General features: G+C 32.9%; 18 protein-coding genes, 1 long non-coding RNA gene and 4 pseudogenes across 24 annotated transcripts; 15 read left to right on the top strand and 8 right to left on the bottom strand.

Moving 5' to 3' along the window:
• The first annotated feature begins 8,516 nt into the window (after positions 1–8,516).
• LOC9324593 (probable S-adenosylmethionine-dependent methyltransferase At5g38100) lies at positions 8,517–9,999 on the top strand. The gene is made up of 3 exons (XM_021010303.1): positions 8,517–8,671; positions 8,761–9,414; positions 9,501–9,999. Exons 1-3 carry the CDS (start codon positions 8,597–8,599, stop codon positions 9,831–9,833), a joined length of 1,062 nt encoding a protein of 353 aa, XP_020865962.1. The 5' UTR covers positions 8,517–8,596; the 3' UTR covers positions 9,834–9,999.
• Positions 10,000–17,842: 7,843 nt separating this feature from the next.
• LOC9324592 (protein-lysine N-methyltransferase mettl10) lies at positions 17,843–20,739 on the top strand. Its single transcript, XM_021035832.1, has 7 exons — positions 17,843–18,194; positions 18,350–18,478; positions 18,565–18,765; positions 19,465–19,561; positions 19,832–19,935; positions 20,044–20,095; positions 20,316–20,739. The coding sequence occupies exons 1-7, from the start codon at positions 17,953–17,955 to the stop codon at positions 20,565–20,567; spliced, it is 1,077 nt and encodes a 358-aa protein (XP_020891491.1). The 5' UTR covers positions 17,843–17,952; the 3' UTR covers positions 20,568–20,739.
• A 2,659-nt stretch (positions 20,740–23,398) lies between these two features.
• On the top strand, positions 23,399–25,327 carry LOC9324591 (ATP-dependent Clp protease proteolytic subunit 3, chloroplastic). 2 transcript variants are annotated; one of them, XM_021034234.1, is made up of 6 exons: positions 23,399–23,762; positions 24,249–24,363; positions 24,449–24,624; positions 24,726–24,821; positions 24,894–25,139; positions 25,176–25,327. In XM_021034234.1, exons 1-5 carry the CDS (start codon positions 23,463–23,465, stop codon positions 25,131–25,133), a joined length of 927 nt encoding a protein of 308 aa, XP_020889893.1. In that variant the 5' UTR covers positions 23,399–23,462; the 3' UTR covers positions 25,134–25,139; positions 25,176–25,327. The 2 variants fall into 2 exon arrangements, with proteins under 2 accessions (XP_020889893.1, XP_002888528.1); XM_002888482.2 differs by having other exon boundaries at positions 24,894–25,327.
• A 3,366-nt stretch (positions 25,328–28,693) lies between these two features.
• On the top strand, positions 28,694–30,033 carry LOC9324590 (E3 ubiquitin-protein ligase SINA-like 5). Of its 2 annotated transcripts, none has more exons than XM_002888481.2 (2): positions 28,694–28,971; positions 29,239–30,033. In XM_002888481.2, the coding sequence occupies exons 1-2, from the start codon at positions 28,711–28,713 to the stop codon at positions 29,920–29,922; spliced, it is 945 nt and encodes a 314-aa protein (XP_002888527.1). In that variant the 5' UTR covers positions 28,694–28,710; the 3' UTR covers positions 29,923–30,033. The 2 variants fall into 2 exon arrangements, with proteins under 2 accessions (XP_002888527.1, XP_020889888.1); XM_021034229.1 differs by having other exon boundaries at positions 28,919–28,971; positions 29,292–30,033.
• Positions 30,034–30,733: 700 nt separating this feature from the next.
• Positions 30,734–32,265, top strand: LOC9323125 (E3 ubiquitin-protein ligase SINA-like 5). Of its 2 annotated transcripts, none has more exons than XM_002888480.2 (2): positions 30,734–31,151; positions 31,335–32,265. In XM_002888480.2, the coding sequence occupies exons 1-2, from the start codon at positions 30,813–30,815 to the stop codon at positions 32,022–32,024; spliced, it is 1,029 nt and encodes a 342-aa protein (XP_002888526.1). In that variant the 5' UTR covers positions 30,734–30,812; the 3' UTR covers positions 32,025–32,265. The 2 variants fall into 2 exon arrangements, with proteins under 2 accessions (XP_002888526.1, XP_020889887.1); XM_021034228.1 differs by having other exon boundaries at positions 31,099–31,151; positions 31,403–32,265.
• Positions 32,266–36,483: 4,218 nt separating this feature from the next.
• On the bottom strand, positions 36,484–37,764 carry LOC9323123 (annotated as a pseudogene).
• A 1,205-nt stretch (positions 37,765–38,969) lies between these two features.
• On the bottom strand, positions 38,970–39,870 carry LOC9324589. Its single transcript, XM_021034233.1, has one exon. The coding sequence runs from the start codon at positions 39,722–39,724 to the stop codon at positions 39,122–39,124; it is 603 nt and encodes a 200-aa protein (XP_020889892.1). The 5' UTR covers positions 39,725–39,870; the 3' UTR covers positions 38,970–39,121.
• A 3,277-nt stretch (positions 39,871–43,147) lies between these two features.
• LOC9323122 lies at positions 43,148–44,571 on the top strand (annotated as a pseudogene).
• A 2,937-nt stretch (positions 44,572–47,508) lies between these two features.
• LOC110230692 (E3 ubiquitin-protein ligase SINA-like 3) lies at positions 47,509–49,387 on the top strand. The gene is made up of 2 exons (XM_021034232.1): positions 47,509–47,877; positions 48,492–49,387. The coding sequence occupies exons 1-2, from the start codon at positions 47,677–47,679 to the stop codon at positions 49,158–49,160; spliced, it is 870 nt and encodes a 289-aa protein (XP_020889891.1). The 5' UTR covers positions 47,509–47,676; the 3' UTR covers positions 49,161–49,387.
• Positions 49,388–50,334: 947 nt separating this feature from the next.
• Positions 50,335–51,992, top strand: LOC110230691 (E3 ubiquitin-protein ligase SINA-like 2). Its single transcript, XM_021034231.1, has 2 exons — positions 50,335–50,652; positions 51,044–51,992. The coding sequence occupies exons 1-2, from the start codon at positions 50,491–50,493 to the stop codon at positions 51,806–51,808; spliced, it is 927 nt and encodes a 308-aa protein (XP_020889890.1). The 5' UTR covers positions 50,335–50,490; the 3' UTR covers positions 51,809–51,992.
• A 4,053-nt stretch (positions 51,993–56,045) lies between these two features.
• LOC110224185 (E3 ubiquitin-protein ligase SINA-like 1) lies at positions 56,046–58,492 on the top strand. Its single transcript, XM_021009994.1, is given in 4 exon segments — positions 56,046–56,267; positions 56,357–56,668; positions 57,280–57,309; positions 57,312–58,492. Coding segments are annotated over 4 exon segments (1,143 nt in total). The 5' UTR covers positions 56,046–56,063; the 3' UTR covers positions 57,909–58,492.
• A 1,205-nt stretch (positions 58,493–59,697) lies between these two features.
• LOC110224180 (probable WRKY transcription factor 63) lies at positions 59,698–60,979 on the bottom strand. Its single transcript, XM_021009975.1, has 3 exons — positions 60,716–60,979; positions 60,507–60,629; positions 59,698–60,353 (listed from the first exon to the last, which is right to left on the bottom strand). The coding sequence occupies exons 1-3, from the start codon at positions 60,958–60,960 to the stop codon at positions 59,972–59,974; spliced, it is 750 nt and encodes a 249-aa protein (XP_020865634.1). The 5' UTR covers positions 60,961–60,979; the 3' UTR covers positions 59,698–59,971.
• An 8,623-nt stretch (positions 60,980–69,602) lies between these two features.
• Positions 69,603–71,025, bottom strand: LOC110224281 (probable WRKY transcription factor 67). Its single transcript, XM_021010264.1, has 3 exons — positions 70,654–71,025; positions 70,338–70,475; positions 69,603–70,181 (listed from the first exon to the last, which is right to left on the bottom strand). The coding sequence occupies exons 1-3, from the start codon at positions 70,896–70,898 to the stop codon at positions 69,794–69,796; spliced, it is 771 nt and encodes a 256-aa protein (XP_020865923.1). The 5' UTR covers positions 70,899–71,025; the 3' UTR covers positions 69,603–69,793.
• An 8,335-nt stretch (positions 71,026–79,360) lies between these two features.
• On the bottom strand, positions 79,361–81,209 carry LOC9323121 (cytochrome P450 81D11). The gene is made up of 3 exons (XM_021010263.1): positions 80,631–81,209; positions 80,111–80,494; positions 79,361–80,017 (listed from the first exon to the last, which is right to left on the bottom strand). Exons 1-3 carry the CDS (start codon positions 81,135–81,137, stop codon positions 79,403–79,405), a joined length of 1,506 nt encoding a protein of 501 aa, XP_020865922.1. The 5' UTR covers positions 81,138–81,209; the 3' UTR covers positions 79,361–79,402.
• A 2,946-nt stretch (positions 81,210–84,155) lies between these two features.
• On the top strand, positions 84,156–85,506 carry LOC110230717. Its single transcript, XR_002333895.1, has 2 exons — positions 84,156–85,002; positions 85,101–85,506. It is a non-coding gene; the product is annotated as an uncharacterized LOC110230717 (long non-coding RNA).
• Positions 85,507–90,349: 4,843 nt separating this feature from the next.
• On the bottom strand, positions 90,350–90,771 carry LOC9324586 (S-protein homolog 14). Its single transcript, XM_021010057.1, is given in 2 exon segments — positions 90,350–90,598; positions 90,601–90,771. Coding segments are annotated over 2 exon segments (420 nt in total).
• A 4,047-nt stretch (positions 90,772–94,818) lies between these two features.
• Positions 94,819–98,293, top strand: LOC9324585 (annotated as a pseudogene).
• LOC110224204 lies at positions 97,901–99,711 on the top strand (annotated as a pseudogene).
• Positions 99,712–107,465: 7,754 nt separating this feature from the next.
• LOC9324583 lies at positions 107,466–109,222 on the bottom strand. The gene is made up of 3 exons (XM_002887007.2): positions 108,560–109,222; positions 107,841–108,485; positions 107,466–107,728 (listed from the first exon to the last, which is right to left on the bottom strand). Exons 1-3 carry the CDS (start codon positions 109,184–109,186, stop codon positions 107,633–107,635), a joined length of 1,368 nt encoding a protein of 455 aa, XP_002887053.1. The 5' UTR covers positions 109,187–109,222; the 3' UTR covers positions 107,466–107,632.
• Positions 109,223–112,099: 2,877 nt separating this feature from the next.
• LOC9324582 (arginine--tRNA ligase, cytoplasmic) lies at positions 112,100–115,697 on the top strand. The gene is made up of 18 exons (XM_002888473.2): positions 112,100–112,209; positions 112,266–112,298; positions 112,374–112,504; positions 112,584–112,659; positions 112,730–112,831; positions 112,916–113,131; positions 113,246–113,326; positions 113,438–113,521; positions 113,646–113,750; positions 113,847–114,025; positions 114,135–114,219; positions 114,314–114,500; positions 114,601–114,670; positions 114,811–114,880; positions 114,962–115,051; positions 115,121–115,189; positions 115,284–115,382; positions 115,471–115,697. The coding sequence occupies exons 2-18, from the start codon at positions 112,281–112,283 to the stop codon at positions 115,579–115,581; spliced, it is 1,773 nt and encodes a 590-aa protein (XP_002888519.1). The 5' UTR covers positions 112,100–112,209; positions 112,266–112,280; the 3' UTR covers positions 115,582–115,697.
• Positions 115,698–115,904: 207 nt separating this feature from the next.
• Positions 115,905–118,289, top strand: LOC9324581 (methionyl-tRNA formyltransferase). The gene is made up of 11 exons (XM_002888472.2): positions 115,905–116,040; positions 116,124–116,186; positions 116,455–116,589; positions 116,690–116,792; positions 116,905–116,975; positions 117,091–117,195; positions 117,280–117,313; positions 117,400–117,500; positions 117,644–117,703; positions 117,774–117,977; positions 118,127–118,289. The coding sequence occupies exons 1-11, from the start codon at positions 115,939–115,941 to the stop codon at positions 118,214–118,216; spliced, it is 1,068 nt and encodes a 355-aa protein (XP_002888518.1). The 5' UTR covers positions 115,905–115,938; the 3' UTR covers positions 118,217–118,289.
• An 18-nt stretch (positions 118,290–118,307) lies between these two features.
• LOC9324580 (cytochrome c oxidase assembly protein COX15) lies at positions 118,308–120,889 on the top strand. Of its 3 annotated transcripts, XM_021034544.1 has the most exons (9): positions 118,308–118,413; positions 118,590–118,637; positions 118,723–118,935; positions 119,063–119,361; positions 119,474–119,699; positions 119,781–120,026; positions 120,120–120,230; positions 120,306–120,437; positions 120,513–120,889. In XM_021034544.1, exons 3-9 carry the CDS (start codon positions 118,753–118,755, stop codon positions 120,687–120,689), a joined length of 1,374 nt encoding a protein of 457 aa, XP_020890203.1. In that variant the 5' UTR covers positions 118,308–118,413; positions 118,590–118,637; positions 118,723–118,752; the 3' UTR covers positions 120,690–120,889. The 3 variants fall into 3 exon arrangements, with proteins under 3 accessions (XP_020890203.1, XP_002888517.1, XP_020890204.1); XM_002888471.2 differs by lacking the exon at positions 118,590–118,637; XM_021034545.1 differs by lacking the exons at positions 118,308–118,413; positions 118,590–118,637 and adding an exon at positions 118,429–118,503.
• Positions 120,890–138,098: 17,209 nt separating this feature from the next.
• Positions 138,099–138,655, bottom strand: LOC9324579 (SKP1-like protein 4). The gene is made up of 2 exons (XM_002887006.2): positions 138,189–138,655; positions 138,099–138,111 (listed from the first exon to the last, which is right to left on the bottom strand). The coding sequence occupies exons 1-2, from the start codon at positions 138,653–138,655 to the stop codon at positions 138,099–138,101; spliced, it is 480 nt and encodes a 159-aa protein (XP_002887052.2).
• Positions 138,656–141,824: the final 3,169 nt, after the last annotated feature.

Raw genomic sequence — 141,824 nt, 5'->3', positions numbered from 1 at the left:
ATATCAAGAAATGTCATTTTCTATGAAAATATTTTTCCATTCAAGAAAATTCAATCTTCTTCATCTGTTGACGATTTGTTTTGCAAAACAATTTTACCACTTTCAATTCTTGTAGCCATTGATATCATAGAACCTTACTTGACAATGATGCACCTGTTCATGATCATGCATCACCTTCATCTGCATCACGCTCTAGTGTCTTACTATTATCACTAGAGACTGTTTCAGCTGACACATGATAGGTGGATCTACCCATTGTCAGGCCAAAACGTCAAGCAAAGGGTCCAGGTTACTTATCTTATTATCATTGCAATCTTTTACAAATTTCTCAAACACAAATTTCGGACACAAAAATTTCTGATATACCTTCTTCTTCTTCTTCTTCTTCTTCTTCTCTTCATGTTTCCTATCCTCTTTCTTCTGTTCTTACTTACTCAAAACTTAATCCTTCTTATCAGTCCTTTGTTCTTTCTTGCTCTCTTGAAACTGAACCACAAAATTTTCAGCAAGTTATGGCACATCCACATTTTCCAAAAGCAATGGATGTGGAAATTTCTGCTCTTGAACAAAAGGGTACTTGGAGTATTGAGTCCTTGCCACTTGGTAAGCATGTCATAGGTTGTAGATGGGTTTATACCATCAAATAAAATCCTGATGGATCAATTGAAAGATACAAGGCTCGTTTAATAGCCAAAAGATATACTCAGCAAGAGGGTGTGGATTATATAGACATTTTTTCATCTGTTGCTAAACTTGCTAGTGTTAAGCTTGTCTTAGGATTGGCTGCAGTTCATGGATGGTATCTGACACAAATGGATGTCACCAATGTTTTCTGCATGGTGACTTAGATGAAGAGATCTTCATGAGTCTACCACTTGGTTATACACCTGCGGATGGAGTCTTGCCACCTAATCCGGTTTGTCGATTGCATAAATCCTTATATGGATTGAAGCAAGCTTCTCGTCAGTGGTATCACTATTTCTCCTCAGTTATTCTCAAAGCTGGGTTCACTCAATCTCTAGGCGACAATACATTGTTTGTTAAACAATCAGGTTCTTCATTTACTGCCCTATTAGTATATGTTGATGATATCTTGATTGCTTCAAACAGTGATGATGATTTACAGCTTCTCAAGTCAGCTCTTCATAGTGCTTTCAAAATCAAAGACATGGGAGTTCCAAAGTATTTCTTAGGACTTGAAATTGCAAGAAACTCTACTGGTATTTCTGTTTGCCAGAGAAAGTATGCATTGGATATACTTGCAGCTGTGGGAATGCTAGCTTGTAAACCATGCTCTGTCCCTATGGATCCAACTATGCATTTGAGCAAAGATTCAGGGACTTTATTGGATAATGCAAGTCCGTACAGAGAGCTTATTGGTCGTCTGTTGTATCTCACTATTACTAGGCCTGATATCACGTTTGCAGTGAACAAGCTGAGCCAGTTTCTCTCATGTCCTACTGACATTCATCTTGCAGCTGCTCATCATGTTCTGCGTTATATCTAGGCAAATCCAGGTCAAGGTTTATTTTTTGCAGCAGATTCAGAGTTGTGTCTCAATGCATTTGCAGATGCAGATTGAGGAACTTGTCCAGATTTACGGCGTTCAATCACTGGTTTTTGTGTTTATCTGGGCAAATCTCTGATCATCTGGAAGTCCAAGAAACAAAAAACTGTCAGTCGCAGCAATATTGAATCTGAATATCGGAGTATCGCACTTGCTACTCGTGAACTTCCTTGGTTAAGTCAGCTTCTCAAAGATTTGAAAGTCACTGTTACTACTTCTGCTAAATTGGTGACAACAAATCAGCCATCCATATAGCTACTAACCCGGTGTTTCACAAGAGGACTAAACATATAAAGATCGATTGCCATACAGTCTGAGATCAGGTCAAGAATGGTTTCATGAAGCTCTTTCATGTCTCAAGTCAGAATCAACATGCTGATATCTTGACGAAAGCGCTTCATCCAGGACCTTTTCACTACATTCTTGATCGCATGTCAACTTCAAGCCTCTTTCATCCAACTCCTGGTTAACTTTCAGAGGCTTGAGGGGGGTGTATTAGATATATACACTTTATACACCTATACTTGTATAGTTAGTTAGAGATTATACTTGTATAAATACTCACATGTACATTCATTCTAAGTTTAATGAGAAAATACACTTCATTTCGTCTCTCTCTTAATAAATATCAAAAGAATAGTTAGATTTACTTAATTATAATTGACCAAAAAGAAAAAAAGATTGACTTTTCTTTAATTGGTTTGGAATCACTAAAAACTTAAGTATAGAAGCATGGCCAGAGCCGGCCATGAGTACAAGCGGGCCAAGCCCATGCTTGCGGCTTCATTTACTATAAATAAAATTTCTACCGTTGGTTATGTGCTTCCTTTTTTTTTTGGTAAAAGGTTATGTGTTTCCTTGATGTGTCAATGGTTCGAATCCATCTCCTTTCATTTTTCTTATTTATTATTATTTTTTTTTTATTCACTAAAATAGGCCCAAATTTTTTTCCGTGCTTGCAGCCTATTAAATAAATACTAGGGACGGCTCTGAGCATGGCTAACCCGAAATCCTCATCAACTGTCTCAAAGTCCTCATCCAATAGAATCCCCAACACTTATAGATCTTTAGATCACCTTGCTCAGGGTCATGAAGGTACACTGGTCCTCTATCAGTCCCAACTACTATCTTCTTCCTTCTCAACGAGTCGAATGCTGGTTCTTGTCGGATATTATCTTTGAAAAAATTATGCGAAAAATGCAAGGTTACGTGATGGTCATTTCGTATGAATGAGTCCTATTAAAAAAAAAAACAAAGAAGCTAAGTAAGCGATCAGCTACATAACCATTGATGCATACAAATAATTCTATTGCAATCATAAAGCGTCATGTAAACGTAAAAATGGGGTTAATAAAGTAGAGTCACATATTTTTATTTTAAGTCACTTAAAGGGACAAATATCTTAATTATAGTTGTATATATGCAATAGCCTACCTTAGAAAGAATTAGTTATTTATAAGCGCTATTTGAGACCAGAGACTTTGAAATCAGAAATATTAAACTTTTTATGTGATAGAGTCAGACTTTCAAAATGAGAAACTTTCAAACTTCCAATCTTTTCAATTTTTAAATATTTCAAAACTATTAAAATAATTACATTTTTATTATAAAGATTTTTTAGAAACAGATATCTGTTTTTAATATAAAACATTTAAATAATTTAATTAAAACAAATTTAGGAAAAATATACTACAATATACAAATTTTTTATTAACAGGATAAAAATATACACTTCAAATGATAATATGGAGACTATTTTAGTAATTTTATATATTAAAAATTAACTTAATATATATTCTGTTTTAAGTATAAATTCTTTATAATTATTACTAAATTAGTGAGACTATTTTAGTAATTTTATATATTAAAATAGTTTTTAAAAGAGAAAAAGGATAGGGTATTTTTCAAACAAGAACTCATAAAGAAGGTATTTTTCCAAATTTACACATAATAATATATCCGGTGATAATAAAAAAGATATACAATTTAACTTAAATATTAGCTATGTATAAATCTTGGATAGAAACTTTAAAACGATGAAATAAAAGTAGAACCAAAAATTTTTTTAAAACATTTTATAAAAGAGAACAGAGGGAGTAAACCTAAACTAAACTTTAAAATTCATTATAGATAAATGATTATTAAATATCAAAATATAATGATTAATATAATGAATTGAAAATATTAAAAACAAGATCATGAAATATTTTACTACAAATACATATATCATTAGACTTTTAATCAAAGGATATGACCAATAGATGTGTGGTTTTATATATGATTTGCTCCTTGACAATAAAGCTTTAAAAAACAAAAAAACCAATACCTCCCAAAACATTTGTGTTTTTTTGGAAGCTTGTGAGAAAAGTTTGATACATCTATACTAATATTTTTGCAGTCACTTTGGTGACGGATGGGTAAAATGCTTCCGGGTTATTTGGATATTTGACCCGTTTCAAAAATCCTTCACAAAAAGTTTTGTTGGATCGGGTTATATCTAACCCAACTCATACACTGGATATTCTATATATAATAATTTAGATATTTAGAAGATTTGATTAAGATTTATAATTACGATTCTCATATCATCTTTGTTTGATTTGTTTTTAATTGTTTTGAATCATCATATAATACATAAAGTTAAAAAAAATCAATTTTTTTCTGCATATACTGTGATTCGAAATTTTTAAAACGGACATATATTATCCAATTGACGAAAATGTGTGTTCAACGTTCTACATAGATTAAAATATTTAGACAATGATTCAGAATCATATCATAAATAAGAACATTAATAAATTAAATGAGCTTTTTTGGCCGGACGGGTTTGGCAGGACGGGTTTTTGAATCAACAATAATAAAAAGATTAAAACATCATTAATCTGCCGCTTCAATACGGATTAAATTCTTATTTTTTAAATACTACAAATATTAGACATATTAAATCAGTCTCATTTAGAAAAGATTGTATAAAACCAAGATGATATGATTTGTAAACTTTTATATATAATAAATAATCATTAAATTTTAAAATTAAAAAAATCACGGGACGGGTTAAAAAATTACGGAACCTCGGTTATATTTCGGAAAAGATTTATATGGCGGACGAATTTGAATCAATATTTATATACCGCTTTAATACGGGTTAAATCCTCAGTTTATTAATAATTGTCTCGTGGACTCGTGGTATACCGTTACTTAATAACAATTGTAAACTATAATAGAAATAAATATGTTATAAGGAGATACAATTTCTAAAATATTTTTATACTAATTTTAAAATTAAATCATCCAGCGGTGTACCGCGGGTTAAAATCTAGTAAAACATATATAATCTGAATGGTTAGAAATAAGAAGTTCTAAAGTATAAACTAAAAGAGATAGTAAAGAATCATTGGTCATATGATTTAGGGATTACCCAATAAATCACATAACAAGTAAGAATTCTCTCTTGGGGTAAAATGTTTTTAACCTTGAAAATCTTGTGAAATGACGATTCATGACATACTATGGGGGAATTGAGTATGGGTCTGCAATTTAAATTTAATTTTAAAAAGAATCTAATTAACTTTGGGCGTCGAGAAGATGATTGGAATGACGGCGTTATCAAAATTGAAGGGAAAAAATTGCATTTTTTGGTGTTGGATGTGCTACATGTTGTGACGAATGATAACTCTTATTATTAGAGAATTCAATGTTGAAAGAAATTTTTTTATATCTAAAAATCATGTAGAGATAGTAAACTAATGGTAAACAAGTTGTAGTGGATTAGTGGCTCCCGTTTGAGGTGTGTAGTCTCCTTTTTACTCTAGGTTAGAACGATTCCCTTCAATTTTAAAGTGTCTCAAGAAAACTCTTGCACCTCGCAGTTTAGTCACATTTAAACGCTTTCAATACAAACAAAAAACACCTAAATTGTTTTGGGTTTTACAATAATAAAATAGAGTTTCGATTGAACTTATTTTAAAACCATTAATTACCGTACTCTCCATTTTGTATTGTTATGAATCGTACCGTTATAATAGTTGTGTGCGTAAAACCCGCACTGGTAAACCGGAGAATTAAGGATGACAAGAAAGCATATTTCTTTTATTGGTGTAAAGAACAAACTCGATGATATTACAAGAGCTTTCTAACAAGCTTAAAGAACAAGTTAGACTTTTTCAGCAAGTAAAGTGTCTCGGGTTCTTGAGGTATGTCTTTTCGATCCTTTGCTCAATCTCCAATATATCTTGCTATTTATATCGAGGGTACCTGGGTTTTCGGATATTTTATTTTTTGTTATTCTTCGGAAGAGAATCTTTCTTTTTCCTGACTGCATGAATATTCAGATAGATTCGGGTTAATCTTTCTATATTCTTGTGCAAGTCGGTTTTGGAATTAATTCCGTTGAGCTAATCGGGCTTTGTGCCATAAAATCGGTCTCACGATTGGACCGAGTTCGTGAGCTATTTGGTTTATTCTTGATTTAAATCGAGATAGTCGGATGCTAAACCACTTCCAACAATAGTCTTGATGTCATCTATCCACCAACAAGATCTGGACATATATAAACAAATCTATATATACATTTTCGAAGTACAAATATGAAATAAATCCTGAATTGACACTTATTTACAAGAGAATGTCATTGTCATAAATGTTTATATATTAATTAATATTACAAATTATTCTTCGAAAAAATCTTTTAAAAACCGTGGCTTCCAAATATGATAACAAACTGGTTTTGTTTCTACATACGATTAATTGTTAATTCTCTAAAACATCTCTACCTAATTTAAATATTAATATATGATTCTTCTTTCACTTTTATATGAACTTATATTTAATTTATTTTAGATTTATATCAAATACATATAATTAATAAAATAATAGATTTTTTCTGCATAAAATATGATTTAAAATTTTAAAAACGGACATATATTACTCAATCAATAAAGAAAACAAATATGTCTACAATGTTCCACATTGCTTAAAAAATTGACCAATGGTTCAGAATTATACTATAAAAAGGACCAAAATTGTTCTGAAAACAAATGAGCAGGAAGCTTGATTTATCAAACGTCCAAAATTGAAATTTTTATCCGGTTTACTCTAGTTTTTTATTTTAAGGAATTAAAACTCTTAAAAAATTTCAAAATATTATAAATATTTAAACTTTATAAAACGTTTAGAGTATTTATAATATTTAAATTCTATAAAAAGTTTATAATATTTGTATATATATATTATGATAATCATCTAAAGCAAACTTTTAAATTGACTCGAATCATATGTCTTTTAAATAAAAATATTATTAAAAAGAAAAATAACTAAATGATGTTTAATTTCACGGGACGGGTTATATGGTGTGACGGGTTTGGATCGATATTAATACGAGATGGTATACCACGAGTGAATCCTAAAATTAAAAATAAAAATATAATTATATAATCTTATTAAACAAACCAAACAATATTAACAAAAGAAATATAACTTAAAATTTAAAAAATTTAGTTTAAAAAAATCGACCTGCAATGTACCGCGAGGTGAAATTTTTTAATACAAAATAATATCAAACCATTATAATAGTCGATGATTATAAATGCTTGCCAATAACACTATATCATTTTTACACCTACAAATCTTCTAAGTACATCAATACAAATTTACACAATTAAGTAACAAATACAACAACTGAAAAAAATATTTCTATATTTCAACTATATTAACTATAATATAAAATAATTAAATGAGAAATATTTTTTTATAGTATGAATTTAAAACTCCAATAAATTATGAATTATTATAGAAAATACAATTTTGCTTCGCAGTATACCGCGGGTTAAATCCTAATCATATATAAATCAACAACTCAAATTTTATTTACTTCAAATTTTAATTAAGAGAAATTTTAACTGAAAAGTTGACACAAAAATGATTAACACCTAAAAATAGTGCTTGTTGCAAATAGCTCGGTGGTAGCACTGACTGAAGCTGAACAAACTCGATTGATCAAACACACTTTAAAAACTGAACAAAAGATGTAAGCAAAAATAGATTTGTTCTCCACAATATAAAACACAACATCAACTTCCCTCCAAACTCTATTTCTGAATTGTCAAACATAAGACCAACTATATAATATTTAATTTAAAGTTGAATAACTATATAGTTAAAAAATACCTGTTACTGTTTATAGTCCAACTTTGAAATAAGAACCAAGAGTATGTAATAATAATATTTCTTCTGCATTTACATTATTAACTCACAAAAGTAGTTTTTAGACATGGAATAATAAACTTAAGTTTATAAAATCTTTTAAAAATACTAGAAAAATATTATTCACCTAACATATAAACCAAAATTAATAAATAATATTTTTATTAAACTATTTTCAAAATCGGCCATCTCATATTCTTGGGCCGTCACCGAATCTCTCACCATCACAAACACATCGACCCTTCTTAATGTGAATTATTTCGTGTTGGTCTAGATAAAGAAATCTTCTTTGACGGCTATGATCTCGCCTGTTACATTGAAAAATCTCCTAGAGTGTAAATATTCTACAAGTTAATTTTGATAAATCAAAACCTTTATCCGGTTCTAAATTAAATTTTGAGTCAATTTATATATCACTAAATTAATAATTTTAAAACTACATAAAATATTATAGCTAGTCTCTAGTTTATTAATGGGCTTAAAATAAGATTTTACTGAAACATTTTATATTTAATCTTATACTTCAATTTTCTAAACTTTATTTATGTTTTAAAATCATAGTGGTCATAGAATTATTTTAACATTTTACATCTGCCACAATGCCGTAAGTTATACGTTGTCGTACATGAAGCGTTATGTTGAACGCATTCAACCTTTATATAATAAAATAAGCTGCTTTTTTGGACGAATTTCCACATGTCTTTTTAAGGACAATGAATATTACTATATAAATAAGCATAGAGAGGTCCATGGATTATCACTACTCTCATCATAAACCAAAGTATTAAACAAGAAAAGAAGTTTGAGAAAAAGAGAGAGAGAGATATCATGACTACTACTCCAGATTGGATCATGATTGGAGGAGATGGTCCTGAGAGTTACAACCAACAGTCCTCGTATCAGGTTCATATCTAAATGATTTGCATTAGTACTTAGCTAGGTTTTGAATTCCTATGATGTTTGTATTTAACAGTCTCCTTTTCTATATACAGAGAGCGTTGTTGGAAGCTACAAAAGACAAGATGACCGAGGCTATCTCAGCCAATCTCGACCTAGACTTGATTTCGAATCGCTTCATTGTAGCGGATTTCGGTTGTGCGAGTGGACCTAACACTTTTGTGGCAGTTCAAAACATAATAGATGCGGTAGAAGAAAAGTACCGTAGAGAAACCGGACAAAACCCCGATGATAACATCGAGTTCCAAGTCCTATTCAACGACTTCAGCCTGAACGATTTCAACACTCTCTTCCAGACACTTCCTCCAGGGAGAAAATACTTTAGCGCTGGGGTTCCTGGTTCCTTCTTTGAACGTGTTCTTCCGAAGGAGAGTTTCCACATCGGAGTCATGAGTTATGCATTCCATTTCACTTCCAAAATCCCCAAAGGAATCATGGATCGCGACTCTCCCTTGTGGAACAAAGACATGCAATGCACCGGGTTCAACCCAGCTGTCAAGAAAGCGTACCTTGATCAGTACTCTATTGACACCAAAATTCTTTTGGATGCTAGAGCTGAAGAGCTCGTACCCGGGGGATTGATGTTGCTTTTAGGATCTTGTCTAAGAGACGGAGTTAAGATGTCCGAGACCCCTAAAGGAACTGTCATGGATTTTATTGGAGAATCACTTATTGATCTTGCTCAACAGGTACATAATTTGATCTTTATAGTATTACCTACAATTTGCATAAGTATTAAGTACTAACTAGCATTATCTCTTTTTGATTTATAAAGGGTGTCACCGAGCAAGAAAAGGTGGACACATTCAAAACCTCAATTTACTTTGCAGAGCAAGGCGAGATAAGGCAAATCATTGAAGAGAATGGGAAGTTCACAATCGAGCTTTTCGAGGATATCATTCACTCTAAGAATGAGTTTCCGCTAGACCCCAAGACATTGGCCATCTCTTTCAAGGCCTTCTATGGTGCTTTCATTTCCGCACATTTTGGAGTCGAAGTCATGAGGAAAGCCTTTGAGCTTGTGGAGGTCAAGGCACGCGAACAGATTTCTCGCCTACATAATGCCAAAGACGGAATGCAGTACCTCATCGTGCTTCGCAAGAACTAATCCGTGATCGAAATATATTGATAATGTGATTTCCTCCATTGTTGCTTCTCTTCTTTCGTCGATCTCATGGTGCATTGTCGTCTTTTTCTTCTTGCTGTTTTGTCTTAGTGTCTTTGTATGATCTCCCCTATTATACAAGTGAATAAAACTTCAATTTACGCATATACTAATAATAACGAGTGCTATTGCTGAATGATATATATGGATCGTATAACGTTATCCCATATGTTCATTTTTTAGATTGGCCAATAATAGGCTCTAAATAAATAAAACATCCAACTTCGACAGTTTAACACACTTTTGTTTTCTTGGGAAACGTATTTTCTTTGACCGACATTGTTTTTCTTTGAGCCTATCAGATAAGAGTCCACAGTCAACACTAAAAGTCTAAAGGCATAAGACTTAGTATACAATTGGTATACTTCATTTTTGTTGGGTAATTGGCAAGAATAATAACTTTGACCAAAATAGTTGAATGATTTTCTAGCACAATTAATGATTTTTTTAGTATAATTTAAATTATATTGTTATCTATATTTCAATATATTTATCTTGATTATAAAAAGAAATTTGATCAACTCTATCACTTTCCACCAAATTCTTTCCAATTCTACCACTTTTGCTTATTTAATTTCAAATCTACTACATTTGTGTGATAGTGTGGTAGGAAAAAGACGATTTGCCCCTAAAAATATTTAGTTTTGTGTCAGAAAAGAAGGACAATTTTGTTTGAGAGAGGATGACAACTTTGTGTCCGAAAAAAAAAAGACAACTTTGTGTCAGAAGGATAAAATCGATGCATTAAATGCAGTTCATATTTACCAATGGAAAATAATTACGAAATAGAGTGAATGAAGTCCTACAAGAGTAAGTCCAGATCTCTAGTGGGTAAAACCACATCATATAGCGATGGACAACTATCAGATCCAGTTGTCTCCGAATTTGCAGAATGTTGATTATTTCATTAGTATCATTCTCGTAATACAAGATTACATATTGAATGTAAAATCGGGGACAAAATATGATTATATAGAGTAACAGAGTGAATAAAGTCTCCCAAGAGTAAATCAAAATCACTTGCGGGTAAAACCACACTATCTGACGATGGACAACCATCAGATCCTGTTGTCCCCAAATTTTAGATCCAATTGTCTCCGAAATAGATTGAGTTAAATGTGCACAGTTAATGATGAGGAGAGAGAATTACATGAAGAGTAAAAGGAATAACAGTTTCGTCTTTTTACATAACGAATGTGGTACATTTGAAAAAGTAGAAGGATAGCTGGTAGAAATGAAAAGTTTTTTAGAAATTGTGGTAGCAGTGTTAATTTGACAACTAATATTTTCATTTTTTTTTTGGTGAAACATAAACATCTATATTTTCACAAGATAGATGTCAATTTTAATGATTTTTCTAGTACAACTTTTATTTTTTTGCAGAACAAGGCAAGATAAGGCAAATCATTGAGGAGAATGTGAAGTTCACAATTGAGGCTTTCGAATATATCATTCACTCTAAGAATGAGTTTCCGCTAGACCCCAAGACATTGGTTATTTCTTTCAGGCCTTCTATGGTGCTTTCGTTTCCGCATATTTTGGAATCGAAGTCATGAGGAAAGCATTTGAGCTTGTCAAGGTCAAGGCATGCGAACAGATTTCTCGCCTCCATAATGCCAAACGCGGAATGCAATATCTCACTGTGCTTCGCAAGAACTGATCCAACTATGTTGCTTCTCTTCTTTCGTCAATCTCATGGTACTTTGTCGTTTTTCATTTTTCTTCTTGCTGCATGTTATGTCTTAGCGTCTTTGTACTCTCCCCTATCCTTCAAATTAATAAAAACTTCACTTTTACACTTACACCTTTACGATGATTAAAGATCCCATGGATTGTGGATTGTGATTACGATAATATCATCCTCTCTCCCTAAAGATATTGCACAAAAATGGTATCGAAAAAGGAAACTATTAGTGAACAAAGAAAACTATTAAATAAGGATTATGGTTGTTGACTGAAAAATAAATCAACAAATCCATCAAGAATGAACAATTTTAGGCTTATTAAAAACCACAACTTCTGTATAAGATGTATAAGAAGCTTACCATTATAAGGTGGGGCATATTCAACTTCTACATCAGAGCCGGATATAGCAATGGGGCCTAAGGCAAAATGGAAAATAAATACTAATTAAATAGCTAATTTATGTAATTTGATATCATTATATTATTTAAAACAAGAACACATAATATTTGACACAAAACTAATAATTGGGGTTTGAAGCAATGTGTTACTTTTTTTTACTCGTCTAGTATGCCTGTGTTGGTCTAGCGGACTCATGAATTTTTTTTCCTGGATGCAAGAACAATATATATATATATATATTTATATATACTAGATCATCACCTGTACTACAGTACGAGTTGAATTTCATTTATTACAAAATTTATAATTTTTTATGTTTTAAAATAAAGTTGTGATATATTATAATAGTATGTGAGTCTCTATATATAATATTAGAATGAATATATTTTCTTTTTTCTATATTATTCAATTATTGATTTTTTTTTAAGATATGAAAACGGAAAATAAGATTATTTTTAAAAAAAATTAATATTGTTTGGACAATGAATTAATTTATGTTAACAACCACAAAATGAGAGTGCATATAGATAAAAAATCAAAATATAATAAATGAATCGCATCTAAAACGTAGATTATTTTGAATTACTTAAGAAAATTAGCTATTATTTGAATTAATTTAGGAAATTAATTTTTCAAATTCTGATTCATTGGTTGTTGAAATAGAGATTTGTTTGAGCTAATTACGGAATTTACCAATTATTTACATAATCAAATATGTTATGAACATATATTAGGTATATAAAAATACCAAATTCAATCCGTGTGTGGATTCTATATTTTCATTTTACATTCCCTGTAAAAATATTGAGGTACAATCTATTATTTATTATTTTCAAAAATTGCTTGCAGAATCAAATTTTCAAATATTTAGAAGTGTCAAACCTTATTTAACTCATCTCATCATAAAATCTTGAAATGCCGTCTGTTAGAAGGATCATAACTTTCTACCATATAATACATTACATTTAACTCGCCGCCTACTATAAATATTTTAAACATATCTTTTTAGAAATCAAATTAATGTATTTATAATTTTTTTATCTATTAAATATTTATGATATTCTTTAATATATTAAATTAAACTTTTCAAAATGTTCCAAATTAAAATTTTTAAATTTTTTATTGTAGTATGTAAAATTATGAATTTAAAAAATAATGATATGAAATTAAATATAAATATTCAAATAGTTATAAGGATCATAACTCATTTTATCATATAATATATTATATTCAACCCTCCGCCTATTATAAATATTTGTTTCAAAATATCAAATTAGAGTATTTATACTTCATAAATTTTTGATCTATTAAGTATTGATGATATTAAAAAAAGAGGAATATATTACTCAAATATGAATTTTTGACCAGTTAAATTTGTTCTTTCATACATTGAATAATTTATATTCATTTTTAAAAATTCAAATCTTGGTATATGCGGAAATTTTTTTACTTTTTTTATATACATGATATAATGATTTATTTATTCATAGAAATAGAATCATATAAAGATGAGAGGTGAAGTATAATGATTAATAACAAATTAATATGGTAAGTTAGATATCAAATCTTATATGTTCATTTTGATTGGTCATTCTTTTTAAAGAAATTAATAATAGATTTTCGTTTTTATAATTAAATTGCATAAAATAGTATTTGACTTGTTTATTCTTAATGAGTTGAATTAATTACTCTATAAAATTTTATTTCTAATGGCATTCTTAAGTAAATTCTTACAAATGAAAAGGTTAATTAAGGGTAATTGTAAATTGTACTCCCCAAATAATAGTATGGGATATAAACAAAAAGACCTTCAAAAATGAATGCAATACAATATATAAATTTTGAGAAAACAAATGAATCTTCCAATACTATTCAAATTTAAACAAATATTAGGAAAAAATAATGAAACAGATGTTATAAAATGATAAAAGTATTAAAAAGATTTTTTTTGTAATAAGTTTGGGGACTTTATCCGATGGTTTGGGGACTCGACCCTAGAAAAAAGGACTCAACCTCTCTCCCAAGGAAATCTTTGAAACCAAGTTAGATATGATCACCATTTGGTAAAAAAAAATTAACAGCGGTTATTTTATAAATTTTGCTCATAATTACCAAAGGATTGGTAAAGTTTACCGGGTGAAGGTTCTCCTACTTCGTATGCCAGGCTCAATAAATTTGAGATCCCTAAACTGGGAAAAAGGGCATTGTTTAGAAAAAAATATTAGACCCGAATTTTAATGGATTCATCCAAAAAAAAGGCAATAAATAAATGGACCTCCAGCAGATGTCTAGAGCCGGGGCTGGGTGGATGGAGTGTGTTGCATGCTGATGATAAGGGTTCTTTGCAGCAAACCTGTGTGGTATTGTTGAAGCCGCAGATTTCATGAGATGAACAGTCTTGACACGCTTTCTCGTCAATCTTCGGCTTTACCTCAAACCTGTCTCTTAAAGCACTTTCTATATTTGTCAAATTTAACTCTTGCCGATAATATACCATTTCTATCTCCTATTACCTATCTCCTATCTCTTATCTCCTAACTCTTATGTGCTTCATTTCTCTAAAGATGACAAAATAGGATATAAGAGATTGGAAAAGTCAATAACCCTTATTGGAAAGAACAAAAAAAAAAAGAGATTGGAAAAGTCAATAATTTGATCCTGACGTATACCCTTTGAGTTTATTATACTCATACTAGTTTAATAACCCACCCGCCCTTTGCGCCGTCAAATCAGTGTAGCAATTTATTTTTTACTCAAATGATTAGTAAATTGTATTTTTTTCTTTAGCAATTAGTTACAAATTTGTGTAACAGTATTTTGTATATACATTGAGTTAAAAAGATTTTTTCAAAAGATATTGTAGAGATTATGGAGATATGGGGATGAAGAACAGTTTTTTAATTTATTTTTTTTTGTTGTAAATTGGTTTTAAAAAGAAAAAAAATAAAAGAGTAGAATTTGAAACTTAAGACAGGTGTCAAATGGGGAGAGCTGCAGTTATTTGGAAAGTGACTTGTGATTTATTATAATAGGATTAGGAGTTCCTTATTTAATACTTCAAAAATAAAATTTAACTAATATGACTAATTTTAAAAGAGATTTTAATAATCGCGGAGGAAAAGATTTCAAAAATCTTTAAAGAGAGAAAAATTAAACGAAAAGTCGTAATGAATTGAGATAGTTTTCCAACAAAATTTTTTACAATAAATCAAGACATATGTTCTAAAAAATAATTATAAAGAAATGTAACCCTCTAAATCATTTATTGAGATTTATATTATTATTATAAAATATTATGGAGAAAAGAGACGATCATAAATATAAAAAATATTAAACAAAAAATTATAATGAGTAGACGCAAAATCACTTGATCTTCTAGAAAACATACATTCTCGCTAATGTATACGAGCACCATGTAACTCTTCTCTGAAACTCCATCACATTTTCCCTCTCCTATACTTTTCAAGAGCATTTGTCCGAGACAAAGTTTGTTTTGTCACCATAGCAGCGTCGTTGAGGGTATTCATGTTTTTGAACCGATTGATGATAATCCCGATATTCTGTATCACACTATGCTTATATGGGTATGCTAAAGCCAACAACAACAACATATCACAGTATCATTTTTGGTTTTATAGAGCTCTACCAAAGAAGAGTTGAGAAATTTCTTTCAAAACAAAAAGTTTTTCTTTTAACATTTTTAAGGCGACACGAGTTTGAATGTTCTCTCTTTTAACTGTTTGGAGTGACCAAATTTATTTTTCATTCATTCTATCCATTGATAACATAGGGTATGGTATGTCTTCGGCATCCATGAATCTAGAATCAAACCTAATCTAGGCGGTAAATCCTCAAAAAAAATCGCTATGTTGTCTCCTCTCGGTCCAACTTCAACATATATAGAGATTGTCCTTTTCTCCATTGACTCTAATTAACTCTATTGGAAGGAAGTAGGAATTCAAATTTTGGTGAAAGGGACGTACAACCAATTTCTTTTGTCGATCGTTGATGTCTTGATGATTTACCATTTAGTTTTGTGGGTATGCTCTTTTTCTATAAACAATATTTTCTTTTTACGTATCAACAACAAAAAAAAAATGTTAAAAGGTCAAATTTCAATATTCTTAAGTAGATGTTAAATGCATCCTTGCGTTTTAAGAAAATATCGCGTTAAAGTCTCATTAAACAGAAAATTAAAACAATCGATGAAAGTATTTCTAAAAACAAATGAATTTAGTATAGTTTAGGTTAGTGGGTTTTTAATGATTTATATGTTATTGGGTCATTAATTTTGAAACTCTTGTCAAAATCACCTATTATTCATCCAATGATTTCTAAATAGCAGTTGAAATATGATGTTATTCGTTTCATGATTTATTAAATTTTTTTTAAAAGTTGATATTTTAAAGAATTTAGAAGTGCAAAATACAGAGACTTAGGAGGGGTTATTGGTTCATGGATTTATATGGAATTAGAAATCCAAACAAAAATCATTTGTTATTCAATCATTGATTTTAAAATCCTAATTAAATTCATGTGTTATTGGTTCTATGATTTATAAATACTAGTTAAAATCATATGTTATTCGTTTAGTCATTTGTTTTTGGATTTGAGAATCCAAATTATGTTTTAAATGGAATTGAATGGAATTGAAAGAGAAAAATAGAAGGATTCAAATCCATGGGTAAACACATGTTATTTCAAAATCCATATATCTTGATTTCATAATTAATAGAAATTTTCAAATTCTATATGGATTTACAAATTAATAAACCAATAACACCCCCTTAATTTGAGGGTAAATTTCGTTATTTCAAAATGGAGATGTCTAATTTAAAATTTCTGAAAATTACCAATCTTATATAAATTTATAAATCAATTAATTACTTAAAATTCTAAATCAATTAAAATACATGAATCAACCATAAACTCGCTTCAAAATTCATAACATAACAATTAACGAACAAACAAGAAAATAACGGTTTTAATAATACGTTACCCAATGAAACATACCAAAAACTAACGGATTTAATAAACCGTTAGCCAATAAAACTTACGAAAATTATTTTTGTGTTAAATACTTTTCCTAAAAACATTATTATATCAAATATGTATCTAATATTTATGTGTCAAAGTAATAAATAAAGAGAAAATTTGTTATATATACACAACAAGTGAAGGATTGTCACAACGACGATGCTATGATCTCCATCACATTCTCCCTCTCGTCTTTAAGAATGATATTTTTCAAGAGCATTTATTCCAGACGAAGTTTGTATTGTCATCATAGCATCGTCGTTGAGGCCATTCATGTTTTTGAACCGATTGATGATTATCTCGATATTCTATATCACACTATACGTAAAGGGTATGCTAAATCTAATCTATCGAAAAATCTCTATGTCTCCCCTCATTCCAATGTCAACATATAAACTCTATTGGAATGAAGTAAGAATGCAAGTTTAGGTGAAAGGTGTGTATAACCAATTTCTTTGTCTATCGTCAGTGATTTTGTTATTTCAAAATGGAATTATCTGATTTAAAAATTACTTAAAATTTTCAATCTTATATAAATTTATAAATCAACTAATTACATAAAATTTTAAATCAATAAAAATACATGAATCCACCATAAACCCGCTTTAAAATTCATAACATAATTAACGAACAACGAGAAAAATAACGGTTTTAATAATCCGTTAGCTAATAAAACATGCAAAAAATAACGGATTTAATAAACCGTTAGCCAATAAAACTTACCAAAATTATTTTTGTGTTAAATATTTCCTAAAAACATTATTATATGTATCTAATATCTGGTAATATTTATGTCTAAAAGTAATAAATAAAGAGGAGATATATATAGAACAAGTGAAGGATTGTCATAAGTAGGGGTAGGGGTTTCATTTCATCTTCGACTGCGTCAAAAAACGAACCGTACATTTTTTTTTTCTCTGTGGCGTTGAAGGAATCTGCGATGGCGGGAATCAGATTGCTACCGGAAGAACCTGAGACGACTCCTCAACAACAAGCCAGAGCCTCCGCCGCGGCGGTGACAACGACGACGGATAGTTTGGCTTCCGATGACGATCGATCTATCGCGGCGGATTCTTGGTCGATCAAAAGCGAGTATGGAAGCACTCTCGATGACGATCAACGTCACGCCGATGCCGCTGAGGCTCTCTCCTCCGCTAACTTCCGCGTCTCTTCCGATTACAGGTTTCGTCTCTCTCTATTGTTGTACCTGTTTCTGCTAAAATGGGGAAAATTGTATAGAGTTATGGATTAGATTGAGAAATTAGGGTTTTTTGTCGATGTTCTAAAATACGTAGGCGCTTTATTGAGTAATTGAGGAATTGGATTGGTGTGTATAGTTCTGATAAGGAAGAGCCAGATGCTGATGGAGGAGGTCAATCAATGCTTGGTCTTCTAAGCTATTGGGATGCTGCGTATTCCGATGAGCTTACTAATTTCAGGGAGCATGGTCATGCTGGCGAAGTTTGGTAACTTTCAGATCTCACTATAGATCTTTGATCATGCTAGTGGAAGTGAATTAACTTCTTTGATTTATTTTTGTTGGTAATTTTAGGTTTGGAGATGATGTTATGGAGATTGTTACTTCTTGGACTAAAGACTTATGTGTTGAGATTTCTCAGAAAAACATGTCTGTTTCTGACAACGATGTTACGACGGAGGTGAATGATCAGGCTGAGAAGTATTTGTCTAGTTGGAATGTGCTTGATCTTGGTACTGGAAATGGCTTACTCCTTCATCAACTTGCTAAGGAAGGGTGAGTTTTCTAAACATTTCTTAAAGCTTTGGCCTAAAATGCTTAAGTATATGTCGTTACTGTATATAATAGTGTCTTTGTACCCTTTTTCCATGGGTACTATGTCATTCGTCATTTTACATTAGCCGATTGCCATTAGGTGAGTCTGAGAAGTTTAGAATCATGTAGCATTTATGATAAAAATAGCTGTCATAATGTCTCATGTACTGGTTTTCTCTTCTTCCGAGATCTTCTATTGACTTTCTTCTTTATAGAGGATCCCTAGATGGTGCCCGTATATCACTAGTCTTTTGGGAATATGAGTCTTGACAGACACAGTAAGCTTTGACGATTTTCAGTTCTGAAGCTGTTTCACATGGAAAGCAACCATTGTTTGTCATGATAAAAGAAAAAATTCTATAGAAGATAGTATAGAAAGTCAGAAGTCAGCCTCTCTCAGAGAGGCTTAAGTCCCCCTATGCAGTGAAACAGAAATGTTACTATATCTGTATAGTGTATACCTAAGGCATTTAACCCTCGAGCTTGTTTCATTAATGTATGGAACCCCAAACTATCATGAATGTGCTATCACATTTAAGCTTTATCATTGATAATTTAAGTTAAACAGAACATTACACACTGGCCATTAGAATCTTATATTTAGAATCTACTCTTGTTTGACATTATTAATCTCATCATCCTTGCACTTTTCTGACCCAGGTTCTCTGATTTAACCGGGACTGATTATAGTGAAGGTGCGGTAGAACTCGCTCAACATCTTTCCCAACGTGATGGCTATCCTAATATCCGTTTCATGGTATGACTTTGTTTAGCTTTAATATAGAAAAGAGTTACAGAACCACGACAAGGAGTCTTCCTCCATAAAAGTATAAATGCTATTAGCACAATAATGCAGTATTTTTTGTGTATATCTCTTCTTTCTTGAAAATGGTAACTGACCTTGATCAAGCAATGGGATATGTATCTTACATGCAATTAGCATCTAGTAGTACATCACATAAAAAAGATTTGGGAAAAATAGATCTAAGGGGCTCTACATTGTGGAACTAACGCTTCGCTCTCTTAGGTTGATGATATCCTTGACACAAAATTGGAACAGCAGTTCAAGCTGGTAATGGACAAAGGAACTTTAGATGCTATTGGTTTGCATCCTGATGGCCCTGTCAAAAGGTACCTCCTTAGATTGCTATCCTCTATAGAAAACTACCGTACTTGCTTTCTGTTATTCAGCACACAGTTAGATTTGGTTACCAATGACGCTTCCAATTTCTGTTTCAGAGTCATGTACTGGGATTCAGTGTCCAAGTTGGTTGCTCCTGGTGGAATATTGGTAAGAGCATCTCAACTCCTGAATAAGATTTAGTTAAAAGCGGCTAAAGCACATAAGTTTATGCTGTTAGAAAGAATCTAAAGGGTATTTAACGCATAGGATACGTAATGCAAATTCATCCTAATATTATTTGATATGGGCTTGTTTTGCTATCCGCTGGGCGTAGAACACTTTTAAGAACTGCCTGTATGTTATCTGAATTCTTTCTGCTTCTATAAAGGTCATCACATCGTGTAACCACACAAAGGACGAACTGGTGGAAGAAGTAGAGAATTTCAACATCAGAAAATCCAACTTATGTAGAGGAGATGGAAATGACGCTACCAATTCGCTTTCCTCTGGCTCTGAAGCTGCAAGCAGAATTGATCAACCTCCGTTTGAGTATCTCAGCCACGTTAGGACATACCCGACGTTCATGTTTGGTGGGTCTGTAGGATCGCGTGTAGCAACGGTTGCTTTTCTGCGGAAGTGATTACAAACCTGTTGGTGGATTTTTTTTTTTGTTTAACATAATGCTCAGACCTTTTCTCATCTTTTTTATGTTGGTGTCAAGCAAGACTGTTGATGGTGCTTTTGGGAGCTCTTAATAACCTTTAAATTTCTTTTCAAAGAAAACTGATTTGGTCATATATCAGTGTTTTTTTTCTTTTTTTTGGTGTTCAAGTATGTGACGTAGATTAATCAAAATCAGGAATCCAAATTCACAGAAATTAATTCGAAACTAAAATCAGTGGATTCATATGTTCCATATCCTTAAAAATTGAATCAAACCGAAAAATAAAACAACGTGTTCAATCATTTTTAAAGGATGTTCAATATAGATATTGGTATCGAATTTTAATTTTGAAAATAATAAAAATTCAGCTAAATACATTGATATCAAATCGAGATTACAAAATCAATGATATTTTAGCCAAATATATTTTTAACTAGATCATAACCCGTGCTGAGCACAAATGAAATTTTAATTTTTAAATATTTATATAAAGTTGGATTATTGTTTGTTTTGTAGTACAATTTTAATAATTCTTTACATAATACAATGACATATAAGGATTTTTTTATTTTATTTTGTTTGATGAGAAAATATTGGGGTGGGGTACTGTTTTTCGGTTTAGTATCGTTTTTTCGTTTTGTTGAAAGTGAAACCATATAGAAACCGTATGTAATTCGGTTTAGTTACAGTTTGATTTTTACGGTTTTTTACATTTTTTGGTTAAAAATAAAACGTATGTATTTGATATAAGGTAGTAGTAAGTGAAAAAAAATTGCGTATATAATAAACATATTTTGGTATATAATAAGATTAAATTCAACCCGTACATACCTATATTTTTATTTTAGAATTCCAATAAAAACAATTGTGTGCACAATCCACCATTCATTATTTTCATATATACTTATAGAATCAAAATTTTAAATATTTAGAGGTGTCAAACCTTATTTAACTCATCTCATCATATAATCTTAACATGGTTTCGGTTATAAAGAGCATAACTCTTTTTATCATATAATACATTACATTTAACCTTGTAAAATGTTCCCGCCAAAAATTATTGCGGAATCACTTTTCCTGCAAAAAAAATTTTTGGCGGGAAAATTTTTTGGCGGAAAACTTTTTTGCGGGAACATTTTACAAGGTATTTTAAAGGTTTTACAAGTTTTTACAAAATCAAATTTTTAATTTTGATGTGTGCACATTCTCGTGTTTTTCTTATATATTTGTGATGTCTTTTACTAAAAGAAGGGTAATTTAGTCATTTTTTACATAAAAAATGGTATTTTTAAAAATGAACACCTAAAGGGGGCATTTTTGAAAAAGGGTATTGAAAAAGGAGTATTTTTGTGAGTCTCCGTTTAAGAAAACCAAATTAGTGTATATATAATTTTTAATTTTTTTATTTATTAAGTATTGATGATATTTGTTTTTAAATATCAAGTAAAACTATTTTTAAATATTCAAAATTAAAATATTTAAAATTTTATCGTAGTATATAAAATTATATATTTTTAAAAAATATATGAAACTGAATATAATTACTCAAATTCTGACCCGTTATTCAGGCAGAATTTTTGTTGAATTTATTTTTGTTTAAAAGAAATATATTATCCAAGTCTAAATTTTTGACTCGTTAAATTTTTTTTTTCATAAATTGAATAATTTATTCGTTTTTAAAAATTCAAATTATGGCATATGCGGAAAAAAATCTATTTTTTATTATTATATGGATGATATGATGATTTATTTGTTTCACTATAATAGAATTATATAAAGATGAGAGGTGAAATATAATGGTTAATAACAAATTAATAAGATAAGTTAGATATCAAATCTTATATATTCATTTTGATTGGTCATTTAAAATAATAATAATAATAATGTATTTTTTGTTTTTATAATTAAATTGTATAAATTGACTTGTTTATCTTTAATAATATGAATTAATTTACTCTTTGAAATTTTATCTCTAATAGCATTCTTAAATAAATTTTTACAAAAGAGAAGGTTAGTTAAGGGTATCTTATAAAGTGTACTCCCCAAATAATAGTATAGAATTGTTTTGAGCTTTTCAAAAGTTTTGTATTAGTTTTTTTTTTTCCAGTTAGGTTTGAATTAAAATCGTTTTCCCAATATAATATATTCTGAAATAGGTTATTTCGATTTAATTCGGATAAACTTTTTTTTTTATTATTATTTGGATTGAACACTCTTACATATTCTTAATTATTAGACAACGAATTAAACAAGTTGAAGAATAAAATCCAAAATTGTTCGAATTGGAACTTAGTACTTGAGTTCGATGTCTAAGATTGAAACTTGTAAATCAATAAGAGAGTAGAAGAATCATACACGTAACATAAAAAAAATTGTACACTTTCATGGTCGTAAAACGACAGCGTTTTACATCAGTTGCTTCATCTTTTTTTTTTTACGTCTGGATATATTATTTATTGCAAATTATGAGAATTGTTACATAGATGATTCTACAACGGACAATTCCTTCCGACCCTTATTAGACCCATGATAGACGACACCTTCTTCACCTTTTTCTTCATACTCACCTCCTTTACCTCCTTCTTTATGCTCTTGATGGACACTTCCCTCTCTGCGTAGAATCCTGGCGAACGGCTATAATTGTACATCGCTGGAGATCTCCTACACACTTGCCTCCAATAATCTGGAAATTTATTAATAAATCGCAGTATCTAGGATTCGAACCCCAAACCTCTGGGTGTAGAAGCATTAATTAACCCTTGTTTAACCAATTGGCCAAATGGCTCTTCCACAGTTGCTTCATCCTCTTTAACAAAAAATCTCAGAACTCAAAAAAAAAAAAAAAACTTCCAAAACCAAAAAAAAAAAAAAATGGAGATGAGTTTGCGTCTCGCTTCATCTTCAACCTCAAACCCAATTTGTCTAATAAATCCAGGAAAAAAGCTTAATTTCCCAATCCGAAACCAGAGAATCCCTAAAACAACGAAACCCTTTTGCGTTAGGTCTTCAATGAGCTCATCTAAACCCAGACAAACCTTATCTAGTAACTGGGATGTCTCTAGCTTCTCCGTTGATTCCGTTGCTCAATCACCTTCACGGCTTCCAAGTTTCGAAGAACTCGACACCACAAACATGTTGCTTCGTCAAAGAATCGTCTTTTTGGGTTCTCAGGTATCAAATTTCTCACCTTTTTTGTAATCCTTGTTATAGTGGAATTGGTTCTGTGTAGATAATCAATTTGGTGATATCACTATAAAATTGAATTTGTTGAGAGATTGATTTTATAAAAACATGAGCTTTTTCTTTCAAGTTGTGCTTTGTATCAGAGTTCTTGATTCTTAAAGCAAAATAGATTGTTTTGTGTTGATTAGAATGGTTGGTTAATGGAGCATTTGATGTAGATTAAGCTGTTTCTATTGTTTGATGAGAGTTAGAGAGAGTAGAGTTTCGGAGATTTTGTGTTACTTCGACTCAGCTTTCTTGAAGTTGATGTTTTGTGCTTATTGGAATGATTAATGGAGCATTTGATGTAGTTTAAGCTTGTTTCTAGTATTTTCCTTAACATGGAGATTTGATCAACTCGATAGATCAATTCGATATATTCTTGTTCTACCGTGAGTCCGTGACACAGCTTTTCTTGAATTTGATATTCTCCAGGTGGATGATATGACTGCGGATTTGGTTATAAGTCAGCTTTTGTTGCTAGATGCTGAGGACTCAGAGAGAGACATTACGCTGTTTATCAATTCGCCCGGTGGATCTATTACTGCTGGTATGTTCGTTGCCATCTCGACATGTTTAGTGTGGATATCGAGTTTTCAGTTTTTGTAATGGTTTGGCTTTTGTTTTTTTTGTAGGGATGGGAATATATGATGCAATGAAACAATGTAAGGCGGATGTATCGACTGTTTGCTTAGGACTAGCTGCATCTATGGGTGCGTTTCTCCTTGCTTCTGGTTCAAAAGGGAAACGGTATTGCATGCCTAACTCTAAAGTTATGATCCATCAGCCACTTGGTACCGCTGGAGGCAAAGTACGATACTTTGATTCTGTTTTATATGTCTTCTCTAATGGTTTTTACTCTTCTACTGAAAATGTGTTGGATAACACAATCCTTTGAATGTGTACTTTCAGGCAACGGAAATGAGCATACGCATAAGAGAAATGATGTACCACAAGATTAAACTAAACAAGATCTTCTCTAGAATCACCGGAAAGCCCGAATCAGAGGTATTTGCGTATCTTTTGGTAGTTTTCTTCGACTTGAGTCTTTTCCTTACACGTTTATGTTATCCTTCACAGATCGAAGGTGACACAGACCGTGATAATTTCTTGAATCCATGGGAAGCGAAAGAATATGGTTTGATCGATGCTGTAATCGATGATGGGAAACCAGGACTAATCGCTCCAATCGGAGATGGCACTCCTCCTCCGAAAACCAAAGTCTGGGATCTTTGGAAAGTTGAAGGAACCAAGAAAGACAACACTAACTTGCCATCCGAGCGCTCAATGACACAGAATGGTTATGCTGCCATTGAATAGAACTTGTGTTCCAGCGTTTACGCCTTTTATATGTAGCTACAACCATATATCGTTGCATTTCAAGTGTTTGTACCATTTCTGTGATAGATTTTTGGACTAATTTGAAGGCGAAAATAGATAATTTGTTGTAGCACAAAAGTTGTAGCTACATCACAAATAAACTACAAAATCAAGCTATTTTTGCAAGCTACCAATTATGGTTTTTGAACCTGGTTCAGCTGGTTTGATTAATTTAATATCTATTAAATATTTCTATGTGAAAGAAATAATTTAAAGATAACACCAAAAAGTAACATTTATTGATTTTTCTTTGTTACAATATGTAACTTGCATGTGAACTACTTTCATATACTTCTGTGATATGTTTTCAGTTCACATTGTGAACTAGATCATGACCCGTACTATAGTACGGGTTAATTTTGTTTAGTACAATATTTTATATATTATATATTTTACAATAAAGTTTTGATATATTATAGTAGTAAGTGAAAAAGATATTTCTTTTTTAAGTACATATATATAATTTTTTATAATAAATATATTTTCCTTTTTATATAATACTCAATTATGGATAATTTTTCTTAAGATATGAAAACGGAAAGTAATATTATTTTAAGAAAATTAATATTATTTGAAAATGAGTTAATTTATGTTAACAACCACAAAATGAGATTGCATATAATTCAGTTAGATCAAAAATCAAAATATCATAAATGAGTCGCATCTAAAACGTAGATTATTTTGAGTTAATTAAGGATGTTAACTATGATTTTGAATTAATTTAGGAAGTTCATTTTTCAATTTGTATTTTTTTTGTTGTTGAAATAGAGTCTTTTTGAGCTAATTATGGAATTTAGCAATTATTTGCATAATCGAATATATTATGAACATATCTATACTAGTATTTTTGCAACATTTTGGTGACGGGTGGGTAAAAATGCTTTCGGATTATTTGGATATCCGACCCGTTTCAAAAAATCCTTCACAAAAAATTTGTTGGGTCGGGTTATATTTAACCTAACTCATACACCGGATATTCCATATTTAATAATTTAGATATTTAAAAGATTTGATTAAGATTTAGAATTATGATTCTCCTATCATCTTTATTTGATTTGTTTTTAACTGTTTTGAATCATCATATAATACATAAAGTAAAAAAAAATCAATTTTTTCTGTATATATTGTGATTCGAAATTTTAAAACGGACATATATTATCTAATTGACGAAAATGTGTGTTCAACGTTCTACATCGATTTAATATTTACACAATGATTCAGAATCATATCATAAATAAGGTCAACATTAATAAAATAAATGAGTTTTTTGGCCAGACGGGTTTGGCGGGACGGGTTTTTGAATCAACAATAATAAAAAGATTAAAATATTATTAATCCGTCGCTTCAATATGGATTAAATCCTTATTTTTAATACCACCAATATTAGACATATTAAATCAGTCTCATTTAGAAAAAAAGGTATAAAACCAAAAATTGTCCCGTGGTATAATGTTACTTAATAAAAATATTTATAAAATTTTAAAATATCATTAACATGCCGCTTTAATACATATTAAATCTTCAGTTTATTAAAATATAAATGTCTTAGAGAATGATATAATTTGTAAACTTTTATATATAATAAATAATTATTGAATTTTAAAATAAAAATAAATCACGGGACGGGTTAAGAAATTACGGAACGGATTATAATTCGGAAAGGATTTATGGCGGACGAATTTGAATCAATATTTATATACCGCTTTAATACGGTTAAATCCTCAGTTTATTAATAATTGTCTCATGGACTCGTGGTATACCGTTACTTAATAACAATTGTAAACTATAATATAAATAAATATGTTAGAAGGAGATACAATTTACAAAATATTTTTATACTAACTTTAAAATTAAATCATCCCGCGGTGTACCGCGGGTTAAAATATAGTTTTTAATATATAATAATGTCAAATTCAACCCGAGCGTGAAGTATATTTTCATTTTAGAATCTCAATGAAAAATTGCTTTCACAATCCATCATTCGTTATTTTCAAAATTGTTTGCAGAATCAAATTTCAAATATTTAGAACTGTCAAACATTATTTAACCATCTCATCATATAATCTTAACATGTCGTCAGTTATAAGGATCATAACACTTTTTATCATATAATACATTATATTTAACCCATTGCCTGCTATAAATATTTTAAATATATCTGTTTTTAAAAAATCAAAATAGAGTATTTATAACTTTTATCTTTTTGATTTATTAAATATTTATGATATTATTTAAAATTTTAAATTAAACTGTTTTTGAATGTTCCAATTTCAAATATTTTAAAATATTTTATTGTAGTATATTAAATTCTGAATTTCAAAAATAAAATTATATGATCATAACTCATGTCAAATAGTTATAAGGATCATAACTCATGTATCATATAACACATTATATTTAACATGTTGCCTATTATAAATATTTTTAAATATATTTGTTTTAAAAAACTAAATTAGAGTATTTATAATTTTTAATTTTTGATCTATTAAGTATTGATGATATTCTTTGAAAATATCAAATAAAACTATTTTTCAATGTTCCAAATTAAAATATTTAAAATTTTATTGTAGTATATAAAATTATATATTTCAAAAAAAAATATGAAATTGAATATAAATACTCAAATTCTGACTCGTTAGAATTTTTGTTGAATTTATTAGTATTTAAAAGAAATATATTACTCAAGTCTGAATTTTTGACCCGTTACATTTTTTTTCTTCATAGATTGAACAATTTATATTCGTTTTTAAAAGTTCAAATCATGGCATATGCAGAAAAAGTTTTACTTTTTATTATTATATAGATGATATGATGATTTATTTGTTTCACAAAATTAGAATCATATAAAGATGAGAGTTGAAGTACTATATAATGATTAATAACAAATTAATAAGGTAAGTTAGATATCAAATCTTATATATTCATTTTGATTGGTCATTTGTTTTAAAATTAATAATGTATTTTCGTTTTTATAATTAAATTAAATTAATTAAATTGCATAAATTAGTATTCGACTTGTTTATCCTTAATTAGATGAATTAATTTACTCTTTGAAATTTTAACTCTAATGGCATTCTTAAGTAAATTCTTACAAAGGGAAAGATTATTAAAGGATAATTATAAATTGTACTCCCCAAATAATAGTATAAGATTCTGTTTCATAACAAAGATATTATTTCATAAAAAAATATTGGAGATTCTATCATAATTTTATTGGAAATTTATAAAAGTAAATTTGGATAATTTAAAAAATAGATAAAATTATTAAATATTTAAAATTTAAAATTAATAAATTTACATAGAAAATGGTTTTCAGTTTGACATATGTCATAGTAATTTACTTTTCTCAATTATTATATACAGGACATAAATTTTTTAAAAAAGAATTAAATTTGTAAATGAAGAATTGAGATTTGTTTTTTTTTTTACCAACTAAGGTTAAAAAAAAGTTATAAAACCCATTAGATCAGAAATCAGTGAAACAAAAAAGACACCCCAAAGATCATTTTCACTTGATATGGCGATACGTGGAGGAGACGACGGAGAAAGAGCCGGTGACGATCGTTCCCTCAAGAGAAAACGAATTCCTTCTCAAGTTGAAGAGAGCGAAGATGTTACTGCAACGAGAATGGCGACTATTGGTGGTAATGATTTCGAGGATGTGATCACAGAGGCACAATCGGGAACTCCAAAATCTACTCAATCGTTGAAGCTACAGAGTTCAGATGTTCTTGATTGTCCTATTTGTTACGAGCCGCTCAAGAGACCAATCTATCAGGTTTCACTCCTTTGTTCTTTGATTCATAGTTTTTGTCGTGTCTATTACATCATCATTAGAGATATTTGATCTAGTCATATCACATTTGTGATGTTATTATCAAATTCGTGGATGCATGGCTTAATAGGATGATGGAATTGCAGAATAAGAACTTTTAGGTCACATGATTGGTGTATGAATTTAGAGGTTTATAAGTTTTATTTGGCTACAAATTGTAATTTTGGGGTTGATGATTTTTGCAAACTCATGGTGTTTTGTTGCGTTTAGTGTAATAACGGGCATTTAGCTTGTTCATCGTGCTGCAAGAAAATGAACAAGAGATGCTCGTTCTGTCAATCGCCTATCGGGGATATACGATGCAGAGCAATGGAGAAGGTTATTGAATCAACTAAAGTTTCATGTCTATATGCGAAATACGGGTGTAAAGAAACCACCGTGTATGGGATTGAATCAACAAGCCATGAGAAGCTTTGTTTTTTCGCCCCATGTTCTTGCCCTATACTATACTGCAACTATGTTGGCTCTTACACGGATCTCAAAAGCCATGCTCATGCTGCACACTCTTGGGACGAGGATGATCTCATCATGTTTGTGTTTGATCGTCCTTTAATCTTTAGCATGGACCTTGGTAAGAAGAAGGTTGTTTTTCAGGAAGAGAATGAGGGTGATTTGCTTGTAGTTCAGGCTTTCAAAGGATCCGAGGGTGTGTCTGTGACTGTGAGCTGTATTGCACCTATGGCTTCGGAAGCACTCAACCTCTCATGTAGTCTGGCTAAAATCAACCAGTACACTACACTAAGACTTGGATTAATGGTGAAGAAAATTCAGAAAGTGAGTGAGCAAATGGAGTTTGAAGATGGCTTCATGTTTATTCCGTCTTATATGGTTAGTGGTGATCACTTGAAGATGCAAATTTGCATCGGCAGTGAGTATAAATACATTCACATCTAAGAATATATGAAAAGTTCTCTTAAATCTTTTTGCTACAAGTATTTTTGAAGTTAGGTTGTTGGATCATAAAAACCTTTCTCTAATGGTAAGCTTTTGGTTTCTCTTGTTTTCCTTAGCTGCTTCCGTTTGGTGAATCACATTGAGATCTATTTTGTTCATAGTAAAGATCTTGATGTTGGTTGTGTGTTATCTGGAAGTGTTTGGTTCGGTTTGGAAACATCTACTTTAAGGTCATGAATGTTTGCAAGTTTTAAAATGGTTTTTGGATTATAGTTTTTGGTTTATAGATTTTAGATTTTGGTTTATGGTTTTTAGATTTTGTATTAGAAAAAAATGAAAAATGGAAAGAAAAAAGTCAAATAACGTTAAAAGTGAAAAACTCACAAAACATAGATTTTAGATTTTCTTTGAAAATTGACAAAAATTATCAAAATCTTGATTCCTTATTTCTTAGGAAATCCTTTTTTCATAATCTTGATTGGCTATAAAGTGGATTTTTGTGAAAACTAATATTAAGATTTCGCTTCCAATATTAACTGTATCGTAATCATCAAATAACCATAACTATAATTAACCACAACTATATATATATAGTGAGTGGTTAAGGTTACGGTTAAAGAAAATTTATAACTGTAACCGGTGGTCAATCAACCGTAACCGTAATAACCGTAATCGTCGTCACACAGTCATACGCATGGGAACATAAACCAACTATAAACTGAAAACCGAAAATTTCGGTTCGGTTTGGTTTGGAAACATCTACTCAAAAACCCAAAATTGAAGACAAAAGGTTATCTAAAAGTAGTATTTTACCAGCTAGGGTTGAAAAACACCCCATTAGATCATCAGCAGTCCTAGTCAGTGAAAAACTCATCGGAGGAGATTTAGAGATGGCGATATCTGGAGAAGACGACGGACGTAGAGGAGCCTTCGACGATCGTTTCTCGAAGAGGCAACGACTTCCTCCTCTCGATGAATCTGAAGAGGAATTAGACGAAGACTTGTTCGAAGATTCAAGTACTTTAGACGGATACGAAGATGGAGAATTCGAAGAAGAAGAAGATGAAGAAGATGTTACTGGAATGGCGACAATTGGTAACAATTTCGAAGATCTGGTAACGAATGAACAATCTGGAAGTCCTAAATCATCCCAATCGGTGAAGCTACAGAGCTCAGATGTTCTCGATTGTCCTACTTGTTGTGAGCCACTCAAGAGACCAATCTATCAGGTTTCTTCTTCTTCTTTGATTCACAATTTTGTTCATCATGTATCGAATTCGTGGATATGCATAGCTTATTAGGTTGATGGAATTGCAGAATAAGAACATTTAGGTCACATCTTCAATCTCTAATTGGTGTTTTAAGTTTCAATTAAGTGTATGACTCTCGAGTTTGGTTTGTTGTGTGTTCAGTGTAGTAATGGGCATCTATCTTGTTCGTCGTGCTGCAAAAAATTGAACAAGAGATGCTCGTTCTGTAGATGTAACATCGGGGATATACGATGCAGAGCAATGGAGAAGGTTATTGAATCATCTATAGTCCCTTGTCCAAATGCGAAATACGGGTGTAAAGAAACAACCACGTATTGTAATCAATCTAGCCATGAGAAGGTTTGTGTTTTCGCCCGTTGTTCTTGCCCTGTACCAAACTGCAATTACGTTGGGTCATACGCGAATCTCAAAAGACATGCTTGTAGTACTGCACACGCTTGGGATGAGGATGACTTCCTCATCCCGTTTGTGTTTGACTGTCCTACAATCTTTACCATGAACCTTGGTAGGAAGAAGATTGTTGTTTTTAAGGAAGAGAAAGAGGGTGATTTGATTGTAGTTAAGGCTTTCAAGGGATCGGAAGGCGTGTATGTGACTGTAAACCGTATTGCACATATGGCTCCGGGAATACCGGAATTCTCATGTAGTTTGGCTAAACTCAACCAGTATAGCACAGTAAGGATTGGAACAATGGTGAAGAAAATTCAGAAAGTGAGAGAGCAAACGCATCCTGAAGATGACGTGATGTGGATTCCGCCTAAAATGTTGAGCGGCGAGCACTGGAAGATGCAGATTTGCATTGGCTATGGGTATAAATATATTCACATTTGAGAAGATGTGAACTGTCCTCTCATCACTTTGCTCAATTTTTACAAGTTATTAGGTCGTTTGATCATAAGCCTTCTCTAACGTTGAGCTTTTGCTTCTTTTTCATGCACCACATTGAGATCTTGATGCTGGCATGTGTGTTCTTTTGTAGTGTTGATTGTTGGGAATTTAAATTTCAGATTATGTAAAAGTAAAACTCCTTAAACACTTTTCATCTGCCAATTGTTTTTTTTGGTGTACAATAGTAATGTTGAGTAAAAAAGTCAGAAGACCAATAGTAATGGGGTTTACTTATATCGTCCGGTTATAGAACACATGACTTAAGTTACATACTTACATTAATGAAACCTTTTGAAATGCTTCTTAAAATTGTAAAAATCAAAAGCTCGCTACATAAATCCATATACTCGATATCTAGAAATATTGTTGGCATTTCATTAAATTTATATATTTGAAAAATTGCTAAAGATATTTTACATTTTTACAAGAATTCCAAAAATTCAAAGTTAAATCAAGAAGTATAGGAATTTTAAATCCTAAAATGATATATTCTAAAAATTACTTTTCAAATTTAGGAAAAATAATGCTCGTGACAACTTCGTTGAGGTGGACTCCACCTTAGATTTATCCTCCTTTCACTAAAAATAACTTCAAATGTAAATCAATATATATTTGGGCGGAGTTTTATTCAAGGAATTCACTAGAAGAATAATTTTTTTTTCCAGTTGTGATTAGTTAGAGGACATAAACGAGGTTTTTATTTGGGTGTAAGAATCACAACGATTAGAAATTGACATATCATCGGGTTGGAAATATTCCTATGTACTCAGACTGTACAAACAATTAACAATAGATTCACGATAACGATTAGCAAACACGATAAGTGGTAGCACACCACAATATGGAAACAATCAATTATGTCAAACTTGGACTTGGTCTTGCGCATTACTCATTGAGTTATTTAGCAAAAGTTGTTAGTTGGTAAGTCCTCCATCTCTTGATCCTATTGGTCCTCCACCTACTATAGATTGGGTGTCCACCTTCCATTGATCCTCCATTTCCTTATGTTCATTCACCTTATGTGTCCATGTTAATTTTCCTTGCATTGCATTTTTAAAAAAATGTGTAGTTGAGAGACCATTGCGACGTCAAAATCTCCAAAGTCTTGTTTAACTAAGCTTTGGCCCGCTATTTTCAAAAACCACCTATAAGAAAGAGAGCAGTGAAGTGCACCAATCAGTTGGGAGACCACTGCGACGTCAAAATCTCCAAGATCTTGTTTAACTCGGCTTTGGCCCGCTATCCACCTGCTCCTATTTTTTTTATTTCAAAAGACATGCGGTTATAAGGTGAGGTTGCTGCGCTAAAACAAGCTGTCACAAGAAAACTTGTGAAGTTCTAAAGACCAGTGCAACTCATCGTGTGGAAGAGGAGTATCTAGGGGTTTTTGGAATGAGATTTAATTAGTGGTAGTTCTTTTTGTAATCTGTTATTTTGAATGCAAACATATTATTATTAGATATTGCATCAAAACACTTACTTTATTTATAAGTGTTCTATAAACTTCGTAAAATTTATTCTAAGTCAAAAGTATATTCAATTATCAGAGAAGTAAATATCGTGCAAAAATTAAAAAAAAATCTTTCATTTCTTGTTGAAAGATTACCTCATTCTTGTATAAAATCTTAGCTATTACATGTTATTTTAAGAAAAAAGGATAACCTTAATGAGTAAAAAATAAAGTTTATATTCTTAAATAGATTTCTTAATGGTAAAAACGTAAATAGATTTCTCAAAATATTTCACCCATTAGGTTCGAGCTATTTAAGTACTTTAAACTAATTTTATCTTAGTGTTATTCAATCACAGAGTTAAAGTCAATTCTTTAAGGTTTAAATTTGCTTTTCTGATATTGTTTTTAAGAATCTGTTTGTGTAGATTTCAAAAATTCTGTAGTATATCTTGGATTTTGATTCTAATAATTTACTCATGAAACTCCAAAGAAGTATTTAATATACAAAGATTTTACAAGTCTTTTAGATTTGAATAACACTGGATTTTAATGAAGTATTTTAAATCTTATTTGAATAACACCTAACTATAAAATCTACTAAACATGGTTTACAAATATAAGATCCAATACCACCAAATTTTAAAGCTAGATTTAGAGTCATTAGTTGAATAACTGGATTAGTGTTGGATTTCAATTCTATTAAAATCCATCATTGAATAACACCACCTTAATGTTGATTTGTTGAAGCATTCCAAGAGATTAATACCTAATCTTGCTTTGATTATGAAGATTTAATTTATTGATGTAGTGAAGATTTCTTTTTAATCTCTATCTTCTTTAGATTATTTAACCATGTATTTATTTATCCTTTTTGCTTTTGTTTTTATTTTGATCATGAGTAGTTTCATCTTTGGGTTATGGGTTTGGTAGATTAGGATAGAGTGATGATTGATTTGTGTTACTTAAGCGTAGAATCTTTCAGATTTCTTCATTTGAGATGAGTTTAATGCTAGTTTTGACTTATAAACAAAATTTACATCATGATCTCTTCCTGTCCACAAGGTATTTGGTAGATTAGGATAGAGTGATGATTGATTTGTGTTACTTAAGCGTAGAATCTTTCAGATTTCTTCATTTGATATTTCTCAAACAAGATTTTCTTCCTTAACCAAGTGATGTTAGGGTTAACCGAGATTAACCAAGGTGTTTGTGATTAGTGAACATATTGAACCTGATTGTCTGGAAATAAAAAAAATTAATGGCCGTCAAAAAATAAAAATAATGTCTCTTAAAATGAATGTTTAGTCATTTTATGTGACATGAAATTTGGCATTGCATTGTTGACTATCATCCTGTCATCCGCTGAGGTGGAACCGGTAATATTTGAAATGAAAATAAAATTATTTGTTAAAAACCGTCTGTCATGGTGTCGTGTGTTGCGGAGAGAATCTGTCCATTAGATGTTATACATGCATAACCGTCCTTCATGGAACCGAGTAGTGCGGGAGAACTGCATTGGAGGATTTTTTCGTGAAAGTTGTTCATCATAATCACATTATTTCGGATAATCTATCATCATAATAGAATTATAATCAAATAATTTTGATGATGTTGTAAGAGATTTAAAAAAAAAAACTGAGTTTAATTTATAAATTTTTATCTCTTTGAGATGAAAATAAATTCTTTGTTCAACTTTGGATGGATGACTTTTCAGTTTCTTTACTCACCTCTATATTCTGAGCTTAGTTTTAATGGCAATTATATATATATATAAGTCATCCATCCATCCAAAGTCATCCATCCAGAGCCATATAGAAGATCAATGAAGCAACCATAGTCCCTTGTTGAAATGCAATATACAGGTGTAAAGAAAGCACCACGTAAGGAATTGAATCATCAAGCCATGAGAAGATATATGTTTTCGGTTCATGATCCTGCCCCATACCAAACTGCAACTACATTGGCTCCTACATGGATCTCTAGGTGAGTACCATAAGCAACTTAAACCCGATTATAAATGGGTCACGTTTAGTTTAGTATAGCTAAAGTTAGGAGATGGACAATTGCTTTGTGACTTTGATGATGTTTCTAGCTAGTACCAAAGGTGAAGAGACATGTTTTCTTAGATTTCTATATGTAATGAGACTAATGAATGAAAGAGTAAGAAGATGCAGATGAGAACATTTCAGCTAAGTTAAAAGGTCACAGAGTCATCTCCAAGAAAAAAAAGCTTTCAAAAGATGACTTCAGGTTGATTCCATCTTATATGTTGAGAGTACTGGTGATCACTTGAAGATGCAGATGATTATATAGTCTTTTTTTTTTTGTGTGTGCAAAACATACTTGTGTTTTCATTCATTCAAGCCCAAAGGAAGGGACAAAAGATACAAGTTCATCAACCACATGGTTGGAGACAATGAGAGAAAGGAAGCACAAGCTTACAAAGTAAATGGAATGATAGAGAGGGTATGCATCAAACTTGGATGATAGATCCATAGAAACTCAGAAACAGAGGCTGCAAAGCAACATGCGACAAGCGAGTTCATGGTGTGTCAAAGACACTTCCTCGAAACTTTCGGGGAGGTTACAAATAGTCACTTTCAAAAGAACTTGTGACATTGAGAATAAATCCTTAGCCTCAATGGTCGCCGGCACGAACCATGTCGAGTTACGAATCTTGGCTGGTTTCTCACCTTCAAAGAGGGAAACCATTGTTAGCTCGGTAATATATTAGATATGTTCGGTCAGTAGAAGTAGGTATAGTTTAGTTTGTTTTGACCTGCCACTCACCATATATTAGGCGTTTAAAGATTCATCATCCACAGTGGAACTTGTCCATATAGATCTCCTAAAATGAAAATTAATTACAAAATTGTACTACAATACATATTATATGTGTAAAGCGGGTTTGAAGCAATTTATGTCGCGATCACAATGAGAACCCGAGAATTGATAAAGTGACATGTTTTGAAGGTAATATATGAAAAAGGTGTTCTTGTAGGAGTCGTTGACTGGTTCTTGAACCGCAAACCTCAAGAACACAATTATATATGGAATTGAGATCCGTTAAAAAACAAGAAAAATCCAAAAATTTAAACTTGTAGCGATATGAATTCTAAAGGAACCGAGATCAAATTTGGAAGATAAACACAGTGAGAAAACCGAATAATCCCTAAATCTATATGAATCTTCCTGAACATATCTCCCCTCAATATGTAGATGCAAGCCGCTCCAAGTTGACCGTCGCCACAACATATGATTAGGGTCTTGTCAAAGATGAAGTAACTAATGCCACAAATCTTATTAACTAACTTAGGCAAGTTAGTTCTTGGAAAAGTCATCAAGTTTGTCCACACCACTTCCTCTCCATCAATATTCTTCTTCGTTACCCAAATATCAATCGTCTCTGTTACATAACATTGCTTTAACAACGAAAACCGATCTCCTTTATAAACCGCGAGGATAAGTCTATCCGAAGAACGGTTCTTCTGACACGGTAGGAGACAAAAGGGTTTGAATATTTCACTCGAGAAATCAAAGCTTCGGATGAAATGCTCACGAGTCTCGGGATTCTGAGTAAGCCAATAGAGATTCCCGTTCAAGGACAAAGGTACCATCATGGGCCACTGCTTGAAAGGGCCATCAATAAACTTCAATGCATGAGACGAACATTCGTAAATCGCAACCCTACGGTAACCTACCTCGTAAGTGTCACTGACTCTACGAAGACAATCAAAATACCCCAAGATCTTGTAACCCTTTTCGGGTATACTATTATCGTATCCTACACCGCAGAAATGAAACCTTTATCCTCGTACTCGTACCATCCAACCAGTTTCAACCACGGATTCCAAACCGCAACACCTTGCTTCCAAAAGTCACGAAACAAGAACTCATCGCAAGCCATGATGGTGGTATCCATCAAATCTATAGCATGACAAGGAAAATCAGCGGCTAACTCACGTACCTCTATCGTTCCGCAGAGATCGATATCTATCGAGTAACTCTTGGATTCGGTTATGAAAATGAATTGTGGACGGGCACGAACCAAGTGGTTGTTGAGGAACCACTTGTCGTTGAAAAGAGCGTTCCAACGTTTACATACGGTCTTGAACCGAATAAGAGATCGAGGTGGAAGACGAGAGAGAATATCTTCTTCCAAATCACTCGGTAGCTTCACTAGCAGCACCATTACATTTTCTGACTTAGCTTTCGTGTCTGTGACTCTAATAAATAAGAGATAAGAAAAACTACTCCCTCCGTTTCATAATATAAGTCGTTTTATCTTTAAACATGCAGATTAAGAAGATCTAGTTTTACAAAGTTCAGCCAATCATAAAAGAGACTGCATAATATAAATAATTATAAAATATTAAAGTAATATATAAAGTGCATAGAAACTTGAAAACGACTTATATTATGAAACAAATTTTTTTCTCCAAAACGACTTATATTATGAAACGTATGGAGTATATGTTACCTGCTTTTTGTTGCCCGCAACTAATGTAAGCGTGACTGTTTTGTTATTTGGTCTTGATCCTGTCCAGGTACATTGTCAGTAGATGCATATGAATTTGGAATTATGGGAGATCCACTTTCAATAATTGTAAGGGTTATCATGTGGATGTCGGTCAGTCATGAAAATGAGTATTCAAAGTCATTTGGGAAAGAGTGATTTACGCATTAAATGTGGTATTATTAACGGCATGACTTAATACCGAAAAGATATGATCTTACAAAGGTCTCGAACACCACAATTTGTAAGAAAAAAAAATTATTACTACTCCCTCCGTTTCGTTTTAGTTGTCGTTTAAGGTTTTTTCACACAAATTAAGAAAAACATTAAATTTTCTATTTTACTCTTTATTAATATATTTTATAAAAAAAAATCATTGGCCGAAACATTAAAACAGTAGGGATAAAACTGGAATTTTCACAAAACATTTACATCGAAAACCTAAAACGACAACTATTATGAAACAAAATTTTAACTCTAAAACGACAAATAAAACGAAACGGAGAGAGTATTAGTTTTATGCTTTTGACAACTAAGTTGAGCTTATTTTCGTACCTACAATTATTGATTTTTGTTTTTGAAGATTCAAGAAACACCAAAGTTTTTCTTAATTCTTTTTTTTTCGGAGTTGGGTAATTGGAATAAAATGCTATATACAAATACAGGTCGATTTTGTAAAAGGGCTATAAAAATTAAGTCAAAAGCTCCAAGATTCACATCACAAAGATCAAGATTGACTTATGTCAAATAAATGATTCAGAGTACTATCTTACCAAGATAGCTTCGCATGATTTGGTTGAATTATTTTTTAACCTTTGTTAATATTAAAACCTTATGTTCAATCTAGGAAACGAAATAAAAGATTTTTGAAAAAACAATTATAATATTTGGCGTAAAAAATATGAATAAACAATATAAACCACATGGTTTATAATTATATTATTACTTATAACAAATGTGCTTAATATCCCATCTTATTTTATCAAAGTAGAACAAAGATAAAACAAAAATAAATAACCTTAAGCCATCATTTCTCTTAAATAGAGATCATATATTCAAGATCGAAGAAACTTAATAAGAATTTAAAACGGAATAATCCAAGTCATGCTGGAATTTATACTCGCATCGTCTCACATTTCCAAGCAACGTTCCCATCACCTTTCCGGCCGCATCGGTTGTGAATTTCACCGGAATATCGGGACAATCCGCCATCAACAAACCATTTATATATCTAGCATCTGTTTTCACTGCATACATAATCTTGACCCGTAAATTCCAAATCATGTCACCAATAAGTTTCGGCATTACCACTTTCTCAAAAACAATATTTGTTTTGTCTCGGGGAACAAATTCTCCGAGATTTTCCCAAGATGAGGAGTTGGAGATAACTTGTTCACCTCGGAGTAAACGAGAACTGAGTGTAAGTATAGAGATTTTACAGCCGGTGACTGGACTATTCGCAGCGAAACCGATCCTCCAATCGGCCGCGGAAATGTTTGCCTTTATGTCTACGTTTGTGACGGAGACAGAATTGGCAAAAAGCTCTATGTAACATTTTTCTTTGTTGTTGGAAAGATGTATTAAGATGAGCTTTAAATAGATGAAGAAACCGGTAGTAGCAATGTACGAAAAGCAGCAATAAGCTGGAGTAATATTGAAGGGCTCGCTATCCATTATGGGAACAACATATATAGTTAAGATTGGTTCATATATATAGGTAGGGTTTTTGTCACTAAATAAATGAAAAGTTTTATTTTTATATTTAGCCTTTAATTCTTTCTGATATGAAATGTTTTGATCTGATCTATATTAATTATTAATTAGATGATATCCACACATAATTAATTTAAAAGCAAAACAGAATTTTTTGATTTTAAGGTTTAAATGTTAGTATAAATTAATTTTTTTACACTTGTTTAAAATTTTATAGATAGTTAGATACATGTTTATTATCACAAGCTAGATGTCTATCAGAACATTTTTTTATTATAATGTTAAAAATCTTTAATTTGTTAAAAGTTGTTGATACTATAAGTTTTAAGATTTTTTGAAATACAATGTTATGTTTATCCAAAAAAAATAGAATATGAAAATTTTAGTATAATTTTATAATCATATTTTCAAAATTTTAAAATCATTTAATGTTAGTTAGATTTTAGTAATTAAAAAATAAACTTGTCACTTAAAAAAAAAGTTAAGATGTTTCTAGAAAATATTTTGTTAATTAACTTTTAAAAATAGATTATGAGAAAATTTTTAAGTTTGGAAACTTGTTTAGAGTGAAATGTTTGTTTGCCAACATCAATTAGATAACTCTAAAGTCTAATCAGTGCTTGACACTTGTCAAAAATATTAATAAGTACAAACAGTTTTACTACTTAACTTATTTTAATAAAACTAAATAAAGTTTCAAGATAATAGCTTTTAGATTAAACCAGGTTGTTTTAATCTAATATTATTAATTGAGGATTACTTTTCTAAACTTTTAAAGAGTAGTTAGGAAATTGTTAAAAATTACATAAAATATCATTTATTTTGAGTCATTTCACAAAATTCATTAGGATATTTGAAAATAAATTTGCAACTACCAATAGTTTGGTTACACATAGACAAGTCACCGTAGATAACATTGGAAATGGGGTCCCTAGATTTAAACTCCTCTAGTTGTTTCTTTTGCTCTTACCAACTCCGCTTGAAAGCTGTTTTAAACATATTATCAACTACGCCAACTATGGAAGCCATAACCACAAACGGACTTGATACACAGTCTAAAAAGACATGTGCTCAATGAAGGAGTAGGGACATCGAAGAGGAAACCAAACCAAGAGAGAAAAATCCATCCATTCACACTTTGACATTTAAACTCGGATTCCGACGAGGAAGAACATGGAAGCATCTTGTAATCGAGCCTGTACGTGGCGCATTTTGTCTCTCTCAAACCCCTCTCGGTTGTTGCACAAGAGCAAGACGCTCATCCATGAACTTACCATACTTTGGCCCATATCGGCTAACCAGACTGGTTAGTCCTTTCGAAAGGATTCTTAGAGAAGGTTATGCCTTTCCCGGCATGTATCAAAATACTTTCAAAAGCAATATGACATAAAATTTAAAATGATATGCTTTCAAAATCTTACAATAATAGTATTTTTAATTGTGTTACAAGTAGTTTCTGTCATATATATATATATATATATATATATATATATATGATTTTGAAAGATTTGATATTGTTTAATAAACAATAAATTAACATATTCGTAAATAGTATATTATCTATAAATATAAATTAATTACTCAGTTTTTACAATAATTCTTTGGAACTTTTAAAGTCTTCAATTCTGTGAAAGAAGAGTGACACTGAATTTTCTCAACGTTCTCATGGATTTGGGTTAGATTACGACACCTTATATCAATATGTCCAGCAATATCTCCGCGATAACTATCATCCTTAGCCTTTAATTTGATATCTAATTGTTCGTAAACGACATCGTTTGGATGATCCTCCACAACAAAATCAACTGAGAATACCGTTTGACTTGGAGAATAACTTTTGTGAGAAGTATTTAAAACGGCAGCGTTTAAGGAACCGAGCCTCACGGCAGTATCTCCTCCATAGTAGATTAGTAGATAGAATAGCTGCAAGACCATAGACAAAAGAAACAATTTGCTTCAAGCATCAAATTAATATTATTATATATTACTCTTCATTTGGACCGGTCTAAAAATATTAAATTCGGGCTTATCATGGGCTTCCAACTCAAAACCAATTGGCAATGAGTGGAGAGACCCATATATCTTATATACTAGTCAAGATCTCTTGTCCTTTCCAATGTGGAATAATATTATCCCTAATAAAAAATACATGGAGCTAGGGTTTGTGACGAGAAAATCTACGTGCCACGTGGCGGTGGAGGGAGAGACCGCAATGGATTGGATGGTGAATTTGGCCTGATAGGGATCTTGGTTGATGAAGTACACGATTATTAAAGTGATTACGCTGAGGTACATGGGTGTTAACAAAGCTGTACCTTCCCGGACAGTGGGTTTACGATCATTCGGAAAAGTAGCTATTGGTCGTGACCACCATCCACGACGAGGAGGAGTGGCTGAGGACGGTGGCATTGGATCTTCGATCATGGAGTAATAATCGTTGGTTTCTAAACCCATTTTTATGTTTTTTTTTTCTTTTTCTTTTAAGGTAAGGTCATATGTTTTGAGAGGAAAGAAAGATTTATAGAGAAGTATATGGTTGTTTACAAATTTACAATAATTTTGATTGATCTCAACTTTTTTTTTCCTTCTTTAAAATTAGCTATTTTGGGGTTATTATGTATTTACAAATACAATCAAGAATTGAATTATATGATAACAATTTTATTTTTCATATATTTAATTTCTTTAAGATAATCTCATCTAGGATTCAATCCCATATTGCATTTTTATTTATTTTAATGCTTTGCTTCTTTTGGAAATCATATAGATTTCTTTTTATATATATTTTATAAAAGTGTTATAATAAGTCAAATAGCTAATGACACATGTCAAATATTTAAATTATATGTTTTCTTTTTTTTTTTTAAATTTCACTTTTTTTTTCTTTATTATTTTTCAAAACTAAAATATGAATTTTGAAAATTTGATAAAATCTAGCATAAACTAAATTATATTTTAATTTTTAAATATTTTGGGAATCCTACTAATATTATTTGGGAAGATTTTACCCATTTCAATACTTAAAATCTGAAATGTGCATTCATTTCAATACATCTCGTAATTGAATTTTAATGTGCCAATCGAATTTTAATGTTCTCAACACCATTTGTTTTTTCATTTAGTTTTTAACCTAAGTTACGAAAATCATGTTATATTCTCAAAGATTATTCGTATTAGAGATTATAATTGATCCAATTTTTTAAAAGTTGTTGTTTATCATTTATGCATATGGATGATTTTGAGTAGACCGTTACATAAGGATGTAGGAGGATGCATTAGGAAGATCATATGTCGACTCTTAGGATAGAAGAAACATAATGGATAATTTAATTTTTCCTATAACCTCCAAGTTTGAGACCAAAATCCGTATAAGACCAAGACACAATGGGAATTATACATCCCAAAAGAGGCTTAATAAAACCAACTTTAAGTGCTAACTACTATCCCGCTGCTCGTTTTGTCTAACGGATGATTTTCCTTCTCTAGAAAACATATGAATTACTGCTTAGATTTGTATATAATCTTGTATTTGTTTCGATTTCTCAACTTTTAATCTTGAAATTAAATACCACATTGAGTTGGTAACTTTTGTTAATTATATTGTGAGGTTACAAGTTCCACTAGATGAGTAGATAAATATGCATTGGTACATTTCTTTTCTAGAGACTAGCTACTCGTTAAAACTTTGGTAATATTCATAACTAACTTTTGTGAGTTTTGCATTTCAGTGATTGTGATATATAGCTTGCTCTCATTGCTGTACTAAACTAAGGAACAAATGCCTTGTCTGCACTTTGACCATTGGTATAAACTCGAATAATGGAGAAAATTGCGGAAACTGGAAAGAGTCGCTGTCCTATGCCCAACATGGTTGCCCCAAGAAGTTCTGTAATAACAAAGAATTACTAGTCCACGAGAAGGAGTGTCGTTTTTCTCCGTGCTACTGTCCTGCACCTAACTGCAACTACATGGGCGTGTACAAGGATCTCAATTGTCCCTACTACGCTAATCACAAAGACAAATGGAATCAATTCAGCTTTAGCAACTCCACGCGCGCAAGGCTAAGCATGAGTGAGAAAATTTTTGTCCTTCAAATAAATAAAGATGATCCATTGGTTCTGGTCCAATATTTTAAGTGTATGTGACTGTGAACTGTATAGCACCTTCTGCTCCAGGAGCTGGAGAGTTCTCGTATGATATCTTCTGCTTGACGGAAGGTAACGCTATGACGTTTGGATCGTCGAAGATGAATATGATTCAGAAAGTGAGCTTCCAAACTCCGAAGGACTTCATGTTAGTTCCTAACTACTCATGAGTCAGTGTCCTAAGATGGAAATTAATTTTAATACGCAAGCTAATAAAAGCTGATGAAGAAGAGTAATCATCATATCATATCCATTGTAGGTCGTTTTTCTGATGCCTTGTAATTAATACTTTTCTGATGTTTTATTTTTCATTTCTAAACGTGGCTCAGTGTTTTACTTAATGCTAAACGAATATGTACTAGGCTGCATATTTTATTTGGGAATGGTAATTCAATCATATCTTTATCCAATGTGAATTTGTTTTAGTATTTATTGTGTAGTTAATTTAAAATATTTTGACTGATACAAAAAAGGGTTGATTAGCGCAGAGACAAAAATGGAGCATCAAATTAGGGATTCGACAAAAGGTGATTTTGTCCCAGACCAAAAAAATGGAGCGTTACCAATAGCTCTTAGTTTCAAAAGATTTACAAAAAAAATATAATTTGTTGTTTACACGTCTATGCGCATAGCGCTCTTGACGTTTTAGGCAAAAATAAATGAAGCGGCAGTCAGTAAATACTAGTCAGGTGGTATAACATTTATATGAGACAAAAACAAAAGTTGACGGGTATTTTTTTTTTTTGGTATTTAATGCAACCAAAGATTTAATAACGGATAAACTAACATTAATTGTTGTTTTTTCAAACTTGAAAAATTTGAGCACGCTACTATATATACTAGAAAATGACCCACGCGTTGCGTGGGTTTAGTAATATATTATATTTTTATAGGAGTCAAATTTTTATAATTATAACAGTTGAAGAAGATAACTCTAAACGTTAAAAATTTGACTAATATCTGTAAAAAAATGTATATTTGATATTTTTTAGACAATTTGGTTTTTTTTTTTTAATTGCATAATCTAATATATAATTACACTTAAAAAGTTTCTATGAAAATATTAGTTTTTTTTTCATAACACTTACACATCTAACACTTAAATAAGGTTATTGATCTTCATCCGTGATAGAGTCATTAAGATTTCAGACCACTCTCTAGCCATCTATTTTTTGTGATTTCAAACTACTATTTGGCTTAGTGTTGTTCTTATTTTGAGTTATTAATTTTGTGATGCAAACTTAACATCGTCTTGTCAAATATAAACATAATATACTTTAAATATGTTTTTTTTACCAAATTTTTGAGTTAAAAAACATTGGATTTAAATGAGAAACTCTCAAATGTGTTTTTCTATTTGATTATGTTATAGAGTTGTAGTTCCACTTGAGATATATGTTACATAATTTACATATCACTTTTTTTAGTTAACAACTTACATATCACTTTAAGTATATTTTGTTATACAACTCATGGATAATATAACCATTATTATTATTATTTTTATAGAAGATAGATTATAACGTTTTTGAATTTTCATGATTTGTTTCTATAATTTTTTTGTCATCAATTTGTTTGTGTAGTTTCACAAAAAAGTGTGACTCTTTCAATGTCTTTGCCTTAAATGAAAAATTTTAAGTTCAGTTTAGTAACTTTTTTTAGTGAATATTTAATAATAAAGAAAATCTTGTAGTATATTGCTCTTATAAATTAATATTTCAATTTAAATTTTATTTTTCTCTTTAAAATTGTAGAAACACAATTACGTATAAAAATTTTACTCTACCATGCATTTAAATATGACTTCCATTCTAAAACTCATTAACTTATTCAAAAAATATGAAGTATGATCATTTTAAATTTTGTTTATGTTAAAAGTTGAATTATATTATTATTATTGATATAAATGCCATAGTATTACTTTCACAATTTTAAAATTTGATTTATTATATTTAATTCGTTTTTCTTTAATTAAAATTTCTATTAGTTATAACTAACATCAATATAAATAAATATGAATTAAATGAACATTGTAATTATATTTTAATGTAAAAATTAGAAAATATTGAGTAATGACATGGCTTTGTTTAATTGGATGTTTAACATGATGATGTGGACACCTTAAGAGGAGAGAAAACTCTCTCATTATATATATAGATTAGACGATTTTGACATTTTTATATATGTAAACACATGTATAGAGCATTATAAATAATTATAGTGTTAAGTTATTGGATCTATGTATACATGTATAGAACGTTATTAACATTTGTATACATGTAAACATGTACATGAATCATTATTAACATTTGTATGCATGTAAACACACACATATATATATATATATATATTTGTAAATATATATATGTATTTTCACCGGTTTTTGTCGAGTTTATACCGGATTTCGTCGAACTGTCATTGCATTTTCATCAATTTTTGGTAAATTATCACTGGAACTTAGGAAGCTTCATCATAATAGCAACACTAATTGTGTTGAATTTAAGGTGTTGCTACTACAGTGTGGTGCTCTGTTCGATCATGGCTAAACGATGGCGGCACACGAGGAAGATAACATGTAAGATATATACATAAATCTATTAAGATTTTTGGACATTTATGCACAACATATTGATGTCTCATGTATTAAACCGGATCGTGTCGAATGAAAAAGTGCGTAAGTTTATTTTTGGCAAAAAAATGGGGCTAAAATTTTCTTTGTTATGGACTTAGAAACGAAATATTGAAAAACTAAGTAGACTCAGATCCATTGTTTTCAAGTCAATTATCTCTACAAAAAATCGGAGTTATCCAACAACTAAAAGCTCAAAATACTAAAACAAAACATTCTCTCATGAATACAAAACTTGTATCAATCATAGACATGATTTGCTCAATTGTATATTCAACTCTCTGTTAGTAATAAGAATTATCACATTCAACTTATATGGTATCAGACACGCTCCTAAAACCTAAAATTTTCTCATTAGTCTTCATTATTTTCTCTACCATATCAACCACACCACACAACGCAATCAACACAGATGCCATCAACCTTAATATTAACATGTCCAACATTTCAAAACTCACAAGCACCAACTTTTTGTTGTGGAGTTTACAAGTCAATGCTCTTCTTGGCGGATATGGTCTTACCGGCCATCTTGATGGATCAAGTGTGATTCCACCAGCAGATTTCACTGTTTCGGATGTTATCGTTCTATATATTTCCACTCCTCTCCAACCTATGGTCTCCACTGCTTTTCAGATTTAGGAAAAATTTGCTTTTACATATGCTAAGCCGATTTCGTTAGTTCGCTTTGCTATTCGGTTCTCGAGTTTGGTGAGTAAGGGCAGATTCGGAATATTATTTATGAATTGTCTCCAGCTCACTCAATTCAAATAGAAATAAATCTAATTTAGAATGAGATTTTGCTAGATTTAATTGGTATAGACAAAATCAGGAAATACATAATTATTTTTACATTAAAAAAGAGAAACAAAAGTAAATATTAAACTTTTCTTTTTATAAAATAGGAAACATATTAAAAAAATAAAGAGACTAGATTTTCATATAAAAAATCTACCAGTAAATAAGTTAATGATAATAGCCTTAGAAATTTGTCATCCACAGAAAATTCTCAAAATCTAATCCAAACTTTAAAAAACGTTCAACGGGAAGTATAAGGAAAGTAGGGTTTTAAGCATCTTTTCTTCTGTATCTCTATAAGTAGCGAAGTCTTAACACACCTCATCTCTTATCCTTCGATAGAGATGGTAAACGGCACGAACACCGAGCTATTCCTCTCTGGAGAAGCATCGAGCAGCCGCCCAAAGAGGCAAAGAGTTCTCTCCATGGAGAATGATGGAGGAACGGCGAGTGGAAATGAAGTGGCACGATCAGTGACACTGTTCGAGCTTGATCTTTTGGACTGTCCCATTTGCTGCAACAAACTTACGACTCCTATCTATCAGGTCTCTCTTCTTCCTTGTTTATAACTTTTTTTTGTGGAAAAACAATTAGTGGTACTGACGAGTCCTATAGAAAGATGATTTTGTTGATATGAGACTTTAGATAACATCCATTAGCTTGAAATTCATGTAGTGCAAATATTAAGTTTGTTTCATTTAGTGGGAAAGTCAGCTTTTACATACCCCAATATTTTGACTGTGTTGAATTCATACATTTAGGTTTCCCCTGTGCTAAAACATACTTTTAACTTTTGATAATTTTGAATTACGTACAAACCCGAAGTCGACATTTTGTGCCAAATCGTGCAGTGATTCGTATAGGACACTTTCCTTTTGGTCAAGAAAACATTTGATGATTTTTTCGATTTCTCAAATTTAATCTTGATTGCCACATAGAGTTGATAAGGTGTTTTTCTTATTATTTGTTTTTTTTTTATTAGATAAGTTATTTTTTTTTTTGTCAAAGACTTATTTGATAAGTTATACTAGTTGAAAATACATTTGCTACGTTTTTTTCTTCTCTCTTTTGATGCCGTTAGTGATTTGCTTGATATTGATTATTTTCTCTTTAAAACTTTGATAATATTAACCACTAACTTTGTGGTTTTTAATCTCAGTGTGACAATGGACATATAGCATGTTCTTCTTGCTGTATTAAAGTGAAGCACAAATGCCCTTACTGCAGTTTGAGCATTGGTATCTATCGATCTAGAATATTGGAAAAAATTTTAGAAGCAGCCTTTATCCAATGCCCAAACGCCAAACATGGCTGCACCGAGAAGATCCCATATGAGAAAGAATCAAATTCAGCCCATGAGAGGGAATGCAGCTTCACTCTTTGCTACTGCCCTGAAACAAACTGCAACTACACCGGGGTGTATAAGGATCTCTACGGTCATTACCATGCTAACCACAAGACTGATTACTCATTGTTCAAGTGTGGTCAGTACAATGACGCATGGGTACGCATCCGTACAATGAACATTTTTGACTTTGTAGTCCTTCAAGAATCTGAAGATGGTCCATTGGTTGTTATTCAATGTTTCAAGGAGTCACATGGAGTGTGTGTGACTGTGAACTGTATAGCACCTTCTACTCCAGGAGTTGGGGAATTCTCCTATCATCTCACCTACCGGAAGGGATGTGACATTGTTTCGTTTGAATCCGAGGAGATGAATAAGATTCAAGAAGTGAGCTCCTACACTCCGTGGGATAAATACATGTTGATTCCTTTCTGTTTACTAGACGAAGGCCCTATGTTGAAGATGAAAATTTGCATTTGCTGATTAGGAGATCAAGTATAAGAAGATGATGTTGATGATGATGATGATGTGATGAAGAAGAGGAGTAATTATCATATCATCATATCTCGTGTAGTAGGTTATTAGGTTCATATATCTGTGGCCTAGTAATGTATTTATGATGTTTTTTTTTTTGTTGTTGTGGTTGTTGTTGTAGCTTCTTTCATCTATGAAAGCTAAACTTTCTCCTTTAAAAAAAAAAATAAGAATGTTTGTTTCTTTTTAATAATAATCCTCTTTGATTTTTGTCCAACACGATATTAGAATTGCTCTCTTAGTTTTTTCAATATTTAATTTTAATTTCTAGTTTGTTGATGATAGATCTACCATGTATAGTCGGATTCTTTGGCTAAATTAGCCCTTCATTTCTTTGTTAACAATGTTCTTAACTTGGAATAAATTAAATTGTTGACCAACAAAAAAAAGTAGTTATTTTTTAATAAGAGGAAACAGTAATTGTATTTTTGCAAACTATGCACAGATTAGTGGTATATTAGTGGTATATTTATGAATTGATAGTGTGGTTTAATATTCAACAAACACATAGATTCCTATATAATAACTAAAAAGCAGAAAAAGAAGTTGATGGATATGTGTTTTTTTTTTTATGTTATTATTAACATAAAGAAAATAATGTGTCAAAAAGTTGGATATGAATTTGAAAAAATGATAGAATTTTGGCTGTCAAAAAAAAATGATTGAATTTTCATCATGTACAAATTAAAATTTTGGGTGTTTTTATTTTTTTAGAAAATGTTGATTTTTTTTTTTAGGTTAAGAAAGTCAAAAAAATTCATATGAAAACATAACTTAATTAAATTTATGAAAGTTATTTTTCGAAAATTTTGTCATGATTAAGTGGATAATTTATTTAAATTAAAAGTCAAATATTAAGAAGATTAGAAGGATTTTTTTTTCTTCAACAAGAGGATTATAAGATATGGTTAATAATTAACTGATGGAATATAGCACAGAAATAATAGAAATCAAGTAAAACAATTATATAAAAAAATCTTATAAATTTTTCCAAAAAATATATTAACTATGTTTTAATTGTTTAACAATTAACTTTTGTTAAATTGTTTTTAATTAAAATCCAATATATTAAAAAGAGAATCTTTATATAAAGATAATTTTGATGCGTTAAAAAAAAAATTGACGAAAAAAAAAGATAAGAGTAAGAAAAAATGTCCTCCACAGATTCTGAAATCTTTTACCCAAACCTCTGAAAGAAAAACCTTCCGGCGGGAAAATAGAAAAGGGATTTAGGGTTATACTCATCTGGTGACATACCAGCGAAGCGAATCCGATAGCTATGGCCGGAGAAGCCTCGACTAGCCGCCGAAAGAGGCAACGAGTTCCCTCTATTGGCGAAAATGGTGGAGGAGATGCGGTGGCGCGATCTGGGACGTTGTTCGAGCTAGATCTTCTCGATTGTCCAGTTTGTTGTCACGCTCTCACGATTCCTATCTTTCAGGTTTGTTTCTTACCTCTTCCTACTTCACGCTTTGTTCCTTCTTCGGATTTGATTCAGAGTTTTGAAAAACTGTTGTGATTTAGGGTTTTTGGATGATTTTGGTAAAAATTTTGCGTATGTGTGAGACTTTTAGGATTACAGTGATTAGCTTAAGATTCATGCCTTAAAGATGTTTAATTTCATTATAGTCACTGAAATGTGGTTATCATGATTCGTAAAGAAGACTTTTTTTTTGTTTTGATCGAATAATAGCGAACAGCGAACGAGTTCTGTGAATATATTGCTTGAAGAAACATAATGGATTGTTTTAGATTTGTATAAGTTTGTATTTGGTTATAGTTTCAATGATTTGTAATCCGTGTAACTAAGTTTTGTGAGTTTTGTGTCTCAGTGTGACAATGGACATATAGCTTGTTCTTCTTGCTGTACTAAACTGAGGAACAAATGCCCTTCCTGCACTTTGCCCATTGGTAACTATAGATCTAGAATAATGGAGAGAGTTGTGGAAGCAGTCATTGTCCCATGCCCAAACGCCAAACACGGCTGCACAGAGAAGTTCTCTTATGGCAAAGAGTTGGTCCATGAGAAGGAATGCAGATTTGCTCTGTGCTATTGTCCTGCACCAAACTGCAACTACTCGGGTGTGTGCAAGGATCTCTATAGGCACTACTACGCTAACCACAGGGACACATGGAATGAATTTGGGTGTGGAAATTCCACTGGTGCATGGCTGCGTATCAGTGATAAGATTTTAGTCCTTCAGGAATATAGGGATGGTCCATTAGTTGCAGTTCAGTGTTTCAAGGAGCGAGAAGGAGTGTATGTGATTGCGAATTGTATAGCACCTTCTGCAGCAGGAGTTGGGGAGTTCTCCTATGAGCTCTCATACAGGACGCCGATGGGAGGTAGGGACACTATGACGTATAAATCGGGGGAGATGAATAGGATTCAGAAAGTGAGTTTTCAAATTCCGGAGAAGGGCTTCATGTTAGTTCCTCATTATTTCTTGGGTGATTGGTCTACGTTAAAGATGGAAATTTGCATATGCAAGCTAAAAAAAGAAGAACAACAAGACGAAGCTGATGAAGATGAAGATGATGAAGAAGAAGAAGATGATGATGATGATGAAGAAGATGATGATGATGAAGAAGAGTAATAATCATCATATCATATCCATCGTAGGTCGTTTTGTTCATAACTTCATCTACCCTTTTAATACATTTCTGATGTTTTTTTTCTGCAGCTACTTTATTTTGTCATCTATGCACTCTAAACGAAAAAGTTTCATTGCTCATTGTTTTACTTAATGCTGATTTTTCTCCAACCATCTGTTATACTCATGTTTATGTTTGTTCTTTGAGCATTGTCTATGTTTTAGAATGGGATCTATGACTACCCATGTTCATGTTTGGATGGGTTACTCAATCATATTCTTACTCTACCGTATCTGAATGTTGTCGTCATTGTTTTTGTTTGAGTTATGTTCTCGGTGGTGGGGTTGTTCTGGTTTTGTAGTGCTACTCAAGGACAAGGTTTGATTCTTCTAAGGGCTTGATTGGTTCTCCCGCTAGCACCCTCCTAGTGGTTGCTAGCGGTCGGTTGCGGTTGTTAGCGGTTAGTACCAATCATAGAAACTGCTCCATACCGCTTTAAACCGTTCGAAATCGCTGAATTTCAAAAGCTCCTTCCCGCAAGCGGTTGCGGTTGCGGGCGGTAACGGTTGGATTTTTTAAAAAAACAAAAAACAAACCTTTACTTATAATTATTATAAAATATATTAATCCTATATGTATCTTTCATCTTTGTATCACGTTCTCATCATAAACCCTAATCAATATTCTAAAATCTTATTTTTTCAATGTCTTCTACCCAAACTGATGAAAATCAAGTTCCAAACGTAAGTATCATATATCATTTTATCCATTCATCACCTCATGTGTAACTCTTTGAATATTTTTCTTGGCATCTTTTTTTTCTTTTCATTATGTATTGCTTTGCTTTTTGATTGAATATTTCGATTTATTTTCTCGAATAGAAAATCACTTGTTTTTTGATTGAATTCAACGTTATTTACAGTTTATCCCATTACTTGATGCAATTTTTGGTGTTAACCCAGTATAAAATACTATCTTATTACAAAAAATTTTTATTTTTGAATAACTATTTAGTACTTTATTTATGGTTTTAATTATTAAGCATGTTCAATTTTTCTAATATTATCATAATAATATATTGGTATTTTTATTTTATTTTTTGTAATATTTTTTATTATTTGGGTCATTTTTTTATTTAACTGCTATCGCAACGATGGTTTACCAGTCATAAAACTCCCGCAAACGCATCTATTTTCAAACGCTAAACCAGTCGTTCAAAACGTTTGGTAACACTTGAAACCGCAACCGCCCGCTTCCGCAAATTCCCGCAACCGCAACCGCAACCGCTGCGTTTAAACCAGTCATGCCCTAACTTGTTTATGGTAACATTCACATTTGGTAGTCCGAGAAAATTCATTTATATCGAAAAGGATCCAAGAAGACGAGAGTCTGTTGGAATTTGTACTGCTTTCTCTAGGGAAAACGGCCAATTTCCCCCGAACTAAGTTGATTTATCGTATTTATACACAGAACTTTAAGTTGTGCCTATAACTACATAAACTTAGATAAAATTTGAATTTCCTACATGAAAAATCAAAATCTGGTTAAACCCTTCAAATCGTTAAACGGCGTTAATATACCGTTAACAAATGTTAACAAATGCTGCCAAATGCTGACTAATGATGACAAAAAAAAAAAAAAAATGCTGACTAAGATGCCATGTTGGAGTCTAGAATGCCACGTAGAGTCATTTAAAATTAAAAACTAAAAAAATAGGACATTTGGTGGTTCAAACCATAGATCTTTAATGACAATGTACGAACCAATTACCAATTACACTACCACAATTATTACGTTGTAAACAATCATATTTATATATATCTATATATTCTGCAATTCTTTCTCAACCTCACAAAACCCAAAAGCTTGACTCTCTCCACTTTGTGTTTTATATATCTCTGTTTGGATTTTTAACGAAAGTCATTATGGCACAAGTGGTGACGTTTCATTAAATTGGTTTGGGCCTCTCGGGTTCAAATCCCACTTACGCCAATATTCGAAATTATTTTTTTCAAAAATTGAAACGACGGCGTTTTACGTTGTTCTTCCACGCAGGATCCTAGTCAGCTTTCTGTTAACGGAAATCTAACAGCGTTAGGGAGTTTGATGGATTAAGCCTGATTTATTTTGTTCGTGTAGGAAATTCAAAATTATTGTAAGTTCATGTAGTTATACGCACACAACAAAGTTCTGTGTATAAATACGATAAAGCAACTTAGTTCGGGGGGGAATTGGCCGTTTTCCCAGGTTTAAAGTGCTACCCAGTTACACTTTAAGGGTTAAAAATGTTATTTTCTCTCTATATATATATATATATATATTATATGCATTGAAATAAAACCAGACGTCTAAAACTTGGTAACCAATAAAACACTCAGCTTATTTTTTGGAATCGATAGAAATCTAGTTGAATAATGTCAACATAATGGAAAACTGGAAATAAGCTCACACATCACACATCACACATCACACATCACACATCACACATCATAATAACAAAAGAAGAATAATAATCACAAGATGAGAGCATTTATATATAGAGAGAGTGTTGAAGTCTTTTAAGGACATTTGAGTTTATTGCCATGTGTACGGGTATTGGCGTAGCAAGGACATGCTGCTGTGTTGCCGGAGGTTCCCGGCGGCACACACTGACACTTGGCTCAACAACTTACACAAGCTCTGTAACACACTTTCTTCCTCGATGTCTCTCTGCATCGTCTTCAAGCTCTTCATCTTCTGGCACACCACGGATATACAAAACATTGTTGCACTATTTACACAAAGTCAGCAAATTAGTTTCAAAGCAATTAAAAACCTGATTGTTAGTCAATGAATCCATAGCTAACAGAGACAAGATGATGAATGAGCGTCTAGCTAATGGCTAAGCCCAATTCTTAAGTTTTTTTTTATCAACTAAAGAAACTTTACTGTGAATAATTTTGTTGGAAACATAAACTATCACATTCCAATGACTTTAACAATTAACAGTAATCAATTACATGACTATCAAATATCAAAAGAGAAAATTTCCAGTGAACAAAAAAAGTTTATAAAGTTTAGAAGGTACTTCTCGATGGTAACTACTATTTGGAGATTCAATCCAAGTATTTAGACGGTTTTCTTATATATTTTATAAAGTTTTATAAGGTATTTTAAAAGGTTTTAACAGGTATTTATAAGATTTTACAAGGTATTCGACTCATTTCTGGTTGTTTTGTTTATAAGCTATTTTATGATTTAATACATTTCATCAACAAAATAATTTTCTAATCATAATAGTTCATTATATGTAAATTCGAATATTAAGATTTAGTAAGTTTCCAAAATAAATCAAACTCAACAAAATGAGATTGTCTGAGTGATTATACATCAAAATGTATTAATCTTAAGAAAATCAAATTTAAATATACAATTTACCCATGCTATAGTTTTAGATAATTTTGGAGTTCTATATGAATTGATGTTGGAAGAGTTGTTAAATCTAACATATTTCGGGGAATTTGATATTTACAAGTAACAAATAGTATTTGACAAAATTGCTAAATTTATTGAAATTTGAGTGGAATTTTTGTTCTCTGTAATACCATTTAGATCGAATAATACATAAAAATTTGCAAATAAAACATAGGAACTTCTCTTTTTTTGGTCGATAGAACTTTCTTTACTAAAATGAAGAAAATTACTCTCTTTGTATCAAAATGTTTGATTTTTTAAAGTTTTAATTTTGTATCAAAAAAATTGATTTTTGTATTATATTTAATATATATTTTTCAAAACCAATTAATCAATAAATGCTTTTACCTTTACAATGAGTTCATAATTAATTATAGGCATTTACAATGAGGAGGTAAACGTAAGTTTGTACTCCATGTAGAGGAAATTTGAAAAGACGTCAAAGTAAACATTTAATATGTGGTGTAATTACAACTACTGGAAATAGATACTCGTACTCCTAACACTTGACTCATAACACAACAATAATTAATTGGAGAGAAAGTATAAAACTTAATTTATTATTTTTTTAATTTTTGTAAAAATCGTTAAAAAATCAATCTTTTTTGATTAGAAGGAGTATCACTATTATCATATAAGAAAAATCAATCGTTAAAATATAATTTAATGTCCAAACTCTGGAAACGTTTCAGCGGGAAAATAAGAAAAGGTAACTAGGGTTTACACACCTTTTCCTTTATTTACATTGCCAAGCGAGACTCTTCGGATTCCAGACTTAACACCTTCGAAAATTTTCCGATAGCCATGGTGAAAGGCACCAACGCCGAGCAAGCCCTCGCTGGAGAAGCGTCGTGTAGCCGCCGAAAGAGGCAACAAGTTCCCTCCATTGTTGAAGAAGAAGGCGAGAATGGTGTAGGAGATGTGGTGGCACAATCTGGAACGTTGTTCGAGCTAGATCTCCTCGATTGTCCTGTTTGCTGTCACGCACTCACGAGTCCTATCTTTCAGGTTCTTGTTTTTACTTAGAAATCGCGTCCTCTTCAGGTTAATGATTTATAGGAAGAATCATTAACTAACTTTGTAGTTTTTAATCTCAGTGTGACAATGGACATATAGCTTGTTCTTCTTGTTGTACTAATCTGAGGAACAAATGCCCTGCTTGCACTTTGCCCATTGGTGAGTTTCGATGCCTGATAATGGAGAAAGTTGTGGAAGCAGTCATTGTCCCATGTCCAAACACTAAACATGGCTGCACCGATGATGATGAAGAAGAAGAAGAAGGCGAGAATGGTGGAGGAACGAGGACTGGAGATGTGGTGAAATCGGAGGCAAGATCGGGAACGCTGTTCGATCTACATCTTCTCGATTGTCCTGTTTGCTCTAACGCACTCACGAGTTCTATCTTTCAGGTCTTATCTTCTTACTTCACCATTCTTCTCCTTATAATCGCATGATGATTTAAAATTTTGAAAATGATTGTGAGACTTTTAGGAAGATTTCATTTAGTAGCACATGCGTGAGACTTAGGTTGTGATTAACTAGAAATTCATGTTGTATAGATGCTAATTTCATTATAGTAATTGGGTGATTCAAAATTTCAAAATGAAGTATGTGTAAGAGGACACCTAGCTTTTGTTGATCTTTTTGGATAACTTTGATTAGCTAGAAATGCATGTTGATTTCATTACAGTCACTGAAATGTGATTTACTAGTGTACCTATCACCGCTTTTTCGGTTTGATCGAATACCAAACGAGTGCTGTGAATATATTGCTTAAAGAAACATTATGGATCATTGTTCCTTCCTAGATAACATATGAATTACCAGTTTCAGATTTTTATTTGGTTCTAGTTTCATTGACTTGTAATTCGAGTAACTAACTCTGTGTGCTTTGCTTATCAGTGTGACAATGGACATATAGCTTGCTCTTCTTGCTGTATTGAAATGAGGTACAAATGCCCTTTATGCACTTTTCCCATTGGTAACTACCGATGTAGAATAATGGAGAAAGTTGTCAAAGCAGTCATTGTCCCATGCCCAAACGCTAAACATGGCTGCACCGAGACATTCTTTTATGGCAAAGAGTTAGTCCATGAGAAGGAATGCGGTTTTTCTCTGTGCTATTGTCCTTCACCAAACTGCAAATACAGCGGCGTGTACAAGGATCTCTACAGTCACTACGCTACTAAGCACAAGGTCACGGGAGAATGTTTCAGGTATGGCGATTCCATTCATGCATGCATGAACGTCGAGTCGAAGTTTTCGGTCTTTCAGAAATATACAGATGGTCCATTGGTTGTGCTTCAGTGTTTCAAGGAACCATACGGATTGTTTTTTACTGTGAATTGTATAGCACCTTCTGCTCCAGGAGTTGGAAAGTTATCCTATAAGCTATCCTACTCGACGGCAGGTGACACTTTGACGTTTAGATCGTCGGAGATGAATAGGATTCAGAAAGTGAGCTTCCAAACTCCAGAGAAGGACTTCATGTTTGTTCCTGACTATTTCTTGACTTGGGCGGGTGGTGTCGTGAAGTGTATGCGTCTTTGTATCCGCAGCCTAGAAGAAGAAGAAGAAGAAGAGGAAGAAGATGATGCTGAAGAAGAATATGAAGCTGATGAAGAAGATGAAGAAGAAGATGAAGACTAAGAGGAGGAATTATCATATCATTTCTGATGTTGGTCGTTTTGTTTGTATGCATTATCACTCACCTGCAGAAGTTCTCAGTTTCTCTTTTTGTTGTTGTTCTATTTGCCATAGTTATGTTCCACATTGTGAGGTTGTTCTGGAATTAAGGTTATAGTGCTTTTGAAGAACTAGGTTTGATTCTTCTAACTTTCTCTGATGCAATTCACATTTGGTGATATCGTTTTCGCTAGTCTATGAAAAACTCGTTGATGTCGAAAATGATCCAAGAAGATAATACTCTGTTGGTATTTTGCTCTGTTCAATTTGATTTCTCCAAAGTTTATAAGCACTTTCTCAGCTGTGTTGTTGTCTTTTCCATCTCTGCATAATGTTTTTAGATTGTCAAATATTTGCTGTTCTATAGCATCATGAATCTTCAATAGACATGTCACTTCTTCTTGTCTTTATTATAAAACAAAACAAAAAAGACACATAAATTATAAAAGATTAACCTGAAAAGATGTGAGGAAACAAACAATCTCCACCATGAGAGTATAAAAAGCTTGATAGCTTTTATTGTTTGAATTTGGAAAGGGTTCTTATCAAAAGCCGCAATGTTGTCAAAAACTTGGATCTCCCGATGAAACTGGGTGAAACTCACACAGCCAAAGTTGGTCATAATCAACCAAAATGCCCAAATTTTAGTGATAGGTAGAAAACGTCAACAACAATAAATAAATCTTCTTCATGTTTTTTTGTGTTCTTTCAAATAAAGTATGAGATTTACACACATGTTTCATGTTGACTAAAGAAAATAAAAATACATGTTTAATTTGCTTCTTTTACGTCATATTCTTCGTACGTCACATTGTATGTTATATTCTTCTTTTCCCAGCATGGTCTTTCACTCGAGGACAAAAGATGACCAAACCACCGAAAAAGGTAGGAAAATGAATTTTTTATGCAGATCTAACTGATAAATTTTAAAAGAGAAAAGATAAAATTCCAATTTCTCGTGCATGGGAAAAATAAGAAAAATGAAAAAGGCAGGATCTATTGCAATAAAATTAATATGGCCAATCAAGGGCAGTCAAAATTGTATAAATACTTTTAACTAATTTTTCTTTGTAGATATTACGTATAAATGGTAACTGTTGAATCTGGCTGATTTGCTGATTTTATTTGTATTTTCTCTCGAATCTAACTGAATAATTTAGAATTTAAATTGTAACCACTGAATCTGGCTGACTTTTTGAAATTAATTAAATATATAAAATTATGAAAATACTTCACTGAAAACATTTTTTGTCAACAATATTAATGAATTAAACAAATAAAAATAATCTTATTAAGATAAGAACGTAATTCAGAAAAAAAAAAATTTAACTCATAAAAATTAAATTTTGGTAGAATCTTAAGTTAATATATTAAAATAGTTTTATCAAACAAAATTATGATATAACACCTTAAAATTTTAAAATTAATATTAATATTTTACTTTTTTTAATAACCCAAATTATTTATATTCTTTAGTTAATAAATTTATACTAATACCTTCTACTAGGAAATATCATAAAAATAGGATTGTTCACTTGATAGTTGTTTTCACGAACCTAACCAATTTCATCAATATTTATGTCTTTTATTTCGTAAGAAAATTTAAGTGATTCTTGATATATAATTATCATGCAAACTGATAAAAAATGTTTTCTGAAATTTTGATTTATAATATTAAAGTATTTATAATTTTATAAAAAACTTAATAATGATAAAAACATTACAAGTTTTAAAATATTATGTAACCAAGTGATGTGACTAAAATTCCACAACATTTCCTCAACAATTCTTCAAACTAGTGTCACCAATTAAATCTTTTCTTTTATTTTTAAAAAACCGCAAAAAATACATAATTAACAAAAATTCCTTTTACACCAAAAAAAAGAGACATTTAAAGCAAAAGAAGGTAGACGCATATGAATCTAAATTACAAAACATGAGCTTGAAAAGAAGTGAAGAAACAATCAATCTCCACCATAATTACATAAAAAGCTTGATAGCTTTATTGTTTAAAACTGGAAAGGGTTCTAATTAAAAGCAACAATGTTGTTGTCAAATGAAAGGTCTCCCGATGAAAATGGGGGAATCTCATTCAGCCAAAGTTCGTCATAATCAACTAAAAAGTCGCTGATATGACATTCTTGGTTCTTGGTATGATCTGTGGCTTTGTCCTCAATGACAATTGCTTGTTGGTCAATTGTTGCCAGTTGAGGCGTAACCGATTCGGACACAACTTTGTCAAATTGTATCATTTCAGGACTGTATATATCAGCCTGAACTGTAAAAGCTTTACATGTATGTTGTCCCAGATAAGTCGTTCTGTATACTGGAGGACTGTCTTGGATCATCTGCAGCCGCTTTGTAGCATTGCAGTTTTGGTCTTTTGCATAGGCACACCGATAGTAAGACCTGTAAATATCACACTTTAATTTGTCGCTATGTAGAAAAGAAACACACACACACAGAGCTACTTTTATTTACATGTCTTTCATAAAACAGAGAATCTGTTTTTTAATGGGCATGCCATTTGCTCTGTCTTTCTAACTAACCAAATTAACTAACCTTTGGTGCCGAGAGGTTTTGATGGTTTTTTGTCCATATTTCCTCCAGGAGAAGCCATCGTCAAGGCGCGGAGTTTGGAAATCATCTCTGTAATTCTCTAAACCTTTTATTCCGCAAATCTTCCTGTGATGTTGTAATAGAAACTCATGAACTTTGTATATAACATATGCAATGAGTGTTTATCGTTTTGTTGGTAAATGGTAACTTACCTCTTAGATGATCTCCGGGGCATAAGACTTGCCATGTTTTGAGAAAAAGACTGATGGTCTGGTTGAGGATTAGGAGAGTTCACAAAAGATAGAGCTAGTGAGAAAGAATCAAGAATGGTGTTGATGAGCGGTTCTGTTGACACCGAGCTTATTTCGCGGTTGTGGAGAACCGTCTTGAGGATGTTAGCGCATCCTTGGCCATGAAGGAGTGCAGCCACAGCTTTATGATCGATGTTGGAAAACATTTTCTGGTTTTAGGTTGAAAAATCTTGTTTACTTCTCACTATATATTGAAATTTTTTCTCTAGTGGACACCAATTTTTTTTAAGATTATAATGTGGAAAATTAAATTATTGAAAGTTCTCTAGCTCTTAAAGGTTTTTAAATCACCAAATTCAATCTTAAACTTATTCAACAATTCTCTTTTTTTCTCCGGATCCTTTCCCACTTAGGTCATACATATAATATAATCTTTCACTTTCGGTATTCATAATTTTTTAATTGAAAGCTGTTCATTCTAATATAAATCCATTTTTTTAAATTTCTTCCATAAATGTTTTATGTTATTTTTTTAATGTCTTGATTTGACATGGGCCAAGCTGCCTAGATCAAGGGAAAGAGATAAGAGAAAGAAAAAGACAAAGACACGTAGAGAGATGAGAGGGTCTAGTGTCAAAGTATAAAAACTAGAATTATCTTAATATGTAGAAACCAAATTATCCCTAACATATGAAGATAACACGAATCGATAATCCTACGTTAGTCAGAAAAAAAAAAAAAAGAGAGGATAATCCTGCATTTAATGATAATTCTGTTTGATACAAGTCTAATTAATTATTTCAAGTCTAACTAATTCTTTCATACATGTTTATTTAACTACGACTTTTGACAAAAAGAAAATTATTTAGTTAATATTGTTATCCATCAAATTCAGCAATTCAGTAGAATTAAAACAAATTAAACAGTTAATTAAACAAATTAAATCATAAATTTTAGATCATGTTGACAATGTCACATAATCACTCCATAACCAATGTTATTATTTTCGGGATATGTCTCTAAAAGAGCCATGATTTTTCATAATTAAACTAATCACAGATTAATTAGATGGCTAGTGGTCCTTTTGTGTAGGTCCGGTGAAAGATGCGCAACCTATTATTGACTTTATTGTCAGAGCCAATCAAAAGTGGCCAAAATTTGTCATTTACAATCAAATCAATAATCCATGAAAAATGTTTAATATTCTTCTTACGTAACATTACGCAAGAGAAATAGAGAGAAAGACACTCTTGTTTTCCTATCATATTCTTGTTTTCCTATCACATTCTTGTTTTCCCATCATATGGTCTTTGATTCACTCGAGAGAAAGGATGACGAAACCACCGAAAAAGGTGAAAAATGACTTGAATCATAGTTTAACAAGTCCACCACGAATGATTTTTTTTTTGTTAAGATCACAAATGATAGATGTTTTTAACTAAATTTTTTTAATTATATACCTTTTCTAGTAATAATTACAAAAAGAAAGAAATAAATTACGGATGACAAAAAAAAAGGCATTAAGATGTTTTATAGCGATATCAATTATCTGGGGTGAACAAACTCGGTTCGAGAGTAGAGTAACTATCGAGAAAACGGGTTTCGAAACTAAAACTAGAAAGAATCTTGAAAACTTGACTAATACCTACAGACGAAGCAAGTGTTATGGATTGTACGATCCATTACTTTCAACAAAATTCTCTGTTAAAATTTTAGATTTTATGATATGCTAAAGTTTTTATGCAGATCTAATTTTTCATATATATTACGTACGTATGATATCTCAAACTATAATTATTAAACTGATAAAACATAGTGTATATAATTAAAAATTAAAAATTCCGTACATATACTTCATGTTTCGGATTAAAACGAACACTTGGAATCATAAGCTAAAACAATGTCATAATGTATTACTAGAATGCATCTGACGTCGTTTTATGGTTCTATATTCTTCGTTCTCTCGAGTGAAAAATATGTATGGGCGAAAAACCGAATCTGAAAAACTGAACCGGAACTGACCCACAATAATCAGTTCAAATCGGTTATGGATATAGCCAAATTATCTTATTGGATCGTCAGATTACCCAAATTATTCTATTGGGTCTTGTACATGTCTACTTGTAAGTATTAGTTTGGATCCGAATATTATCCGATATCCAAACAGGTATTCGATTACCGAGATTTTTCCTAACGGATATCCGAATATCCAACATATTTGTACCCAGTTATACCCGACACTTGGAGGGATAACCGATTAGAAAATATTATCTGGATGGGTACTCAAATACCCAAAATATTTGTATATCTTAGAGTATTTTGTATCCTATATCTTAGAGTATTTGCATAGTTTTGCACAAAATATAAAATATTTATAAAATTTAAATATTTTATTATTCAAAATGTATTTTAACATAACGATATAATTTAGATATAAATATAACATAATGTAATTATGAGGTATGGAAAAACTAATTTTCCGAAAATATCAAAATGGTAGAAATGTGTAAAACAGAATAAAACCAATCTATTTCTCGTTACCGACTTTTGGTATCCGCAATTTTTGTTTCACCGAATTATGTTGTCAGATGTCATTACGTCATTTGATTTTTGTTCTTTCTTGCTAACGAAAAAGAGAGATTGTAAAGTCACTGTCCGTGACGGTCATTCTCATAATTAACTAATCATAAGAATATGGAAAAGATACGCACTCCATTTTTGACTAATTTGTCGTGATAGCATCATCATCATATATATATATGTAGTTTGGATTATTTACAAATTAAATAAAAGTTCTTAATTAATAAAATGAATACGATCTCATTTAAAATCTTAAAACACTTGTTAGTGCTAAAACTTTATACTGTATATATACTCTTTACTTCAAGTTTTGATAAAATAGTAACATTATTACATAAAATGATTTTTCACAAAATTTATGGATTAATTAAATTTAAACCAAAACTATGTAGTAGTTAATTAAATTTGAAAAAATAAAACACACTCAAATTCAGTGACGCTTACAAGAATCCTCAAGAAACATTATGAGAAATTTTGGTATATTCAAATCTTGGCTTTTGATTTTTAAAAATTAACGTTTTCTTCTATCAAAATCCAAAAACGGAAATAGTTCTTGCTTATGATATATATGTGGTCTTACATAGCTTTCTTTGTGAAAACTGAAAACTATTGACCAAATGATTTTTTTAGTAGTGAGGAAGATAGATGTAGGAACGAAATCGAAATTTTTGAAGAAAATGGAAAAATGCTACTAATATTGGCAACAAAATGATTGATTTTTAAGTTTAATTTTAATTTTTATATTTATTTGGTTTATGCATAGTCTTTCTTCAATCTTGGTCATGCGCTTGTTCCATAATATATACTAGATCATCACCCGTACTACAATACGGATTGAATTTCATTTATTACAAAATTTATATATTATATAGTTATAGAATAAAATCGTGATATATTATAATAATAAGTAAAAAAATATTAATTTTTTATGTCAGTCCATATATATTATATTAGAATGAATATATTTTTATTTTTCTGTAATCCTCAATTATGGATATATTTTTTAAAGATATGAAAACGGAAATTTATATTATTTTCAAAAAAATAATATTGTTTGAAGAATGAGTTAATTTATGTTAACAACCACAAAATGAGAGTGCATATAAGTTAGTTAGATCAAAAATCAAAATATCATAAATGAATCGCATCTAAAACGTAGATTATTTTGAATTAGTTAAAAAAGTTAGCTATTATTTTGAATTAATTTAGGAAATTATTTTTTCAAATTCTAATTCATTGGTTGTTGAAATAGAGATTTTTTTGAGCTAATTACGGAATTTACCAATTATTCACATAATCGAATATGTTATGAACATATATTTGGTATATAATAATACCAAATTCGATCCGTGTGTGGAGTCTATATTTTCATTTTACAATCCTTATGAAAATATTGTGGCACAATCTATTATTCATTATTTCCAAAATTGCTTGCAGAATTAAATTTTCAAATATTTAGAAGTGTCAAACCTTATTTAACTCATCTCATCATAAAATCTTAAAATGTCGTCTATTATAAGGATCATAACTTTCTATCATATAATACATTACTTTTAACCCGCCGCCTACTATAAATATATTAAACATATCTTTTTAGAAAATCAAATTAGTATTCATATTTTTTTTTATCTTTTTAATCTATTAAATATTTATGATATTCTTTAATATATAAAATTAAACTTTTTTTAAATGTTCCAAATTAAAATATTTAAAAACTTTTATCATAGTATGTAAAATTATGAATTTAAATATATATATATATATGAAATTAAATATAAATATTCAAATAGTTATAAGGATCATAACTCATTTCATCATATAATACATTATATTTAACCGCCGTCTATTATAAATATTTTTTTTCAAAAAATCAAATTAGAGTATTTATATTTCTTAACTTTTTGATCTATTAAGTATTGATGATATTAAAAAAAGAAATATATTACTCAAATATGAATTTTTGACCCGTTAAATTTGTTCTTTCATACATTGAACAATTTATATTCGTTTTTAAAAATTCAAATCTTTGTATATGCGAAAATTTTTTACTTTTTTTTTTAATTATGTAGATGATATAATAATTTATTTATTTTATAGAAATAGAATAATATAAAGATGAGAGGTGAAGTATAATGATTAATAACAAATTAATGTGATAAGTTAGATATCAAATCTTATATGTTCATTTTGATTGGTCATTCTTTTTAAAAAAATTAATAATAGATTTTCGTTTTTATAATTAAATTGCATAAAATAGTATTTGACTTGTTTATCCTTAATGAGTTGAATTAATTTACTCTATAAAATTTTATTTCTAATGACATTCTTAAGTAAATTCTTACAAAAGAGAAGGTTAGTTAAGGGTATCTTATAAAATGTACTTCCCAAATAATAGTATAGGATTTTCAAACCCCTTTAATAACTTATTCATGAAATATTGAGAAGTCATTTATGATGGGAAGTTTTTTTATGATGCCAATAAACTTCTTAAGATAAAACACAATAGCATTTTATCAATTATTTGTCATGATGAATATCATATCAGCACATATGTTTTTTTATTACAATATTTTAACCTTGTTAGGTTGTTCCAAAAGGTCATTTCCATGTGCATTATACTAATTAATTAGAATATTATCACAAACGTTATTTTTATCAGTTCGTTGTATTATTGTCTTTCTCTACCATTTTCTCTGTTGTGTTATCGTCTTTTCCATTTCTTGTATGGATACTTTTTTTTTTCTTTTGAAATACATAACTGGTGAAAACTTCCTCTTACACAAAAAAAAGGTGATACTCCTCCGTTTTCGAATAGTTGTCGTTTTAGAGCTTTTTTTTGTTTTAAATTAGTTGTCGTTTTAAGGTAATAATGTAATTTATGCCAATAACTACCCAAATTACCCTCATTTTATTGAACACAAATTATTTGTAAATAATTACTTGTCATTTTTATGAGGTTAATATAGTCATTGTATACCTTTTCTTAATTTGTCCAAATACAGTTAAAACGACAACTTTTCAAAAACAGAGGGAGTACATTTTACAAAACCGAAAGAAATGCAGAATCAATCACTCTCCACCATGAGAACTTAAAAGGCTTGATAGATTTATTGTTTGAACCTGGAAAAGGTTCTAATCAAAAGTAGCAATGTTGTTAAAAAACATCGGGTCTTTGGATGAAAATGGCCAAAATTGGTCATCATCCACCAAAAATTCATTAATATCACATTTTTGGTTCATGATATGGTTTGTGGTTTTGTCCTCAATGGTAATTGCTTGTTGGTCAATTGTTGCAAGTTGAGGCGTAACCAATTCGGACACAACTCGTTTGAATTGCATCATTTCAGAACCATATGTATATCATCATGAACTGCAAAAGCTTCACATATATGTTGTCCTACAATTCTCTTTTTCCTCACATCGTTTCCCACTTAGGCCCTACATTTTTTTTGTTGTTGAAATGTGTAATTTATTAATCTGCAACTATAGGAATGTATGTACAAAAATCAGAACATGAAAACAATTGGAACTTTAAAACAGGGCAAAAATAGAAAAAAAAAAAAACAGAGCCACGAGGAGGCCGGCTACAGACGGACCATGAACCAGCGTTGCATTAGGAGGCAGATCTTCGGATTTGTAGAGTAGTCCAGCGAGGAGATCCGATTGCGAATAAGTTTCTCCAAGCTTCGAACTATTTGCTCAACTGTCAAGAATCTGGTTCCATGAATACGGGCATTGCGTTCTCGCCAAATTGTGTAGACTGTCACTTGAAAGCAAAGCCGGATAAGGATGTCTCTGTTACTGTCCCCTTGAAGACCCACAATCGCAGTCAGTGTCTCTTCCCAGCCCGGATCTAGGTGATGACGAAGAAGCTTCCTCGCAATACTAGACCAAATCGAGAAAGAGAAAGGACAAGCAAAAAACAAATGATCTCTTGTTTCATCCAATTCTCCACAGAACACACAAGCTTGGTGGTGTCCCCAAGAGCGCTTAGGCCCTACATTTGATATAATCACTCACTTTCGGTATTTAGTTTCGGCTCATTCTGTTGCACAAAAAAAAAAGTTTTGGCTCTTCTAAAAATTCATTTTTTTTCCCTACCATAAATGTCTTTATGTTGTTTTTTTTGTTCATGTTGTGACGACAGGACAGTTGGGCCAAGAGCAAGGGAAATAGATAAGAAAAAAGAAAAGAGTGAATTTGCTCAGAGACATATTGGGGCATATAATTAAGAAAATAACATGAGTATCAAGTATCATAGACAACATAACAATAAATGTTGGAATAGGCCTTCAAGTTGCGAATAATTACAAGATTATCAGCCATAGTTTTCGTCATACTCGTGGGAGAGGATAGAAATATCTGACATTTTATAAATGTTTAACAGTTGAATTGACTTTCACGCGGCAACATATAGAACAAAGTGACAGTTATTAAATTTTAATTTGAATTTAAACCACTAAACTAATCGCGTAGATATCTATTAAAAAATGTAGCATTTATAGTTCGATATATGACTCTATGAAAGTATATGAACATCTATCTAAATTTATAGAAACATATTAATTCATTAACTAATTGAGAATTTTTGATGAAATTCAATTTTTTTTCTCAGGAAAAAGCATGTTTCGATTGAATTCATGCATAGGCTATGCTCCATCGTCTTCTTCCTTTTCACTCTAAATTTTTTTGTTTTGGCATTATATTTTACTTTTCTAAATCTTGACTTATCTCCACAAATATCCTTAGATCTGCATCTATACTTTGTAAATCTATTTGTAAAGATCAAAAAAATGTTTTAGATCCTTATTTGTATCGTGAAAGTTATCTTTTCCGATGAATAAACAATGGCGGTGTGAATAATAAACACGACGATATTTTTCTTATCGGTTTGAATGAATAAGAACAGAGTTGAGAGAGATGAAAACAATGTCAAACATTTATAAGAAAAGAATTATAGCTACAAATTATTATTTTTTATTTTTTCTTGTTGGTAAAATCTACAAATTAACTTGTATATATTAACTGAATTTAAAATATATCATTTTTGTAAACACACTCTGTTCAAAGATTAAACAGTTAATATAAGTGCTAAAAAGGAAGAAAAAAGTTAAGTTTTGCTCACGAACATCCGTTTTGTTATTCTGTTCTTGAGGTTGGTCGTTGGTGTGTAAAGGCCAATTCGAGAAAAGTATCGCCACCTCACTTCATTCCAAAATAATAAATTTAAACTAAATTTCTATTTTGTTGAATATTAGTGGTGTAGATAAATTAGGAAATACAACATTACTTTACACTAAATATTTAAAACATACTAGTAAATATTAGTGAAACAAACAAAAAAACTAAAATATTTGAAACTTACTAAAATGGAGAGAGAGTATAAATAAGATAATGACATAAAAAAATGATCGATTGTTTTTTCTTATAATTAAGAGATTCTCGGCCGAAAAATGATAGATTTTGGTACTATTTTCGTCTCTTTCTTCATCTCTTCGACGACATGTATTTTTTGTTTTTGTGAGGACAGGAAGACACCCGTAATTTATTCATAAATGAAAAATAAAATTACAATCAGGTATGTCTTGGAAACGTCGTTCCTCAGTCATTAAAATTGTGATCACCACAACAGTTGGCGCTGACTCCAGCAAATGAAAGCCTAAAAGCAAAGTAAAAACATAGTTTGCTAACCCGTCGGTAAAACGGTTAGTCTCTCTAAAAACATGAAAAATTCGGACTATCTATTACCTAGATAAAAAAGCATGGTACAGACGTACCCGAAACGATAGGGTGAGAATCACTAATCCATTTGTCGAAAAATCCAACTACTAACTCTCAATCCACTTCTAGCTCCAATAGTGTGATACGCTTACTCCATGTGCGATGTATAGTCCCTTCGACGACATGTATTGATGTAAGACAAGTTTCCATTTTTTGATAATTTAGCAAGATTAATCACTTGGTTGAATAAACTGGTCATAATGGCATAGATAAAGTTCTTCCAGCTATTGTTCAAGCAATCGGAATTGTCCACAGAAGTGATGATGTTACAAAATAATTTTACCGAATATACTGCACTAGTAATCGCATGATAGGCAGAAATCAAATTAAAAATGCTTTACTTTCCTCATGAAAATTTAATTCTTTTTAACCCAAAACATTGAAGTATTAGTGATAAACGAATCATTTGTTATATATTAATCCACTCGTTTTATGAATCAACAATTAAGGGCACTCTCAAAAGTTATATAGATATTACTTTTTCCTTTCTTTATTTTCTGAATAAACGCAAAAGTACATGATAGATGAAACTTCTTTACACAAAAAGACACTGTAAATTTAAAGCATATGAATCTAAATTACAAAACATGAACCTGAAAAGAAGTGAAGGAACAAACAATCTCCACCATGAAAACATAAAAAGCTTGATAGATATGTTGTTCAAACCTAGATAGGGTTCTAATCAAAAGCAGGAATGTTGTCAAAAAACATTGTGTCGTCTGATGGAAATGGGGGAAATTCATTCGCCCAAAATTGGTCATAACCCACCAAATAATCATTAATATCGATATCACATTCTTGGTTCATGATATAGTGTGTGACTTTGTCCTCCATGGTAATTACTTGGTGGTCAATCGTTGTGAGCTGAGGCATAACCAATTCAGAAACAACTTGGTCGAACTGGATCATTTTGGAACTGTGTGTATCATCATGACCTACAGAAGCAGTACACACATGTTTTCCCATATACGTGGTTCTGTACACTGGAGGGTTGTCTTTGATCTTCTGCACCCGCTTTGTAGCATTGCATTTTTGGTCTTTTGCATAGGTACACCGATAGTAACACCTGTAAATATAGCACTTTTATCTATCGCCGTTTAAAATAAAGAAATAACCGCTACTCTATTTACATGTCCTTCATAGAACAAAGAAGAGAATTCACTTTCGTTTTTGTAAGAACAGAGCATTTGCTCTGTTTTTCTAGTTAACCTAATTGACTAACCTTTGGTGCGGTGAGGTTTTGATGGTTTTTTGTCCATATTTCCTCCAGGCAAAGCCATCATTGGGACACGGAATCGGGGAATCATCTCTGTAATTCACTAAACCTTGTGCTCCACAAAGTTTTCTGCGATGTTGCACTATAGAAATTATCGAAAATATAGAAGACACTTGCATCTAAACTCAAAATTAAGTTATAGAAGATATGATAAAGTAAGATATAGAATTATGTGCTACTTCACTTGAATTTGAATTAAAAAATCTTGAAACTTTTCATAGAACATATGCAACTTGAGTTTAGATTTTTGTTGGTAACGTACTCCTTAGATGATCTCCGGGGCGTAGGTCTTGCCATGTTTCGAGAAGAAGACTCATGGTATAGTGGAGGATTAGGAGAATCCACAAAAGACAGAACAAGCGAGAAAGAATCGAGAATGGTGTTGATGAGTGGTTCTGTTGAAACTGAGCTTATTTCGCCGTTTTCGAGGAGAATCTTGAGGCTGTTAGCGCATCCTTGTCCACGGAGGAGTGCTTCCATAGCCTTGTGATCAATGTTGGAAACCATTTCTTGTGTTTGAGGTGTTTGGTTTGAACTATAATTTGTGCTTCAGTCTAGTTATGTCTTTTATAAGACAAAAATTCTTGTTCACATTAGATTTTCGGTCTTACGTTTATTACTTTTATTATGTGGAAACCACAATTTTTCGGTGGAGAGAGAATTGAAACTGGCCGACTTGGCCCCATCAATCCTCGCCGATATAATTATTGATATTTCACAAGTCCACAAAGAACACACGACGGACTTATTCTTGAACACCATATAATAATCACATACTTGTCGAAAAATATACATATTTTTAAACGAGCTTTTAGTGATGTGTACATCAATTTTTAATCTACACACTATACTTGATGTCAATACTCAATATGCATAGATTCATATGAGTATTTCATCCAAGGTTTATCTAGTCATATATACATCTTAGAAGATCTTAAAGAAATAGTTTAATAAATATATGAGGTATCATTGAATTCTCTTACGATTTTTATTTTAAAAATGTGAAATGAACGTGTACGTATTGTTGTTTTTGTACAGAAGATTTTGGGGACTAAAACACTATTTTGTACTTTATACACGATTTTTTCTTTAGACGAAAATGCAGTTCTCCATAATTTTACTATGATTAATCCGTTTTACAAATAATATTCATCAAAAAAATTAAAAAAAAAAAAACAGGATGAAACATAGGAAAACTTCCAGAATAATAAAACAAAGAAGGTTTTGTATCTCGACACTCACTAATGGAAGAAAGTACTTAACAAAAATTATAAAAAGGTATTTTATAATAAATATATTAAAATTACTATATGTTTTTTTTTTCTAAAATGCTTTTTTTTTTATTTAGTTTCTAAATTTTCATTAGAATTATTATAACAACATTATTAATGTCTGTATATATCATTTTGTAGCTTCTAAAATAATTTAATAGTTTAATCCAAAATGTGTGTATAATATAGAAAAATATTATAAAAGACATCGACATGTTGTTTAAGTCCTTGTCGACATTAAGTCATTTGATCTTCCACATTGACATGTTGTTTAAGTCCTTGTCGACATTAAGTCATTTGATCTTCCTTTCCTTAAGTGCTAACGAAATAATTTGCTAAAAGAAAGGAAAAAAAAACATATTAGAATCAATAAAAATAGCCAAATGAAAAGCGTGACCAAATATTGACTTATCGACACTCGTTAAAAGTGGATAGAATAAAATATAAAAATAGCCAAATGAAAAGCGTAATGTGACTGGTCGTGTTGTATATATGTGCCGTGTCTCACTCGTTAGAGAATATACTAATATATTTATATTTTATTAATGATATGTATTGATTGATTTTTGCATTGTTTTTTTCGTCTCGTGTCGTGCAGTGATGTCTATATAATATGCAATCGTTGTGTGTAAAGTTTTGTCCTATTTTAGTTTTTCTTTTATGTTTAATTTTCAACCAACTAAAGTGTTTCATTATTTGTTTTATGTTCGATGATTTCATTGTTTATCATAATCCAGCAAATAGGTGGAGTTAATGAAGAAAAAACTGTTATTTTTTGCTCACGAACATATACCGTTTTGTTATTCCGTTCTTAAAAATTGGTATGTAAATGCAGATTCAAGAAAAGTATCATCTACTAATTACTTAATTCCTAAATGATAAATTCAATTAAAAACTATAATCTGTTGAATATTGGTGTAAGATATATTAGAAAATGCAGCATTACTTCTTCTTCTTTTTTTGGTTAAAAGACAGACATGTTTAGTTCCTTGTCGACATTACGTCATTTGATGTTCCTTTTCTTTGGTACTGACGAAATAATTTGCTAAATGAAAGGAAAAAACATTACAATCAATAAAATTAGCCAAATGAAAAGTGTGACAAATTTGACTTATCCGTCACTCGTTATAGGCAATTATTTTTTTATTTTTTTCATCAAGGCAATATGAGTGTGTGTGTGTACTGTATATGTGCCGTGTCTCACTCGTTAAGTCGTTATAGAATATAGCCATATAGCCAATATCTTATGTCTAGTTAATGATTTTTTGTTTCATATATTTTAATTAATGCTTATTTATTGATTTTTTGCATTGTCTTTTTTCGACTCGCGTCGTGGACGTGTATGTCTATGCAATCGTTTATTCCTGGTTAGTTTTTTTTTTTTTGTTTTTTTAATGTTTTCAACTAACTAAATTCGATGCTTTTATTGTTTACCATAATTCATCAGAATAATCAGATAGGTGGAGCCGCTTAGACTTAGAGATACGATGACCAAAGGTTTTCTTTTAATAGGATTGGATCAGACTTTTGATTTTAGGCCTTGGACTAGAATCGGATCGGGCTTTTGATGCGGGTTTTATTAGATTTAATATGTGATTAAGGTTAATATATTCTAAATCCTATATCTTATTATATAAAATATAGTTTTCAAAGTTAGTAACTCATAGGATTGTGCCACGTGTCAAGTCTATTGATCAGATGTTGATATTTGTTAGAAAAGAGTTAACTTTTTTTTTTCCTTTAAAGAAATAGAAAAACTAAAAAAAGAAACAAATTTATATATACTAATTTATATGTCTATATCTAAAAAAAAATATTTTTCTTAACCAAAAGGAAAATTAACAAATTCGTTTTTACATGTGTTATTGGTCAATTAAATTTAGTATATATTAATTTTTTAAAAAAAACATTTAGTGTGGATAATAACTAATTAAAAAGGCCATTGAAGTTTAAAATAATCATATGATTTATTTAACATTAATTTAATTAGATAAAATTGTATGTATCATTGTAATATAGTGTTTTCATTCGTTAAATTTAATTATTAAAAAAACTAAAACAAATTAATGAGCTTATGAGAATAAATTTTTGAATACTTATGTTTTATTCTAAGAATTTTAACGCTATCGTATGATGGAGGGGCTTGCATCCTTTGATGTGTTACCTCAAGCTTATACTTATGTTTTATTCTAAGAATTTCAACGTATGTAGTCACAAGTGAAAACACAATTTTTGTGAAAAAAATCTTATACGATTGACTTTTCAATTACTTAATGAGAAGTTAGTATATTTTTATTACTTAATTTTAACTCATTTAAAATTAGTTTGCATGAGGTAAAATTAACTTACGAGATTACGTCATATATAAAAATATATTTTAAACAATGTTTGTTTTTCAAATATTTTTGTGGATTTATGTTTTTTATTAATTATATTTTGTTAATTGCTAATTATTTTTAATATTAACTAAGATATAGATTTTATCTGAGATAAATAGTATTTTGATATAAAATTGTTATCACTTAAGATAAAGTGTGTAGAATTATAATCAAGTTCAATATGATGAAATAGATAGTTAAACTGTATTTCAAAATTCAAATACTATCGTTAAAAATTTACATTTATATCTTACACCCGCCTATTTAGGCGGGCCTTATCTAGTATATGTATATGTAGCCGTTTAACACAATAACAGAATAACATAATATTTCTAGTATCGTCTTGTGTAATTCTGACATGGTATCAGAGCTCTAAGTTACAATTTCTAGGGTTTTTGTTTTGCTTCTGCTAAGATGAAAAATAAAAACAAAAGAGGAACGTTGGTGTTTTTTTTTTGTTGTTAGTCGTTTTGGTCTTTGTCGGGTTTCGTTTTTGATGTTTCAATAATTCAGTTGGTGAGATCTTCGGTGGTGGGAGAAAGGGTTTGGTTAAGATTAGGATTTTGTTTTGGGAGAGTGTTTTTTTTTAGATTTGGGTTTACGGGGGTAGATCATGGTGTTTTAGGGTTTTGGTTTAGCATGGGCTTGTTCGTTTTTTTCTTTGTGTCAAGTCTCAGATTTTTCTGGTTGATGATTTTCTCCTGATATGTTTGGTTGTAAGAGCTGTTTAGCTCAGACCGTTGTTTCCGCTGCAAGGTTTTGATGGTTGGTGTTTCAGCAAGTTAGGTGTTCTTCATTTACACACTTCCAACTTCAGGGGGGGAAGACATTCAGTCGCTGTCGGGCTCAACTAGTTGGTGGCCTCAGATGTTCGTGTTCGTGGTTGTCAAAGGAAGGTTGGGGCTTCGCAAACAGATTGCTACTCCGTTGATGTTGAAGACACATGAGTCTGTATCAGGAGTCTGCGGCGTACTCACGAAGCGAGTAGCTGACGTGCCGTGTTCTTGGTGTGGTTGTTGGTTTGCAGATTCACTAAATATTCTCTGAATCAACATATGGAAAGGATAAACTTGAGGAGCAAGTTTATTCCTTTTATGGATATTCTCGAAGATCTCCTAAGGTTGCTAATAGTCGTGGAAGGCCATCAGTCGTGTGGTAACCACTTAGACTATTGCGTGGTTAATCATCAAAGAAGCTGCGGAATGGGCTTCAAAGAAGACATCATATGGGTTGTCATCATAGAAGATATCATATGGGTTGTCATCAGAGATTTGTTTGTTTTCCTCAGCAAGTTGGGTGTTCTTGATATACACACTCCAACTTGAGGGGGGTAATATGGTACGATCATTAGAGCTGCGAAATGAGTTCAGACCGTTGTTTAGGTCAGCAGAGCTACGAAATGTGCTCAGACCATTGTTAAAGTCTCAAAACTGCAGAATGCGCTCAGAGTGTTGTTAAAGTCAGAGCTGTGGAAAGCTCAGACCGTTGTTTAGGTCATCAAAGCTACGGACTCAGACCATTGTTACAGTCATCAGAGTTGCGGAAGGCGCTCAGACTGTTGTTCAGGTTATCGGAGCTGCAGAAAGCCGCTCAGAATATTGTGAAGATCACAGAGCTGCGAAAGGCGCTCAAAGATTTGTGAAGATCAAGGAGCTGCAGAATGCGCTTCAGGATAGTATGAGAATCAAAGCAGTTGAATCCTATATATATGTATGTGTAGCCATTTAACACAATAACGGAATAACACAATATTTCTAGTATCGTCTTGTGTAATTCTGACATCTTTATCTATTATTTTGGATTTCATAGGATTATTCTGCATTTTTTGGAGATGGAAGGTAAAATTGCAAAAATTAGCGACTTTGAGGTTTTTTTGCACAAAACCTTGAATAAACACAACAATTTATATATAACAAAGTTTTTATAATAACATTCATTACCATAAGAACTAGAGTAAAATAAAATAAAAAATTAAAACATAATGTGCTGATCTATCTTAATTTAAAAGATTGTTTAATACACTAAAAATAATTTGTGTTATACATGTATCAGTTGGTAACTGGTTAGAACTCGTGCATAAAAACACTAAGTTCACGAACGTCAAATTAATGAATCTGGCTTTCACATGGATTCATCTCAATTATTTAATGTTGTATTATAAAATGAATCATGCAGCGCGATAAAACAAATTACTGTATATTGTATTTTACGCAAATTTAGTTCGTTTATCAAAAAAAAGAAAAGAAAATAGTTGTCCAAATTAACCAAGACTGCCAGATTGATAACATCCTAAACATTGATTTCACTTTAGTCAGATTTTCCTAACTCATTTCATTCAAAAATCTGACAGTAAAATCTTCAAGAATAAGTGATTTTTTTTTTTGTTAAAGGGGATAACTGATTTAAAAAAAAATTATTTTATAAGAAATAAATATTAATTTATCAGAAATTTTTTTATTTATCTTCACATTAATTTTACTTGAATCAGAATATTTTGATTAAATTGTGCAAAACTGGTTTTTCATATCTCTTATTTCAAATTGTTTAAAGTTTTAATATATTGACAATTTGTGGTAGAAAAACAAATTATTAGTAAATGCATTTACAAAAACTTAAATTTGGTATTCTGGAAAATATATGATATGATCATATTAATTTTTATAAAATTGACATCACTACATTTAGCAAATTAGCAGCACCAAAACTATATAATTCGCTTTGAATCAGAGAATGAATTTGACGAAGTGAACAACACAACACAAAAAAAAAAAAATCTCCCAAAATATCATGTGGCTCTTGCTGGACAGTTGGATTGTCAGATACTAGTTTTAGTATATTAACAAGAATTCTTAGGCTTGTCTCGTTTGCTACTAAGAAAGAGTCGAATATGTACTCCACAGCCTTTCCATGAACCACTCTTCTCTTCCCAACTAATCCATCGATATGATGATATCTAATTCTTTCTCCTGGTGCTATTTTCATCGGCATTAATTAAGCGTTTAGTCACTAGTCTAATGTAATTGAACCGTACGTGCTCTCAATCTCTTCACCTCTTTGTTTAGATCACTTAACACATGCGTGCTTACAATGTACTACGACTGTGTCCAAGGCTCTTTCTTTGATCGTAGATATGTTAAAGCGATTTACTGTGGAAATCAGGGCCGGTCCAACAATATTGTTGGCCTGAAGCAAAAAATTTCGAAAAAAAGCATCTAGCTATTACTTTTTAAAACAACAAATTATTTGAAAAAACTTAGGAAAAACTACTTTCTATAATAAAAAAAAATTGGTTTAAATTTCTTCTTTGGTACTGACGATAGGAAGTAGTATTTTTTTTTGAGAAAATGACAAGAGAAATCTATGATTTTTTAGGATTTTTTATTTGGTAGAGTTTTATAATTAGATATAATTCTTCTTTTGCTTCGAATTTGTATTATCTTTAATATATTGATAAGGGAATATATACAAAAACGAAAAAAAGCAAAATGAGAAACATGAAAAGAGTTATAGAAAGATATACCGAACTCAAAACTTTAAAGTAAATGGAAGGAAAATATTATAAGGCTAATCTAAGAAATTAATTAAGTGCCCCAAAATCCTTATTCTAATGTGTGGTCCTAATCCTTTGTTTGGGTGGCTTACCCAGCGGACCGGCCCGAATTATGATATAAGTTTCTACGTGACGCGGAATATATCGGCCTAGAAATTTAAGGGAATACTACGTACCTTGGTAGGCGTCTACGAAGGAATGTGCAGTAGAAATGTTAGCGCGCGCATTCCAGTACCTTGAACTGCGCTTAGCAGACTGGAGAGACATCCACGTAAAGCTAATATGCATAAGACCCTTGGAGAGGGTTTTGAACTAGGAGTCAACTTAGACTGCCGGTCGTGCGGTTATAATCAAATACAGACGACAAGCGGATTCGTGTGATACTGCATAGACGAATCACATAGCCATTATTTCAAGTAAAAAAGGTATAAACTATCACCTAATATCATCTTCATCATCTGTTTGTTACCTTCCAACAAGAGAGAACTCACTTATAAAACTTTGTCTAAGACAAAAAAAATAAAAATCACTAAGAGATTAGTGATGTGTTTTGTTGTCATAATTAATCGATTTACTGTCATGTATCCTCCGTTTTAATTGTAATGAATTCATCGTTTTACATAGTACCAAAATAGTAATAACTCCGACATACAGACACAAACCATTACCTAAACACATGTAATACCTAGCATTTACAAAAGTATACAAAATCAACCAGTTAAAAGTTTGATAAATACGGCCACACGGTATGAGTCGAGTTTAAATAATAAATTCCCTATATATTAATAGAGAAACATTTTTATAAAAAACCCTTACCATCATGTGTTATTAACAAGATTGCCACGCTGATGTGTCACTCTCACAATGATTTGACTTTTATTTAGATAATTACCCAAAATTTATTAGACTATTTACAGAATTTGCCATTAGTCTCATACATCCATATATCCCATTAATAATTAAAAACATACACTTTTTGTTTATCTTATATTACTATATTTTTATATTTATATTTTTCTTTATATACATTTATATAAATTTTCTTTAGCCGATGGTTAAACAATCGTTTTATTTATATTTATATTTATGTTTATATTTAAATGATAAAATATATACATTTGATTCAAGAATCTCGAATTCAAAACTACAAAATCTTTATATCTTTCATAAATTTTTTACTTAAATATATAAGATAATCTCCTTTAATTTCTATATATGTTACGAATACTTAAAATATATACATTTGATTCAAGAATCTCGAATTCAAAACTACAAACTCTTAGCTTGGAAACTATCAAATCTCATTTTCGCTAAATTTTGGATTTCTTATACTTATTAAAAAAAAAAAAATTATACTACAAAATCTCGAAATCTTTAAAACATACGGAAAGACATATTGCCATAAATGGTAACATTTCGTCAATACTTTTTTATCACGTTGAAGCTTTATTCAAGGTTCAAATATTTCACGGATAAAACATATTCTTATATGAAATAGTCCCAAATTTGAATAAAACAAAAAAAAAATTATAACATGTTTCGTTTTACACAAACGGATCTTGGATCCCAGATAATAATTTTAATCATAATAATTTTACTTGAATCACTTCATCCCGCACATAGTGCGAGTTGTTATCTAGTTAGATTAGTATACATGGTTTTTTGTCATAATCGATTTTATCTTGTATATCCATCCTTTTTATTGACATTTTTAATTTTAGAAGTTTTAGTTTACTGTAGTACAAATGGTATAATTACTCCAACATACAAACATAACCGTTGCCTAAATACATGTTTTAGCATTTACAAAAGTCAAGCGGACTCGTGTAGGATTTTACCAACAAAGGCACGTGCTCTGCACATGGCTACCAACGGATTAGCTCTAGGCATAGTGAGTCCTCCACCTTCAGTCATATCCACCTCTTCTTCGCCAATCCTCTCCCATTCAAAACATTGAATCAAAGACCCGAGACTCAAACTCACTAGCCGTTGAGCCAGTCCGGACCCAGGACAAGCTCTTCTTCCTAACCCGAACGCTAGTAGCTTATGCGTCTCTCCTTCTTTCTCGAACCTCTCTGGCTTGAAACTCGCTGGATCATCCCATAGCTTAGGATCTCTATGTATAGCCCACACATTCACCAACAACATCGTGCCACGCGGCATATCGTAACCTCCTACTTTACAAACTTCTGATGCGACGTGCGGGACGGACAAGGGCCCTGCGGGGTACAAGCGCAACGTTTCAGAGACGATGTTCTGAAGATAAGGAAGATTTGGAACGTCTGATTCTTCCAAAAGCCTGTTTAAGCCAATTTTATTGTCGATTTCATCTCTCGCCTTTTTTAGTACTTCGGGATGGTTCAACAGGCTCGACAATGCCCACTCCAATGTTACCGCTGATGTATCAGTCCCCGCAAGTATAAGAGACTGCACATTGCACACATACACGAAATAAACCAAATGTTACCAATGACTCAAAATCAACTTACGAACTTAAAATGCTATTCTCGGATTACTTACGAGCATAGTTCCTTTAATGGTGTGGTCTGTATAGTACTCAGGTTGGGATTCTTGCAAAGAAAGCAAGTGATCAATCATCGTATTCTCCGTCTCCTTTGCCGCTCGTTTCTCATCAACCAATTCCTGGAAGAACTCATCAAGCCTACCAGCAATCTTCTTTACCCGCCTCTCGAAACCTGTAATCCATCTCAAGACCGGTAAATGATCTGCCGCGTGTCCGGCACCAAAACAACTCATCGCCTCCGCGATAAGCTGCCGCACGCGTTTAGCCTCCGCATCATCCTCTGCACCATCTCCATAGTAACATTTTCCAGTCACCATTCTAATAATGTTGTTGAATGCTAAATTAGATAACATTGAATTCATCTCAACCTTTGCGAATTCCTGCATATTTCAGTGACACAATTCAGAAAACTTTAACCTAAACAGAGACTAAACAAGAGATTACTATCCTAAATTAGTAAGTAAGCTTAATAACCAAATTAGTGATTGTCTAAATATAGTAATTAAGCTCACATACGAGTGAAGAGTTCTGAGAGAGACGAACTATAAGTCGCCGGGCCTCGTCCCGGCGGATAGAGGAAAAGCTATTAAGCCGGTGACTGGAGAAAATCTCGACGGCGCCGATACGGCGGAGATTTCTCCAATGTTCACTATACGGAGCTGAGACCATAGATGAGTAATTGTACGAGATGTGTTTAGAAGCAATTGACTTTGGACGATTCGCGAGAACGACGTCGTTTTTGGTGAAGCATTCTTCGACGATTGAGTTTGAAGAGACGACGAAAACGAGTTTGTTTCCGAGACGGAGGGAGAAGATCGGAGAATTGTTTAGGGATTTAGAGATGGTGAGGAAGATACGGTGGAGCGGTGGTTTGAGAAGGCGGAGGTGGCCGATGATTGGAAGTGAGAACAGTGGAGATGGAGGAAGATTTGGTTTTGGTTTGAGTTTTTTGATGAGGAGAATTGTGAGAGTGAGGATTAGGATTAGGATTGTGAGAATTAGGGTTTGAGATTCTTCTTCCATTGTTGTTGATTTGATTTTCTTCTTCACTGTGAATTTTTGGATTTTATAACAGAGAAAAAGATGTGGTGGTTCAGAGTCAATTATAGAAAGAGTCACATGGGAGTAATTTACAAGCTGTTAATTATTTTGGTACTTAATAATTATTTAGTGAATTTTAATCATTTTGGTACTTAATAATTATTTAAATTTTATATTTAATCAATCTAGCTAGTAGAAAATCATATTTTCAGTAATAATTTGATTGGATAATTAAATTTTCCAGAACAATATTTATCATATCAACATTTTTTTTTTTTGGGTCCACTAGTCTAGCAGACTTTTTTTTCCTTTCAATTTTGATGTGGAGGTAAAATCACAATTTTGTTCTTAAGAATCTACAAATTTAACATGCCATGCACTAAAAATATGAGTCATAATGTAATACACATTTTATTTATTATTGACATGTTTATATATATTCTAAAGAAAGAATTTGGAAATGAGTACCATGACAATAATATTGTAAATGCTATTAGAAAACTCCATTGTACATGTGTCAAGTAAGCAAAACATGATTTTATGAATAAACCGTAGTTATTTTTGGAACTAATTTTGAACATATGACATATCAAAAACTATAATAATTAAAAGTGTTTCAGCTATATATGTGTCATACCTTTCGATAGCGTAAGGTTTGGTCATTCTCGGTGGCTCTAGAAGGTTTCACCATCTAAAGAATGCTTGGGAGTGCTAGAACTTAAGTCTGACTATAAGTTCTTCCAAGCCAGGTTAACTCATGTTGCTGAGAGAGATCCATGATATTGAATCATTTATTAGTTTCGATCTTGTTTTGTCAAGACAACAAATGTGGAAGTTGATTCATAATTCTTTTTTGATATTTTTTTTAAATTTTTCAAACATCGGTTAAGTAATCTATTTTAGGTAGAACAAAAAAAGGAATTCTAGCTCAATGAGAGAAAGTCACATATGCCAATTTTATGGGATGTTTCACGAAGAGCATAATCACATATGTCAATTAATCATTTTTGATATGTAATAATAAGTTGAATACTACTCATCTATCTCACAAAAATGTTACTTTACAGTTTTCGCACATATTAAGAAAAGAGACTAGTAAAAATTCTTCTTTTCCCATTATTAATACACTAATAAATTTATCTATTATATTATACTAGATTAGGACCATTTTTTTAATTAAATCAAATTTAAAAATAAATTAAATTAAAATTAAGTTTGGTTCTAAGTAGAAATTATCATTAAAAATTAAAAAATATATTTTTTTTATTTAGAGAAAAAGTTATTTATATATTCATTGATCATTGTTTTACCTTAATACATCAATTTGCATTTCTATACTTTAAATTTATTGTAAAGTTTATTATAATAGTTTAGTAAATTTCAATAGCAAACACCAAACTTTTGTCAAATATTTATCATTATTATTATTGCCAAAACATAGTTTTCCATTTTCGCCAAAAATAATTTAACAACTTTCTTAGTAAGTGTTTTAGATACAAACCATATGTTAAATCCTGATTATTTACATCAATTAACAAATTTACTATTTACTTTGCTACTAAATGTTTTTTTTCATCTAATTATTTTTAATGTTGAAGTATGTTCTTTACCACTGGTTTTAGTTACGTAAACATATATAAATAGTTAAAAAAATATATTGACAAAGATTAGCCTCTTAATATAGTTGTGACAAATAGGCATCAATATAACATATGATCTATATATTGAAATAAAACATATGACCTCTAGATAATAAATTTTTCCCAAGAAAAAATTGCTTCATCATTAGAACGAAGTTGAAGCAATGGTGGTGTTTTTGAAGAAATTTTTTGCTTGGTGAGAAAATATGTTACTATCTATTTGTTTATATAGAGGTGAGTATTTAGAATCTTTTTTTCTTTGAGGATTAATAATTGATTGTGTAATTTCCTTAATTATCGTATTTTATTAATTAATTGTATATTTTTTAAAATCTCTTTTTAATTTTGAAGGCAAAAGTAATCCTTTTTCTTTTAGAATATTAACTTCAAATTAGAATAAGTAAATGAGTTTATAATTTCAATTTTTTTATATATAATAAGATACATATAGTTTCCTTATAATTTTTTTAACATTTTGTTTGTAAGATATATAAGTATAGTTATTTTGTAATGATCTTTTTACATTTTTAAAATTGTTTAAATTTATAATTTCTTACAATTATTCTTTTATACTTTTAAAATTAATGAAATGAAAATTTTATTTTACACGTGTCAATATCTGAGAAAATTGGCACGTGGCACGATCCTATGAAGTACTAACTTTGAAAATTATACTTTAGATAATAAGACTAGAAATGTAAGTGCTTGATTTTGAGACATTAAATTTCGGGTGTCCACTGTAAGGCTACAATAGTGAAGGAACCCAGAGATCGCTCCTTCCAAGATCAAACACCATCTTGAATGATTGGCCTAGGTCTCCCACATTGACTTCTCCGTAAAATATTACATCCCGGTAATTTTGTAGACCTACTGCTTTGATGATATCTACGTTCATTTGTTTTAGGGTGATACTTAGGTTAAACCCTTGTAACTTTGGAATAAACATAGATAGGAGATTGCATCGTTTAATCTTTTTATAGAAAACGAAGACAAAATGTAATGAAACTAGGATTTAACCCGCGGTACACCGCGGGGCAAATTTTTTTTTCTAAAATTATGTTATTTTAATATTTATGGTTTTTGCCGTCAAAAAATAAATAAATATATTTATGGTTTTCTATTATAAAATATAAATTGAGTTTATATCATATATATTAAAGTTGTCACCGTTTATTATATCTGGAATATTTTTTTGTAAAGAATATTATAGTTTGTTGAATGTATAAGTACACTATTTGTATTATGTCTAGTTATGTGTATATTGTTAGTGATATTTTTTAATTTTATACCTCTTAGATTTCAAATTATTTTTATTACTAAAAGACATATACTAATTAATTCACTACCCAACACCAAAAATTGCATAGCTTAATCTTGTGGCGTAAATAAAATATCCACTGTTATGTTCTTCTGATTTTTAAATATAAAATCTGAAAACTTTGGTTACAATATATATAATTGTGGAAGTAATTTTTTTTTTACCCTAAGTAATGTCAAATATAGAAATGATGATTTGCCTTAAACAAACTCATACTTTTTATCTTTAATTTATTTTCTTTTATAATGAGCCCATAGTATGATATTGATCACAACATGTTTCAACTTCTCTCTGTATCTCTCACGTCTTTCTTGTGCTGGCATCGCTTGTGATATTACTTGGCCCAAAACATTACTTGGCTCAACTTCACCATCAGAAGAAGACTATTGTATTTGGGCCAGAAAAAGAAGACTGGGCCCATTATCTCATAAACTCTACATTGGGCTCAGTCTACTTGTTTATTCTCTTTAACAGGCCCAACCCAACAAAACTTTTTTTCCTCTTTTACTTTGCTTCTTCCCCAACGATGATAACGAAGCATCTTCTTCGATTTCTTCAATGCAAAACTGACCATGATTCTGACAACGGTAACTCCGGCCAACACCACGTTCGTCAGCGAATTCTCGGGCAGGCTAAGCTTCTGAACCCGATGCCTACGAATCCTCTGTGGCTTTCTCTTTCTCCGTCGAAACCAAAATCGCCATTGCTTCGTCCTCGAAGCTAATCTCTTTCTCCTTTTCCGGCGATTCCCATGACGTCGTCCATCTTTATTGGTCGACGATGCTCTCAAGGCTCACCATATAAACCGCTGTTTCCTACGGCTACGATTTCCGATTAAACTACGCGACCCCTCAGCGATTCTTCTGTCGCCAATCTTCTGTGATCTTAGGTACATCTAATCCCTCTCTCTCTCTATTGTCTCCTCATTATGACAATTAGAGATTAGGATTTTTTGAATTTCCAGAAATTTTGAAACTTAAAGTTCAGTTTTTGAAGCCATTTCAAGCTTATCTGACAAACCACTTCGTCTCCTCTGCTGTTCTGAGGACTTCATGTAACCTTCTCAACCGGAATCATCTCTTTCTTTTCCTGTCTCTGAATCCAAAGAGATGTGATGAGCTTTGTGTGTTTGATAATGTGATGAGAGGTAAAGCTAGAGAGTATTTATAGGCGAGTTCCGATTAAGTCAATAATCTATTGGTGACCAAGTAAAATTTATTTGCAACCTAAACTGAATTAGAATCAAATCTTTTGAATCGGATTTTTCAGGAATATTCACCAAATCCGTTTTTAATACAATCATATAGTTTCTGTTGTCGAGAGATTGTCGAGAAAATGGATTCAATATTTTGTGGAGATTTTTATGGCAAATAGTTGAGCATCAGATTTGAAATTTGTTTCCAAATCGTGGAGTTAATATTTTGAGACGAATCTTTAAAATAGGAAATGCAAAATAGGAAAATGGAAATTGTTAATTTGGTAGTGATTAAATGCTAGCAAATATCTCGGAGGTTTTATTTTAGTAACTAATCGTGTAAGTTATATGGAGAGATTTTGGGAAGATTGTTAAATGGTCAAATATTTAATTCGAAAATTTAAATTAATGTCGTTTTTGGGAAGAAACAGAAGAGATCCGATGCTTAATATCCGGGCCAATCGTTTAAAAAAAAAACCCACCCAACCAATGGCATTCTTTGTAAATACTTCCCAACCCCATGATTTATTTGCTAAAAGTCATCCAAAAATGTATATATAGATATAATGAGAGAAAAGTGTGATATATATATATATATATATATATAACTATTAATATACTTATATAAGATATAACTGTAAAATTTTAACTATAGTATTTGAATTTTGCAATACAGTTTAACTATCTATTTTATCATAATAAACTTGATTATAATTCTACACACTTCATCTTAAGTGATAACAATTTTATATCAAAATAATATTTATATCAGATCAAATCTATAGCTTAGTTAATATTAAAAATAATTAACAATTAACAAAACATAATTAACAAAAAAACAGAAATCCACAAAAGTATTTGGATAACAAACATTTTTAACATATATATTTTTTATTTATGGCGTAATCTCGTAAGTTAGTTTTATCTCATGCAATATAATTTTAAATGAGCTAAAATTAATAAAAAAACATATTAACTTCTCATTAAGTAATTTAAAAGTCAATCCTATAAGCCATTTTTTCTAAAAAAATTGTGTTTTCACTTATGACTACATGCGTTAAAATTCTTATAATAAAACATAAGTATAAGCTTGCGGAAACACATCAAATGATGCAAGCACCTCCATCACATGATGCGTTAAAAACTTTAGAATAAAACATAAGTATTCAAAAAGTTATTATCATAAGCTCATTAATTTTTTTTGTGTTTTAATTTAACAAATGAAAACACTATATTACAATGATAAATACAATTTTATCCAATTAAATTAATGTTAAATAAATTATATTTTTATTTTAAACTTCAATGGGCTTATTTAATTAGTTAATATCCATACTAATTTTTTTTTCAAAAATTAATATATGCTAAATTTAATTGACCAATAACACATGTAAAAACAAATTGGTTAATTTTCCTTTTGGTTAAGAAAAAATAATTTTTTTTAGATAAAGACATATAAATTAGTATATATAAATTTGTCTTTTTTTTTAGTTTTTCTATTTTTTAAGGGAAAAAAAGTTAACTTTTTCTAATACATGTCAACATCTGATCAATAGACTTGACACGTTGCACAATCTTATGAATTACTAACTTTGAAAATCATACTTTATATAATAAGATAATAAGATTAGTACTTTAAAGCAATAGGGTTAAAATTGGATTTTTATTTGAAATTTTACATTAGAAATATAAAATGAAATTTTTTGTAAAACACACATTAAATCTTAAAACGACACTATCTATGAAACTGAAAGAATATTATACACACTTGAAATAAAGTGGAGGGAGCAACTATAATATAAAAGTAAACAATGATAAATAGTTAATGTACTGTACTGTACATACACTCTATCCCAACAGGGTTGCTAATGTGTAGCAAGTTTTTATGATTTTAATAAATTGGGTTTTGATAATAAACATGTGAAGAGGCAGATTGTGTAACATTTTTGTTAAACCTATGTTAATAGTCTTTTCAAGATAGTATAATACTCTAATTCAATAGGTTGAAAAATACTGATATCTCTGATTGTTACCATTCTATGGAAAGCGATGCTCATACCAAGAATCTGACTCATCAGCTTCCAGTGATCATGCGGAAGAAGAGAAGACAGAGAAGGAGCAATCACGTGGAACATTCAAAAGGCTAAGTAAATAAATGATACATTCACATGGTTATGTCAATCCTTCCTCTCAAACAAACAAGGCTTAAAGAAAAATGTTCGACACAATTAAGAAAAAAAAAAGACCAACTTCTATGGTTAAGTAGAAATCCCATACTGATATTACCATATATATGTATAATAAACTTGCAATGAATATTAACAAAAAAAAAAACTGCCATAGATTCAGTGAGCTTACAATGAAAATTAACTAATGATATATATATATACCTACCGGTCATCACAATGATTAATCAATGTATTAAAATTTGTGATTGTTATAGGTTTAAGCTTTTTGAATTTGCATGTCATGTAGATTAATGACTATTAACCATTTTATCAAAAAAAAAAAAAAGATTAGTGACTATTTGGCCTTCTGGAAGTTGCAAATGAGAAAAAGTTAATTTTAGACTCTACCCTGCTTTGCCAAAAAAAAAAGTAAAAAAAAAAGGGAGACTAACAAAAATGTCCTTTTTTCAATACCCCTTTTCAAAAATGCCCCTTTGGCTGTCCATTTTTAAAAATACCCCTTTTTATGTACAAAATGACTAAATTATCCTTCTTTTAATAAAAAAATATCACAAATATATAAGGTAAACATGAGAATGTGCACATATCAAAATTACAAATTTGATTTTATAAAAACTTGTAAAACCTTTAAAATACCTTGTAAAATTTTCCCGCAAAAATTTTCCCGCAAAAATTTTTTTTTGCGGAAAAGTGATTCCGCAATTTTTTTAGCGTTAAATTTTTGGCGGAAAAAATTTACAAGGTATTTTAAAGGTTTTTTACAGGGTATTTATAAGGTTTTACAATGTATTTTAAAAGGTTTTACAACGTATTTATAAGATATTATAAGATTTTACAAGCTATTTTATAAGGTTTTACAAGTTATAAGGTTTTACAAGTTTTTTATAAGGTTTTACAAGTTATAAATACCTTATAAAACCTAAACCTTATAAGTACCTTGTAAAACCTTTTAAAATACATTGTAAAACCTTACAAAACACTTGTAAATACTCTGTAAAAACCTTTAAAATACCTTGTAAATTTTTACCGCCAAAAATTTTCCCGCCAAAAAAATTTCGCCAAAAAAATTGCGGAATCACTTTTCCCGCAAAAAAAAATTTTTGGCGGGAAAAATTTTTACGGGAAAATTTTACAAGGTATTTTAAAGGTTTTTACAAGTGTTTTGGCGGGAAAATTGCAGGATCACTTTTCCCGCCAAAAAATATTTTGTATTTTGTGGACCTAATTTTGTTTCAAATAAGGGTAAAATGGTCATTAAAAATTAAAAGAGGGCAAACTTAAAAATGGACTCTTTTTTTTTTTTCGTCTAAATGATTCATTGATGGGATACATTTGAGTTATACATCACGGCAAAGACATAGATCTTTCCGAAAACAAAGCCGGCGGGTACAAATAAACCCCCAGAGACTAAAGGTCCCAAAGGACAGACATAAAAGAGAGAAAAAACCTTAAAGAAAAGGGACAATGGCATAAAACAAAAGCTCAAAAGCAATTCACAACTGAAACTCTACACCAAAAGCACCCGACGAACAATTCCATAGAACAGCTTTGGCGCTGGAGAGAAGATACAAACAGGAGCTTCGAAGAGGACCCATCATTAGATTGCCTTCAACAGAGAAAGCCCGAGAAGGGTACAAACCTGAACTCACACAACCACAACTCCAGCAGAACCGAACACAGATGAACAAGAGACTTAGAGCACAGAACCTAACCATCACTACCACTCCAAAAACCAGAGAGCACAAGAAGGCGAAGGGACAAAGAGAAACCTTGAAATCCGAAGGGGAAAACTTCAAAGAGGATCACCATTACTTACACGCGGACATTCGTAGACCCAGCCAGAGCCACCTACAGGCTAAGAACTGGTTACGCCACGCAAGAGAAGGAATGAAGACCGAGCCACCTGCATCGTCTAAAACTCATACCAAAAAGGAAAAGAGCTAGTAGGTGCCTTTGCAGAAGACTACCATCCGAAGGAAGAACCCACAAAACGAAACCTTCACCATCTCACACCACTAGAATCCAGAAGGGAGGATAACAGCGAGGCAGAGATAAAAGCTAATAATGCCAACCCTAATCTTGAATCTAAGGCTTCACTCCTCAACCAAATTAAAACACAACCAAACCTAGAAGATACACACGTCCAACCAACAGAGCAATTAACCAAAGGCAAAAACACAACCTGAAGATAAATGACGGAGGCCGTTGCCACAGATGCAGCCGGAGCACGCAACATACCATCACCAACTCCCAATCCAACGAGAACAGAGCCAATGAAAACAGATCAGAGAATTTCCACCCAAACGGAGAATCTAAAACTCTACCCCCAAAACGGAAGAAAGCATCCGAGCAGCAACAAACCTTGACTGAGCCACATGAGAGCAAAACCAACGAAGAACACCATAGATCTGCAAATTAACTCCTCATATCCGACGCCAAGCCACCGAAATTGCCACTACTCAAAATTGAGCCACCACCGTCGATCGAAAAGGGGAAAGAAGAAAGACGACGCAGCTAGGTAAACACGAGACCATTGAAGAGCAACTAAGGAGACATTTTTAACAATTTCTCAAAAAAAAAATGCCTAGCCTTAATTACTAAATAATTCAATACTAAATTTAACTTAATTTATACATTAACAAAAGTTTTAAGAAAATAAAAATTGTAAACAAAATCTATGATTATTGGAATAATAAATATGTTGAATCTCAAAGGTAATTGTTAATACGCTAAGCGTTTTCTAAATTACATTAACTAAAGAATTTTTTATTTACTGAAAATAATTACCATAGGTTACGTAGAATGTTGACGTAGATTATAAAGATGAAAAAAAAATATCATTGTCATAAACATTAATTAGTTTTATTCCATCCATGATGGAACAGTGGTGGCGGATTTTGATTTCTTGTAAGATAAATTCCATCTTTTCTGGCAATCCAATGACGTGTATGACCACATCGACGAACGTTGCCCATTCGGTATCCTATAAATTCTGAATAATATCGCATGTATAAGCCGTGTTTCAAAAGACAAGTCCATCTTGTCCTTCTCCCTAACTTGTCTCCGAAGTTGATTACCTTTGTTTCATTGAATTGTAAATTTGGGAGACATTTAGATTGTTGTCTCTTGAATGACAATGGTACTGAAGAACCAAACTGGGACCAAGCTCGTTCGTAATTAGAATAGTGTTACTCGGACATGGGAACATGTCAAATGCTACATTCAATCCAAAACATGTCGCAACAACAAACATAAAAATTAGAAAACGATTCATTTTTGAGTAATATGAAACTCCAATTTGAATCTAATGACATCAATAGTGCAGTGTATATAGTTATTTGTGTGGTTAGTATTTTCTTATGGCCTTAATTATGATTTGTTAAATTGAAACACAAACATGATAGTGTCAAAAAGTATGGTTGACCAATAAAATATAACCAAATGAATTCAACCTTACAAATTTTATGTGATCCACAAACACCTTAACAAAAACCAAAAAGTTTAAGCTACAACAAAAATCTTGCAAGTGTTATATCATATATGTTAAACATATGCCCATTGGGTGCCAAAAAAAAAAAAATGGATGCTCATTATATGACTCATGAGTAGATTATAGAATGTTCTAGATTACTTGCTATCTAACTTAAACCCTACTACTAGAATTTAACCCGCGGTATACCGCAGGGCTATATTTTTTTTAAAAAATATAATGTTAATTTTTAAAAGATTAACTGAAGATATATCATATTAATTTGTATTTTTAAATGTAGATATCTATCTATCAATTTTTGTAGTATAGATACGAAAACATACATTTTTTTTAAGTAACGATGTATGGTGGATTTTAAAATTTTGAATATTTTACTCTGCAGTATATCGTGGGTCGGTTTTTTTATAAATAAAAATTTTAAATTTAAGTTGGATTTGTTTTGTTAATATTGTTTCTTTTGTTTTGTGTTTAAGATTGTATAATTGTATTTTGATTGTTAATTTTAGGATTTCATCCGTGATATACCATTATTTATTAATATCGACCCAAACCCGTCATCCCATATAAACCCGTCTATATTATCTCGTTAGCTAAATTATTAGTATTATAAAATCCAAGAAAATAAATTATTATTGTTATAAAATCTAATAATTTTATGATCTCACCCGTAGTATACCGTTCTTTGAACGATTTTAAATTTATACTACTAATATATATTTTAAATTTATCATATAAAGTATATGATTTCAAGTTTTTGTGTTTTTTATTTATTTAAATAAAGCAACGACTTAAATGATGATAGATATAGTTCTTTTTCCTGTATGTGTATTTGATTTTTCTATGTGAATATTTTGATTATTATAAATTAGTATTTTTATTGCTATGTAAAATGTTAATATAAATATTTGCTATAAATGTTTTTGAAGATATATGGAAAGATTGTGTAGAGATTTTTAGAAACAAATTAGGCAAGATATTGTTTGGTTAATATCTTTTATTTAAATTTTGTAAAAGTAATAGTAAATGCCAATGGCATTCTTTGTAAATACTCCCAACCCCAGAATTTATTTGCTAAAAGTGTTCCAAAAATGTATATATAGATAGTTCATCAATACTATAGTTTTAGAGACTTACATATTCATCTACGGTATGCTTTGTATATTGCTTCCATGGGTGGAGGATCTTGACCTGGATGTGCCACTTTGTTTTGAAATGTCGTTGTGGTATATGAATCCAACAACCATTTTTTGCTTTTTTGTCTTTTGTGAGCAATTTTTTTGGAGTAACTTTAGGTTATTTAGAATGATAAAAATGAAATGCTCTATATATAATAAAAAAAGGTCGGCTTATGCATTGTTATTTTTTTTTAAGTTAGAAAAGAATACATCAATATTTAGTTTATGTTTAGGAATATGCTCTCATAAATTCAAATATCTCAATTTAATCTTCAATTTAATGTATAAAAAATTTTAAATCAGCATTCCGTAATTTTGTTATTTGATAGGATTATATTCCATATTTTGTAGTTATGTTTAAATTGTATTTGCTAAAATATCGAAAGATTGCAATCTTACCAAATATATTCCTATAACTATGAATTTTTTTTTCCCGGAAATTTAGTTTAGTATTAAAATCATATTAGAAATATAGAATATGGATTTTGTTATGTATTTTGTTATTTAATTTTAAATCATGATGGGAACAATTTTAATTCATATGTTTTCCAAAATAATTTAACTTAACTCATATTTCTAGGTGATCTGGAAATATATTAGTTAGATTAAATTAGTTAGACAATAGTTAGTAAAAAGTATATTCTAGATTAGTAGGAATCTAGAATCATAACATATATAACAAAAAGATTTGAAAATATATTTTAAAGGATTTTTAGGAAACTGAATTACAGATTATATCCATGCGTGATTAAGCTAAACAAAATTTTAAATTATAAGAAACATAATATAACAAACGAAATCAATAATTGATGATAAAAGATTTTAAGGAAACTGAAAATATTTTCAAAGATTACGAATTGAAGTAATACACCAATTCGAATAATACCTTTTGTTTAGATATAATTCGAATAATATACCTTTTGCTTAACTCTATACGTGAATAATAACTTTTTTTATATAAATTCGAATTATATAACATTTTCAATGATATATCATTTTCAATTTTCAATAACATTTTCAATTTTCAATAATATTTTCAATAACATTTTCGAATAATGGATTAGTATATAACATTTTCAATAACATTTTCTAACTATATGATTACTATAATTAAAAATAATATTTTCTTTATAAATTCGAATTATATAAAAAAAATTCAATGATATATCATTTTCAATAACATTTTCGAATAATGGATTAGTATATAACATTTTTGAATAATTTATTAATAACTTAGGACGTTAATATATGATTACTATAACTCAAAATAACATTTTCTTTATAAATTCGAATTACATATAACAAAATCTTTTAATATCTTTAAACCCGTTTGACCCGTTGACCCGTTAATATATATTAGTGACATGAAATAAAATGATTATGATTAGAATTATCTAATGGCATATATTGTAATTTCTTACAAAATCAACGTTATGATCCTTAGAATGTACTTCCCAAATATTAGTATAGGATTATATCTCTATATGTATCTTATATCTTATGGAATACATCAATAACAGAGAAAATAATTCTCGAAGCCTCTTTATTCATAACTCGTTATCTCTACAATAATTATTTGAGAAGTAGAAACGCACCATATTGAAAGTTAGGGCATTGGAGGCCTGTGGTTAAAAGTTAGAATGATTTGTCCTAAACACCCTTAATGAATTGTTCTTCTCGAAATTTCTTCTTCTTCGTAATTAGGGGTATATAAGTCTAATCGTGTGTTGATCTCTATAGTAATGTCTCAAACACCCTCAATTTCGAAAATTTTTGTTCTTAATTGTTAAGGGTATATAAGTCTAAACGTGTTTTGAGATGATTAGTCTTAATCACCCTTAAATTTTTTTATTTTATAGTGTAATCGTTAGGGATACGGATGTCATAATGTCTCGACTTTAATGATTATGGAATCTTAGCTTAAATTTATTTGTTAATTTTTTGGATAATTCTATATCTTAGTAGTTAATATTCGTTTTTGTTAGTTTTCTGATTTTGTTTCTAATTAAAAAGTTAAATTTCTTAAGATAATAATTGATGTTTGCCCTAATCTTAAAGCTATATATATTGTTGATCGGCCAGAGAATTAGGTATTATTTTTTCTGTGCCCATTAGATAGTTTTCACCATTATGGTTTTTTTATACAGCTACGATTTTGATAAATCGAGTTGTTTGTCATGCATATATTGTTTTCATGGACCTTTAGAGGTCGTGTGCATATTCTTTGCTGTTTGTTTTATTTTTTACATTAGTTTGTTAATTTATTGTTTTGCTGATTTGATTCTTTTGGTATGTGTTTCAGTTTTGTAGAGCGTGGGAGGTTCTATCGACAAAGCTTTTGGACGAAAGTGGTGTTGATGATAACAGAACGAGGTTTGGAAAGGTATTTTTACATCTATTTACCTATTTAAATGTTTGTGTTTCTTTCTGTTATGTACAGTGTTTGGATTATGATCACGCGTGGATCGTTAATAATTTATGATCAATTGTGCTGACTGAGAGAAACTAAGATTTTTTTTTTTGGTTCTCACCGTTTTTCTAAGTTCGCTTTGAGAATTTATTATATATTTATTTTGTATGAGTAATTTTATTGAAAAAATGATGTTTAGGGATAGTGTACACGTACTCGACGGGGGTAAATTACACCTAAGCTTAGATGTCTTCAAAAGGCCATCACTCACAACAACATCCTCTTCACCTCAATGGGTTCACGTAAGTGGATTCAAAATAATTTCTCTATATAATATATCAAGTTAAGTGAATGAACATATATAATGTAATGTTGTTGAAAATTGTGGTTGCAAGATATGTTGTGTTCGGGACTAAGAAGCATGGGAACGGGAAGATTGATGAGCTAGAGAGGCATATTGAGTCTTTGATATGGGAAACTGTTAAGGAAAGAGAAAGGGAATGTGTGGGATTAGATGACTACGAGAAGGTAATCTCTAATCTAACTATATATATTTGTATTTTATTATGAATTATTTATATGATTTTCTTTTTGTTTTTTTGAAACTAACATTAATTAATTTACTTTCTAAAATATACTGGGTCTCTTTTGAAGCTCGAGAAAAACAGAGTTCTCTAAAACGAGATCGGTCGAGATTGCATAGGTATGTCTATCGTGATGAAATTGTTAAATAGATATTGGGCTTTTAAGTAATTCAATCGCTTTAAAAAATTTTTGTAATCGTGAGAGAAAACTTTAGGGTTTGATTGTTTCAATTTTGATTTAGAATACGGAATTTTCGTTTTCTTTTTTTTTTTTAAATAGTAAGGTAAATTCTAAATATATTACGAATATTTTTATCAAGAAAATTTCTAATTTTTAAAAATTAAAATTTAAGAAATAATTATGACGGTTTGCCCTAGATATTAAGGTATAAATATAGAGCTTCGGCCACACCATTAAAACTCATATTCGTTAACCTAAACATATAGTTTTGATAATATATATATTTTGTATTGTTTTGGTTCTAATGAATCGAATTTACTATGGAATGATTATGATTGTTTTCTTCATGTTGAGATGACACTGATTTCATGATTTAATTTTTTATAGATTCTGATTTCTTCAAATTGAAATATTAATTATTTTTACGTTTGTTTGCAGGTTGGATGTGTGGAAAGAACACATCGATGTTGAAAACGTTGGAATGCAAGCTAACACAGCCAAGATATTGGTCATGCAAAGATCTCTTATGATTCTGTGACTAAGAATTTAAGTGTGACTTGGGCTTATGAGCTAACAACCTCTGATCCTAAGGAGAGTTCAAGCCTTTCTTACATCATCGACCTCGCAAACCATCAGAAGTAATGTTCGGGTTTATAGCTGCTGCTGGAACAAACACAGAGGAACATAGACTTTTATCATGGGAGCTCAGTTCAACTTTGGATATCGAGAAAGCCGATAGCAAGATAGGATTGGTAGTTGGCATTTCGGTTTCCGGGTTTGTTTTACTGATAGTTTTGGTCCACACGATCGTGGTGGTTTGGTCACGGAAGCAAAGAAAAAAGAAAGACAGAGATATAACAAACATGATATCGATAAACGAAGATCTTGAAAGGGAAGCAGGACCAAGAAAGTTTTCTTATAAAGATCTTGTGTGAGCAACCAACAGATTCTCAAGCCATAGAGAGCTAGGTGAAGGAGGATTTGGAGCGGTTTATGAAGGAAATTTGATTGAAATCAATACAATGGTTGCGGTGAAGAAATTATCCGGTGATTCAAGGCAGAGAAAGAAAGAGTTTTAAATGAAGTTAAGATCATCAGCAAACTGAGACATCGAAACATGGTGCAACTCATTGGTTGGTGTAATGAAAAAAACGAGTTCTTGCTGATATATGAGTTAGTGCTAAATGGTAGCTTGAACTCCCACCTCTTTGGCAAAAGACCCCATTTACTTTCTTGGGACATAAGGTACAAGATAGCTCTTGGTTTAGCCTCTGCTCTGCTTTATCTTCATGAAGAATGGGATCAATGTGTACTGCACAGAGACATCAAAGCAAGCAATATAATGCTTGACAGTGATTTCAATGTAAAGTTAGGTGATTTCGGTTTGGCTCGGGTTATGAACCATGAACATGGTTCCCATACAACAGGATTGGCTGGAACTTTTGGGTACATGGCACATGAATATGTAACGAAAGGAAGTGCGAGTAAAGAGTCTGATATATATAGCTTTGGAATTGTTTTACTAGAGATTGTCACAGGGAGAAAATCGCTGGAACGAACGCAAGAAGATAACAGTGATTCAGAGAGTAATGAGAAGAGTCTTGTGGAGAAAGTTTGGAAACTTTATGGAAAACAAGAAGTGATGACTTCGTCTGTTGATGAGAAATAGGGTAATGAATTCGATAATAAAGAAGCTGAGTGTCTTCTGGTTTTAGGGTTGTGGTGTGCTCATCCTGATAAAAAAGCTCGAGACCTTCGATAAAACAAGCGATACAAGTCTTGAATTTTGAGTTACCATTACCTGATCTTCCATTTAAGAGGGATGTTGCTATGTATTACATCTCAATAACTACGACTTCTTCTTCTTCTCCCTAGGTTAACTCAAATGGAGTTTCGGTATGTATTACATCTCAACTCTGCTCTGTTTTTTTTTTCATCTTAAAGTATTATTGGTCATGCTCTTGGAAAATGATTATTCTTTGCATAATCATACTTAATATCATTTGTACATTGTTATTAATACTACTTTGTAAGTATTAGAGATGAGAATATTTTAAACATTCCAGTGTTTTCCTTCTTTTAAGTTTTATATATATATATAGAGATAGGTAATACTCGATCTTTTATGAACCGGTGGATAGGTAATATTCGATCTTTTATATATAATTTGTTTTCATTATGGATTTATAATTTAGATTAAGGTTCCAATGTTTCCACGTTTTAGAGTTTGTAAACGTGGTATTTCTCTTTTTTTAGTCAAGCATAAATTCTCCAAAAATATTAGGGTTTGTTTGATCCTTTTTCTCTATGAGCGGCTATCCAAGACGAGTTCAAAGTTGAGATTGTAGAGGTATCATTGTTTTTTATTAGTGGTTGTGTTTTCATATTGGTGTATTTCTACTTTTACATTGATTTCTCTGGTTGTGAATGATCAGTTGATTAAGTTGTTTGATATTTGAGATTTTGGTTCTTTTTGTTTTGTTTTAAATAATTTGTGATTTCGTATATTTAAAATAATATTTTCATTTTGTCTTTCATATTTATGATTCTGTTACATCCAGGGATGGGTTCATACGAAAAATATAGATATTTTATTTAGGATATTTGCTTTCTTGAAACAAAAAGTTGAGTGAATTGTTTTTAGGTTACGCAATTTTTATTAGGTTTAAAATATTTTGAGATTGCTTTTGATCGTGCAATATACGGATTCGTTAGTGCCAGATTAATTTATTGAAAAGTTGTTCCTCCTTCTTTTTCTTTATTTTATCAATACCCTAAGAGATCTAATATCGTATGCATCAATTAAGTATCTTCTTTTACATTATCGGTGGATCCATTATTTTTTTATATTTATGGATAGTAAGAGATCTCACCGAACTTGATGCAGCTGCAACTACGTTACAACGGTGTACAAGAGTTACATGACCAGAAGGAATTTTGCAGATTGTGCCATCGTTGTTGAGGAGCTCTGGTGAGTTACTTGATCCATCTTCTTCTTTTTAATTTCTTTTAAAGATGTTTAGACTAACCCTAATTGGTATTGCTTGAAATGTTGTAGGTGGAAGACTCTAGAGGGTGATGCTCTGGATTTGAGCTATGTTCTTTTTTTTTTAATAAGAAGAGAAACATGAGGCGATGTTTCGAAATGGGCGCGAGCTAGAAAACGAGGTGCTAACGTCTGACATCATTTTATCTCTGTTTACTTATAACTCAAGGTGTTGTTAGTATATCTATATCTCTCTTTATTATGAAAAACCAACGTGAATCTCACTCTTTAGGTTGGGAAAGGCTTATCTAAAGATGAAAAGACTCAAAAATTAGCTCTTTAGCATTGGCTTGAAGTTATAAGTCCCCATATCTTTTTGTAACTTTTTATCAAAGACAAGCTAAGTACATGTGAAGAAACAAATCTATGTGTTTAGTAGCAAAACACAAGATCAAGAGTTATTAGTTCCTTTTGGTTTCGTTGATCTATTATAATCTAATGACCAGAGCCGGCTCTAACATTTTGAAGGCCACAAGCTTAGAAAAAAAGAGAGGCCTAATTTCTTCTCAAAAAAATTGTTAAAGCATTACTGCAAGTGTGGGACTCGAACCCTCAACCTTGCACTTCTTTCTGGCCAGCATTTAACCAGTTGAGCTATAAGAGAATTTTAGAAAAAGGAGGGCCGATATATTAATAACTACATCTGGGGCCACAAGCACATTAGTTCCTTTTGGTTTCGTTGATCTATTATAATCTAATGACCATCTAATATAATGACCCCTCTCTTGAAATTACAGATTGACCCACATCATCGTTATGGCCACAACTTGCACTTCTATTATGATGTCTGGTCAGCGAGCAAGAGCTCACATCCATTCTTTTACCGGTACGGACTTAGATCCAATATCCATCTTCAGATCCTCCTATCTTGAATGTGTTCTAAACTCTGTTTTCACTGATTTGAAACTAAATGTTGGATATAGGAGACGGCAAAGATGTAAATCTTGAGAAACACCCGAGAAGTGTTCTGCAAAAATAATGCATTAGATGCTTGGGACTGGTGAGCTTTTTATCTGATTTGACTCGACCATAATGATTAGCTATAACTCTTGAATACTCAATAACCTCTGTGTTTCTTTGAAACACGCAGATGGAGAGAGAAGCATATAAAATAATAGTCGCAGATGGAGAGAGAAGCATATAAAATAATAGTGGAAGATGGGAGACTAATTTATATATAGGGCGTGACTCTGATTAACTCAACAGAGGAAGCCAAGTCGATTTTTGTACTTAGTAAAATAAACAATTTGAATAAAAGACAACGGCAGAAGCTCGAGACGAGTCGTTTCAGCCGTCACCAGAGACTAATGAAAGTCATGCTGAAGTGAAAGAAACACACTACATAAGATATATATATATTTCAAATTATTTAATTTTTAAAAGAATAATTAAAGCTGCCATTTATCTCTATCGTGATTGAAAATATTTAAAACTTTAACAAATCTTTATGAAAAGAAAATAATATAAGTTGACTTTCCGAAAATTTGATATGTCAAAAAGGTAATCTTATTACTTTGTGTTCAAGGCAACAATATATATAAGTATTAATTTTTTGGATTTTCCGGTTTACTTGAGAGTCACATTTCTGATATCACTTTTGCTTTGTCTTTGTGTTATCATCAACCGGAATCAGCCATGGTGAATTATATAGTGAAGCAATACAATGTTGCAATGGAAGGAGATACGACATTGGTCGCAGTTGAGAGCATTGGTATACGGAATAGAAAATGAGTCAAGATCATTAGTGATTCAAAATTGGTCAATTAAATTCCGATATATAATGGTTGGTCCATCATGTATATTTTATTTTAAAATTAATATTAAAATTATTTGATAACTGTTGACAAAAAAACTACAATATAGTTAAGTTACTTTAGAAAAAAACCTTCATCCTGCAGAAGATACAAAATTTTATTATTAATTTCTAACTGAAATTGAAAACCTGGTCCAACCGGTTTAACTTGATCAACATGATAACAAAACAAGAGGAGCAAAGTTGATGGTTTTCTGAAGTCTGATGAAAGAGATCTTGATAAACGTAGAAATCATTTGCTGATTGATGAGTTTGGCTATAACCATGATAACAAAAAAATGGAGCAAAAGTGACGGTTTTCTACAGTGTAATGAAAGAGCTCTTAAAAAACGTAAAAATTATTTTCTCATTTATGAGTTTAGCCATAACAATGATAACAGTATAACATAGACAAAATTGACGGCTTTCTGTAGTCCGATGAAAGAGATCTTGATTAACATATAAATTATTTGAGGATTGATGAGTTTGGCTATAACAATGTTAACGAAAAGAATGAGCAAGATTGATGGTTTTGATGCAGGCTCACGAAAAAGCTCTTGATAAACGTAGAAATCTTTTGTTGATGATGAGTTTAGCTATAACCATAATAACAAAAAAGAAAGAGCAACATTGACAGCTTTTGGTAGTCTTATGAAAGAGATCTTGATAAACGTAGAAATTATTTGCCGATGGAAGAGTTTTTCTATAAATATTATAACCGAAAAATGGGTAAAATTGTAGGTTTTCTTCAACTTCATGAAAAAACTATCGATAAACGTAGAAATCATTTGCTAATGATAAATTTGGCTATTACCATGATAACAAAAAAAGAGAGCAAAGTTGACTGTTTTCTGCAGTCTTATGAAAGAGCTCTCGATAAACGTAAAACTCATTCGCTAATTGAAGAGTTTTACAATAACCATTATAACGAAAAATGAACAAAATTGAAGGTTTTCTGCAGCCTGATGAAAGACCTCTTGATTAACTTAGAAATTATTTGCTTATTGATGAGTTTGGCTATAGTCATGATAACAAAAAAATAGGAGCAAAATTGACATTTTTCTACTGTCTAATGAAAGAGCTCTTGATAAACGTAGAAATCAATTGTTGATTCATGAGTTTGGTTATAACAATGATAACAGTAAAAGAGAGCAAAATAGACAGTTTTCTACAGCCTGATGAAAGAGGTCATGATAAATGTAGAAATCATATACCAATTGATGAGTTGGCTATAACCTTAATTACAAAAAAAAAAGAGCAAAATTGATGGTTTTCTGCAGGCTCGTGAAAAAGCTCTTGATAAACATAGAATCATTTGCTGATGATGAGTTTGGCTATAACCAGGATAGAAACAAAAGAGCAAAAATTTTCGGTTTTTTACTGTTTAGTGAAAAAGCTCTTGCTAAACATAAAAATTATTTGCTGATTGTTGAGTTATAACAATGATAACGAAAAAAAAGAAAAATAGACAGTTTTTCTGCAGCCTAATGAAAGAGCTCTTGATAAATGTAGAAATCATTTGCTGATTAATTTGTTTCGATATAACAATAATAACAAAAAAAATGAGCAAAATTGACGGTTTTGGTAGCCTGATGAAGGTGTTTCCTGATAAACGTAGAAATCATTTGTTGATTGATGAGTTTGGCTATAACCATGATAATTATAAAAAGAGGAGCAAAATCGACGGTTTTCTGCAACCTAATAAATCGCTCTTGGTAAATGTAAAAATTATTTATTGATTTATTAGTTTGGATATAACAAAACTAAAGAGCAAAAATTGACAGTTTTATGCGAGCTCATGAAAAAACTCTTGATAAACGTAGAAATCATTTATTGATGATGATTTTGGCTATATCCATGATTTAAAAAAAAAAGGCAAAATTAACGGCTTTTCGCAGTCTGATGAAAGAGATCTTTGATAATCGTAAAAATCATTTGATGATTGAAGAGTTTAGCTATAACCATTTTAACAAAAGAAAAAAGAGCAAAGTTGACGATATTTGACAGTCTGATGAAAGAGCTCTCGATAAACATAAAAATTATTGGCTGATTGAAGAGTTTTACAATAACCATTATAAATGTAAATTAGCAAACTCAAAAGTTTTCTTCAGCCTAACAAAAGAGCTATTGATTAACTTAGAAGTTTGCCGTTTGATGCTTTGGCTATAGCCATAAAAAAAAAAATTGGAGCAAAATTGACGGTTTTCTACTGTCTAATGTAAGAGGTTTTGGTAAACGTATAAATTATTTGCTGATTGATGAGTTTGGTTATAACAATGATAACAATAAAAGAGAGCAAAATAGACAGTTTTCTACAGCCTTATGAAAGAGTTAATGATAAATTTAGAAATCATTTGCCGATTGATGAGTTTGACTATAATAATGATAACAAAATAAGAGAACAAAATTGACGGTTTCTTTCAGCCTCATGTAGAAATGTTGATAAGCATAAAAATTATTTTCCGATATATGTGTTTGGCTACAATCATGATTAAAAAGAACAAGATGAGCAAAATTGACGGTTTTCTTCAGCTTCATGAAAAAGCTCTTGATAAACGTAGAAATTGTTTGTTGATTGATGTGTTTAGCTATAACATTGATAACCAAAAAAAACAAGAGAAAAATAACGATTTCTTATGTCCTGATGAAAGAGCTTTCAATAAATGTAGAAATAATTTGCTGATTGATGACTTTTGCTATAACCATGATAACAAAAAAAAGATAGCAAAATAGACGTTTTTTCAACGTAATGAAAGAGCTCTTGGTAAACATAATAATTATTTGTTCATTGATGAGTTTGGCTATAACCATAATAAAAAAAAAAACAAGAGAGACAAAATTGACGACTTTCTATAGTCGATGAAAGAGATCTTGATAAACGTAGATATCATTTGTTGATTGATGAGTTTGGTTACAACAATGATAAAGGAAAAAATGAGCAAAAGTGACAGTTTTCTCCAGGTTCATGAAAAAGCTTTTGATAAATGTATAAATCTTTTGCAGATGATGAGTTTGGCTATTACCATGATAACAAAAAAAAATAGACAGTTTTCTGTAGTCTAATGAAAGAGCTCTTGATAAACGTATAAATCGTTTGCAGATTAATGAGTTTTGTTATAACCATTATAACGAAAAAATGGGCACAATTGATGGTTTCTGCAATCCGATGAAAGAGATCTTAATAATCGTAGAAATATTTGTTGATTGATGAGTTTGGCTATAACCATGATAATAAAAAAGGAGCAAAAGTGACGGCTTTTTGCAACGTAATGAAAGAGGTCTTGATAAACGTTAAAATTATTTGCTCATTAATGAGTTTGGCTATAACCATGATTACAAACAAGAGAAATAAAATTGACAGCTTTCTGCAGTCCGATTAATGATATCTTGATTAACGTATAAATCATATGTTGAATGATGAGTTTGGCTATAAAAATAATAGCGTAAAAAGAGCAAAATTGACAGTTTTCTGCAAGCTCATGAAAAGCTCTTAATAAACGTAGAAATTATTTATTGATGATGAGTTTGGCTATATCTATGATAACAAAAAATGAAAAAACAAAATTGACGGCTTTCCGCAGTGTGATGAAAGAGATCTTTGATAAAAGTAGAAATCATTTGATGATTTAAGAGTTTAGCTATAACCAGTCTAACAAAAAAGAGCAAAGTTGACGATTTTTGGCAGTCTGATGAAAGGTATTTCGATAAACGTAAACATTATTGGCCGATTGAAGAGTTTTACAAAAACCATAATAACGGTAAATTAGCGAACTTGAAAGTTTTCTGTAGCCTAATGAAAGAGCTTTCAATAAATGTAAAAATAATTTGCTGATTGATGACTTTGGCTATAACCATGATAACAAAAAAAAAGGGAGCGAAATTGACGTTTTTTGTAACGTAATGAAAGAGCTCTTGGTAAATATAAAAATGATTTGTTCATTGATGATTTTGGCTATAACCATAATAAAAAAACAAGAGAGACAAATCGACGACTTTCTGTAGTCCGATGAATGACATCTTGATAAACCTAGATATCATTTGTTGATTGATGGGTTTGGTTACAACAATGATAAAGAAAAAATGAGCAAAAGTGACAGTTTTCTGCAGATTCATGAAAAAGCTTTTGATAAACGTATAAATCTTTTGCAGATGATGAGTTTGGCTATTACCATGATAACAAAAAAAAAAAAGAAAAAATTGACGGTTTTTTGCAGTCTAATGAAAGAGCTTTTGGTAAACGTAAAAATAATTTGCTGAGTAAAAAGTTTTAGTATGACTTTTATAACGAAAAATGATCAAAATTGAAGATTTTTTGCAGCCTGATGTTAAAGTTATTGATTCGCAGAGAAATCATTTGCTAATTGATGAGTTTGTGGCAATAGCCATGATAACAAAAAAAAAAAAATTGACGGTTTTCTGCTGGCTATAACAATTGTAACAATAAAAAGGAACAAAATAGATACTTTTCTATAATTTGTTGATTTATGTGTTTGGCTATAACCATGATAACAAAAAAATGAGCAAAATTTACGGTTTTTTGCAGCCAAAAAAATGAGCAAAATTTACGGTTTTTTGCAGCCAAAAAAATGAGCAAAAAAATGAGCATAATCACTTTCTGATTTATGATTTTGGCTATAACTATAATTAGAAAAAAAAAAACAAAAGGAGCAAAGTTGATGGTTTTCTGAAGTCTGATGAAAGAGTTCTTGATAAGCGTATAAATCATCTACTGAATATGAGTTTGGCTATAACAAAGATAACAAAAAACATGAGTAAAATAACGATTTTCTGGAGTCTAATGAAAGAGCTTTTGATAAATGTAGAAATCATTTATTGATTGATGAGTTTTTGATAATTATGTTGAATCCGGATCTCAGTATTACCAATGAGATGCTTTGTTGGTAATTACTTTTTTATTTTTTTTGTCGTCCACAATCAGAACTCTAAAATTTTCGACGGAACGTTAACTGATTCTGATGTTATAAACCGGGTGTCAGGAATCCTGAAAGCGACGAAGTACCTATCGTCACATGCAAAGAGAATGCTATAAAATGATGACGTTCGTTGTTTTCTTATTGTCTTGAAATTATTGTTTTTTGTTTTTTTTTTATGATTGGCATCTTATTTTCTTACCATTTATAATATTCTTTTATCTCTCATGATTTTACCGTTTATGCACGATAACTTACACTATTTGTATATATTATTATTATGGTGTTGATAATAGAGTGATATATTTTTACCTTTAAATTTCGTTAGTATATATTTCAGTTTAACTGTTGAGATTTAGTTTCTTTTTTCTAAACTTAATTTATTAATCTTATGGATAAATTCTATATCGTTTAATCAATATTCGTTTTTGTTAATTTTCTGATTTAGTTTTTAATATATATTTTCTATTTTTATATTCTTTCCAAATAATCGTTAGGTCTACATATACGCATTGTGCGTTTATACCTCATTGGATTGTTTAGCCGCGTAATCTTTTGATATGGGTTCTACAATGATACCTTTTACCTCTGATTCATGTGATGGTGGTTATTTTCATATTGCGTCTCTTAACCCTAACATGGGTGAGTGGTCTGTCTCGATGAAGATTTTGAATTGTTTGTCTGTTTCGCGTGGCTCGGGTAGAGAGCTCAATATGATTTTGGGTGACGAGCATGTTAGTTTTTTGATAACTTACCTTCTATACATGTTTTCGATATTAAATTGAATTGGTTTTGTCTTTAACGTTTTATTTGCAGTTCACCCAAATCCAAGCCGTTGTTCGTGATGAATTAATTGATAATTATCTTTCAAGATTGATAATCGATGAGTGGGTGAGCATTAAAAATTTTGATGTATCACGTGTTAAAAGCATATTGAGACCAATACCGCATAGATTCAAGATTGTGTTTCGTTCGGACACCTTAGTGCAAAGTATTAATATGTGCTCCAGTAGAACCTATTTCAATCTAACTGAGTTTGTGAGTATATTGAGTGGTATTGTTAATCCGAATATTTGCGTTGGTAAGCCTAATTTATGAATTTATTTGTGCTTTTGGAGTTTATTTGCGATTCATGTTCTGACTGTATTATTCATGTGTGTTTCATAGATGTTTTTGGCAAAATTGTCATCGTGAGAGAGTTGATTTTTGTTCCTTCCGTGGAACATTCTCAAGGAAGATATTTTGAGCTGTACTTTGGTTTACGTGATACTGAGTAAGTCACTATTTTTATAAAGATTTAAACCAGAATATAAAGTCTTATGACTTCTTCAAATCTTAAAATTAGGTGTATCCATCTAGAGTGTCGTTTAACGGGTGACCTTGCAGTCGAGTTCTATGACTTATGGAAGCATTGTTCACGTAACACAGTGATATGTATTATCAAGTTTGTGAAATTAGAGCTATCACAGGAACATAGGTGGAGATGTACAACCGTTACCGAAGTACGAGGATTATGTTGAATCCGGATCTCAGTATTACCGACGAGATGCTTTGTTGGTAATTATTTTTTTTTTCCCGTTTACAATCAAAACTTTAAAGTTGGCGACTGGACATTCACTGTTTATGGTGTTCTAAATCGAATGTCAGGAATCCTGAAAACGACCAAGTACCTATCATCACACGCAAGGAGAATGCCATGGAGTGATGATGTTCGTTGATTTCTTATTTTCTTGGTGAACAGTTTTAAAAGATGATTTATTATTATTTTCTTAGCATTTATAATATTATTGAATTTTTTTAATTTCATCATTTTCCATATTTTACCACACTAAACCCTAGACAATTTACCATATTTTTCTTAAACTACCAAGTAACACCTAAACAATTTCTTATTTCACATGATTTTACCATTCACACAACATTATTCCCGCGCATTTGCGCGGGCAATCACCTAGTTAACACGAAATCCTATCCGTCTGAGCTAAAAGAGATTTCTGTTGAAACCTCATCGACACCGTCTCCATTTTCAGGCAACGTCTCCACTTTCTAATATCATCTTCGATCCAAATCTATCATCAAAGATAAGTGCCACTAACTTGTCATATTATTTAGAATTGATCCATAAACTCATGACATAGTAAGAGACCGAAACATATTGTATAGAGAATAGAGTTCAATCGTCACATACTATGACATATATATAATAGATCGACACACGCTTTAGTATTGAGATATGGTTTTGTTATTGTTTTACAATACACGTATCTTCAATCTACCTATCACATGTTAATAAAACAGAGATATCTGCCTTAATATATCAAATTGAACATTAGATTTGAGGGTCTATTATATTTAGTTCTTTAAGATTCCCTAAACAAAGACTATTTAGTTTTTTTTTTGTTTTTTTTTTTAAGAAAAACTCCAAATCCAACATAAAGATGGCAAAGAACCAACTATAATGCCAAATTGCCAATTAAATGGAATCAATAAACCAATCTTCCAAACTTCTTTTTCAACTCTCTAAATTCAGGTTTCTTCTTTTGGCTTCTTCACGAGTAAGTTCCATAAAGCAGTGGTTAAAACCGTTGATGTCATAAGAGAAGTGCTTATTACATTGTTAACCTGCAGATAAGAGAGAACACAATGGGTTACAAAAAGACAAATTTAGCGTTCATGTGACAAAATCAAGATACAAGAGAGGAAAAGGAGCTGGTAAAAATTAGATGTCTTTTACCTCTACTTCGCCGATACTGATCTCTTGCACGTCGACATCGTCTAAACCCACCTGAAGCTTCTTTAGATAGCCAATGGTCGAGCTTGAGCTCAGAGGTGTTATGATCAGATCATCTGATACTCTAAACCTCATGTTTCCTTTCACAAACCCTTTACATGCAGAGTCATGATTAATAGCACATTGCTCGCATGGACGCTTCACTCGCCTGAAGTTAACTAGGACCATATCATCATAACATAGCAGCTGCTTCTGGCACCTATAATACCATGGAAGTATTAACATAGACGACAGACTTGTGTTTTTGTCACAACACAACTCCTTGAAGCTTCTAAAAAGATTTCCGATACATCCATGAACCGCATTATCACCAGAAGTTTCCAACACAAATTCCAAAGAAACAGCAAGAACTAGAAATAGAAGATTCACAAAATCTTCACAGCCTTCAAAATATATAACCTTCTTGTCCTGCTTTCGAACAACTACATTGAAAGTTATCAAGTCTGATTCTGTCTCATTTCCACTTTCTTGTAGACCATGAATCATTGTCTTATGCAACCTGTTCATATTACAAGAGCTTTGTTTCCTAAGGAAAGCGTCCGTCAAAGGAGTGTCAGACGAGAATAAACAGTCCAACAAGGCGAGTACCTAATTATTGTTCAAATGCAGAGTCAAAATATGAAAAATATAAAGCCCTAATGAAATCAAAGTAGAATAAATACCTCTTCAGAACCAATGACAATAAGTGATTCACTCAACTTTTCGACATCCGCATAACCCTGATCTTTGATCACTTTAAGAAACACATCAGTAGAGTTATATTGCACTACCATATTATCAGTAATGATAAACGAAGGTTGGCCATAAAAAAATACTCCATCAACGTCGTAACCTACAACATCGCTTTCCATCTTCGTCTCTATCCCCATCTCCGTCATTATCCCCATCTCCGTCATTTCGCCACATGTACATTTTCGTCTATTCGAACTGCGCAAAATGCCTTCTTTACAATTTGTGCATATAGAGAACTTGCAAGCCTCGGTGGTATCGTTGATGTTTAGCTTTAGCTTTGGGAATATATGATCGTTGAAACCTCTCGGATACAAAAGCATATGTTTACATGCTTCAGTGAGAAAGTTATCAATCTCCAAATCTAAAACACTTTGATAAATGTTGCTGAAACAACACACTGAAGCTTGGTGAGATTGTTTCTTGACCAATCTTACGATTGTACCCATTTGGAGTTTAAGAAAACTAAAGAGAACATCAACAAAATCTTTACGTGCTTCCACCAAAACAATCTTGTTTTTCTCTTTATCAACTAGAATTTTCAGACTTATCTTTGACATTTGAGATATGAAAACAATACAAAACAAAAATTATAAGACAGACTCACAGAAGAGAAGAAATAGAATCTTTGAACTATGTATTGTTTGGTTCATATATGCTAATTTATACTGAAAAAAATTCCCAATTCCGAGATGAAAAAAATTACCAAGTTCCAAAATCTTTTTAATTATTACTCGTTCATAATTCCCATTGACCATTGTGAAAACCAAAGAAGGAACAGTCTCTATTTAATGATCAGTCAAAACAAGTTATGAGGAATGCTAAACCGAATTAAATAAAATTCACTTCAATTTGGTGATGTTTGGTTTTTTTCCGGTTCGGTTCGGCTATGAACGGTTCGAATCCATATTAAAATCAAATGATGTCATTAGCAAACTCTTCCTTCGAGTTATAATAATCTGAAACTGAGTTTAAAAATTTCTCATTTTTCGAGTTTCTCGGTCTCTTCATTGGTTGTTTAACTTTGAATATTGGAACTCAAAATTTGAATATTTTTGTAATTTGATTCTTGTTAATGGGGAAAACTTATGGACACTGTGAAATTGATTTTCTTAGCCCTTTTGATTTGCAGCAAAATAAAGTGCAATATGGTGAAGATCTTTAGGAATTTTTTGTTGCTACCTAAACCGCTAATTCAGCTTTGTTCTAGATTTGCTTAAATATTCTTGACTTTGATTCTTGTTAATGGGAAACAAGATATTTATGTACATGGTGAATTTGATTCTTATAAGGAACTTTGTTGCTAATAAACAGCTTTCTTAAACCCGCTATTTCAGCTTTACTCTAGTTATTTTTGGTTTAACTTTTTGTTCTTCAAATATTTATTTTGTTAACACCAAATTATATCCACATTCTTTGGTATATAATATGATTTTTGTAGATTAAACCATGTCACATTAGCATCAAAATACAAAATTTCTTTAGATTATGTTGATTAAAATGGTGTCAATCACAAGAAACCTATACTTTATAAATTTGATCAAGAAACTACTCAGAAGTGTTCTTAAAAATAACTTCGTTTTATGACCAAAATGAATAATGGACCTTACGTTAAAACCAGTTTAAAATCAAATCTATTAGAAACTGACTTCGTCTATGACGTGTATAATTCTAATTGGTTACGATACACAATGTTAAAATAGTTCCGAGTAGAGAGTAGAAAAGTCCTCACAAGAAGCTCTAACAAAATTTTCGTCCGGCTCCGTTTTTGCTACAGCTTTCTCCGGTTGATGGCGTTCAGGTACGTTCTGGTTAGCCTAGTGATAGGATACGTCGATACGAATTAGGCCTTGTTGGGCTTCTTAATGGGCTAATTGTTTAAGCCTGATATCTTAGTAATTGTCTTCTATCTAAAGAGATGTATTTTTAGTCTCTGCAAACGTTTATCGAAATAGATCACAAAAATGTTTATCTCTTCCTTCGTCTCCTCTCTTCTTTCTCTTTTCATCTGATTTCTTCTTCTTCTTAACTCTAATCCTTCTCTGAATCTCACCTCCTTATGTTACTCACTTGATAAGCTATTTCTGTAGATTGTTAACGAACCCATTGGAGAGAGAATTCAACTATCTTCGCTAGTAGAAATTTTTCGTATAACCACGGTTTAGCCATGGACATTCGTGGCTAATTTCATACCAGCCACGAATTAGTCACTAAAAAACAACGTGACAATTTTCGTGGTTTCTGGTGGTTTTTCGTGGCTAATTTTTGCTACGAAAAAGCCACGAAATTTTCGTGATTATTTTATTTTCGAATTTATTTTATTATATAGCCATGAATTTGCTATAGATAAAATCCGTGGCTAGACGAAAACCTAAATCTTAAAGACAAACTCTAAATTTATAAACTCTAAACAAAAATCTAATTACCAATGTATACCCTAATTAAAATTAAGATCCAACACTTTTATAAAATTCTTAGTTTTGAAATCAAACATTTCAAATCTATACCCCAAACCCCCAATTTAACTCCAAATCCTAAAATCTAAACTTTAATTAAAATTTTCATTATAGAAACTAAACCATAAACCATCAAACCAAAATATAACCATTACATTTACATAAAACCAATATTTAGAACCATTTACAAAAAAATCAGTTGTTTGTTAAGAAGAAAATAACAAAATATTTGAAATCTAATCAATTTTTTTAACCCTAAACCAAAACATAATCAGTATAATAAACTAAAATCAAATAAAAATAAAGTTTTAAAATATAATCATCATTTTATAAATTATAAACTGGAAACCATAATTAATAAATATATTGAACAAATAAAAACAAATGTATTTAATAAAAACACATACAAACAAAAGTTATAAAAAATATAGACAAAATGCAATAAAAGAGACTTGCTTCTCATTGGTTACGCCACATTGACGAGGATCACAGTTTTGTTGATCATCCACCATTGATAACATTAAATCTAACGGACATAAATCTTCCTTTTATTTTGTTTCTCATTCCCAACAAAAGCAATTACTCTCTTCTTCTTCTCTCTCTTTTTTACGATCTCTACTTCTCTTTTCCTGTTTCCTTTTTGTTTTTGGGTTGGAAAAACCCACCCCCAAATAGTTGGGGTTGAAAATGGCCGCTTTTCCGCCACGTCAATGCCACGATATCGCTGACTCAGCAGCCGTTAAATCCCGAACTAACACCGTCTTCTGTCGTGTTAAAATCGGCTAATTTTCATTAGTTTAGGTTTTGAATTTGAATTAGTTTTGAGTTTGGATAAAAATTGACGGGGGGCCTTAGTTTGGGATGGAAAAACCCGCCCCCAAATAGTTGGGGTTGAATGTGTTTTTTTAATAAGTAAACTAGACTCTCATTTTTATTAAAATCCTGGGCCGTCTTTAAAAGCCCAATAAAGGCCCAAACGTTCTCTATAAATCTATAATATTTCGACGTAAACGGCTAAACCCTTTTGCCTTCTCTGCTTTTTCATCCAAAGTCCAATTAGCCCCTCTCTCTCTCTCTCTCTCCTCGCCGGAGATGAGCTAGATTCCTCCGTCACCACCGCATCTCACCGGATATTTTCCTTCCGTCATTCTGAAATAATTCAACTAATACACCAATTTTTACTCGGTAGAAACTGTCGATGGCAACCATTGTAGCTGTAAGTCACAGTTTTTTTTTTTTTTGTTTGGACAAAACCCTGTTTCGTGACTGTTTTTGTTGATTGCTGTGACAGAATAAAGAATTTACGGGAAACCCAAGACGACAACTCGCTAAGCTCTTTGAGGTGTCTCTTAAATTAACAGTTCCTGATGAACCTAATGTTGAGCCCTTGATTGAGCCTGGAAAATTTGGAGATTACCAATGGTGCTTCCTCTTTCACTCTAAATACTAATTAAACTTGTTTTCTGTTTGTTTAACTTCATCATATTGTTGTTGTTTGCAGTAACAATGCAATGGGACTATGGTCCTTTATCAAAGGAAAGGGTACACAGTTCCGTGGTCCTCCCGCTGTTGGACAGGTTGGTTGGTTGGTTTGGTCTAGGCTTTTTATCTCTTTTAACTCTTATTATGTTTTGTTTTTTCACTTAGGCTCTTATTAAGAATCTCCCTAGTTCTGAGATGGTGGAATCATGCTCTATAGCTGGACCTGGATTTGTTAATGTTGTGCTATCAGCTAAGTGGATAGCTAAGGTGATCATGTTGTATTGTCATTTTATAGTTCTTTCGTATTAATAATTTTGTGTTTGTCATAATTGTTTTGTAATCTATCTGCAGAGTATTGAAAATATGCTTGTTGATGGAATTGATACATGGGCGCCTACTCTTTCGGTTAAGAGAGCTGTAGTTGATTTTTCCTCTCCCAACATTGCTAAAGAAATGCATGTTGGTCATCTAAGATCAACTATTATCGGTGACACGCTTGCTCGTATGCTCGAGTACTCTAAGGTTGAAGTTCTACGTAGAAACCATGTTGGTGACTGGGGAACACAGGTAGCTAGCTACTTTTCTGCCCTTTATATGATTTCTTAACCTTGAAACCGAGTTTTTTTATATATTTTATTCCCGAAATTTATCGAAGAAATAAAAGCTGCTTTTATTCTGCAGTTTGGCATGTTGATTGAGTTTCTCTTTGAGAAATTTCCTGATACAGATAGTGTGACTGAGACAGCAATTGGAGATCTTCAGGTCAGCTGCCTTGCATCATATGGCTTCTCAAGCTTTACCAATATTGGCATAATATGCTTCATGTGAAAAACCATAGCAATATAGTTTCTAACTTTTGATGTCCTCTGATAGATGTTTTACAAGAAATCAAAATTGAGATTTGATTTGGATCCGGAGTTTAAGGAAAAGGCACAACAGGCTGTGGTCCGTCTACAGGTAAATAACAATTTTTATCCTCAATCACTGGTGCATTCTTCTGTTTCTCAGTGTCTCAATTTGCAGCTACCTTTAGTTGCAAAATCTAAGTCACTCACTTGTCAAAAAAAATTCTTTGTTTTAGGGTGGAGATCCTGTTTACCGCAAGGCTTGGGCTAAGATTTGTGAAATCAGCCGAAATGAGTTTGCCAAGGTGTACCAACGCCTTCGAGTCGAGCTTGAAGAAAAGGTAAAGGAATAGTTGGGACCTATACTAAATTATAGAGACAGAATGGGAAAGAGATATACATGGATGTGTAATGGAAAATACATTGATTTATGACAGGGAGAAAGCTTTTACAACCCTTATATCGCTAACGTAATTGAGGAATTGAGCAGCAAGGGGTTAGTTGAAGAAAATGAAGGTGCTCGTGTGATATTCGTCGAAGGCTTTAACATCCCACTCATGGTTGTAAAGAGTAACGGTGGTTTTAACTATGCCTCTACCGATCTGACTGCTCTTTGGTGGGCTATCTTTATGTTAATCTGGACTTTAGTAGCAATGTTTGGAAAATACATCTCATATATTATGACTTCCGTATTGTCTGATGGTGCTAAAATCTTCCTGGCCCAGGTATCGGCTTAATGAAGAGAAAGCTGAGTGGATTATATATTTGACCGACCTTGGCCAGCAGCAGCACTTTCATATGTTCTTCAAAGTAGGTTTCATGAATATGTTTTTCACGTCTTGTGAATGTTGTCTTGATTGAAACTGTCAGTCGTAACTGTGGTTATCATGTAACTCTGAATCAGGCTGCCAGAAAAGCAGGCTGGCTTCCAGACGATGACAAAACTTACCCTAGAGTTAACCATGTTGGTTTTGGTCTTGTCCTTGGAGCTGATAACAAGCGATTTAGAACTCGGGCAAACGAGGTAGTCCGACTAGTTGATTTGCTAGATGAGGCCAAGGATCGCAGTAAAGCTGCCCTTATTGAGCGAGGTATCCAACTTTGTGTCAGCACTCTCTAAATTGCTGTACTATTCATTCTTCAGTCATTATATGGTCTTATTCATCCCGTATATGTTGTTTCTCTGTTTAGGTAAGGACAAAGAATGGACACCTGAGGAGCTGGACCAAACAGCTGAGGCAGTTGGATACGGTGCGCTGAAGTAAGTATTAATCTCTATTCTACTGCTGGTACTGGTGATAGTGAATTCTATTTAGTATCTTCTGGTTTTCGATGACTTTTGTAACCAAGGCTGCACAAATGCGATAAATGACTTGTGGTATTGTTGAATTTGCTTTCAAGGTTTGCTGACCTGAAGACCAACAGATTGACGGGTTATACTTTCAGCTTTGATCAAATGCTTAATGACAAGGTACTGGAATTTTGGAGCTAGTCTACATATTTGCACTATTGAGTCATCTACACATACTTATTGAATATTTTGATCATGTAGGGAGATACAGCCGTTTACCTTCTTTACGCCCATGCTCGGATCTGCTCAATCATAAGAAAGTCTGGCAAAGACATAGATGAGCTAAAAAGGGTATTTTAGCAGCATGAACTCAAACACCTACAAACTCTGTGTAATGTGCTAACACTTATTTTATTGCAGACAGGAAAGATAGCATTGGATCATGCAGCGGAACGGGCACTGGGGCTTCACCTGCTTCAATTTGCTGAGGTAAGAAAAACACATGCTCATTAGATTTGTACTTTGATATTCTTGGTAACAAGAAGATGAACATTTGTTGTGTGAACGAATTGCTTGCTTGCAGACGGTTGAGGAAGCGTGCACCACATTGTTACCGAACGTGCTGTGCAAGTACCTTTACTACTTATCCGAAGAGTTCACCAAATTCTACTCCAATTGTCAGGTGAGCATTACCGAAATCCTACTTCTCTATCTAAACCGTTGATTATAACCAAGCAAACCCGCCATTGTTTTCATCTTTCTCTTTACAGGTGAATGGTTCAGCAGAGGAGACAAGCCGTCTCTTACTTTGCGAAGCAACGGCTATAGTCATGCGGAAATGCTTCTACCTTCTTGGAATCACCCCTGTTTACAAGCTTTGATCCATCATAATGAAACTACCCAATATTTTTTCTGTTTAGACAAATTTTTACTTGAATCTTTTGGTTCAATATATGGTAATTTACTCCGAGATGAAAAAAATCACCAAATTCCCAAATCTGTTAAATTTCAAAATTCCACTTGACCATTGTGAAAAACCAAAGAAGAAACACAGTTTCCATTAAAGAGGAGTCAAATTATGAATCAGAAGATTACTCAACCGAATTAAAAATCATTTCGATTTGGTTATGTTTTACTTTCCGGTTCAATCCGGTTACGACCGGTTCGAACCAAATCACATAATCCTATTATCATCTTCGTCTCCCAAAAGAAGCTTCGAAGCCATTGAAGCAGCAACAATGATACTACGTCGTTTCATCTGCTACAACGCTTCTTCAACTGTTTCATCTATAGCTCCGTCTCCGAAGAAGAAGCCTCTCATCTTCTTAGGCTCTCCTCAGGTCAGAAAGATTTATCATCTTCGTCTGTAAAATAGCTATGGGTTTAGGGTTTAGCTTAATCTAATTCCTTTCTGTGAAATTAGGTCTCCGTGACTGTGCTTGAAGCTCTTTTCAATGCATCTGCTGCACCAAACTCTTCCTTTGAGGTATAATCTGAAACTGGCACTGTGAAATTGAGATTTTGAATAATGGAACTCTGATTTGAATGTTTTCTGATTTTGATTCTTGTTAATGGGAAATTTGATTGTTTATGAACAATGTGATATTGATTTTGTTAACCCTTTTGATTATGAAACAAGATAATGAGAAATGTGGTGAAGATCTTTAGGAACTTTTGTTGTTGGTGAAGATCTTTAGGAACTTTTGTTGTTACTTAAACCGGTTTTGAACCCGCTAATTCGGCTTTTGTTCTAGGTTGCAGGCATTGTTACACAGCCTCCATCAAGGAGAGATCGGGGTAGAAAAGTGTTGCCTTCGCCTGTAGCGCAATACGCTCTTGATAAAGGCTTACCTTCTGATCTCATTTTCTCCCCGGAGAAGGCAGGAGATGTAAGGATTCTTGTTTGATTAATATCAAGCTCTTGCTTTTTGGAATGATGTGATCTTTCGTTCTTTCTTGTGACAATGACATCGCATTTCTTCTATGAAGGAAGCATTCTTATCGGCTTTACGAGAGTTGCAACCTGAGCTTTGTATTACAGCAGCTTATGGGAATATATTGCCTACTAAGTTCCTTAAAATTCCATTACATGGTTAGTAAAAGTTGATACTGAATGGAACATTCTAGATAGTCGATGGAAACGAATTTTGTTTGTTTATACTGCGAATGAGTCTTGTGTTTTGAGCCAATATTTAATGGTTTAGGGACAGTGAACATACACCCAAGTTTGTTGCCCCTGTACCGTGGTGCAGCTCCAGTTCAAAGAGCATTACAGGTGCAAATCAATCTTAACTCATTCCATTCTCCCTCTTATTGCTTAGCCTCTTACTTACTACATTGCTAAGACTCTTGACTCAAGTGTGCACAATAACACTTGGTGGCTACACTAGGATGGTGTCCCGGAAACAGGAGTATCATTAGCATTTACCGTGCGAAAGTTAGATGCAGGGCCAGTGATTGCCTCTAAGAGGTTCCAAGTGGATGATCTAATAAAGGTATTCACTTTATCCCCGACGTAGCGCATCATCTTTATTATATTCTCTGGATGTCAATGACCCCTCTGTTTGAATCATCTGCAGGCACCAGAACTGCTCTCGTTCCTATTTTCTGAAGGTAATATAATAAACGAGAGCAGTACCTGCTTATGCTTTTCAGTAAAAAATATGTGAGCAGTGTCTAAGCGAAAATAAACTTTGCAGGTTCAAAGCTTCTTATCCGTGAACTTCCCTCAATATTTGATGGGTCTGCAAAATCAAAAGCAGCTCCCCAAGATGATTCTAAAGCTACCTTAGCTCCAAAGGTATCTGTTGTGTGTCTTGTATCATTCAAAATATGGCACAAAAATTATAAGGCAATGCTGCTATATTGCTTCATGTATGAGATAACGTAATCTGATTCGAAATTTGGTTCTTATGTGACTGAAATGATTCAACTGATGCACAGATAGCTCCAGATGAGGCTTGGCTCTCTTTTGACGAGGAAGCTTTTGTTCTACATAACAAGGTAGAAGAACCCCTTCATTTCGTTCACTTGGTCTATAATCCTAAACATAAAAAGTAAAACGGCTTTCCAGGTTCGTGCATTCGCAGGATGGCCGGGAACAAGAGCAAAAGTTGTAGTCCTCGATGATAAAAGCGGTCAGCAAAATGTGCTAGAGCTTAAAATCATGTCCACTCGAGTATGCAAAGATCTGGAAATCCAGGATGGTGGACAAGATTATGTAACTTTCAAGAAAGGTTCATTGGTGTTTCCCTGTGGAGGAGGTACTGCTTTAGAGGTAAAAGCTATAAACAAATCACTGCCACTATTCTCTAAATCAACCAAGTTACAAACTCACTGTGATACAAAAAAACACACATGTTATAATGCGGTAATCAGACATTAACCTAGTATTTTAAAAGCTAATATTTGGTGTTACTGATTCAGGTACTAGAAGTCCAGCTTCCTGGTAAAAAAGCTATCAACGCGGCCGCCTTTTGTAAACATTTTGACCCTACATTTGTTGTAAACTTGTAACAGTTTGCTTAATAAAATACAGTTAACGAAAAAAACAAAAACCTCATAATCAAATTCTTTTTCTCTGCTTGAATCCTTGGATTTTGCCTCGTCTTCTTCGCCAAATTCAAGGTTTGGTTTTCTCCAGCAACATCGATCTTCTGTGGATGACGTTAATAGGGAACAAGAAGAAGAGAAATTCCTAAACTTTGTTACAGGTACCAAATTTCGATCTCGAAAGGCTCTTCCTTTTGCTTCGTGCTTCAAGTTTAATCTCATCAGATTGCTACTAGCTTCTCTGTCGTTTGGTTTGATTCACTTTTCCATCATTTCTGCTCACACTAATCTATTCTCTCTTTCTTCTCATCGGAAATTGTGTGTTCTCGATCTCTAGGGTTCAAATATTGTTAATACCTCGCTTGGTCCTGTGGGACTCGACAAGGTATGTAATCTCTGATTCTCTACTTGTTTGAGATTTATTTATTTGGTTTCTCATGTATCTTGTTTCCAATTTCCTTTCTTTGCAGAAACCTTGCTTAAACCCTAGAGAGATAGACATGTTTCGAGCAGTGGGATCGGCTTTGAAGAGGAACAAAGAAGCGTTTAATGGAATCGCTCGAGGATTCACCACTTCGTCTCATCAAGCTTTCACTTCTAACATTACAGCTGCTACTGTAACCTCTGCTTCGTCTTCTTCTCTAGCTGGAAACTCCTTCTATGGCTTGCCATCTCTTCTCAAGGTAGTTTCCCAAAGGTTGATACTTTTGATTAGGGTTTATGTTAAAGTTGAGGTTTTTTATTCCTGTTAGTTGATTATGAGATTTCTCTGTTTGTTTGCTTAGATTCTAAGATTATGTTTTTGTGTAGGGTCAAAATGCTTCAATGTTTAGAAAGATGTCAACTGTAGCGTCGATTAGCTCAGAGAGTAAAGAGGGTTTGAAGCATCTTGTCACTGGAGGACCTCAAGCTCGTAAATGGGTTGGCATATGGCTTTTTGGTTCTGCTACTTGGGTTTTCAGCATGGTTGTTCTAGGCGGAGTTACTCGATTAACTCGATCTGGTTTATCCATGACTGATTGGAAATTTACTGGTGAATTCCCTCCGCTGTCAGATGAAGCATGGGTTTGCGAGTTTGAGAAATATATGCAGTCTCCTGAATATAAGCGGTTAGTTTTGCGATTTTGGTTGCTATGTTGCTTGCATTTGCGTTTTTTGTCTTTGGACCAACTCTTGATTTTGAAAATGCTGTTTGTGTTTTGGGATTTGGTGGTTTTGCAGTGTGAACAAAGGGATGAATCTTGAAGATTTTAAGTTTATATATTGGATGGAGTATGCTCATCGAATGTGGGGAAGAGGATTGGGAATCATGTTTGCTTTGCCGTTTTCCTATTTTCTGCGGAAAGGGTATATTACTCTACGTCTTGGAGTTCAGCTCTCTGGTTTATTTGCGCTTGGTGCTGGACAAGGTCTCATTGGTTGGTGGATGGTTAAAAGTGGTTTAGAGGTAAAGATTAGGAACTGTTGTAGATTCTCTTATTAGATGTTATTATGTGCTGTGTAACCAGTAATCAGTTTGGTCCTGTAGGAGCCGCCATCTGAATATTCTCAACCGAGGGTAAGCCCGTACCGTCTTGCAGCTCATCTGACCTCAGCTTTTGCCATTTATTGTGGACTTTTCTGGACCGCTCTCTCTGTTGTTATGCCTGAACCACCAGCTGAGTCATTGGCTTGGGTTAGGGGAGCCGCTAAAGTGAAGAAGCTTGCATTACCAGTAAGCTTGATTGTTGGTATCACTGCAATTTCAGGAGCCTTTGTTGCTGGAAATGATGCTGTAAGTAAATTAACAAACTTGGATCTAAGCTTCTATTATATTAGTTACAGAAAGGAAGCTGAGTATTTTGATCTCTCCGCTTGTGAATTGTAGGGTCGTGCATTCAACACATTCCCGAAAATGGGCGATACATGGATCCCAGATAATATATTTGAGATGAAACCACTTTTACGCAACTTGTTCGAGAACACAGCAACTGTTCAGGTACACCATTGACACAAAGCTTTCTCAAATTGCGTCAATAGTCTCCAAAAGACTTAAACTTAACTTAAATTTCAGCTTGATCATCGCCTTCTTGCAACCACAACCCTAATCGCAATTGGAACAATGTGGTGGTTCACAAGGAAGCTAGACATACATCCAGCCGTTAAAGCTTTGATCGGAAGTACCGTCGGAATGACTGCTGTTCAGGTAAATCAATCAACATAAACTTTCATGGAAACTTAAACTCCAAACGATTGATGGGGTTTTTGTCGTTTTTTGCAGGTGACATTAGGTGTATCAACGCTTCTGAGTTATGTTCCGGTCTCACTAGGAAGCGCACACCAAGCAGGAGCTTTAACACTTCTCAATTTGATGCTACTTCTCAATCACACTCTTCGGAGGCCATCACCTTCTCTTCTCAAGTCTCTTCCACAAGTTGCTAAATCAAATTTTAGCTAAAGCCCTCTTCACTAAAATCTTCCGTTTTTCATTATTTACTAAAGAAACTATTCTTTGGCTCACTATTATACTAGCAAGCTTTCATCGAGTCCTGCGTCAATGATGTTGTATTATCAGTCATGACTCGAAAAATAAAGTACGAAAACAATTAACAAAAGTTTCATATGAATCCTAGAACTTGAGGATTTGTTGGTGTCTAATTCTCTATGTTTCATTGACGAATAAAAAATAACTGGATCATTCTAGTTAGACTCAAAATTTTCTTATACCAATTTGGTTCAATGCTAAATTTTTGTTCGGTTTTGGTTTAGGTACGATTCGGTTATTTCAGTCCGGTTCAAATCCGTAAGTCTTGTGGATAATGTAAAGAGAGAGTTTTTGGCTTTTTGGGTATAGAAAACTATACACATGTCGGGTGGCTTATTCTCTAAATCAACTAAGTTATAGACTCACTAACTGTTGATACAAAAGGCAGATGTTATGATTAAAAAGCTAATATTTGGTGTTGCTGATTCAGGTACTAGAAGTTGAGCTTCCTGGAGGCTGAAGCAATAGGAGGACGTAAACCTTTAAAATTTGTCAAGATCATACAAACTTTGAGAACTCTTAAAATCTCTCTCACGATCTCTATAAATAGAAAAGTAAGAAGCTCTCTCAATTAAGCGTGCCCCTAATTGATAACCTTACATCACATAGTACTTTGATTGATACAAAATGTTGATCAGGGCTACATCTTCAAAGAAGTGATTCACTCCAAATAACCCTACTGATCTTTGATCACTTTAAGAAACAGTAACACATCAGTAGAGCTTTGTTTCACTACCATATTATCATCAACGACACCTCGGTGGTATCGTTGATGTTTAGCTTCAGCTTTCGGAATATATCACCTCTCGGATACATAAGCATATGTTTACATTCTGCAGTTTTCCCAACATCAATTGTTTAACAGAATTTGAATTTATTTCCTTCCCGGTTCAATTCGGTTATGAAACGGTTCGAATCCAAATTTAAATCACATAAACCATTAATTATCATCTCTGTCTACTACGTCGTTTCATTTGCTTCAACAACACACAATATCGAAATCTTTGGGATTTGAAAGGAAGAAGAGAGATTTGTTGGTCGGCTGGTGGTGAAATGACAGCAAAGGTCAATTATTGCACACCAAGAACGTGGAACCAACTACAGTTGTGTAAGCAAAATCTGAGAAACAATGATACTACGTCGCTTCATTTGCTTCTTCAACTGTTTCTTCTATGGCTGCGTCTCCGAAGAAGACGCGCGTCGCACTTCCGTCGCAAACTTTGCGAGGGATAGTTTCCTCGCAAACTTGCGAGGGACTTACGAGTACTTTGCGAGGAACAATATACTCTGTTGCAATTCTCCCGCACATACCTCGCAAATCTTTACCCTAAACCCTAAAATACATAAAAGTGTTTTGCGATCTTTAATTTTTATTTATAAATGTGAATCTAAGAGACCATATAATCAGACAAGTTGAATATATGGTGATGCATAAAAAATGTTGTATAGGTTTCAATATTAACATTTTATTTTGAAAATGTTATAAACATTGATTCATATTATATAAAAACATAAGATCATCATTGATGTATTTGAGAAAAATGCACATTCGGACGAATTCGAAGTATATGATGAGAAAGTAGATTCTAATGTAGATAATTAACTTCCTAATGATTCAAAAAAATGAATCCGAATGATTTTTAGTAGTGTTTTGTTGTTTTTTTCAAATTGATTCTATTTTGCGAGGGTTTTGCGAGGGATACTAGTAATTCCCTCGCAAAACTAAACCCTAAATCAAGAGTTTGCGAGGGAAATGCGAGGGACCATAGCAATTCCCTCGCAAAAGTGGACACCACTTATGAATCCCTACACCCTATACCCTAAACCATTTGCGAGGGATTTGCTATGGTCCCTCGCAATTCCCTCGCAAAACTTCAAAAAAAATATGAAATTTTTTTAAGGTTATTCATTCCAAAGCGTTTTAAACATTGCGAGAGATTTGCTATGATGCCTCGCAACTCCCTTGCAAATTGTTTTCAATTTTTCGCGCTTCAACGTTTTGGCGGAAATTTCAAAAAATTTAGCGAAAATTGCTAGGGAATTGCTAGGGAATTGCGACGGGAAAAATATATATATAAGTGATTGCATGTTTGAGCATAGCTCAAACATCTCTCATTTCCTCTTACTTAAAAACTCTTCTCTCACTCATTCACATCTCATTTCCTCTTACTTAAAAACTCTTCTCTCACTCATTCACATCTCATTTCCTCTTACTTAAAAACTCTTCAAAGGTATGTTTTTTAATTTCATTGTTAGATTTATATATAGATTTGTATTATTATAGTTTTAGATTTAGGAGTTTGCTAGTTTTAAAATTAGAAAATTAGGATTTCTAGATTTAGATTATTGTGAAAGGTATTGGATTTGTTAGTTTTGGATTTAGAAATTTAGTTTTATATTAGGATTGGAATTTTAAATTATTTTAGGTTTCATTTAGAAATTGAATTTTTAATTTTTAGAATTTTTTTAGTATGTAATTTTAGATTATATATTAATAACTAATTTTCAAATTTAAATTTTTATTATTTTTAAAGTATATTAATTTTAGAAAACTTTTAAGGATTTTCTTAAATTTGACTTAAAACTTTCTTATTGTATTTTGAATATTATTATGCATTATAAAAAATAATATTATGCATTTAAAATTTATCAATATATATCTATATATTGATAAAATTTAAATGCATTTTATTATTTTTTATTATTTTTTATTTTTTTTTTAATTTTCCCTCGCAAATCCATCGCAATGTCTGCGAGGGATTTACTACTTTGTCTTTGCAACGTATTTGCTACCGCATAACTTCCTCGCAAATTGCGTCTGATTTGCGAGGGATAATATTCGTCGCAATATTTGCGAGGGAATTGCAACATATACAGATTTGCGAGACGGGATTTGCGAGGAAGTAACGTGTGTCGCAAATCCCTTGCAAAAGACGATTTGCGAGGGATTACCTAGGAATTCTTCCCTCGCAAATCGCATGTTTTCTTGTAGTGTTTGCGGAGATTAATCAGAAAATTTGTAAAAGTTTGTTATCTTCTTCTTTGAATCTCTTTCTGTTGTTAGGTTCTCTCATCTAGAGCATTGTTGGAGAACGAAGTTCAAGCTATGCTTGATTGGTTTCATTGATCTCCAGCAAAGGGAAGCGTTAAATCACTCACATGATCAGATCGTGATGAAGATGAATATCAGAACATTTCTAAGCTTGACGATAAAGAAGCATGCATATATGTGCTTGTTTGGTAGCAACAATTGTGTTTCAACTTTGGGAAAGAGGAAGTTAGGCAAAGATTGGTGGTTTAAATATAAGACAGATGCAATGGCTAAAGATTTACTGATGATGAAGTTGTCACAAGCTTGGCGATTACGAATTAGACCAACAAAGGCTGATGAAGTTGTCACAAGCTTGGCGATTCAAATCAGCTTGTCTCTTCTTTTATCCACATAACGAGGCCTACGAGCTACAGAGCTTGGAGATTTGGTATAAAAAAGCTATGGTTCCAATGGAAGAGGCTGCATGGGAGTTACTCTATGAACTGTCAATGAAGTTTCCATGAACCTTGTGGTCAAGGTTCTCTGAGAAAGGGAGATTTGTTACAGGGAATATGAAGAGGGGTACATGCTATTGTCCAGCGGATATTCTTTTTACCCAGCAGATATTCCTTTGTTCTCTCATAAACCCTAGTTTTTGTAATCGTTTTTCCTGTTGATCCTTTGAGTTTTTGCATTTCGTTTCTTCATCAAAGTTGTAGATCTGTCTCTTATCTATAACATACTTGCTTTTCAATGATTTCTGGGTTTGAAACGTTTTCTGGGTTTTTATGCATGATGTTCTTCAGTGTTCTTGAGTAGTGGATTAGGGTTCTTGAGGATGGGATAGATTAGGTGTGGAATCCTTAGTATATTTAGGTGGTTAAGTGTAGAATTGCTTGATTTCCCTTCTGGTTTAGTAGATCTTAATGCTATTTCCTCTCTGATCAATTGGAAGTTGATCTCAGATATTTCCACACCCAAAAGGTGTTTGATGAAATGTCTGAACCAACTATTCCAGAGATTTGCATACTCTAGCCCAAGAGATTGGATGTTTAGAATGCTTATTGACTCTATTAGATTGAATCTTAATGCCTGCTAGGTTATATTTCTTCAATGAGAATTGAGTATGAAAGTGATTTAGCTTGAGAATCTCTGTCACGAGAGTGGATTGATTTGTATTCGAATCTATTGTCTAGGGATAGCTTGATTGAGTTTGTTAACCACCTAGGTAGACTAAGGAGACTGCCATAATCGATTACCCCATTCCTCAGGACCCTTTATCTCTATTGCTTGCTCGTTTATCGTTTCTGTTAGCTTTTGTGACCATCTCGACCTGTTAGGCCTAGAGCGTTTCTCTGCATTGTTAGGTTGTTAGTTTCTTTTCCAAAGCTTTTGCATGATAGTTTCTGGTCTTTAGTTTACTTCTTGTTCTTGTTTACTTGCTGTTTAGTTCTCTTTTTATGCTTTTAAATTCGGTATTTGCATGTTAAATTGGTTGCTTAGGATCAATAGAAACACACAAAACCCTTTCATAACTGGCTTGACTTATTTGCTTTCTGTTCCATATCTTGAATGCTTGCAGTCACACTGAGATTGGATTGATAACCTAACCTCTTATACTGCAATGACATGAAAGTATATTAGGGTAATTGATAGTAAAATCTTAGTATCAATTTGGCGCCGTTGCCATTTGGTGTTGCATTGTTCCATTTAAGATTTCAGAAACGTTTAAGATCAAGTTCTTTCTTTACCTTGGTTACTAACTCTTCATTTCATCTGCTTGTTTTTGTGCTCCAGGTACCATCTCGACGACACGTCGAGACTGCCACATCGATTCTGCCACTCTGCATTGTTAGGGACCATCTCGACCTCACGTCGAGACTGCCACATCGAGTCTGATCACTCTGCATGCAAACTCGATCTAAAGGCTCCAACAACCTCATCAGCTACAAAGACAACATCAACCAGTTAGCTCGTGAGTTAAGAGAAGGTAGAGCCCGAGACTACTGTGAACCGCACAATCCAGTCGCCATGGAACCACAAGATCACGATAATCAAGGAGTTGGTATACCACGGAACATTGGTGATGGTGATGCACCACGCAACCATCAACAGAGACAGGGCATCGTTCCACCTCCTGTCCAGAACAACAATTTCGAGATCAAGAGTGGATTGATCTCAATGATTCAAGGTAACAAGTTTCATGGGTTGCCTCTGGAAGACCCCTTGGATCACTTGGATAACTTTGATAGGCTCTGCAGCCTCACCAAGATCAATGGTGTTAGTGAAGACAGCTTCAAGCTACGTCTGTTTCCCTTCTCGCTGGGCGACAAAGCACACCACTGGGAGAAGACACTACCTGCTGGTTCCATCACATCTTGGGATGATTGTAAGAAGGCCTTCTTAACAAAGTTCTTCTCCAATTCCCGAACTGCACGTCTACGAAATGAAATCTCCAGTTTTACACAGAAGCAGTCTGAATCCATTTGTGAAGCCTGGGAGAGATTCAAAGGCTACACTATACAGTGTCCACACCATGGTTTCAAGAAGGCTTCACTACTCAGCACACTCTACAGGGGAGTTTTGCCCAAGATCAGAATGTTGCTAGACACTGCCTCTAATGGGAATTTCTTGAATAAGGATGTTGAGGAAGGCTGGGAATTGATAGAGAACTTAGCTCTATCTGATGGTAACTATAACGAGGATTTTGATCGCTCCAACAGAAGCATTGGAGATCCGGATGCAAAGCATACTAAAGAGATGGTAAAGGCTCTCAATGACAAGCTGGATCAATTTCTGCTTACTAACCAGAAACCAGTCCACTATATCACTGAAGAAGAGTACTATCAAATCCAAGAGGGGGAGACCACTCAGGCTGCAGAAGTCAGCTACGTTCAGAACCAAGGTGGCTACAACAAGGGCTACAACCCCTACAAGCCTGCTCATCCTAATCTATCTTACCGGAGCACGAATGTTGCAAATCCTCAAGATCAGGTTTACCCTCAGCAACAACAGAACCAGTCCAAGCCTTTCATACCGTACAATCAAGGCTTTGTCCCAAAGCAGCAGTTTAGTGGCGGTTATCCACAATATAATCCACCACCCGGTTTTGCACCGCAACCCCAGCCAACTCCACCTGCCCAAGATCAAGACATGAAGCAAATGCTTCAGCAGATTCTACACGGCCAAGTAGCTGGTGATAAGAAGATGGCTGAGATTCAAATCAAGATTGAGGCTCTAAACTCCAAGGTGAAGTACATGGAAAGCCAAGCTGCTTCTACTTCTGCACCTACACACCCCGGACAACTACCAGGGAAAGCTATTCAGAATCCGAAAGAGTATGCTCATGCTATTCAACTCCGCAGTGGTCGAGAGCTGCGTGCTCGTCCTAACCAAGCTTCTGTCACTGAGGACAGTGAGATTCAAGAAGGGGAGGATTCTATTCAGAATGAGACTCAAGTAGAAGACACCACTAAGCTTGACCAAGATGCTGTACCTAGGGATCAAGCTAAGAGTCCCCAATTCGAAAAACCAACTGTTGATAAGGGTAAGAAGAAACCTTTCGTTCCACCACCCTACAAGCCCAAAATACCATTCCCAGGAAGATTCAAGAGGGATATCATTGAGAAGTACAGAGCCATGTTTGCTAAACACATCAAGGAGATTGAATTGAGGATGCCTCTCATTGATGCTTTCATGCTGATTCCGGATTCTCACAAGTACTTGAAGGACATGATAATGGAGAGAATTCAGGAAGTACAAGGAATGGTAGTGTTGAGCCATGAATGCAGTGCTATCATACAGAAGAAGATCATACCAAAGAAGCTTGGGGATCCCGGCTCGTTTACTCTACCCTGTTCACTAGGCCCTTTGTTCTTCAACAAATGCTTATGTGATCTAGGTGCATCAGTCAGTTTGATGCCACTCTCGGTAGCAAGAAGACTCGGTTTCATCAAGTACAAGTCCTGCCAAATCCAACTAATCTTAGCCGACAGATCCGTACGAGTCCCTCATGGTATGTTAGAGGATCTACCAGTCAGAATAGGAAAGGTAGAGATTCCTACAGACTTCGTTGTTTTAGAAATGGATGAAGAGCCAAAGGACCCTCTCATACTAGGGAGACCTTTCTTAGCTACTGCTGGAGCTCTCATTGATGTCAGAAGAGGTAAGATCGACTTAAACCTCGGTGAAGATTTCAAGATGACATTCGACATCACTAAGACGATGAAGAAACCTACCATTGACGGACAAGTGTTCTACATAGAAGAAATGGATCGTTTAGCTGACGAACTACTTGAAGAGCTTACTGAAGAAGACTACCTACAGAGTGCTCTTACCAAAGACGGGGAAGAGGGGTTCTTACACGTAGAGACATTGGGGTATAAGAAGCTGCTAGACTCCCATAAGGAAGAGGAATCATCAGAATACTTTGAGAAGTTAGAGGTGCCAGTAGCAGAAGTCAGTACAGTGGGAGAAGTCGTTTCAGAACAGACTCGACCTACCTGCTCGACCACACGTCGAGATGGCCTTCCCAGCCTAATTCCTGAAGAAGTCAAGGAAGCAGACTCGACCTGCAAGCACGACGACACGTCGAGATGGCCTTCTCCTACCTCAGATGACTGGTCTGAGCTCAACGCACCTAAGGTAGACCTCAAACCACTTCCGCAAGGGCTAAGGTACGCATTTCTTGGAACAAACTCTACTTATCCTGTGATCATTAATGCTGCATTGAATGATGATGAAGTGAATTTGCTGTTGTCTGAACTTAAAAAGTATAGAAGAGCAATTGGTTATTCATTGTCTGATATAAAGGGAATCTCACCTAGTTTGTGCATGCATAGGATCCATCTCGAAAATGAATCTCATTCTAGCATTGAACCTCAAAGGAGATTGAATCCTAATCTGAAAGAAGTAGTTAAAAAGGAGATACTTAAACTATTGGAAGCGGGTGTAATCTACCCTATTTCAGATAGCACTTGGGTATCTCCGGTTCATTGTGTTCCTAAGAAAGGAGGTATGACTGTTATAAAGAATGATAAAGATGAATTAATCCCTACAAGAACTATAACAGGACATAGAATGTGCATTGATTATCGAAAGCTGAATGCTGCATCTAGAAAAGATCATTTTCCTTTACCATTCATTGATCAGATGCTTGAAAGGTTAGCTAATCACCAGTACTACTGTTTTCTTGATGGATATAGTGGTTTCTTTCAAATACCAATTCACCCTAATGATCAAGAGAAAACCACTTTTACTTGCCCTTATGGAACGTTTGCTTATAGAAGAATGCCTTTCGGATTGTGTAATGCACCTGCTACTTTTCAGAGGTATATGACCTCAATATTCTCGGATTTAATTGAGGAGACAGTGGAAGTCTTTATGGACGATTTCTCTGTCTATGGCTCCTCTTTCTCCTCTTGTTTGTTAAATCTATGCAGGGTGCTAACAAGGTGTGAGGAGACCAATCTAGTGCTGAACTGGGAGAAGTGTCACTTCATGGTCAGAGAGGGTATAGTATTGGGACACAAGATATCAGAGAAAGGGATTGAGGTTGATAAGGCCAAGATAGACGTCATGGTGCAGTTGCAGCCTCCAAAAAACGTGAAGGATATCAGAAGTTTTCTGGGTCATGCCGGCTTTTACAGGAGATTCATCAAGGATTTCTCAAGGTTTGCTAGACCACTTACTCGACTTCTCTGTAAGGAGACCGAATTCATCTTTGATGAAGAGTGTATGAGAGCTTTCAACTTGATTAAAGAAGCTCTAGTGTCTGCTCCAATCGTCCAAGCACCAAACTGGGATCATCCTTTTGAAATCATGTGTGATGCTTCAGACTACGCGGTTGGGGCTGTGCTGGGTCAGAAGATAGATAAGAAGCTCCATGTTATCTATTATGCAAGCAGAACCTTGGATGATGCTCAAGTGAGATATGCTACAACAGAGAAAGAGTTGCTGGCTGTGGTCTTTGCATTTGAGAAGTTCAGGAGCTATTTGGTTGGATCCAAGGTTACTGTCTATACAGACCATGCAGCTTTGAGGCACATCTATGCTAAGAAGGACACCAAGCCTAGACTGCTGAGATGGATTTTGTTACTTCAAGAGTTTGATATGGAGATTGTCGATAAGAAGGGTATAGAGAACGGAGTAGCTGATCACTTGTCCAGAATGCGGATTGAAGATGAAATCCCTATAAACGATTCAATGCCTAAAGAGCAGCTGTTAGCCGTCAAGTGCTATAAAATGGTGTACAACAAGAAGGAATTCGATGAAGCATTGGCTGTAGAAGAAGAGAAATTTCCATGGTATGCTGACTTTGTGAACTACTTGATCTGCGGAGAAATTCCCAAATACCTTGATGCTTACCAGAAGAAGAAGTTCTTTAGAGACATCAACCACTACTACTGGGATGAACCTTATTTGTATAAGAAAGGTACTGATGGCCTATTTAGAAGGTGTATTGCTGAAGAGGAAGTTTAGGGAGTGCTGGAACACTGTCATGGTTCTGCTTATGGCGGTCACTTTGCTACCTTCAAGACAGTACAGAAGGTTCTCCAGGCCGGCCTTTGGTGGCCTTCCATGTTCAAAGATGCATATGGATTCATTGCCAAATGTGATCCCTGCCAGAGAATGGGGAACATAACTAGGAGGAACGAAATGCCACAGACCCCGATCCTGGAAGTTGAAGTCTTTGACGTTTGGGGAATTGATTTCATGGGACCATTCAATCCTGCTTCCTATGGTAATAAGTACATCCTTGTTGCTGTGGACTACGTCTCCAAATGGGTTGAGGCCATTGCATCTCCAACTAATGATCATAAAGTGGTTTTAAAGCTGTTCAAGAGCATCATATTCCCCAGATTTGGTATCCCTAAGGCTGTGATCAGTGATGGAGGTTCTCATTTCATCAACAAGGTCTTTGAGAGTCTGTTAAAGAAGCACGGTGTGAAGCACAAGGTAGCCACTCCTTATCACCCTCAGACTAGCGGGCAAGTAGAAGTATCCAACCGACAGATCAAAGCCATACTTGCTAGAGTTGTTGGTGTTTCAAAGAGAGACTGGTCTACCAAGTTAGATGATACACTTTGGGCATACCGGACTGCATACAAGACGCCGATAGGAAGGACGCCATTTCAGATGCTGTATGGGAAGTCATGTCATCTTCCAGTTGAGGTAGAGTACAAAGCAATCTGGGCTACTAAGTTGCTGAACTTGGATATCAAAGAAGCTCAAGAGAAGAGATCTGTTGACTTGCACGAACTTGAGGAAATAAGGCTTGAAGCTTATGAGAGTTCAAAGGTGTACAAGGAAAGAACAAAAGCTTTCCATGACAAAAAGATTTCACCAAAGGACTTCAAGGCTGGAGACCAAGTGTTACTATTCAACTCCAGACTCAAGCTATTTCCCGGAAAGCTCAAGTCTAGGTGGTCAGGTCCTTTCACTATCAAAGAAGTTCTACCATTTGGTGCGGTATCGCTATTTACTAAGGACGGGTCAGAGTTTAGGGTGAATGGTCAGCGGCTTAAGAAGTATCTCGCGGATAGCGTCATTCCTGAAGGATCTACGGTTCATCTTCAGGAACCTCAACTCGCCTAAAAGAGTAGTAAAGTCAAGCTTAGTGACTTTAAACAAGCTCACTTGGGAGGAATTCCCATGTTTATCTTTGTAAATAGCTCTTTATCTCTTGTTATTTTTAATGTGTTTTTGTAGTGTCTGTGATTTTCAGGAATTATTCGAATTGGAGTCAGAGGAATAGAGAAGGAGCAGACTCGATGTGCCCTACTCGACTACAAGTCGAGCTTGCCCCTTGGTGTCACTCCAAACCAAAACCGAAGCCCTACTCGACGTACCTGCTCGATGAGACGTCGAGCTAGCCCATGAAGCCCACCAGTACCAGGTCAATCACCTCCTTCTTCACCCATCCATGCGGTAACAACTCCAATTCACCATTGTATATACCGCCTTTCATTTTGTGTCTCTGTTGGTTTGCCCTGAGTACTCTCTTCCAAATGCTTGTTACACAGAGGACTATGTAATTTAAGTTTGGGGGAGGGCTCAGGGAGTATTTGACTTTGTGTTTTGTTTTCTTATTTCAAATTTTGCATCATTGCATCCAAGGCATAGAAAAACCATAAAAATTTGAAATTTTTCGAAAATGATTTCACAAAAACAGAGTGTTCATATAGCTTGCATTGTCATTTTAGGATTGTTTTAGTATGCTTTCACTTAGGGCTGTTGCATCATGCATTTGCATTGGAGATTATGATGATTATAACCTTGTAATTATGCTTATTCACTAAGTAGAACTCAGTGCCCAGGTTGTTAGTTCTCTATTGCGTAATCGATTGAACTTGAAGTAAGACCGCACCATCTTTTGAATTCAACGCTTGATTTTCTTGTTCTTAGTCGAAACTCGCTTTGATCTGATGCCATTCCCTATCTATTTGAACTTGAATTTTGACTTATAATTATCATGCTGTGCATTGTGCTATGAACTCATGGATACCTTAAAATACTTGGACTTTCTTTTACCTTTTGATCACTCTTGCTAGTCCAAGTAGCTGACTCTCATCTTTGGAGCAGTTATTCCCCACCCTTAGCCTTAACCTTCTTTCAAGCCATTTATCATTTGTGTGTGAATGTGAGGCCTTATTCCGATTGAGCTTGGTAGAAAGTGTTAGGTCTGTAACGACAAGGATAGTATCTCATGTAGTTCTGGTTCACGTTATCTGGACCAGATAGGACTAGGTGGGTGCTTAATTCTGGGTTTGGGTTGTGTTTAAAAGAAAGAAAAGGTTGTGTTCATCATTGAAAGAAAAGAAAAGGGAAAAGAGTCCTAAGGAGAAGCAGCTAAAGTAAGAGAAGTCTAGTAAAGGATTTGGGTGTGCTATAAAGTAAAGGAAAAAGGGTTCTGTAAATAGCTTAAAGAGTTTGGGCAAAAGCCTTGTGTTTATAAGAAGAAAGAAAAGGGAACCCTAGTTGTTAAAGAAACCTGATCCGCTAGACAGAGCAGTAAGAAAGCTTCTCCTAGGATAGAAAGCAAAGAAAAGAAAAGGGATGATTTGAGTAAAGTCTGTAAATGCTTTGAATGCAAAAGGGTAGAGTTAAGTTCATGATTCTGGGATTAGAAATAGGACCTCTATTTGGGTTGATATCGATTACATTCTGGGTAGATGGGGTCTTATCCTTGTATGCATAACTTGATACTCACCTTTAGCATTCTACTAAAGCTCAATTATTCTTGAGAGATCCCTTGTTGCGATTTAAACCAGATCTTTAAGGGACCATCTTTGTCTCTAAACCTTTACCCTTTAGCCAAATGTGTTCATATTCATTGCATAGTATGATTCACGGTTCCTACTTAATAAATGTTAAAGGGAATGTGCAGATTTGAATGCTTGATTTGATTAAGGCAGAGGTTAGGTTGAGATGTGAAGAAGATGGCTAATGTTTTTAAGTAGAGATCAGTCAACCTTGCACTCTAGAATTAGCAACCTAGACATTGAATTCACTTACTCTATATGCATGTTTTGGTTCTGAGTCTCCACTTTCAAACCTCTTCTCCAGCTTGATTCTATTTGTTTGCTTGAGGGCAAGCAAGAGCTAAGTTTGGGGGAGTTGATATCTCTGTATTTTACCTCTTTTTAGCACGCATTTCTTATGCATTTAGCTTAGTTTCCTCTCTGTTTCACTGCATTAATAGTCCTTTTTTATAAGATCTTCGTCACTTAGTACGATTTGCATTGCATGGCATAGCATGTTGCATATTGGATGAGTTTTAGGTACTTTGGAGCTTATTTGGGACTTAATGGAGCAAGGAGGAACCAACACGACCTTGGAGCTAGACTTGGGATCGAATTGGAGAGGAATGAAGTCGTTCAAGATCACCTGAGAGCAGTCTCGACGTGGCAGGCTCGACGACACGTCGAGATGGACGCCAGGAAGCCAACTGAGAGCAGTCTCGACGTGGCAGGCTCGACGACACGTCGAGATGGACGCCAGGAAGCCGCCTGGGAGCAGTCTCGACGTGGCAGGCTCGACGACACGTCGAGAGGGACATCAAGGCGCCACCTTTGAGAATCACATGGTCTCGACGTGGCAGGCTCGACGACACGTCGAGTTGGCCTCCACCGACTCTCTATTTTGTCCTGTAGCCAATTAGGGCAACCTAGTATTTCCTATAAATAGGGGTACATGCTATTGTCCAGCGGATATTCTTTTTACCCAGCAGATATTCCTTTGTTCTCTCATAAACCCTAGTTTTTGTAATCGTTTTTCCTGTTGATCCTTTGAGTTTTTGCATTTCGTTTCTTCATCAAAGTTGTAGATCTGTCTCTTATCTATAACATACTTGCTTTTCAATGATTTCTGGGTTTGAAACGTTTTCTGGGTTTTTATGCATGATGTTCTTCAGTGTTCTTGAGTAGTGGATTAGGGTTCTTGAGGATGGGATAGATTAGGTGTGGAATCCTTAGTATATTTAGGTGGTTAAGTGTAGAATTGCTTGATTTCCCTTCTGGTTTAGTAGATCTTAATGCTATTTCCTCTCTGATCAATTGGAAGTTGATCTCAGATATTTCCACACCCAAAAGGTGTTTGATGAAATGTCTGAACCAACTATTCCAGAGATTTGCATACTCTAGCCCAAGAGATTGGATGTTTAGAATGCTTATTGACTCTATTAGATTGAATCTTAATGCCTGCTAGGTTATATTTCTTCAATGAGAATTGAGTATGAAAGTGATTTAGCTTGAGAATCTCTGTCACGAGAGTGGATTGATTTGTATTCGAATCTATTGTCTAGGGATAGCTTGATTGAGTTTGTTAACCACCTAGGTAGACTAAGGAGACTGCCATAATCGATTACCCCATTCCTCAGGACCCTTTATCTCTATTGCTTGCTCGTTTATCATTTCTGTTAGCTTCTGTGTTCTACTCGACCTGCTTGTTTATTACTGCTTAGTTTTGATAGTCATTTCTCTTTATGCATGTTCATTCCTGTTCTATAGCTTTATCGTTTTTATGCATGTTCGCTTAGGATTGTTAGATAAACAACCATCTATTCTGCTTGGCTTGACTTAGTATTCTCTGAGCATATCTTGATTGATAGTAAGAGCACCTGATTGGATTGATAACCTCTTATACTGCAATGACATGAAAGTATATTAGGGTAATTGATAGTAAAAATCCTAGTATCAGCTGCTTAGAACAAGAGTGAATTTGACAGAAGATCACTTGGTTAGGGTATATTTGGATGGTCTAAAAACAGATACTCAAGTGAATGTGCAAATGTTTCAACCTCAAACAGTGGAGCAGTGTTTGTTGATTGGAAGATTGTATGAGCAAGCACATCGTAGAAGCAACATTGATAATATTGAGATCCTTCCACTTAAGAGAGATAAAGAACTAAAAGCTGAGGAGTATAAAGAAGTGATAGAAATTGAGGTTAAATCTGAGGTTGAGACAAAATCAATGGAAAGGATAAAACATGAAGCGATCTTGAAGGAAAAATTGATTACACAATCTCAGGTACCGGTTTCTAACTTGGAACCTAGCCTTCGATTTCACAATGCATCTCTAGCTGTTTGTGAGGATTCCCAATCTTTTGTTGACCTGTTTGATCGTCATAAAACTATTCTACAAGTTTCACATGTCAAAACAAGGGATGTGCTGCTTGAGAACTCAACATGTGTCACTAATAACCACGTTGCCCACCAACTGTTCGTTACAATGTCTCTCAGAGAACGTACTAAGAGGATACACATTAGGGGGCCCAAGTGTTGGAAGTTCAAATACAAACAAAGGAAACAACTGAGATGCAAGCCACGAATAGCACACGAACTGATTTACAGAGCGGGTGTCATGTACAAATATTTTGGTTCAAGTGCCAAAGTTGCATTGATGAAGAAGAAGAACAAGTTCTCTAAGACTTGGTCGCTCACAGATGGCTGTTTTAAGGAAGATGATAAAGTGTATCATATATCACTTCCAATATGGTTACTTATCAGATTCAAGTTCTGGGAACTCACGTTCATAAACATGAATTTGCAGAAAATATGGGTGAGCATTGGCTTGGGATAATAGAGAGTGATGCAGGTCATGGACAACAAGCTTTGTATAAGTTGATTGTCATGGTGAACAAGCGGTTGTTGCAAACCAGTTTGGTTATTCAACAAGTGACCAGAAACAAAAAGATCAAGTCTTCCAAGCGATGGTGGTTCAAGTACAAATCTGTGGAAGAGGGCATGAGGAGATTACACATTGAGTTGAGTTATAAGTGCAAGTTAGCATTTGAAGAGTGGTTTAACAGTTGGAACCGCAGAGATTGGCTTCAGTACATAACCATGCCACTTCAGAAATTGGAATGTTCCAAATCCAGTGAATTGGAACTTCTAAAGGGTCTCTTCTCCTCTTATACTCTGCACATGTGGACATAAAAATCAACGTTTCTGTGTGGCATTGTTGGAGAACGAAGTTCAAGCTATGCTTGATTGGTTTCATTGATCTCCAGCAAAGGGAAGCGTTGAATCACTCACATGATCAGATCGTGATGAAGATGAATAGCAGAACATTTCTAAGCTTGACGATAAAGAAGCATGCATATATGTGCTTGTTTGGTAGCAACAATTGTGTTTCAACTTTGGGAAAGAGGAAGTTAGGCAAAGATTGGTGGTTTAAATACAAGACAGCTGCAATGGCTAAAGATTTACTGATGATGAAGTTGTCACAAGCTTGGCGATTACGAATTAGACCAACAAAGGCTGATGAAGTTGTCACAAGCTTGGCGATTCAAATCAGCTTGTCTCTTCTTTTATCCACATAACGAGGCCAACGAGCTACAGGGCTTGGAGATTTGGTATAAAAAAGCTATGGTTCCAATGGAAGAGGCTGCATGGGAGTAACTCTATGAACTGTCAATGAAGTTTCCATGAACCTTGTGGTCAAGGTTCTCTGAGAAAGGGAGATTTGTTACAGGGAATATGAAGAGTAGCTGACGTGGAGAGATGCTGAAAGATGATTGGCTGAGAGGTGAATAATGAGTTGGCAGCTGTTGATTGGTGCGTTGTTTTTGGGAGAAGAAGTTGTGAAGCTATAAGCAGAGCTTCGATCATTTGCGGAGATTAATCAGAAAATTTGTAAAAGTTTGTTATCTTCTTCTTTGAATCTCTTTCTGTTGTTAGGTTCTCTCATCTAGAGACCTAGATGATGATCGAAGCTGCCTTTCATGAACGTTGTTTTGGTTAACTTTGGAATTGAAGTGTTGATTGATCGATTGGTGGAATTTCTGTATTAGAAAGATAGTATCTGATTATGGTGATCTTTAGGAACTTTTCTTGTTACTTAAACCGATTTTTAACCCGGCTAATTCGGCTTTGTTCTAGGTTGCAGCCATTGTTACACATGCTCCATCAAGTAGAGATAGTGGAAAAAAAGTTTTGCCTTCTCCCGTAGCGCAATATGCTCTTGATAAAGGCTTACCTTCTCATCTCATTTTCTCCCCTGAGAAGGCAGGAGATGTAAGTTTTCTTGTCTCATTAATCAACTTCTTGCTTTCGGAAATATTGTGATCTTTCCTTCTTCTTTCTTGTGAAGATGACATTGCATTTCTTATATGCAGGAAGCATTCTTATCGGCTTTAAGAGAGTTGCAACCTGCGCTTTGTATTACAGCAGGTTATGGGAATATTTTGCCTACTAAGTTCCTTAAGATTCTGGTACATGGTTACTATAAGTTGCTGCTTATTCTAGATGGTTGATGTAACCGAATGTTGTTTCTTTATACTGCAAATGAGTCTTGTGTCCCTAAGTTGAGTCTTGCAGAAAGGATGCGGCGACAAAAACGGCAACGAACATGGCAAGGTAATAATGCTGAACTTGAAAAATATTTATCTGCTAACTTTGAGTTTAGTGATGCAGATGCAGGTAATGACTTTCAAATCATTCATTGGTGGAAGAGTCACCAATCTCACTATCCGATTTTAGCCATGATTGCCAAAGACGTTCTTTCTTCACCTGTTTCTACAGTTTCCGTCGAGAGGGCCGGGCTTTTAGCATGGGAGGTCAAATACTAGATGAAACTCGATCAAGAATAAGTCCAGATTCTCTTGAAGCTCAAGCTTGTCTTGACGATTGGACCAGAGCTGAATATAGACAACAAGAATACATTCGAGAAAATGAAGAAGAATTAGAAGATATTGATAGCGATGTATCATTAACGAGATCGGAAGATGATTAATATTTTTTTTTTTTACTCTTTAATATTTTTCATTAACTTGTTAGTATGATCCGGTTCTATACATTTTCCCTTTCCCATTGTATTTTGCTTTTTATATATTAGATTTTTAGTTTTTGAAGTTTTTGACATTTTGATCTTTATAGAACGAAGCATAAGGTTTTTCTTCTTCCTCAGCTGAGTAATCGTTCTTGATGTTGAAGTGAGCTCGCATCTCCTCTGGAGTTTTCTCTCTCATCATATCATCGACAGTCTTGCATGTAAGGTCAAGAAGTCCAGAGTTGTTCAGATAGTTAGCAACCAGGATCGTATCGAAGAGTATAGGCTGATCGACTTGGACAAAGTCGGCGTCCCAAGCCTTAAGTTCTTTGTTTTCGGTGGAACCTAAGAAATCTTTGTCGGCTCCGTTAGCCTCGGCGGCGGTCTCAACGTGCTTTTTGCAACACTCAATAACCTTCGCAAGGATGCCTCCGATGACACTGGGAAGCGGAATTCCGTTACCGGCGCAGTCATCTTCGATCATGTGTTTAATCGTCAGAGACTCGACTGCCACCGCTTCATCGATCTCGAAGGATTCACCGTTGGAGCTTGTGAGGATGATCTTGTTCGACGCCATTGTTTTTTTTTTTCGTGAAAATTGTTCGACGCCATTGTTTTTTTTTTGGGTTTGTTGGCAATATAGTACGTTTGTGAGTAATAATTGGGAAAGTAGTACGAGTACTATTTATAATTAGAGAAACAGTCAATTATTAGTGTTTGTGTAATAGAATTTGTGTGAGATAGGAGAGAAAGTGGGGTAGAGTGTAAGAGAATGAAAATTACTACTAGGGGCTTTGTATTTGTGAGAAAGAGAAACGTGGGTCATGTTTTTTTTTTTTAATTTCTTTTCTTTTCTTTATTATCTCATATTCCCCTAAAGTCTCATAATTAAGATGCTTGTTAGTGAATTTTTTTGTTTCTAAAATTTATCAAATTCATAAAAATCTATATTTTTTTCTCTATCATTTGATATGCATTTTGTTTAATAATTATTTAAAACTTTATATTATAGACTACTATATAGAAAGGATGACTGTACAGATATAGACCACTGTACAGAAGAATGACTGTACAGATATAAATCACTGTACAGAAGGATGATTGTACAGATATAAACCACTGTACAGATATAAACCACTGTACAGATGATAGACCACTGTACAGATATAGAGCACTGTACAGATATATAACATTGTACAGAAGAATGACTGTACAGAAGGATGCATCTGTACAGATATATACCTGTACAGAAAGATGAATGTGGAATAAAGATTTGAGCACAAATAATTAGTGATTTTTTTTTCTAAAATTTATCATTTACATAAAAATCTATGTTTTTTCTCTATCATTTGATATGCATTTTGTTTGATGACTTTTAAATTTTATATTATAGACCACTGTACAAAATAATGTATGTACGGATATAAACAATAGTACAGATATAGACCACTGTACAGATATATACCACTGTACAGATATAGACCATTGTGCAAATATAGACCACTGTACAGATATTATAGACCACTGTACAGATATAGACCACTGTACAGATATAGACAACTGTACAGATATAGACCACTGTACAGATATATACCACTGTAAAGATATATACCACTGTACAGAATACCATTGTACAGATACATATATAGACCACTGTACAGATACATATATAGACCACTGTACAGATATAGACCACTGTACAGATATAAACCAATGCTCGTTAATGTTTGTAATGTAGTAATATTTACTATTCAAAATTGGAGAATTAGTCAGTTTGTACTGTATATTAGAATTCAAGTGCACCAGCAAATACAACTTTGTAAATACACAATCTCAAAAAAAATTCAACGATCCTACTTGTTGGTGTCGGATCCCGCAGTTCGGATCCGGTCCGGAAAAATAGTGGATCAATAAGATGAAGTGGGCCATCGGCTCGGTCTAGGGGACGAAAAGAGCGGCCCAATAAGTTGCAGCCCAGTTCGAGTGAAACGTCGGGATCTCACAAGTTAAATGAAAAGCGGGTTGCGCGAGATCTGCTAGATGGGGAAGATTCGAAACGGAAGCAATAATGAAGGCGAGATCTGCGGCTTGATGAGCGACTTCGGTTTCGAATCATGTAATTATAAATAGAGAGCGAAAACCATTGTAGAAGGAGGGAATTTTTTTTGAGCAATAAACAGACACATAGACTTTACTCTCTTATTTTCTTTTCACGATTGTTGTTCGAATTAGCAAGGCTAGACGATCCGATACACATCAATTTTGTATTGCGGATTCCGACATCCACAATTTGGCGCTAGAAGGAGGGGATTTCTAGTCTTTAACTCCAGAATATTAATCGAAAAGATGTCAGACATAGCGGATCCGGCTTCAGTCCTCGACGAGATCAAGAAGTTGCTTAAATATCTGTCCGAGAAAACCGACCAGCAGCAGCTCGCCACCACTGCGTTGTCTGAGAAGCTTTCAGCGTTCGAAGAGCAAAGCGGCAGCCAAATCGCAGTCCTCACAGCGAGTTGTTCCGAAATCAGGTCAGCCCATAATGCTTATGCGGATCGGGTTGATACAATTCTTGCAGGAACTTTGCGGACCAGCGGGCCTCGTGGCCATTTGGATTTCCATGGTCCGAATGTTTCGGAGGTTCAGGATCCTAGGCTCGTTTCCCCGAACAACGTACTCCCATCTTCTTTGACTCTTGGCTCTCAAAGTGAACCTGGAGATGGATCCCGCCATAATCAGGCACCTCAAAACTCAGCCGGCGGTCCCTATGTTCCAGCCAGAACACCTCTCCCCATTCATCTTGGCAGCACCCCGCATCATCCTCAAACCGAGTCCCATCCACCTCACCTTCCGGTTAACCCGGAGATCCAGAGCTTACAAAATCAGATTCGGGAAATGAGTTCGAAGGTTCATCAAGCCACCAGTTCGGCTCCCGAAGTCGATAGAGTGATCGAGGAGACGAGAAGGACTCCCTTTACTCCACGAATTGTAGCCCTGCGAATTCGGGACCAAAGGAAGGTCAAACTTCCGGGGTACGACGGTAAGGGAGATCCCAAAGAATTTTTGGCGTCTTTTCAGGTGACCGCAGGTCGGGTACATTTGGAGCCAGATGAAGTAGACGCGGGCTTATGCAAGCTCTTCGCCGAAAACCTATCCGGGCCAGCTTTGACCTGGTTTACTCAACTAGAAGAAGGATCGATCGATAGCTTCAAGCAACTATCCACTGCCTTCATCATGCAGTACGGATACTTCATCAAGAGCGATGTAACCGATGCCCAGCTGTGGAACCTCTCACAGGGAGCCGGAGAGCCGCTCCGGACTTACATCACCTCCTTTAAAGAGATTATGGTTCAGATCCCAAATTTGTCTGATTCCGCAGCAATTGCTGCACTCAAGAACGGTCTATGGCACGAATCCCGTTTCCGAGAAGAGTTGGTTGTTAACCGACCAGCCACTATTCAAGACGCCCTCCATCGGGCAACGAACTGGATAAACGCGGAAGAAGAGCAGGCCGCTCTAGCAAAAAAGTTCAAAGCAACTCCGAAACCTGCTCAACTTCTTCCTCAGAAGAAACCTGTTCAACCTGAAGCTCGGAAACCTAGAGCTGGCACATTCTCAGTGGATCGGGAGGAGCCAAAAGGTTCTCCGAAGAATTCACCTGCGAAGCAGTCTCTCTCGCCAAAGAGCAAAAACGGCGCTTTCCCGAGTAACAAGTGGATTCGTGACCCAAACGCCTACTGCGAGATCCA

Source organism: Arabidopsis lyrata (assembly GCF_000004255.2).
Source record: "Arabidopsis lyrata subsp. lyrata unplaced genomic scaffold ARALYscaffold_2, whole genome shotgun sequence".
Classification (NCBI taxonomy): Eukaryota; Viridiplantae; Streptophyta; class Magnoliopsida; order Brassicales; family Brassicaceae; genus Arabidopsis; species Arabidopsis lyrata.
Note: the sequence above shows the minus strand (reverse complement) of the source record. Positions and strands in the feature narration are given on the sequence as shown.

Coding starts and splice junctions, on each gene's coding strand:
- LOC9324593 (XM_021010303.1), top strand. CDS start 8,597: ATGACTACTACTCCAGATTGGATCATGATTGGAGGAGATGGTCCTGAG. Junction 8,672..8,760: donor ACCAACAGTCCTCGTATCAG/GTTCATATCTAA, acceptor TTCTATATACAG/AGAGCGTTGTTGGAAGCTAC. Junction 9,415..9,500: donor TTATTGATCTTGCTCAACAG/GTACATAATTTG, acceptor TGATTTATAAAG/GGTGTCACCGAGCAAGAAAA.
- LOC9324592 (XM_021035832.1), top strand. CDS start 17,953: ATGGCGGGAATCAGATTGCTACCGGAAGAACCTGAGACGACTCCTCAA. Junction 18,195..18,349: donor CGCGTCTCTTCCGATTACAG/GTTTCGTCTCTC, acceptor TGGTGTGTATAG/TTCTGATAAGGAAGAGCCAG. Junction 19,562..19,831: donor ATCCTAATATCCGTTTCATG/GTATGACTTTGT, acceptor TCGCTCTCTTAG/GTTGATGATATCCTTGACAC.
- LOC9324591 (XM_021034234.1), top strand. CDS start 23,463: ATGGAGATGAGTTTGCGTCTCGCTTCATCTTCAACCTCAAACCCAATT. Junction 23,763..24,248: donor TCGTCTTTTTGGGTTCTCAG/GTATCAAATTTC, acceptor GATATTCTCCAG/GTGGATGATATGACTGCGGA. Junction 24,822..24,893: donor CCGGAAAGCCCGAATCAGAG/GTATTTGCGTAT, acceptor TATCCTTCACAG/ATCGAAGGTGACACAGACCG.
- LOC9324590 (XM_002888481.2), top strand. CDS start 28,711: ATGGCGATACGTGGAGGAGACGACGGAGAAAGAGCCGGTGACGATCGT. Junction 28,972..29,238: donor TCAAGAGACCAATCTATCAG/GTTTCACTCCTT, acceptor TGTTGCGTTTAG/TGTAATAACGGGCATTTAGC.
- LOC9323125 (XM_002888480.2), top strand. CDS start 30,813: ATGGCGATATCTGGAGAAGACGACGGACGTAGAGGAGCCTTCGACGAT. Junction 31,152..31,334: donor TCAAGAGACCAATCTATCAG/GTTTCTTCTTCT, acceptor TTGTGTGTTCAG/TGTAGTAATGGGCATCTATC.
- LOC9324589 (XM_021034233.1), bottom strand. CDS start 39,724: ATGGATAGCGAGCCCTTCAATATTACTCCAGCTTATTGCTGCTTTTCG.
- LOC110230692 (XM_021034232.1), top strand. CDS start 47,677: ATGGTAAACGGCACGAACACCGAGCTATTCCTCTCTGGAGAAGCATCG. Junction 47,878..48,491: donor TTACGACTCCTATCTATCAG/GTCTCTCTTCTT, acceptor TTTTAATCTCAG/TGTGACAATGGACATATAGC.
- LOC110230691 (XM_021034231.1), top strand. CDS start 50,491: ATGGCCGGAGAAGCCTCGACTAGCCGCCGAAAGAGGCAACGAGTTCCC. Junction 50,653..51,043: donor TCACGATTCCTATCTTTCAG/GTTTGTTTCTTA, acceptor TTTGTGTCTCAG/TGTGACAATGGACATATAGC.
- LOC110224180 (XM_021009975.1), bottom strand. CDS start 60,960: ATGTTTTCCAACATCGATCATAAAGCTGTGGCTGCACTCCTTCATGGC. Junction 60,630..60,715: donor CCCCGGAGATCATCTAAGAG/GTAAGTTACCAT, acceptor ACAACATCACAG/GAAGATTTGCGGAATAAAAG. Junction 60,354..60,506: donor AAAACCTCTCGGCACCAAAG/GTTAGTTAATTT, acceptor TGATATTTACAG/GTCTTACTATCGGTGTGCCT.
- LOC110224281 (XM_021010264.1), bottom strand. CDS start 70,898: ATGGTTTCCAACATTGATCACAAGGCTATGGAAGCACTCCTCCGTGGA. Junction 70,476..70,653: donor CCCCGGAGATCATCTAAGGA/GTACGTTACCAA, acceptor GATAATTTCTAT/AGTGCAACATCGCAGAAAAC. Junction 70,182..70,337: donor AAAACCTCACCGCACCAAAG/GTTAGTCAATTA, acceptor CTATATTTACAG/GTGTTACTATCGGTGTACCT.
- LOC9323121 (XM_021010263.1), bottom strand. CDS start 81,137: ATGGAAGAAGAATCTCAAACCCTAATTCTCACAATCCTAATCCTAATC. Junction 80,495..80,630: donor TCTCTCAGAACTCTTCACTC/GTATGTGAGCTT, acceptor TGAAATATGCAG/GAATTCGCAAAGGTTGAGAT. Junction 80,018..80,110: donor CCATTAAAGGAACTATGCTC/GTAAGTAATCCG, acceptor TGCAATGTGCAG/TCTCTTATACTTGCGGGGAC.
- LOC9324583 (XM_002887007.2), bottom strand. CDS start 109,186: ATGTCAAAGATAAGTCTGAAAATTCTAGTTGATAAAGAGAAAAACAAG. Junction 108,486..108,559: donor TTGTCATTGGTTCTGAAGAG/GTATTTATTCTA, acceptor AACAATAATTAG/GTACTCGCCTTGTTGGACTG. Junction 107,729..107,840: donor TCAGTATCGGCGAAGTAGAG/GTAAAAGACATC, acceptor TCTTATCTGCAG/GTTAACAATGTAATAAGCAC.
- LOC9324582 (XM_002888473.2), top strand. Junction 113,327..113,437: donor CAGCAATTGGAGATCTTCAG/GTCAGCTGCCTT, acceptor GTCCTCTGATAG/ATGTTTTACAAGAAATCAAA. Junction 115,383..115,470: donor AATTCTACTCCAATTGTCAG/GTGAGCATTACC, acceptor TTCTCTTTACAG/GTGAATGGTTCAGCAGAGGA.
- LOC9324581 (XM_002888472.2), top strand. CDS start 115,939: ATGATACTACGTCGTTTCATCTGCTACAACGCTTCTTCAACTGTTTCA. Junction 116,976..117,090: donor CAGTTCAAAGAGCATTACAG/GTGCAAATCAAT, acceptor TGGCTACACTAG/GATGGTGTCCCGGAAACAGG. Junction 117,501..117,643: donor AAGCTACCTTAGCTCCAAAG/GTATCTGTTGTG, acceptor ACTGATGCACAG/ATAGCTCCAGATGAGGCTTG.
- LOC9324580 (XM_002888471.2), top strand. CDS start 118,753: ATGTTTCGAGCAGTGGGATCGGCTTTGAAGAGGAACAAAGAAGCGTTT. Junction 118,936..119,062: donor GCTTGCCATCTCTTCTCAAG/GTAGTTTCCCAA, acceptor GTTTTTGTGTAG/GGTCAAAATGCTTCAATGTT. Junction 120,438..120,512: donor TCGGAATGACTGCTGTTCAG/GTAAATCAATCA, acceptor CGTTTTTTGCAG/GTGACATTAGGTGTATCAAC.
- LOC9324579 (XM_002887006.2), bottom strand. CDS start 138,655: ATGGCGTCGAACAAGATCATCCTCACAAGCTCCAACGGTGAATCCTTC.